This window comes from Mycetomoellerius zeteki, unplaced genomic scaffold, assembly GCF_001594055.1.
Source record: "Mycetomoellerius zeteki isolate Tzet28-1 unplaced genomic scaffold, Tzet1.0 scaffold52, whole genome shotgun sequence".
Taxonomy (NCBI): Eukaryota; Metazoa; Arthropoda; class Insecta; order Hymenoptera; family Formicidae; genus Mycetomoellerius; species Mycetomoellerius zeteki.
The window spans coordinates 1-104,516 of NW_017257523.1; the positions used below are offsets into that span (position 1 = coordinate 1).

Sequence of the window (104,516 nt, forward strand, 5' to 3'; positions counted from 1 at the left end):
GAGTTAAGCTTCATCGCCGGAGATCTCCAAGAGAGACGTCTCTAACTTCACTAGAGTTGGAGACAGCGAGAATTTACTGGGTCAAAAGTATACAAAATTCGTTCTTTCATCAAGAAAAGAGGATTCTCTCCACAGGCGACTCCTTACCACGCTCGAATCATTTATTACGTTTGACTCCTTTTATTGACTCAGAGGGTCTTCTACGCGTCGGGGGTCGTCTCCAATCTTCTCTTTTGCCTGAATGCAGTAAACATCCTTTAATACTTCCTCGGAATTCTCCACTCACATCATTAATTATCGCGGATGCTCATCAACGTACGATGCATGGAGGAACCCAAGTCACTCTATCATTGATTTGAAACAACTATTGGATCGTCGGAGGACGAGCACCAATTAGATCATTTATAATGAAATGCGTACGCTGTGCCAGATACAAACAAAAGCGAGCTCAACAGATTATGGGACAGCTTCCTCTGGAAAGAGTAATCCCGTCTCGGCCATTCCTTAATTCCGGTGTGGATTATGCCGGTCCGCTTCACCTCAAAAATTGGAGAGGAAGGAATTCTCGAACCTATAAGGCATGGATTGCCCTTTTTGTATGCCTTTCGACATCGGCAGTGCATATCGAACTTGTCACTGATTGCTCTACTGAAGCCTTTATCGCTGCTTATAAACGGTTCACGTCAAGAAGAGGAATATGCGCAACGTTAATTAGCGATTGTGGAACGAACCTGAAAGGAGCTGATGTCGAACTTCAGCAGTTGTTCTCAGCTTCCTCGAAGGAACATGAGAATCTAGCATCACTTTTAGCCAATGACGGTACACACTGGAAATTTATCCCGCCGTCAGCACCACACTTCGGTGGAAAATGGGAAGCTGGAGTTAAGTCCGTTAAGCACCATCTAAGAAGAGTCGTTGGAGATCATCTACTAACTTATGAAGAAATGATAACCTTTCTCACGCAAGTTGAAGCAGTGCTTAATTCTCGACCACTTTGTCCTCTCACCGATGATTCAGATGATCTCCAAGCCTTGACATCTGCACACTTTCTCATTGGAAGTACATTGACTACTGTACCTGAACCTTCACTTGAAACCATCAAAGTCTCGCATCTTTCTCGATGGCAACTAACCAGGCAAATGCTCGAAAGATTCTGGCATCATTGGTCAAAGGAATGTCTGCAGCGTTATCTGGCCATCTACAAATGGAATAAAAATACCCCTTCTCTCCGCGAAGGCACTCTCGTACTAATTACGGATGAACGATATCCTCCCTCCAAGTGGCCTTTAGGCAGAATCATTACTTTACATCCCGGTAAAGATGAAAATGTTCGAGTTGTCACTGTTCGTACTCAAACCTCTACACTAAAAAGACCTGTTGTCAAGCTCTGCCCTCTTCCAACGATTCCAAGTAATTGATTTATTCGTTAATATTCATTTTAACGAAGGCGGGCGGAAATGTTTAAAAAATGCGCTCGTCGCCGCTGCCAGTTAAGAGACTATAACGTTACATGACATTCCTTTTGAAAGACTAAAAGAAGCGGTGTGTTGCCAAGCAAGGCCAGTTCTTTGTTCCTTGAGGCCGAAGCGTCTTTTGGACACTCAATCTATTAGACGATCATACTTATCAGGAAAATTAGAAGGAAGTTGGCATCGTCACAGCCGTGACAAGGTCCGAACTCGATAACGGAAAAAATTCGCGAACAAAGGTTAGTCATGTCTCAAGATCTGCGGATAGTTCTCGTTCTTCACACTCAACGAAGAACGGATCTTGTGACATCTTGTTGCTTGTTAAGCCTGTAGGTCTCACTCTAAGTTTATTCTCGAGCCTACAGGACGTTTCACTTACGATTAGTGCTGTCTCAAGATCTGCGGATATTTCTCGTTCTTCTAACTCAATGAAGACCGGATCTTGTGACATCGTGTTGTTTGTTGCATCTGTAAGTCTCACTCTAAGTTTATTCTCGAGCTTACATGACGTTTCAACTTTGATGAGAATCTCTCTCTCTTGTCTTTCAGAGTCTGCCGTTACTACTGTTCTTTTCAGTTTTGAAAGTTACTACTGTTCCTTTCAGTTTTGAAAGTTACTACTGTTCTTTTCAGTTTTGAAAGTTACTACTGTTCTTTTCAGTTTTGAAAGTTACTACTGTTCTTTTCAGTTTTGAAAGTTACTACTGTTCTTTCTAGTTTTGAAAGTTACTGCTTTTTCTTTCAAGCTTTAAAATTAAAGTCATCATTTATAATATTAATTCACATGCAAGTTATTATACAAGAGATTGTTTCCTATCAATAAAAGAAATAAAACTGTATTTGAACTATTTTACTTGTACTTCATTTATCTTTCAGATCATCAAACAAGAACACTGCAAAAAAATTTGATATTCTAGCAACCGGTTTGAACGTTCTATGTGATTATTTTAATAAATAATAAGTGAGAAAATGGCTAATATGAGTCAAGCGCTGTACTTGATGCGCAATAATAAATTAACACAAATTAGTTAAAAGACGTAAATATAATTAATTAAATCGTATGTTTCAGCATATTTTATCATCTTCAGCAAGGTGATTACAAATTGTATACATCAAGAATATAATCTATACTGATGTAATCACAATTTGTTATCAATTTGCTGAAAATGGTAACTGATGATGCTTAACTCGTATATGTGTGTCGTTTTTTTATTATTCATACAATTTTCGTGTCCTATTATACTTTCTTTAAAATTATTTTTATAGTTTAACAAAATTATTTTCACATGTATATCTAGCTAAATTTTTAGGTATTTCAGCAAAATCATTTTTTCCGTGTACAATCTTTAACGCAAATAACAATATCATTAACTTATTCATAAGAAATGAAAGATTAAAAAGGTTGAAAAAACCATCGACTTTAAGGTAAACGTACCAGTAACTGCACGTTTAAGCGTAGGTTGTCATAAATAATACAATTTATAATATCAGAAAGGCTTTTAATATTGTAAATATTTTTATTCATTTGAAAATTTAAGACTCCCTTAAGCGAGCAAAAATTATTTGAACTCGCTTATAACAATTATTAATTAAAATATTTAAATAAATAATAATAATAGAATGTGTCAATGTACAGCCGGTCGGACACTGGGACTACAATTTGAAAATTAGTATGCTGACAGGAAATATTGATATAAATAGATGTTTAATGACAAAAGACAACTAATTCAAATTGATCTTTAAAGTAAAAAGTATTTGAGACTAAATGTTAATTTAAATAAATAAAGTTTTGTGTAACTTCGGACATAGGTACGTCCGGTACCAGTGACCGGACATTTACATAAAACTTTATTTATTTAAGTTAATAATGATCTCAAATACGCTTTTTAAAACGTAATTATTTAATTGTAATTTAATTTTTAAATTCAATAAATTATAATACAGTAATAAAAAAAGCATTTGAGATTAATAATAATAAATTTCGTATAAGTGTCCAGACATAGGTACATGTCCGGACACTGGTACGTTTACTTTACTAATTAATAGAATTATACTAATATTAATATTCATAATAGAGTTTTAAGCTTAAACTTTGCGTAATACTAAATTTAAAAATTTCCGATAACAAAAGTAACTGTCGATATAACATTTAAATTATCGCGATAAAAAATTTTTTACGCTATCTCTTTTACTGTAATAAATATTAATTTAAAAAGTTTGTAATTTGTACGCGCGTATGATTTTTTATAGACACAAATATTACTAGATTGTAATTTATAACATTTCATAAAAATTAATGCCATCATATTTTGCAATCGCACTAATGGGACTATATTGGAACGTATAATGAATCGAATGTTTCATCCTAGATATTCCAAAAATATAAAGATTACCGACATATATAGTCACCAATAAATGTATATTAAGTGCAACTACTAAATTCGCTAACATGACAAGCCACTGAAAGGCGTAACATTTACCAAAGATTGCAACGTCCGAGGTATTTTCAAGCCAAGCCAATAAATTTTATTTCAACGTCAATACCGTTTCTAGCACCGGCGTTAAACATCGCGGACAGCATTGGCAAGCTCGAGACAGGCAATAACGGTAGTTTGTAGCCCTACATATGCGCTTTTACCCACCTAACAACCCTAATAGCCCTGTAGCACAAGAATAGCGGCGCGTGGCAACGAATGGGCAGTATGACACAAAAGTCATCGATGACAATATCCGCGGTAGTAATGGAAATGCCATCGCGCGAACGCCAACGGCCAACCATCCTCACAATCAACCCAGCCGACGACGACGACGCGACGGTGGGACTATGACGGCGCGCACAAGGGGTGGCACGCGGGTGGGTGAAAGCCGGCATGGTTGGGCATCGCAGCGGGGGGTGGTGGTAAGAGTTGACGTCGGTGGTCGGGGGCTGATATCTAGCTAAGCGCTGGCGCAGTTGGGTCGCGGTCTCCACCACGGCAGCATTTCGCCCACCGGTCTCTTTACGCACCTATCTCCCTCTCGCTCCCTACCCCCTTTATCGTCCCCTACCTAACCCACGACCTCTTCGTACGACCTCTCGTTGTACCTCTCCTCCCCACCTATTCGCCCTTTCGCGAACGGTGCATATACGACACCGAGTGCATAACACCCTCTGCGTCCCTCCGCTGCCCTATGGGGTGAAGGTGTTCGCGCGGCGCGGTGCGTTAGTGTAAGTGCGGCATGATGAATGAACGGTATTTTAGAGGGACGGAAGTGGCGCGCGGTCTTACCTACCCTTTCGCAACGATCGTACGTCACCCTGCACCGGCGACACAAGAATCACAGGATTCCCCGCGAAGATGCGCCTCGCGCGAGAGCTGCAGTTGTCCACGTGGAAGTACCGACCAGCTGTGCTGGAAGGATTTAGTGACGCACCGCTTCTCTCTCTGTGATTGCGCGAATCTTGTCGCTCGGTCGACGCTCCTTCATTCATAATTATATAAGAGCGAAAAGGTGTGACTGCTCCACGTGAAGACAGATTTGTGAAATGTTCTCTCTCGGTAACGAACCGATGCATTCGATGGCGTGATGATGATAAAGCGTGTCGAGCGATTTTGAAAATTAGATGTGAGAACGTGACACCGCATAAATTAAATTGAGGAACGTAGAATTAACTAATCGCGATTTATTTATCATGAGTGTTTTCTGTGTTTCGTTGGATAAACGCGCGAATTCTCCAAGCGCAGAAAAAACGAAAACAATGAATCATCAAAAAAGCGAACACGTGACCACTTCAGCATGGTCGATATCTCGTGAATATTTCGTGGGAAATACTACTCGTACGTATAAATCGCCATTCTTAAAATTCCATTCTACCATAACCGCGAAGTATACTTTGTGCTCTCAGACAATTTGATCATTTTTCAAAAGAAGAATTCTTTTCATGTAAGTTCTTTATAAATCTAGCTATTAATATTGTTACTTTTACGTAATATATAAATAATTACATGCTCATTCGTTCGAAAGCAAAATGTTAGTCTGAATATCTTTAAATATTCTTTAGCATTGAATACATTAATATTAGGAGTCAATTTTCAGCTTCTGATGTATCCGCGATGTATCTTTTAAACAAGTTTATTTAATATTATTATCAATTAGAGTAAAACGATCATATCGTGAATTCTTCAATAGCTTGACAATGTGGCTCAATAATGGCTCTTCGGTTAAACTATCTATTCATGCTCTTTGCAGCAAGATCAATTTATAGCAGTATCCTTGCATGCGGATCCGGACACATTCATTGAAATCCAATGACAAGTGAAATTAATATCACTAGCTGTGTTGTGTGCATACCGAATTAGTTCTGTCGATTATGATTTGCTGGCCAGTAACACCCGATTGGGTAATAGATGCGCGAATTCAATTGAAATCATATCACGTTCGTTTTCAATCGCGCGTTCCGCAGCGCGTCATTTAACGTAAACTTATCGAAGGACCGGTAACATATATCGCGCCATTTGGTCACATATTGTTGATCTCGCTGCTCGCATGGTTTACATAAAAGCGAATAGCACGTACGCTTTTCAACAGCGAATAGAAACGACATCACGCGCAACGCGATTAAACACGCTTGTCTCTCTTTTTCCCGTTGGTGCTTGAAATCGTAATCGCGGCAGAAGTAATTACTTTCCCGAGTAATTGCGTACATTCGCGCATGACGGTCCGTTGAATAATTTGGAAAAATATCAAGTATATCGTTGTATATAATATGAGATGGTTAACCTGATTACAGCGATGGTTAATTTCTATATTTGCGTTAATTTCTATATTTGCGTGCTAATCATTTAATATTTAAAAACATCTATGTATATATGGATTTAATTACTCAAGTAAGAGAAAATATAAAATATAAGGTTTTTACTTTGTCCTTAATTTCATGATGCAATTATTTTATCGTTATCGATAAAATATATTTTCGTGAAAACTTGAAAAAAGAGCAAGCTTTATTCAATTTTTAAGCACTTCTTGGTTTGGAAAATATACAAAAGTGCAAAGTATTATCAATGACTGACGGAAATAATACAGCCAAATGGCAAGTGTTGCAACTGTCAGTGAGCGAAGTGAATTCCTTTTTATTACCAACCAGGAAAGCACGTCGCCCTCAGCCGACTGTTGCAGCTTTGAAGAAGCAGTTGACGTGAAATGTATCGGAAACGATGGACTGTGAAAGCATTGGGAATGGATTTACAATATAGCGGCAATGGGACCGGTTGGTGCAAACCTTTCAAAATGATCTGCATTTTCATCCTCTTCATGCTGTTGCACGGTAAGGATACGTCGAATTCTTAGATGAGATATCAAATGTTATTCAGTATATTTTAATAACTAATTATTTTTTTAAGAAGTCAGATAAATCACGATAAAATTAAAAAATCTATATAAAACATATATAAAAAAATCGGCATTAAAAAATTTTAATAATATTTTGCTACATCGAATTATGATATCTTATCACCGCTAGAAATGAAAATGATAGTAATTTATTCAATAAATCGCGATAAATTATTCGGTAATTTTGAAAAACTGATAATTTAACAAAAAATTACAGAAATAAGAAAATTCTGATTTAAAACTGAAAAAGAGCATTTATAATCTTTAAATTAAATAAAATACTTTATCTAACTAATATTTTCTAATAATTTTAATTATATATATATATATACACAATCTTTATTAATTAGAAAACTGTAGGTACATAGTAACTGGAGAAACTTCAAAAAAATATTCTTTATTAGACTTTATAATATAAAAGTGTGATGTATGTGAGTGTAGTCTTAAATTATTTTTCATATTTCATATCTTACAGACTTACATAGCGACTACATAGAAACTGTGGTACTATGCAATATAATTAAAAATTTTTAAATAAAGAATAAAAATGGAAATATTTTATAAGAGCATGATGTGAAAATAGATTTATTCAGATTACTCTCTTTTAAAATCTTCAAAAATGTTTAGAATTAAAATAAAATATATATATTCTAAGTTGGAAAGAGAAAAAGCGAAGTTTCTGAGTGCAAAAGATGGTAAGTAACGAACAGACATAATATAAGAATTTTATTTTATCTTATGTGAGGAAAACATGATTTGCACACAAAGTTGTAAAAAACAATGAATTTTATCCAAATTACTAATAATTTACCGTTTTACCGTAAGTATAATTGTCAGATTGAAACTGACGTAATTTTTATACATTTCTAGTCGCTATAGAAAAATCTATAAATTTCTGGCTATATAAATATAATATACATCATTAAAGATATTAATAAAACGAAATAAAAATTAAAATAAGAAGATTTGATCGCAAAAGTATATTTTAATTAACTATATTATTAAATTTTGGGTAAATAGTGATCTGTCAACGTAACATATACGATATACCACGCGGACACACTGTGTAATTTCAATAAAAATTCTACCTGTCAAAGAGCGAATACGCGTATCATACGAACAAAAAAAACACGTCATTGTAGAGTAGGAATGCGGAATAAGGGTTGAAAGATAACGGCGCATGCATATGTATTCATCTGTAGATCCACAAACGACGGTCGTACGAATCTGGGGAGAATATACACGAAGAATGACCTGGCGAATGTTGTTACGGTGGAATACAACAACGTTGTGTGATGTGTACAACGTTTTAAAAAGCGTATATTCGACAAGCATGCTCGTTCGCATGGAGTAGCTTTTACGTGCAGCACCGCGCGCGAATCCACACGCCACCATTACCGGAATTGCCATGAGCATATTTTTCCATTCGATAAACACCGTTGGGCAAACACAGCGAACGTTGTTGCGATGCTGCGATAACATTGGGAGAAATTTTTGTACGTTAAGGCGATGCGCGAGATCGGATCGATGTATCTATATGTTTCACGCAATATCATAAATTCTCCGTTCGACAGTTTGATATTTATTCAACATATGATGATTTGTAATAACAAAGTGTATGCCAGTATCGACAGCAAGTTTACAAGGCATCCTATATTTTGAGTTATATAAATTCGAACTAATCCAATTAGATAGGATAATAATGGTTAATTATATTAATTGTATACAATTAACAATATACAATACATGAACCTTTTTACTCAAATTTCCAAACTATTAATATATGCCATTATTCTTGATATAATTCATTGCTATTATATTTACTAATTATATGAAACATTTCATATAGGGTAAACCCGGTATATAAGCCGCACCTAAGGGAGATTTAATTTATCAAGTATATTTACCATATTTAAGGCAAATGAACCATACCAGTAAAAACTTCATACTTTCTATTACTATGAAAAAAATATTAGGAATTCGAAATATTAAGTTTTCAAAAAATAAACTTTTTGAAACCCTTACATTTTTGCCATATATCCCATAGGGGTGGGATATATGGCTACTCATAGGGGGAGGGGGGGGGATATGTATGGTTCATGAAAAATTTACAAATAATGCATATAAATAAGACGTAAAATGACACAATAACTTACAAAATGCGTTTATGAAGTTTTATTAAGGATTAAAAATGATAAATATGTATATGAAGTAATAAATAATAATTGATGATAAATATATATATGAAGTAATAAATAATAAAAATGTTAAATATATGTATATGAAGTAATAAATAATAATTACAATCTTCCTACATATATTAGAAGTGTTATGACAAGAGGTACATATTTCATGTAATGCGTTTATTGCATTTAGTGCACTGATTTCAATCTGCGCACTTTGTATGCTTTGGGCATAAATCCCGCCCGCTAAAAATACCGCATATCCTAAACAGGTGGAATATACAAGACAACAAAGATAACAATGGACATAAAAGCAAAGCACTTGTATTTTGCTATACAACATGCTTTTGTATAGCATACTATTCCTCTACACGTATGTATTACGAAATAACCACTAGGTCTTTTACACGCCCTACAGTAATCATTTTATGTAGATTGTAATTTATGATGGCGCTACTTGTTACAGTGACAAATCGATTCAACTCACAATAATTTCATTAATATTAACAGTAAGAAGCTGAAATTATAACTCAATATTAATATAACATAAAGGCATGTAACAGAGTAGTTGCGAGAAAATTACCTCCACTCCTTCTATTTTTTCTGACTTCTGCGGCGTAAATCCCAGTGCGGCGTATTTGCTGAGTTTACTCTATGTCTCAAAAGATTACGACGCGACATAGTGTGTACGAAACCAGCGAATTTCATGAGCGTGACTTTACGAATAGAGAAAAGCATCGCAACGTCGTATTTCCGTGAAAAAGAGTAAAGATCTTGCCGCAAGCGCGCCTTCAAACTCAGCTTGAAGGTGCAAGCTGCGTTATTTAGTCGTGAGCCATAAACACGGATGCAGTGGTGTCGTCGACGTAATATCGTGCCAGAGACAATCTGTTTGAAAAGGTGCCTTTACAACCACGCTCTCCGGTCCGACTGTCATTAGACCGCAACTATACTCGCATCACAGCATGATTTCTTCCCGAGTCTCGCGCAACTGATTTTATTTATTACAAGGCGCATCATTTATGGCCAAGCTACTTTTATTAAAGCGAATCCAGGGGATTTTAATCGTAGTTGAACATAGTTAATAATTGATTTAATAACGCGCAAAGAATGTTACGAAAATGGTTGTATATAAAATAATTGCACTTTGATAGTCTTCTTGTATACGTAATATATTTGTATATTTCAAAATTGTACACCTTTGTGTAACGGATAACTTTTTATTAAATAGTACACTACGGAGTATTAGATTCATCACTCCGGCTACTATTCACATCTCCCTCGGTTCTTTTACGTTTTGTCGGCGTTTATGCGCTTTATCATGCATCATCTACTATAGCGTACTTTGCGTAGTCTGACACGTATATTCGCTCCGCAGATATGACATGAGAGTATAATAATGTGACGTTCACAACACCTTATTTTATGCAAATAAAGTGACGTTTTATGGACAACCAAAAGCAAATATAAAGATAAATTGACTCTTTTTGCTTGTATTTTTCTTTAAATAAAATAGACTAGTAGTATATTATTTAATAAAAAGTTGAAATCCGTTTACAAAGATATACAATTTTGAAACATACAGATATATTACATAGACTTACAAGAAGATTATCAAAATGCAATTATTTTATATACAACTATTGCGTAACATTCTTTGCGCGTTATTAGATTAATATTACAGCAAGTAAAAAATATATAAAATTTGAATAATAATAATTCGCTCTTCTACACATCCCTAATATTTTTCTTCCATTTTGCATAATTATTTCCATATTAAAAAAAAATTGGTCATTTAATGCACCAAAATAATGTCATATAGAGCAACATCTAATCCAACAAATTTTTTAGATGTAATTATATGCGTTCTATCATACCGCCATGTAATTTCCGTTACGATGTAAGTAATGTCTACAAAAACGTATATGTATGTTACAGAGTGGCTCAGTCAACATACATATCGATTCCTTGATACGCTTTGCGCCCGCAATTTTCAATCAGCTCGGCTGAATGATCGCGGCTGAGTAACATACAGCTACCATACGTATCCATTAGGAAATTGAAAAACGTAGATGTTCCCCGTCGTCCGATGGCACGCGTCTCGAAATGATAAAAAGGACTGGCGGAGCAAATACTGGCAAAGCAATGACGTGCACATGAACGTGTGCGTGAGCTCGTGCGTATTTATATGCCATATAAATATTATATATCGGAAATAAAAAGGGCTTACCGATGTTTCTAAAAGTGCAATAGTCAGAAAATTTCCATTTAATGTAGAATATAATATCAATATAATATACGAACTATTATATTTTCAGTATGGTGATAATACTGTATCGTTTCCTTACTTAAAAGTTACACTAACTAAAGATGTAATTTTTGAGTTATTATCTAATTGATGAATAATTAGGTAAAGATTATTCTATCAGTCGTCAAAAGTAAACTAATTTAACTTTACATTCCATCCGCTAAATAGCATTAGTATCATTCTTAAAGTTTTCGAAGAGATCATAAATATCTTCTACAAGAGTGACACCAAGAGTGACACATTTTGAGTTGTGTCGTTTTTTGTAAATAAAAAGTCTTCCACAGAGAACATTCAGAGTTGAGACAGTTTTGATGACTAAAGTTTGAAGAAAAAGTTTGTTTTATTTTCAGTGTAATCAGTTTAGCTGATCAAGGTAAATATAAACTGTTAATGATATTTATATAACTTTTAAATTATTCCAGATTTATTATAATTTTATAGGATATTAAAAACTCAAAAAGAATGACTCTTTAAAAATTGTGAAACGAAAAACATAAAAATGATATTTGATCATGTTTCTAAAAATCTGTTTGCCGATATTATTTGATTAGTCAGTAATTTTCGGTTAAGTCGAAGAACGCAAAAAATTTTTTCTTTTTCCTGGAAAACTGAATTTTTTAAATAGTGTCACTTTTGAAGTAAGAAAACGATATTATGTTTTAATATCTTTTATATTAAATGGCAATTTTCTGACTATTGCGCTGACTATTGCATCGATTTTTAGAAATCTCAATATCGTACCTACTATCTAAATCTGAATCAGTGGATAGTCACTAATTATCGAGTGGCATACTTGGCACTGATAATCAGTGAAGTTCAATTAAAAAAGGAAGAATGTTTGAGCATTATGTAACTAAAATACTTATATTTGCATGTTAATTTCAATTTTCTAATACCATATTCATTGAATTTATGCATTAAAACAAGATTGGTTAGATCACATAATAAAGATCAGCTTAGGGATCTTACATTTCATTCACTGATTACCAGTGGCATACTTGGCACTGATATCAGTGATTATCCATTGATTCAGATTTAGAGAGTACTATTCCCGATTCTACAAATCGTGGCACATCCAAAACGATAAAGTTTCTTTCAAGACTAAGACTTCTTCTGACTTGGCTTAAAGATTTGTATTTATCGTGTCATCGTATCGTCAAAGTTACAGACGTTAATTACGATCAGAGGTGCTCCTTGTAAGCAGCTGAGTCGGCCACCATTTAATACGATTAGCCTTAATTTATACATAAGACCGCGATTAAGTATACCAGACGTAATTTGTAAAATTCGATACTACGCGGCCTTTCACGTTTACTCGAGATTGATGTTTTATTCAAACGATGCTGCTTAAGATCGACAACCGTTTCGTCGTGGCTCGTAATTTTGTATTCGGCTTCAATATTTGCGTCGCAGGATTAAGTTTAACTAACGACGCGACATTTCCATCTAGGTATAAAATGCTTGCTTCAACAAGTTTGCAACGTTCCGATTTCTCTTTGATACGAGTTTAGGAATGTTATATGATGCAACACACAAATATACAGACTTGAGCTTACTCCTGAAGATACACGATTACATTTGAACGCATCTAACGAATTTCAAATTGCATATATGCATTTGCGAATACAATACATTGCAAATAAAATAATTATGGCATCGAAATTGGCGAGTTGATAAGTATGCAATGTTTAGGAACGTCAATAGTAGAAAGAAAATAGAGATAAATGGATTGGTTCTCATTTGAATTTCAGTCGAATCAATACATCAAAATTTCATCTTGCGATATTTTATAAAAGAGGTAATAGAGCAATAAAAAATAATAATTACACTCGCTAAATAAGTATCCATCAAGAAAGAAACTTCTTGAAACACCTGTGCTCGAGTATCTACCGAAGATAAATCAACATTAACTGCCAATTGAATCGAGTCTCTTATAAGAAGTGGCTATAACTTTATATTGTCTAGTAGTTTCTAAGTTAATATTGGATTAACCATATATCGTAAAGATAATTTAAAGTTTCCAGCTAGCAAATTAGTTTCAAGTGCACAGTATCGACATTTAAACAATTTTGATGTGACTACACTGAAAGAGCAATTTTGTTGAAGTATATAAAAATTTGATTAGATACAGATTTGAAAATAATTTTATGGGACCATCAAAATAATTTTACAGGAATCTTAAGCATGATGAGCAATGCTCTGCAGAATATTTTGATATTCTAGCAACCAATTTTATCGTCCTATCTAATTGTTTTGATAGTCCAGCAAAATTATTTTTCAGATCTGTATCTAGCTAAATTTTTAGATTCTTCAGGAAAATTGCTCTCTTTCAGTGTAATATTTTTAATAATAATCCAATAAGCTTACTAAAGTTCTCTAAATAAATTTATAAATTATAAATGTATAAATATAAATATATATATAAAATTCCTTCTAGAATGATTATTGTTAATAATTCTACTGTCGATAGTGAAGAAAGGATCTTAGAGCCATCGCCATCATTGATCCTAGAAAAAGTCGTTACTTTAACGGATTATCGAGCATCGTCGCGCTTATCGTAAAAGGACCAAATCCCCGAGCTTCGTCGGCGCCACGATCGCTCAATGTGCTTTTTTTTACTTCTTCCGAAATCTCGATCCGATCAGTTCATTCCAAAGTAACGCCTTCGATAAGATTCTTACAAGTAGGTGTTCCGGTAAGAAAAGAGCGACGGAAAGAGAAGGAGGAAGAAAACTTTCGCTGGCGATATTGGTATTCAGAAACGCAAACTTTTATTCGCGAGGCGCTCACGAAGTCCGCGAGTATTGGATATGCATTTCGATAACTCTGTCATCGGTACACCGAACAGAGGATATTGCAATTTTACAATTGATACAAACAATAGAATCCAACTTGGCGATTAATGGCGAATAAACTCGAAGGAAATTCGCCGTATTGTAAGCTAACCGAGTCGGGCGGACAAAGAGCTCTTTTTCTCCATGCTATTAAATTTTCCGAGTTCTCCCGCAAAGCACCTCATTACAAAGCCTTAAAAGACGAATTTTTCTTTCGAAATACTTAATTAATTAAGAACGCCACCCTAAATTCGACGTCGTTATTTAACTCGTGTACGATCGAACCGTAATCGATCCACTTCTATCTGTGAGCCGCAATGTTGCCCATTAAAAATTTGCTGTTCGATTTTTAATTCAAGCACAAACGCGACACGTGTACAAATAAATTTTCTGGATAGACAACACTATGAAATTTGAATCAAAAGATTTATATTGCTTTCGACAATAAATCTTATTATTATAAAATTGAAAAGTCTTATTGAATAAAAGAAAATTAACGTTTGATCAGCTTGTGCTGGCTCTTATAGAGCCACTTCACAGTTTTTGATTTATTATCATTAAAACCTAAATTTTGTTAATTGTTTAAAATTGAAGAGCCCACGGATTAAGGGTCATCAATTTTCGCGTTAATAAGATATTTTCGGCAAAGTGGATTGCTTTACTGCTTGGGAAGACGGATTATGCTTTAAGGTGCCTAATTAATTGGCTCGCTCGTTAATTAAACGTACCAATTTAGTTCCACCACGCGCCTTCCGCAAATGACCAAATTGTGGACATCACCTCGATGGCGACATGTAAATTAATCATCTCACGGGAAGTTGCCATCATCTGCAAATAACTAAATCGACAAGTTCAAATAAAGCAAATATGCAATGGTCGAGTTTAAACGTTTGAACAGATCTCATGAATAAGTAATAATTCGCGTCTTATATTGTTCATTCTTGAAACGAAGTTGGACTCCCGGAACTTCTTACGTTTAACGCCCGAATTAACTAAATTTCTTTGACACGCAGAAAACTGACCATTGCAGGTTGCGCTACATTAATCATTTCGCAAACTGTAAAGCGTGATGAAGGCACTTGGCACGTTTACACAGGTTACGTTTGCAGTGAGTAACTCTCGGCAGCTAGGGATAACTACAACGTAATACGTCCGCTTACAGCGGTTAACCGAAGGTAAAGGGAATTCCTAGACCTCGCGGGCGAGTAAACGGTCTTTGATTTATGGTACGGCTAATAGATTTTCCGTCAGAGTGAAAATTCATCAATTCACAGTAACCACGGTTAACGCAGATCGATATCTGTTACGCGATATCACTAGCGGATCCGCCAAGCAAATATTTTTGTTTCCACCTTGTCAGGCGTTTTTCAAAAAGTCCTCCCGGCCAGAGCAAGCGCTCACATAGATCAGACCGAGAATAACGTTGCACGCGCAATATCCACCGATCGCGTCATGATATATCAAAGCGCAATTTACGACGCTGCTATATCGCCAATATCAAACGAGCTTTTTCTCCTCTCTTCTCTCGTGGCGGGGTGACTGGGAAATATGGTTGCGTTCCGCCAACGAATCCGAAATTTATAACAGGATCAACCGTGCAAACCGATGACGGTCTCGGATCGTAACATCCTTCATCGAGGGCATATAAAGGCGGTAGGATCACCAGCCAAGAAGAGTATGTGTGTATGTGTGTATGCTCGCTAAGAGAAAAGTGAATAATTCACGTCTACAATTCTACGGAGCTTTTCGCGCTCAACAAGTGAAAGAACGCTGTGCCATAAAACGATAAAGCATTCTTACATACTTACGAAAAAATTGCTACTATAATTGTAATCGACTAAGCCTGAGAAAATTTGTTGCAATTGGAGCGTTGTATTATAAACTATTGTACACAGACATGATTTATACGAATAATTTTGCAACGAGTTGATATGAATATTTCATACAAGTGGATAAATAGAAACTTAAGATATTGGCATTTGTAAAAAAAGGTACATCACTTTGACGTATTTTAGCAAAAATGTTTCACACTTCGGTTAATCGACCAGCTTCAAAGGAACGAATGAAAAATATTGAGGAAAGGAAAGAATTCATCGTTTATGCGGTATATGAACTACTGTTCCATTAGTCTCTATAATGAGACCACGTTTCTAGAAAGAAGGAAAGAAAGTCGATTTTCTCTCGACTCAATCGTATTTCTCTTCTTTTCGATATCAATATTTCCGATTGCTTCAGAACATCGTAAAATCATTCGGCTTATAAGAAATCTTTGCATCTTATTTCTCTAAAACGCGGGATTCTTACATACAATTTACACACGGGCGATGTCTCATCCTGAGCGGATTGTAATGTAAACTACAACTTGCGCACTACTTGTGCCTTATTTTATCTTTTTAGATATAAAATAAAATAAATTAAAAAACATTTAATGTATTAAATATTTTATATATTAAAATTTTTATTCTTTTTAAATATTAATGAATAAAAATTATTTTCATGTGTATACTTTGCACAAATTCTAACAAACTGACAGCGGAGATTTACGCGATCGATCCTTATTCACATTATTCATGAAATAATATATGAACGGTAGAGCGATATAACGTGAATATGAGAGCAAAAAGAACTGAACTGTGTGTGTGTGTGTGTGTGTGTGTGTGTGTGTGTGTGTGTGCGCGCGTGTGCGTGTGCGTGTGCGTGTGCGTGTGTGTGTGTGTGTGTGTGAGAGGAAAGAAGCAATTTAGTGGAATATTAGCAAACGTCTGGTAAATTCTCTCTGACATTCATCATTTTGCATAAAGTAAATTTGTCGATGCATTTACTAATATGAACAAGCCTCATTTTGCCATATGCCTCATCCGTAGAAATTTTTTGATGGCAGAAAAACAGGCGATGTGGAAAGTAAACCGAATCGATCGATAAGTAGAGGAAACGAAGGTAGTTCATCTCGATATGCGTTTCTTTATTACGCTGTGGGGCTGATACGAGTAGACACAGGAAAGGAAAATTTGCATCCCAAAGAGTTTACATTGGGAATACGAACGCTCGGTGCAATATTTTCCGAGGAAACGGTTCTGCATCGTCGGTCGCGTCATTCGACGAAAATCGACGTAGCGCATATATAGGTTATTCAGAAATCGCCCGACTTTAAAAAAATTCTTCTGAGAAGTGGAAACGATATAAAACCGCATTTAGCGCTAACTACGCGATCCCTTTATGAACCATTCTCGAAAATAAGAGCTTCCAAGTTAAAAGAAGCGGAAAGTTGTGAGAGCCAAATTACATTTCAGCGACACTTCTCGAAGTTCGTCCTGCAATACATTGAATGTATATAAAATAATATGGAAAGAATCTTCTTATATATCTGCGCACGCTTGCCCATTTAATTAAATAGCAAAGCTTTTAAGAGGTTTATAAGTTAAAATTACCGACACTCTATCACGACGACACGTCTACTGTTGTCAGCAATTTTCTTCGGCACTTCTATCCACACTATGTACCACTTCATGGTTCGCGATAATAAAAACTTTGTTTCGACTTTCTAATAGCTCGTCGAAATAATAATTTATTCATGTCACATTGTATTACATAAACTAGCTGTTATTACGAACATTCTGCGACAACTCGACACGGCTACGTCTCGCGAATTTTATGCGAATCAACTCGATATTTACAATTTGGTGAATGGTAAATATGACAGATAATCAAACTGTCGGTAAAATAAGCCCTCTACCTCAGTTAAAAAAACATGAACATTTCGATGGAAAATCGCAATAAGAATACGCACGGTTTTTCAAATTATTCCAATATTATTTCAAACATTTTTTTAATATTATTTCAAAATTGAGCGTTTTTCACATAGATATAAAATCAACAAGCATAAACAGAGTTTCAAGTTAATAAATAATATAAATGGATAAGAATACAATTATTATAAGGACTCTCGAAATTTAAAAAATTCACAAAAGAATTAGGGAAATGAGAGAACGGCGCAGTATTTGGTGCGCAAATATTCAAAGAATTTAGATTTAGTAGGTAAATTATATATATTTGATTTGCTGTTACAAATTCGAATTTGTAACAAATCAAATATATAATTCACTTATAAATTTTAACTCTTTGAATCTTTGCGCACGAAATATCGCACTGTACATTTGCCTAATTTTTTATTAATAAATGAATAGGTTATGAAAGATTAAGACAAAATAAGAGAGATAATAGGAATAAATACAATAAAATTCATAGTAAAGATATATTACATACATAAATTAATTGTAATATCAAATGTAATAGTAAAATATTTCTTTCTATCTATTTGTGCTTTTTCTCTTTTTCAATTTATACTTGCAACATATTAAATGTGTTTCGAAATTTCATGCTAAAAGATTATTTGGAGAAAGAATAGAAGGGAAAATAAAATAATACATTTAAATATTTCTTCATATTTTTTTGTTCTTCACTTCTCTTTCTATTTGTGTTATAACATATTAAATGTATTTTTAAGATTTTATTCTAAAAGAATATTTGAAAAAGCAAAAGCAGGAGAAATAACATAACATTTAAATATTTCTTCCTATTTATATTTCTTCCTTTTTTTGTTTTTTTACTCTTTTTCTATTTATACTTATAATATATTAAATGTAATTTTGAATTTTGTTTTAATGTATTTTAATATTTGAAAAAATATTTTTAAAAAGAAAAGAACAGAAAATAGATGACGCATTTAAGTATTAACAACTTTTCTCATATTATACATAATAATAGTTTTTTTTCCGTAATAATAAATTTTATTTTAAGTACACATAAAAAATATTTTGTTCCAATCTTCATATTTCGCCAGCTGTGAAAAAAACACTATGAAGAAAATTAAATTATACTTAAACGCTTTATATTATATCTCAATTCTTATAATTTCATTTTTACAACGTATTTTTCTCTCATTTCTCTTTTCTTTAAACTGTTAACTCAAGAATTTAATTCATTATAATAAACTTGATACTCTTTGCAATTCTTTATTATTCTTAACATGTCAAATTCTCATAATCTTCTCAAATGCATTTTTTGACAATTCTACCAGTGTAATGTTTCGAAATTATGAAATATTGATTTTAATCTATAACATATGTGTATATACGAGTATATGTTATAGATTAAATCTATAATATCATTTATAACATATCTATAATATAGATTAATGTATACATATATGTACATATCTGTTATACATACATACACCTGATAAAATTTTTACAGATTCGATATCTCAATGAAATAAAATAAAAGATTATTTGACTCACCAACACAATGCGCAGCAGCGGAGTTGTAAATTGCGTTGAATTCTGTAACAGACAAAAAATATTCATGTTATCATAATCAAAAAATGTGAAAGAAATTAATATTCTAAAAAAATGATTATTGCTTGAACTTAACCTTTTATTCTCTTTTTTTTATAAATAAATACTTTTTCAAAAAGATAATTGTGTATAATTATAAAAAATGTTTTTGTATAAGTAGTTTTTTAATAAAATTGTAAAAATAAACATCTTTTCTTCCAATTTTTATTTCAAAAAATTATTCGAAAAGACAATCTAAATAGAAATTAATATATTTATATTATAAATAAATAATATATAAATAATATTATATAAATATAAAATTGCGTACTCTACGGTTGCTCCGCCGTCACCCGATGCCTTCCAGGCCTCTTGTTCCACTCATTGTCAGGTTCTTCAGTTGCAGTCACACAATACGACACTCGCGAGAATATGACTTAATTACAATCGCGCGGCATTTTAAACGGCATCGACATTAATTATATATGACATGAAATCCCGCGAAATACGCAAAATTTAATAAATTACTTTTACCAATAGACCGCATCAAAATAGCTAACAAGACATTGGACGCATGAAATGATTCGCGGCACAATTTGTTGATTGGGCGTTAATGTGCTAACGATAATGATAATGACACTGTGACTTTACAAAGAACAATATGTCATAATAAACATCAAGTCGTACATCAACCGAATTCCTATTTCTTCGAAATATTTAACGCGTTCTTCAAAATAAATGTATTAATTTATATTATCTATGATTTTGACGTTACTATTAAATAATCTACATATTTTATGGCCTACCTTGGCGTTACTTGAATTATTTAACCAGAAGAATTCTATATTATCCCATGTTCTTAATACAAAACCACTAAACAAATTACAGCAAAAAACTCGAAGCGCGGTATAGGAATAGACCAGTAAAAGCATGATCGCTAAAGAGATACCTTTTGCTCGGAATATCGTAGCGAAACTAGATATAATTTGCAATTTCCGTTTTCTTTTTCTACAATCGTTATCTTAAACAATTATTACTTTGAATAAATCGCGGAAGATATCTGCGTGGGTGAATAGTAATCACTGTGATACTTTCACTGTGATAAGAATCGCTTGATCTTTGCTTGTCGCAATAACGTTTCGAGAAGTAATATCATAAAAAAGTAACGATACACGGAGCGGCTCGGTGTCGTATCTTGTCTATCTCGTCTGTCGGCGTGCGAGTGGTAAGGGCTACCGCACACAAAATTTCGTAACAGTGATCGTAAACTTAAGCCGATGAGCCAATCAGGATATTGCTTTAGGTCTATGTAATCTGACGGAAATTGAAATAACAGTAAACTTATCTATAACCTTGCAATAAGGCGAATTTCAACCGGCTGAATCTCACTTTATAGATAAGTTTATTGCTATTTCTATTTCCGTTAGATTACGTAGATCTAAAGCAGTATCCTGATTGACTCATTGGCTTAAGTTTACGTCTTACGGTCACTGTTACAGAAATTTTATTTGCGGCAGCCCTAAAGGCCAAGGCACATACCTTCCGTAACAGTAACCAAGATGTACTGTAAGAATCAGTCAATCGTAATCGAAAATTCTTTTGAACTTTTAATTCTAATTGACTGATTCTTACGGTACGTCTTATGATTACTGTTACGAAACGTGTGTGCCATGGCCTTTACACTGTAAACTGACGCTACATGTGAGCGCCGCGCAACACCACCCTCTCTTCAAGACTGAGTTTTTTACTTTTTCGAAATAAACCGTATTCGTAAAATCGCAACTAGTTTGCTCGAGTCTCGTTACGCGAATAATAACAAAGTAAAACGTGATGTGGAACGCGTAAACACAGCAGAATACTGTGAATTGTAGATCACAAAAAAATTCCGTGTTCCTGTACGTCCTATGTAATAATAAACGTATGTATGTATACGTATTATAAAATAAAAGCGTAATATGTATGACTGCGTTCACTCGAAACTTCTCTTCGGTGCATCTAGGTGCACCTATTATTTTATTCTTGTTCACTGAATGTCAAACAAGGCTAAAATGATATCTACAGATACACCTGGGAAATTTTTGAACGCAGCTTATAATATATTCCAACAAATATATTTTGTAAAAAATTTTTAACAAAATACAAGTACTGTTATTCGTTTTCGTTTGTCCACAATGAATGTTTCCACACATAATATCCTGTGATTATTGTAATATTTTAATAGCACAATCTACCAATTATGTATATATAATTAAAATTGAAAATTGTAATACGAGAATATTGAAATTATAATTAACTTTGTCAAATGCGTTATCACACTTTGTTTTATCGACTCGCAATATTGTTTTAACGTCATTTAAGATGACAATTAATTTGGTTTAATTGTAAATTTCTTTTGAAAACAGAAATTTGGTTCAAAATTGGTCGGCTTGTCAAATTATTTGCTATAATATATTATACACACTATATATTATATTATATATTTGCTAAAATTTTCTAAATAAAAATTGGAGAATAAAATCAATTGAATAATAAAAATGATTATTATTGCTCTACGAAAATCAGAGTAACGTATGATAGAACATGCAAGGAATGAATTATTCTATTAAAATTTTTTTAAATGTAGTTAGATATAGATTTGAAAACAATATTTTGTTGGATCATCAAAATAATTATGTAGGAAACTCAAGCAAAATGAGTAATGCTGCAAAAATTTTGAACATTTTAGCAATCAGCGTAAGCATTCTATATAATTATTTTGATGGTCCAATAAAAATATTTTTAGATCTCTAGCTAAATTTTTAGATACTTCAATAAAAATCATTCCTTCCGCGCGCGCGTAATATTATTTTTGTAATGCAGAAAAGCTATTGTGACTTAAATATTTTCATGTTTCAATTTTCCATTTTATTTAATTTGCAAAATTTGCATTAAAATATTGGACAATTCTAGAATATTATACATAGAAATATTGTAACATTTATTGAAACATATAAATAAGTTCTAATGTCGCATATTTTTATATGTGCAATATAAACAAGTACACAGACACGGTTTCGCATCGGAGTTGCATTATTCCCGATAAAAAAAAAATCAAATCATCATCGAATCAAAAAGCTAATCATATAACTATACAGCATGCGGCATGAATACCGGCGTTCTTAATTAGTACTTTATACTGTGTCATATTGTAGAAATGCTGATAATATCTATTAGAGACGCTAAAAGGGAAATGCAGATGCACATTGTTGCGTCCAATGAAGAACCACTCCATTCATTTACCTTTCTGATGAGGAAATCGCGAAGAAATTTCGTCCTTTTCTCTCACCATCCCTTCCGTTCTCTGTCCCTGCATGCTATTCCGTCTAATTAAATCGGAACTCCTTTGAGAGCTTAAGCGTAACGTTTCCAGTTTTACCTCGAACCATTTGCTTCTCTGTTATTTAGTGTCCTACTTCTTTGATGACGGCAATTTTACTTACGAACCGGATTATATAGCCGCGAAAGCTGGCTACTCCCTATCTCTATTTTAAAAACAAGTGTCAATAATATCAAAATAGCACAATTACATATGTATATAATAGATCTGTTTTTTATTGCTGCACTCTCTGAATTGGTGCACACGGTGCAATAAGTTGAAGTGAAACAACCGTATATTTGTTTCGTTTCAACTTATTGCATCGTGTGCACCAGTTCAGAGAGTGCAGCAATAAAAAAACAGATCTAATTTGTAACGGCTAAAGTCATGATCAAATTACTTCATTTGTTAAAAATCTGATTTCTTACTATTATCATAGAAAATAAGAAAATGAAGTGTGTGATATTTAAATAATTAATAATTCAAAGATTTCAAAGACTTTAAATTATTTAAAGACTTAAATTATTTAAAGACTTACATATATTATAATTTTTATGATCTTATTCATTTTATATTACTATATTTTGATCAAAAGACAGATAAAGAATGGAGGAAATCTACTAAGGATGGAGGAATTTACTACTATAATTCATGAAAATTATTATTGCTCTTTTATGGAGCTCTTTTATGTTTTTAGATTAATTTAAGTAACGTGAAAAGCTGTGATGTATAGACTATTTATTATATATTAATAATTTAAAACTTAAAATAGAAATTTACTACTTAGCAGTGTGTTAAATATTTTGAGGAAACAGCAATTCGATTAACACGTGGTCTTGAGGTCTGTTATTGCGGTATACAGCACACTGTTATTTGTACAAGGTCCCTGTGCTACTATTAAGGAGAGAGCTATTTCGTGTATCACATAGCATTATTATCTTATAAAACGTGAATCCTATGAATAATTATCATGTTTATCCAAACATAATTTGCATAATCTATCCATTTAAATAATAATCTATGCGATTACTTATTACTAAAATAATAACCGTAGATGGATATAATTATGCACAACGAATAAATTACGTGAAATTTTCCAATTGATAATTGTAGATTATTATTTTAAAGGAAACTGGAAATTATAAAAATTATAATTCCACTACGATATATCGCAGTAATTATCTCTTTAATGATGCTTCTATTGTACTATTTCTCACATCACGTTCTGAGTTTTTGATTGTAATTAATTTACCTATGAAAAATGCAGAATAATATACACTATACAGGGTAGATCATTTTAATCAATATACTTGAATATCTCGAAAAGGAGAAGTTTTTTTCAAAAAATCTTTCAGACAAAAGTTTTATGGTTTCAAAATGGAAAGAAGATTACCTTAGTTTTAAGATGAAAAGAAGATTACTTTGGTTGACTTTCAGAAAACCTCATTAAGGTCATGACTCTGAGTGACTTCCAACTGTTGAACAGCACAGAAATTCTTCTACACGCCTCTAGACAAGGAAAGAGGTGGGGTGAAAGTGGCGTCGCGTGGAAGTCGTGCGCCTCTCAGCAGGGGGGAGGTGGGGTAAGAGTCGCTTCGCGTGGGAAATCGTGCGCCCCATAACAGGGGAAGAGGTAGGATGGAAGTCGCTTCGCATGGAAGTCGTGCGTCCCTCAGCTGGGGTGGGGAGGTGGCGTGAGAGTCGCTTCGCGTTGGAACTCGTACGCCCCTCAGCAGGGAGGGAGGTGGGGTTGAGAGTTGCTTTGTGTGGAAAGTCAAACGCTCTTAGACAAGAGTAGGTGGGGTGGAACTCGCTTCGCGTGAACAGTCGTAAAATATATTTTAAAGAAAATTTTTGTTTCATATGCAGTAGAAAGAGACATTATTTTTCAAACTTTTCTTCTTAATAACTTTGTAACGAGTAACGAGCGACGGCTAAAACCTATTGGAGGTTACTCAGAGTCATGACTTTGACAACATATGTCAAGATCAAGTTCATAGGAGAAGGCTCCCCTAATCGATATAATTACCCAATTTTATTTACTTAGGTTTAGAAAAGTTTAAATTTGTCAGGCAGTGTTATATATCATTCACACACCGACGCGACTTTATCAGACAAGTTGTGTTGCGAGTCGCTGCATATATCCGATGTTCTTATAATTATTTCCCTCTATCATTATTACACTGAAAAAAATTTTGTTCATTTTTGGTCCAATGAATGATCGTTAATCAATGTCCGACTTAATGTAGTTAATTCATTGATACAATAACTGGATTCATTTATACAACTATATATTCATTCTTGCAATGAATTCTAGTAATAAATAGTTTTATAATCTAAATCATATATATTATGAGAATTCATTGGACCAATTTTCATTATTTTTTCATAATTCAATGAATATTTTATTGTATTACGTACAGTTTTGATTCAATGTAGGATTCGCGAGTGTTGTGTTGTGTGATTGTATCTGCGACCAGAAATCTAATTTAAGAGGAGAAGGAGGAGATCTAGAAGGCAGCGGAGCAACCATAAAGTGAGTAATATTATTCATATATTATTTGTTTGTGCGGGTATTGAATGCTATCTATTTCTTTAAATTATTTACAAATAAAATTTAGAAAAAGAAATATTTCTTTTGGTGAGTTAATAAAAGATTAAAATTTCAATATACAACGAATACGTAACTTTAATTGGGGCGAAAACAGTAGCCCGTACGAAATGCAGTTTTTGAAAACTTTATTAATCAACACGACAGACAAGATACATATTTCGTTCGTACACGCGTGCAGAAAAGCAGCGTGGCAATTATTACTCTTTGTTTTATCTCTTCCGGTTGCATCGTCGTTGTGCCGCGCGAGTTGGAAGTTGCGGGGAAAATGAAAATGGATTGCGCTTTCTTTTTTTAGCGCAGGGTAAGCTATTCCGTTGATTCGAAAGGGCGGTGTTCGAAATGAAAATAGATCGATGAGCAAGACGAATATGCTTCGTTCTATCGATGAGTTCACCGGCTAACATGCACCGCGCACTGACAATGATGAGTTGGGTATTTCAAAGTACATGGTGAATATCTCGAAGAAAAAAGCAGGGAATTTCGTTAGAGAAGGTAATTTCCATCTAACGCTACTATCGCGAGAAATTGCCTGTCATTAGAAGTAGATTTATTTTTTAATTTGACAGCAAAGCTAAATACCGCAACAAAGCGTGTACCGTTTCGGTCGATTCGTAGGTGTGACGAAGACCATAATCATTATTGCTACTCTTTAAGAGAACCGCCAATTTTAATGCCATTCTGGCTTCGTTTATTTCAATTTTTCTTTTTTGTGTTAGATGTACAGTACAGAATATTGAAAATATGTTAAAAATAAAATGTTAATTTTAATTTAAAGACGTATAATAATTTTGCATGTCTCAAAAAGTCCACTGTATATCTTTAAGTTAAAATTACCATTTTATTTTTAACATATATAAATATAATACACAAATAATTGTAACAATATAAATAATATCAAAACAAATATTCACCGAAAACAAGAATAGCAATTTACAAGGAATTGGCACCTTTGGCAATTCTAGTGAAATACATTAGCTATTTTAATATATATTGTCTATAATAATTTTGTTTTTATTTCTGTCGATTTATTCAGAATTAAAAACATAAAAATCTGTTTGTGTTAGTAATTTTTTCTTATCGGATATAAGGTAAAGAACGATCTTTATAGATAATAATTAGAAAAATTTGCATTTATTAGCAATTTTATTTTTGAAAGCATTCCAAATTATCAGTGCATGTACACGGAGAGAATTATCTTTTAAAATTTTTTAATTCATGACTCTGAAAATATGGCAGTTATGGTACGATATTTTAAAGATTTTTATCGTCCACTTCAGTAAAATTAATCAAACTTATTTTATATTTTATTGTAGTTTTATTAATAAATGAGAGAAATTTACATTAAAAAAAAAATTCTTCGAAATACAATGTTGTCTCATAACTATCATATTTTTAGAGAGTAAACTCTAAGAAAAAATTTTCTCCGTATACGTGTACATGAAAAATATCATAGTTTCAAACATTATTTAATAATCTTATGTTCTATCTTTGGAAATTACATTTTACTGAAGAATGAATATATTCCATATATATAGGTACATATACCAAAGTTTAAAATAAATACAAGAGCGCGTTATTGTGTGTTGTATAAATTATATGTATATTGTACGTTGCACAATACAAGAATAATTATTACGTTTAATTCGCCTCGTTATTAGAGGCAACGTCTCAATGATCTATTCATGTGAACGCGGAACATCCTTGATAAGATTACCTCTTAGAACATTAAATGATAAAAAGAAAGAAACGCGAAAAAAAAAGAAAATATCTTATCTTGTGCAAATGTACAAAGAGAAGATCGTAATTAAAAGCAACATCGATTTCGGAACTCGACGAAATTTTTCACAGTTAAAGCAATTTCGTTTCCATGTACACAAAATGTCGTTAACATAGGTGAGTTCCTCTTCATACAGGTGCATTGTTGCGGCGTGGCATAAAACTGGCGCGGTGGTAACGGTGTTTCTCCGGAAAACGTGTTCTGAAAGGTATGCTCTAATGCCTCCATTAAACGAATTCATTGGACAAGTGCACGAGAACCGAGCTCCGGTCCGAGCTCGTTATAATGGCTGCCATGCCACATATAGATCGACGCCAGTCATCAGGACGAACGACAAAAATGCTATACCGCATATCACTCTCAGGACACAAAATACAACGAAAAAGTTCTCTCGACAGAGAGATTATTTTGTTGTATTTTTATGTCGCTGTTTTATTCTGATCGAAATGGAATTTTCTCGCTTTTGTAGTATCGATGTTAATTACGATCATTAACTCAATAACTGGGAAATTACAATATGCGACGTACAAATGATTCGCAACTACCTATATACTACATGACTCTTATCTGTAGTTCATATGCAATTTGTAGAGACTTTCTAATAGGGGATATCGCAATATATACGCATAAACATCGTCCTTTATATTTTGATAACATCGGTGTGAATAAATAATAAAATTATGGAAAATAAATTTCTCTTGACGCATGTTTCATTTTGTAAAAAAATTTAAGTTTTAATAAAGACCGCTATCCTCATATTAATACATATTTCGGAAAAGACATTAATTTTCCATCATGTTTCCTCGGCTTTTGTAAGATTAATGTTGGAGCTATGCCAAGCGCAGACAAAATCTCAGAACTGCGATCCAATCTTTTCTATGAATATGCAACTCTTAGGGAACGCTTTACTAAAACTTTTATGAAAAACGAGTTTTTCGCCTTAAAGAGAGAATGACGTTACATTAAACTACCTCTTATCTTTCTTCACATACAAATATATATTACAATATATTTAAAAATGATATTCACATATGAATCTTTTGGTGCATGTAGTTTCTAATAGGCATATGACGAAGTGAGATTTTCCATATATTTTTATTAAGGATGAACAGTCCTTTGATTTTAAAATATAAAAACCGTTTGTGATAATATCAGCGAGCAAAATTAAATTTTCTTCCGTGAGATGAAAGATGTAGTATGGAAACCGCGTTTGTCACAGCCATGATCCTTCAAGAATTTTGTAGCAACGTTACTGTAGCGTGATCACGAAGATGCTACTTTTCCATCTCATATTCTCCTTTTACGAGAGTATAGAAACGTATATCCTTGCGAAATGATTGACGCGATCTCACTTTACTTTCATCTTCGATCTTTCTTCCAAATTAATCATCGTAACGATGAAACTGGCGATATAGAAAATTGTTTTTCGATGAAGAGTAGAACGGCCATATTTTGCAGCAAACATCTTGAGATGTTTTTAAGTAGGTACCTATAACTCGAAAACATCCCGAATTTTTATTATAAGCTGTCATAATTAAAATTGAAAAGTAACACATTATTCGTGACGTCGTTATCATTACCTTTTTTCAGTAAATAGAGTCCTTACTTTTTTCTTTGATGGTAACATCGTTACATTTTTAAAGTGCTATATAGTAATGAATTCAACCGTTACTTTTATCGTTATTTTTTGTATTAAACTGTCAGAACTCTTTTAACAAGAAACGTGTCAGAATTTTGTTAAGTATATTAGAATTTTGAAAACGAGATGCTAAGGTTTCAGAGGTTATAAGTTTACTGCAATTTTCAAGCGATTTCTATTTGAAAGATTGTGATAATTGCGTCTAAAATTTTAATTATTCACGTCTCATCGTATATCGTTGAAAAAACAGATATTTTAAAGGAAAAAGATACGCGAGTAAATGAGATCCGAATATGATCATAAAGATAAGAGACATCGCCGTGATGCAAAAGATCCTTAAAAATTCAGTAGAAAGAGGGAATGCTGGTCGGTCAATCGATCTGTAAGTATCAAAGAAGTATTATAAAGATCGCTGAGGCGTTTCTTTATTCACGAATAGAAGAAGTAGAAAAAGTTCTTAATGAGGGGGGATGCCCGTTTTATTTCTTAGAAATAGATTCATTTGATATCTCGGAAAACTCCGAAACTTGATCGCGGTTCTTTTACGCGTTTATAAATGCAAAAGTGTGTGTGTGTTCAAACAACGATAATAATCATAATGAAAGAGGGAATTTAATTATTGAACATCATAAGAGCATTATTTAACTGTTAAGGTTAAATGATGCTCGTACGACGGTGGATTTTTATTAACATTTAAATGTCTTTCAAGTTGCCGATTACGAATCTAAAATTGGGGATTTTAGATTTAAATATATTGAAGGTTTTCTTGATCATTGATTACAAACCTAAAATCTTTTAGAAATTTAAAATAGCAGATCCGATGTGGCGGATCAAAAAGATATTCACTCAAATTTTATAAAGTAAATTTCACTTGTATCTTATAATAAATTTTTTTCTAACCCGGTTGGATCAGCGGTTGAGAAAATACTTGATTACTACCCTAACTTTAGGTAATTTTGCGCATAAGGTATTTCCAAGACGCAGAAGGGATCGAGAGCAAAAATTTCATATTAATATCAAACCCTCTGTCTTCAGAGGCTGTCTCAGCCGGCAACATCACCTCCACCGACGGTTTGATTCAATCAGGCACAGCTCTTTTCTAAATTACTCGCAGCGCTTCATGGCGCACAAAAAGCCGTACCTTCCTCGTTCAGACACGCTGAACGAGCTCTGGGTCAATAATCTTCGACCAACAAGCCTTCCTTCTTCCTCTCTCAAAGGATACACTTCTTTCTACCTTGCTTGAACCTTCGGCTTTTGGCTACATCACCACGACGTTTTGGCATTTTAGAAATATCGTTCATATTTTCGTAGAGTCTTGCCTGCTTTTAACGTGTTTATCTGATTCAAAGAATTTTCGATGTGACGTCGCATCACGGAGCTTTACGTTGAATAACACGCAACGGTAGACTTGAAAAATAGAAAAGGATCGGTATAATATTGTTTGGTGTCACGAGCTAAAAATTTTACGCAAAGCTTTATGTAAGCTTAAACAATAAATTTCATACTACACTGTCATATTATTGAAATGTAAGCAAGGTATAATAACGTTTTATTATGCAGGCAAATGTTCCGCTTGTCTTGTTTAACAAATCATTTGCCTGGTTTAGAATTCATCTCGCTGCATTAACAATAATATTGTAAAATGCAACGCGCGACAGATTGTTAGTTCGGAAACACGACAAGTTGTTTGCTCTGCGAGAGAATGTTGGAAATCTTGTTTTATCCCCCTCCCCTCCCAAAACTCCGGTCATTAAACACGCGATAATTCAAGCGGATAATTCACTCGTACGGCAATACCACCGAGTGCAATTCCACGCGTGTTGGAGCGTCCTTTCGCTACCGTCAAGCCGCGCCGCCTCCGACCCGACAAGAAGAAGCCGCCAGAATAATTCACCAAGCGCTCTCCACCTCGTGAAGTGTAATGTAGAATAATGTTTTACATTGCGGCTCGCCCACGTGCCGAGTCGAGACATGGGAATAAAATGAATTTTGCAGAGTAAGGACGCTCGCGCACTTCATCCATCATATGCCTTTTTGTCCTGCAAAAATAACGTAACACCAATAAATTGCATGTAGAAACGCGATATATTAACAACGATATAATCAACAAAAACAACATCAATATATGTTGTTGATATTCTTTTTCAATTAATTTTTCAGCATTTTAAAGCTCTTCATGCAGATCATGCGGTTAACATAAAAAACAAAATTTGAAATAATTCCAAAAACATCCATATTCCGTTAGAATTTAATTGTAATACATGTATGAATAAATTTGTCATCGCTAGTGAAAATTTATGACAACAATGAAAACCAATTAGAGAAATAAGTATCTGCTTGTTATTTTGCATTTATTTGCATTTATGTTATATGGAGAGAGAAGCTTATTTTGAAATTATTATATCTTAATTACTTTTCATTGATTTATACGTAAATTATAAATCCGTCACAAAAGTAATCAGTGTAGCAATATATTATACATTCCGAGAGGTAAATGCATACGTATATATGCAATGGATAATGGCATCGATAAAGACCATGTACCAAAGAGGCGAAACGTGAAGCAAATATCGATCAGCGTGCAAGAACACCCGACGATTTTCCACACGCCCGACACCGTATATTCTCTTTCTTATGTCTTCGCGTACTTCATCGCTTTTCCATCGATATCAACGCTTTCTTTTTGTCTATACTCGTTCCGCATTGCCCGACCGTGATGTGAGCGAAACTTTCAAAATCGCGAGTTAACTCTTTCGAGACAGTCTATCCAGAGGCATTAGGTTTTGCAAGATATTAAGTTGCTTTTTTATGTTTGTCATAATTAAAAAAAATGCGCGGGATAAAACTTTTGCTATTTCTACGTTGAACGATTTCTTGTATCTACATATGTATGTGTTGTTACCATGGCATGATAAAATTATAAAGTTTTGTGTCTCTGAAAATGTGTCAAATTTGTATAATACTTTCTGTTCTCATAAGAAATTTCTCATTCTATACTCGATGGAATATATAGGGGAAAGTTGGGGAACTGTGCGCAGCGGGTAATTGTGCGCATCCTGATTTGATATTTTTCCAATGGATGACGACATCACGGTGATGAAATTTTTACGCAGGAGGTAGTCCTCTTAAGATATAACTATAAAAGGTACAACGTAAATACGTTACTATCCAGAGAAATTCAAAAAAGTGAAATCACATCTTTTCTTGTTATTTGAGCATTCAGAAAATAAGGTGGTAAAACCGTATTTTTAATTTATTTGTTTAAAGTTGTATATGTTATTAAAGTATGTTATTATGTGCGTCTTTTGAGCTGTTATTTATTAAGTTTGGTTAAAAAATCTTGAAATAATCGTATTTCACATATCGAGTCAGGTCGCGGTGCGCAAGCGTTTTAAAATACGCACAATTACCCATCTTTTATATATTATATGACTAGTACTAATTTTTTCGTTTTCTTTGCATTATTATTTTATTTTGCCAAAGAATACAATTACTCGACGCACGAGAAATTTTTTCGCTTTTCCGTTTTTACCTTTTTGCTAAATACAACCTTATTGAATGAAAATCTGTTCAATATGAGGATACGTAATGATAGAAGAATGTTTAGTTTCTATTTCCATATTTATATCGCTTTGAACTTGGAAAACCATTCCAGGATATATAATATCCTATATATAGGAATAAATTTTCCTTAAGTGCGCACAATTCACCCACTTTCCCCTAATATGCCTCAGATTAATTATATCACATTTAACTCTTCACCGACAACATGAATTTTAACTCTTTTATCAACAATAGAGGTCTTCGAGGAATAGAGAAAATTTTTTTATTGCTCCGAATTATGTAAAAATCTGAAAAAATTCCGCTATACTTGTCAAAGCTTTAATAACGAACTCACTTTGATCATTATAGAATTCGGGTTGTATTAATTACTTCCTATTTTTTTACAGATTTAAATTTATCTACTAAAATTCACAATCAAAATGTGAATAAGACACCCCAATTATTGGCGGATTATAATAAATAGACCTCTACTATGCGAATATAATGATAAGAAGATAATATTTCCTCATTACCTTTACAAATTTAATACGGTATGTTAATAATATATGAATAAATTTTTCTTTAATTTCAGTTAAATTTTTTCTAAATGAAAATTTAATTTCAAACTTGCTAATATATCATAATGTTCTATTTAAAAAGGTATGAATGATTTTATTAAGACCGCAATATAAATACACAACAAATAAGAATATTAAAGCCTATGACGGTTGAAGCTAGATCTTTTAATGCTTTAAATAATTCAATGTGAATTATATTTATATATATATATATACACTATATATATATGCTATACATGCATATATACTATACTTCTAGTCATTCGAACTGCACGCCGAATTGGTTTTCCGAACTTATAAACACAATTAAACTACTGGAATAATATCACAAGTTAAAATTAAATTGACAAGCAAATTTTAATAATTTTGATGTTCAATCCGGTATCATATTAGAAATCATATTAGACTACAAATATGATATATATGCATGTACATATTAGGCTTTAATATTCTTACTTAAAGAGATAAGATATTTGTATATAATGTTATTAATGAAAATTATGAGAAATGATAATAATTATTTATAAATTTTATGACTCAGGAAAAGTCTTTCAAATTGATCAAAGAATAGCATTTATCTAGGACAAGCCTGTCCAATTTGAGCTCCGGAGTCAAAACGCAAAGCCAAATCGACGTAAAGAATTCAATGTGAATGAGATTTCGGGGACTATAAAATGTTGATACGCATCTAAATGACGGTTATCGACACTTTATAGTTTTTGAAATCTTACTCACATTGAATTTTTTTACGTCGATAGCTTTGTGTTTTAGCTCCGGAGGTCAAATTAGACAGGCTTGATCTGGAGGGGCATTTTTATATATGCACACTCTTGCTTTGAAAATGTTCGAAGTTACGCGAGAGAAATGAAATTATTTTATAACCACCCCGTTGTCTTCCGTGTCTTTTATCATAACTATATCCTACTTTGCCGTAGTATTCCCTAGTGACTCTGGGCACTGCCCTTTTCCTCATAAAACTAGGTTAAATCCAAACGGCCGCCCACTACGTTTAGCTAAAATAAAAAAGAAAGAAGCAGAGAAACGCAACGCAAATCGGCATATCTACATGCTCCATCAGGTCATTGCTTTTTATCTGTTCTTCGCGTGTTATTTCCTCCTCTTTTCGTAAAAACGTGCGAAGGATAATATTTCGACGGTAATATCTTGTTCATTGTAAATGAAGGAGAAAGGAGAAAATAACGTCGCAATTGCCATGGATAACGTTGCCGTTATTTTGCGCACAACAGAGTGCACGTAAGTCGTATCTACATATAAATGATTGTACAAAGTTTTAACATTGAAGTTTTGTACAAAGAGAGAATTATGAGAGCAAAAATACGCTATGTGATATGAATCTATACAGTTTGATGGCCGAAAATCGTGATCTACTTTGCGACTCTCTTCCATCAACCGCATTCGAGAAGCTACAGGAGCAGCAGGAACTGCCGCTTGAAATTTCGCCAAGCACCATTCACATCTCTCGCGATTCCGGGTGTCCTTAACAGCCGGATAAAATTCGCCGAGCCATGTAGAAAAGTTCGTACGATGTAAAACGCGAACCATCAGCCTGCCGTCGGTATTTTCAGCCAGAGAGAACCGAACGTAAGTGCGCGGTTTCGTAAACAGCCGACGCGCGTTGCAAGCAATTCTCGCACATTTATACCAGACTATTTGCATTTTACTGCCAGTACGACAGTAGCGAACTGCAGGAAATAGCGAAGAGCTGTAGACGATGTCGGTTGCTTTGAACGCTGTTGCAAGCAAGAACGACAACGAAAACGGTAACAGCAGTAATGACGGCGACAAAGATGACAATGACGAAGGCGACAACGAGAAGGGTGATGACGATGCATTACTGCACCGGTGCATGATCGATCTTAATATCGCAGTGTGCTTATTTGTAGACACTCGCACTCATGCAAAGGACAAACTAATAGAAACATCTAAATATATTCCAATGCGATCCAACATCGGACAATACCCTGATTCGGGGATTATAATAATATCCTTGAGGCTCGAATTCGAAGACGGTCGTAGCACGAAGACGAAATTAGATCGCCACTGGCGTTCGACATTGGAAAGAACGTATCGATTCTCGATGTGTTGTTGCTCTGGAGGAACTTTATTGAAACTGTATTTTGAGAAATCGTGAGAAGAATGGTTGAAATAGCTTCGCTACTTTTTCTTAAAAATTTTTTTTCTTTCTATTGGAGCAAGGTATCCATGGTATGTCGATAAAAAACAACTTTGAGAAAATAGAGTTTCATATACTTTTACGTGATTTTCCACAAGCAAAGGATATTTATGTCCTCAAATTAATGAAAAGCAATTTCCATTTCCAAAGACGTTTTAAAATGAAAGATCTGATTTAAAATGATCTAAATGATTCCAGTGCTTTAAAATAAGAAGATATCTAAATGATTTCTCCAATATGTCTTCCGTGCCAATATTACGCATAGCTTTACCTTGCTGAAAGTTTAATGAAATTCCATAGCGGAATAGCGTAGTGCAATTTCGCGCACACATTAATTGACAACGAACCAGTCTCTTCGTAATAATGTCACCCCTCATTCATCACTCGTACATATTTGTATTACATTAGCGTTACCCTGAAACAAGACTTACGAATTAAATGAATAGAAGAATACATCAGGAGAAAGAACTATTCGCGGGAAGAATTATTATACTAAGGTATTTAAAAATTTCGCTAAATACAGATCTGAAAATAATTTCACTGGACCATCAAAATAATTACGTAAGAATCTCAAGCAAATGATGAACAATGCTGCAAAAAATTTTAACATTCTAGCAACCAGCTCGAATTCTAATTATTTTAATGGTCTAACAAGATTCTTTTCAGATCTGTATCTAGCTAAATTTTTAGATACCTCGGCAAAACCATCTTTTCCATGTTACAATTCCGCGTATAGAATAAGATAATTATACGCTTGAAATGCGAACGTACTTGTACAACATTACACTCTTGCTATTTTACGTCATACAGTTGCTTGTGAACTCGATCTACGCATCTCACGAGCATTGACTTGAAAAATTTCAAAATCTCTGACAAAGCGTTCTGACAAAATCCCTCCTCCCGTTTCACAAATCAAAAATTCTATTATGTTTGCCACGTATGCGGCACCGCGCCATCGTGGGAGTAACTCGAGCGTATTTTACGGAGGAAAAGAGCCGATATTCACCATGTCACTGAGGTAGAATCGCGCGAGACTCGCAAGTGGCATTCACTTGCGATGCATTCTTCTCATGCACCTAGACTCTCGGGCTCGCGGCGAGCCCTAAAATGCACTGTCGGGGTGGAAGAGAAAGGGGATGCATCCATCAACCTCAATCGTCGACGTCTGTTTTCAGAGAATTTCTGCTGTACTTTTCGAAGTTTTCGACGTATGTACGTACATACATCCCGGACATTCTCGTATCCTTACCTTGAGACCTTTCACGACTTTTCTGTCTAGCCGCACTTTTCCCTGCCGGCACGATAGAAGAAGGAACGTTATTCCCGAGCGGCCCGCCAAGTCGTTCAACGACTTCTTCCAACGACAGTTTCTTCTTTCTCGATAATCTTTCATGATATAGCCTACCAAGTAGTTCACATATCTTCTCTAGTCGACTATATGCAATCCATTTAAGTTTCGCGAACAATACTAAAGTAATCCTGTACTCTAGAACGATTAAAGTGTATATTTTTTAAATCTCATATCACAATAATTTAACCTCTTTGCCTTACTCCTCTTTAACCAATTTTTTTTAAATTCTAAACAGTCTTTGATACATTACTTTAAAATATTTTAAAAAGTTAATCTAGTGATATGATTGAAATAAAATAAAATATCTACTAATGATATGACATATGTTGCAATAACTTAGTTAATTTCATTTCATTTATTAATTTTTTGTTATTAAAGCTAATAGATATTTATGATATAAGGTATAAGGTTATATATTATTATACTCATCCATATAGTTGCTATAAGCTTCATAATCTTTTTTAAACGTCTTGAAAGGACATTTTCTCCCAGTTCGTCGCAGAACATTCGATGTACGTTTTGCTAACATTTTCGTAGATGACGTTCTATTGTACCCGAAGCTGCACATCTCTGGCTTCTCCATTTTGCCTTTCGCTTCTTGCTTCTTTTTTCAACCATCCCTGTCCTCGCCCAACCTCTCGTTCCAGTTGTTTGAACAACGAGGGGTGGATATTATTCCCACGAGATCTTTCTAGTCATCTTACGACTTCCTCCGAGGGTAGTCTCTTTTTTAAGACGAAGCGCGTATGAGATACCTTTTGTGAAATCTTTTCTGCCATATTTAATATCGAAAATTATTCACCAAGAATTTGAATAGTACATTAAAAACTTTCTTAAAATGAAATTTATAAAATTTAATTATTAAATTTTCATATATTTTATATTTATAAATAATTTCGTGTTTAATTAAATTGTTGTTATAATTAACGTTGATTATCAAAGCAGCAACTGTTCATAATATATTGGATAAAAAAATAAGACTTAAAAGTATGCCTGTAGAATGATCCCACAAATGATCTCATATGACCAATATGTTATCAAAAAGGTTTCTAAAAGATATCTCATTTCTGAATCTGATAACTTAGAGAAATTTTTAGAAGATCACATAAAGACATTTGAATGTTATCTAATGCGCCGTTTTTTGAGAATAGAAAGATATCACAAAAATGATACCTAAAAGATTTCTCAAAATGTATGCCTTTATAGTATCCAAAATATGTATATTAACATATAGAGTTCGTATTTATGATGCCTAAAAGAAGTCTATATATAGTATATCGAAAGAGCACAAAGTCATCTGAAAGATGACTAAAAGATGACTTCTGTAAACATCTTTTAATTGTCTTTAAGACTTCTTTTAGTTTTGATATTTTGGCACATGTAACATTTAATAACATTAGATATCTAAATTAATTTTTTACACAAAATTAAACGAAATTGTATGACTGTCAATATACATCCCATTATGTCTGCAATGCTTACCGTGTGCAAGAGCCATTATTTTTCATCATAGTCCCCTTTGAAGACTTGCTTTCAAAAAATATTTCATGAGTGTTCGTTAGAACATAAATTATATTTCTCATAATGCTGCATCTTTTATTCTATCCCGTATGCTTTTTACTATGTGTTGGGGTGGAGACCCAGTTATTCTTATATATTTTGAGTCGCTGAATACGAATCTGACATCAAAATAGGACCAGGGTAAATTTTCAATCTAGAGCGAAAAAATAGATAAAAACCTCGAAATCTCCGCTTTTATTGATATATTCTAAGACCATTGGCAAAAAACTTTTGATTAAACCTAGACCATATGTTTCTCGAGTTGAGAAATACTTATCAGCCGTCAAGAAATACTGTATTGAACGCTCTGGAATACTAATATGCTACTACAAAAATCAACCCTTGATATCTCAATTGACGGACCGTTGTCCGTCAAAGGTTGCCACCTTTGGCAACAAACGCTATATCTACGTCCTCTACACCTTTTGCATAACTTCTAGCAATGAACTCTGAGTGTTTCACATTACAGACACACGTTAAACCTAATAATTCCCGAGGAGTTACACCACAGACAACTTTCAGGCAAGCAGCCATCAGACACAATAACTGCCCGTATATCACTTCTCTACCGTTGTACCTGTGAACATCTAAAAAAAAGTCCAATTTATGTTCGTGCGCGCTTCCGCACTCTTTTGTCTTCAAATGACCTGTGTAATGGATTCCTCTTGCGCTTCTTTTTCTTCGCCGGCATTTCTCTCTTCAATGTCCAACAAAAATCAGCCATCATATTGATATCCCATCTTCCTTGATACCGTCTTTCCATTTTTTTTTATGTCTTAGTGGAATCGTTCACCTTGCTTTTCAAGGTGCTGAATCTCCTAAGGTTTTCAGGAAAGTAGTCAAGGTGTGAAGGGAGGATATATACTTTCAGATTCATGAGACAGTCTAATTTGCGGAAATTTTCTATCATATTAGCCACGATGTTTTTGTAGTTTTCGCTTTTCTTATTATTAAAAATTTGATCAAATTTGAATCAAGAAGGCAGCATGGTTTAGCTTCAAAGAAGTTGTAGACAAATTTTTAGGCAATAAGAAGAGCGAAAACTACAAAAACATCGTGGCTGATATGATAGAAAATTTCTGCAAATTAGGCTGTTATTGTGTCTGATGGCTGCTTGCTTAAAAGTTTGTCTGTCTGGTACTCCTCGGGAATTATTGGGTTTAATCTGTGTCTGTAATGTGAGGCACTCAGAGTTTATCGCTAGAAGTTATGCAAGAGGTGTAGAGGACGTAGATACGGCGTTTGTTGCCACTTTGTCCGTCAATTGAGATATCAAGGATTGATTTTTGTAGTAGCATATTAGTATTCCAGAGCGTTCAGTACAATATTTCTTGACGGCTGATAAGTATTTCTCAACTCGGGAAACATATAGTCTAGATTTAATCAAAAGTTTTTTGCCAATGATCTTAGAATATATCAATAAAAGCAGAGATTTCGAGGTTTTTGACTCATTTTTTCGTTCTAGAGATTGAAAATTTACCCTAGATGGTCCTATTTTGTCAAATTCGTATTCAGCGGCTCAAAATACATAAAAATAGCTAGGTCTCCATCCCAGCACATAGTACTTTTTTTTCTGTGGGCCTGTGTTATTATAAGTTATCATTTGGACATCATTTTCAAAATAACTAAATGTTCTCCTGAAAAAGTTCTCTTAAAGTTTTCATTCTGACAAGCATGCTGTCTGAGGAGGCATCAAAAACAGATCCAAGATTCAGCTATAAATAAAAATATGTAATTAGTGAATATTTAATCTTATTTACGCTTATATTTCTTTTACTTCTCTTTGTTATATCTCTCAATTTTTTCCTTACTACATTTTCCAGTCGAACGTGCCGAGCATGCTTTAAAGACGAAGCGAATATTATTTCAGACCAGCGCTGTTAGCTATTATGAAAATATTGCAAAGGGAGCTATTTTCCTTTTTGCAAAATATTACTTTAAATTTTAGATAATGCATAGAAAGCGGATGTAGTTTACTACAGTAAAATTCTGCTTTATATGAAATGCAATATGAAAATTATTCCATTAAATTATAGTATTAAATGTGGCGTCCTTTCATCTTGGCTTGATTATTGCGGCTGGAATGCAGTGATTGCAACATATGGTTTATATTAGCACATTATACATATACAATTTATACATGTATAATTTAAATTTCACAGCTTTAACGTATCAATGAATTTGGTTTCGGCCGGATACCTAACTTGCCTCGCTCGAATAACAAAGCCGTGCCAATATGTTTCACGATGAGAGCCATCTCACATAGGTAGAGAACGTTCTCCACATTCGGCAGTGAGTCGTGACTTCTCTTTCTGACGGCAGGAGTTTCTCACGAAGCGTTACAACCAAAGCGCATCGAGGGGTTCCAATCCGCGGAGTTGCCAACATTCGCATAAGATGTAAATAATGTTTCGCCTCCGGTGCATTCCGCATGCATCGAAAATCCGAGAGAAACGAGTACTGCGCGCATCCGTCGACCCCGATCGTCAACGTCGCGACCGGCAGCCCGGCACCGATACATCCATTTCCGCGAAATTTTCAACCGCATACCGACTCGCACAGGAATTCTCGCGACATATGTCTTCCAACGATTTCCTTCTTTCTCCTTTTCTTTCTGTTCTTGGAGATACATGCATGAGAACACTGTCGGCTTTTCCGACTTCATTTTATTTTCTCACTCGACCATTTTTCTCCTTCATTCGTCCCCATCTCAGTCAGGAACAGTTCCGGTTATTTGAACAACGGCACGAATATTATTCCGCCGATTACGCACGACTTTTCCGGCTAGAAAATCCCTTCTGCGATTTTCGCCGCAGGCGGCAGTTTACCTACCGGTAATATTTCTGCTGAAGATATAGATATATACATATATAACGACGAACGACGTTTCTAAACTTTTCAAGGCGAGATACTTGAGTGCCGACGTTTCCATTCGACAGTACTCTTCAGCTCTTTCCAACGAACTATATGATCAAAATTTTCTTATGTCGCAATGGCGCGAAGGACTTGGCAACGCGAAGAGTCACGTTTCACGGAAATGCGCAAGATGTGGATCAATGATAGTGATTTATGAGAATGCAGTTTTCTAAATAATAATCTCGATACTTCTCTTGCTGAAACTTTAATGTTTCTTTTAACGTTAAATTTAAATATTACGATACACTGCGATTATCTATTTTCTAAAGAATAAAGATGACCATCGTATTGAAAAATTTACCGTTTAAAAATGATTTTCGATAATTGATTATCTATTTTCAAAAGTATAAAATTATAAAGTATGATCATCATATTGACGAATTTGCTGTTTAAAAGGTGATTGATAACTGACAATAGCATCAAAATGCTTCTTTACTTTTCTTTACTTCGAAAGGATATACATAAGTGGAAATACTTCTGCACAGTATCCCGAAACGGCAAGAGAAGTACTAATAATTTAACTAGTTGCTAAACCCTAGCTTTTGTCAGACAACTTAGGAATGGAAGGAGTTAATTTGCGAGTTTCATAGGACCCTTTCTCTCTTGAGGGTTCACCAAGCTTATTACAGTAAATAGCTTAAGCGAGGATGCCCCGTTCGGCCTCCCTTGTTCAGTTGGGCCTTTCATCTCGCAAAACTCATCTCGTTCTATCTCTCCCTCCGGTCTACGACCTAAAGGATACAGACCGTGGAATCGTTATCACTTTATCAAAGTCGGGCGTGGTGTTCGCGCTGACAGGAGAAAGACCGTGCTTTCAACCAACCGTATCGTTTATTAACGGTTTAACAGCTTCGGGCAACGTATATTGCATTAAAGTACGAGACATCGTGCCGATTAAACTGTTGCTGTGCCAAGGAAAAAAGATTGTTCCGCCACGAACAAGCACGCGAACGAGAAACGCCTGCTTCTACGGCATATTTAAAGCGTACCATGGTAATGGGATAGCGACGCAACGATAAATGGTTTGGAAGCAAACCTTCTTAACCCTTGCATAGTTCCTTCCACTAAATTCATCGGGTAAAAATATACCTTAGCAATGCATAGTTCTTAATCCTCCGCCAACAACGTGAGATATTAAAGGCACACAGTCGATTTTTTTATTGTGAATTTTTTAGATAAATTTAAATCTGTAGAAAATAAATAAAATATTAGATGTATGCAGTTTCAGTTTTTTTTAAATTTTTCTTTTATTTACATGTAATGTAAGTTTTCTTGTTTTTTTCGAACAAATAATTTAATTTTTTTTTACCTTCGCCAAGAACAGAGCAAATTGATTCACCTGTTTTAATTTTTATTTCTTGCTGGAATTCATACTGAATGTAATGTCAAATATAAAACTTTTTGTCGCTCATCATGTTTAAAACTCATTGTTATTTTATAATATTATGTGCATCATTAAATTATAAAATATAACGTTTCAGATAATTTGATATCAGTCTTACAAATATATGAAACGTATATTTGAATTTATTTTATTTATATTAATTATTTGAATTTAAAGTAATTATACCAAAACATGAAAAAAAAGATTAAAACTTCTGCATACACCTATAATCCAATTTCTATGATAGTAAAAATTCGTTACTAAAGTTTTCACAAATTGGTATATAGAACTTTTTTCAAATTTTTATACAGTTTAGAACAATATAAAAAATCTGCACTGAAGGTCGAAAAGAAATTGCAGATGAAGAGTGAAAATTTTATTGTCAACGGGGATTAATTTAACATCTCACTTATATTACAAGTTCGTTTAACATAACAGTAAAAAAATAAAAGTCCAGTTAAATACGAATTGCTTGATGTAATAACACATCCTCAATTAGCTGGCTACATTTTAATGCAATGTAATTGTACTTGTGATAAAAAATTATACTTGTAGTAAAAAAAGAAAATTAAACTAATAAAAATTAACATCAAGCAATGTCAGTACAATGGATTGGCAGTTTCATTAATTCACATATCATACATATAAGAGGATGAAATCTCGGGCGTGAATTTTAAAGCCGGCAGGTTGAAAGAACATGCCAGTACGATTCTTATCGTCTATCGAGACGAAATCAGTTGAAATCCACTTTAAAAGGCGCAAATCCAGGCGGTTTCGATCGGTGCAAGTAGTAGTTCGCAATACCATTGAACTATTTCCACCGGGGAAAATCGTGATTTGAATGGTAATCACACGACATAGCAACCCACTAAGTCCACTTGCACGTCTTCTATGCAAATAGACATGACTTCGCTTTTCCGCCACGCACGTATGAGTCTCCACGGCACATCGCGCTCTCACGATCTGCGAACACGGGAGATATACCTCCGGACGAGATTGCATTTGCTGCAGTGCGGGGCAGGATATGTACGACCTATTCGACGATGTACTTTCGAAGCTTCGCTGCCTGCACAAGGCGGCCGTTCGTATAGATCTGACGTACTGATGGTTCTGTCGTCGTATTTCTCTATTTAAAATTACCGAGATAAACGGTCAGATGCACGCACTCCTGGCAGTGCAGTGCTCAATCTAAAGTAGTTTTTTTTTTCATTGCTCGGCAGATCATATATTCCGCAAAATGATGATCCATGATATGGGTGAAAACATTTCAATGAAAAGAATTTAAATGGAATATATTTAGATGAAATATTTTTAATAGTTTTATTCGTAATATCCGGAATATGCAATAAAAAATAAGATATACTCTTACATTGTTACTAATTATTTTAGCTACTAGAATCATACTCACACTCTAAATTTCTTATAGTGAAATCTCACTCCAAGAAAGTGAAAATACAACCATCCTTGAAAAAAAGTGAAAATATTTCACTTCTCGATAAAGAATGACGGTTTTAACTCTAAAAAGAGTGAAAATCATTACTTTTTTTCAAGAAGTGATATTTTCACTTTTTTTCAAGGGTAGTTGTATTTTCACTCTCTTTGAATGAGATTTCACTGCAAGAAATTTAGAGTGCACGTGATAATTTCTGTTTATACAAAATACGATTGATTTTTCTACGTTTGCGAGAATATATTTATTAATAGAGAATATGGAATAGTTTTTCCAGAGAGCATCGCATACGAATCGCATGTTTTCATGGCGGATACCTTTCAAGAACGCACAACATCGGAAATTGATCCATACTTTGACACCACACTGCCGTCCAATATCACTGGTTTGGCTGGAGAAACTGTTCAACTGGCGTGCAGAGTGAAAAACATCGGAAATAGAACGGTGAGTTTAAAATGTGTTCTTTTTTTTACAGGTGTTTAAATTTTTAATATTATTATAAATAGAAATTATTATAAATGACTGACATGAAGAAATAAAATTAAATTTTATGGCCCACAATAGTCGCGAAATTGATTCGATAAATTTCATTTTATGTTAGAATTTCCGATTCGCTTGTCACAGAATTACGTATTTCAAGCAAATCTTAAGCCTTACAAGTAGCAATTCAGATTTTGACACGGGATATTGGCAGGGGGGGGGAAAAAAAAAAAAAGCCACAAACACGCGAGATAGGCTTGCCCGAATAATGCACGAATAATGCACGAAACTCGGGAACGACGAACCAAGACAAGCAGTGTCGACATTTTCGAAATGTCGCGTGAAATTACTTTTGTTGCGGGATTACTCAATGAGTCGCATAATGAAAATGTATTCTATAAAACTTTTAAAATGAATCTAACTCTGAAGAGTGAAATTTTACTCTTAAAGATTGAAAATTGAGTCATTCTTTTCCAAGACTAGCTCAATTTTCACTCTTTAAAATGAGATTCCATTTCAAAGAATTTAGAGAGCAACGAATGTCTCAAATAACGATGTTTACATCAAAAAGCAGGAAGAGAGAATAGCGAGATCTCTTATAAATTAACCAGGAACAAAAATTCCACGTCTATTATTCCAGTTATGTAATTCTAGTATGTATCACCGCTATTGCAGTATCGCGATCATCGAGATTTTAATTTCAGCCTAACTCAGACTTCCATTGTTGATTAAGTTAAATCGGTTCCGCTCATACCGGATCGTAAGACAATTTTTTTCACCTCCACGGTTAAATCAGTGTTTCGAGTAGGTCGGTAAATTAACTCGAAGGCGGACACGGCCCTTGGGGAATTTATCTTCCACTCTGGGACCTCCAGGCGTCCTCGATTTCTAGCATTAACGGTTCACGGCACTACTCGGGGATTAGCGTAGCGGTTAAGTAGAAAAGGACGATCTTTGTCAGACTATGTCTTCATGCAGATTCGGTCGGGAGCTCACAGTTTTAATCCCAGAGTCTCATTTCTATGCAAAGGTCGGTCTTCGCGTTTATGTCAGCCGCGGCTACGTATGTACCGTCTAATACATTTCGTTGACATTATGCATTTATCTGTAGAGGTGCATACGATAGGAAAGTATAATGAAAGCTTCAATCATGATAATTAACACTCCATTATGGTGATAATGATAATGCTATATCATTGCATATTAATATCTCGCTACCTGGATATACCTATATGGATACATATATTCGCATATATAGTATATTAATGTTGCGAGAGAACGTCAATGAAATTGCTCGGACAAAATTACGCACAGTCTCTTAGTGGAAATGCAGGAATATGAAGAAGCCGAAAACGATGAAGTTACGTGAAAAAGTTGCGCCTCCGGCGGGTAAGAATAAGCGCCACTCTTTCTCGCGAGGTGATATTAACTCTGAAAGTCGGTCTCGCGTATATGCAAAAAGATTTGAAAAAGGAAGAACAGCAATCGCCGTTATATGGCAGTCACAGTGCGTTCTTGAGTTTTATCCACTCGCATTTTTCTGCCGAAGCTATGCACGACCGTGTCTTTTTTTCTCTCTCTCGCGCGCGTATCGTGAATTTTATTATGCGGAAAAAGTTTCCCACGAGTATACCGGATAGACGATGCCTTCTTTTTGTGAAAAGTATATTAACAACGCCGGCATATTCGAGCGGCAATCGCATTAGATCGACAATAGGAAGCTCTCGCAGTTTATATTTCTGATAATACTCAAATGCACGTCGTGAGTTTTGCCCTAGCTGCAGTCGATCAACAATGTTTGTTATTGATTTGTATAATATATTATGCACAAAGCAACATATAGCGCAATGATATAGAATATCATATTGTACATTTTCATAAAATAACAAAGCTTGCATTGATTTCTTGTTTCTGTTCTATGTTTAGAAAGGGATTCGCTTGCACTACAGCTTATATTAATTAACCTTTATGAGAACAATACTATGAAACACAAGACTTTATTTTGAATGCAGGCATTAAAACAAAGGTAAACAGATTACCGAGTATTAAATGAATCATTGAATGAATTGGTATATATAATATCTGAGTTCACAGACATAAGGTTAATTAATTAAAATTATCGTTTTCCATTGTTATTTTTGCATAAATAAACGCTTGGCTAAAATGAGAACTAGTTAACGATATTGTTTCCAGTTTAGCCATTGGTAAATAAAATATTATAGCACACAGATACAGTTTAACGAATACGATTTTCGCGAAATCGGATATGAATCGTAGACGAGCTTTTCATACAGTTTGCAGACTAATATAATCTGTTAAAGTAGCAAAAACCATTGAAATTATTAAAGCGCCAAATTCGTTAGTACGATGTAATTTCTAACACGTGAAGAAATTACATAAGTTATGTATGAATATTATTACAGATCCGAATCATCGTCTGGATTCTACTCTAATTAACGGCTTGAAGAACTTCCTAGCACTATTCGAACTTGGTTGTCATTTTACATCCTATCTATAATGTTCGATGTCAGCGTTATCATATTGATGTAACGACATAATTCTAGCGATCAATACTTTGTATTCACGATACTGTCATATATTTTATTTTAACACAATTTTAATAACGTAGTTTAAAAAAAAATTTAACGATATATTATGTCAAAATTATACATATATATCATGCGGGCCTATTCGTTTTCGTTTCTGTTTCATAATTTCTAACAGAAGCTAAGTGAACAAATTTGCCGCGCCTATTCGCTTATAAATAATTGCAGAGTGCGAGAATCGTCGTTGCGTCGAGATTGTAGTCATACATCACGGGGTTATATAGCATTAAACAAAGACATGAAGTATTCCAGCTGCGGCGAATCTACTGCACTCGTAAATTTCTCGGGGCTAGGAAAAGGGAGAGTATAAAGTTTTATCGTCCAATCTTACGAGCAACAGGGCATGAGGAGCGGTGATAGTTAGCAATACGCGTAGCGCTCGGTAACTCAAGATTTCTGCATTTAGATTGCAGAAACCGACATATTTTTGTCAGCCTTTTCTTAACTACTGATTTATGATGAAAACACTTATAGTTACCGCAATTCTCTTTTTACTTGACGCAATAAATGAATATGAAATATAATATTTGATTAATATTTGATTAAGAAGTTGCTTTTATTTGGAAATCGAAAAACTAGAGATTTATAAAAATAGATATTATATCGTATTTTCATTGAAAATGGCTTGAAGAATAGCTGAAACGTCTAAATTATTAATAATATTATTATATCTATCTATATATACACATATATAATTAAAGTATAATAATAAAACAGTTTTTGATATTTTCGAGAGTGCTTAAATAACTTTAAATGTTTGTTAAGATTATATTTTTTTTATTGTTTGATGAAAATAATAATTTTACAGCTCTAAAAATAAAGCAAATAAGTAAATTACCTGTGGGACATTCGCGGTTATTAGTGCGAAAATAATATATTTATATGAAAATAAATTATATTTCACAAACAATTGAAACTTACTTATCAACGAAGTTAACTGCAAATGTTTTGACTGTGAGAGAAGTCTGGATTTTAATCTTCTTCAGAAGTTAAGTATAAACTTGTACATTCTAAATGTTTGCGAATTATATCGCCTTATAAATATATTCTTTAAGCACTAATAATTGTGGAGACTGATATAAATAATTAATTTATATTTGATACGACTCATTGAGTCCATTTTTATTTTTCAATAAAAATGAACTTAATTTTGCGCCCGAACTGCGCTTAAATCTTATTTACCCTTTACATTTTTCCCTTGATTTAAGAAATAGTTTTTTTTAATATTGATTATACGTATATGTATATAAATCAATGTTTAATTGTTTGCCTTAGGTTTCATGGGTGAGACATCGTGACATTCACTTGCTGACAGTCGGCACTTACACTTACACCAGCGATCAACGTTTCGAGGCTATGCACAAATTCCATACAGAAGAATGGATTCTCAGAATACGATATCCACAGCGAAAGGATTCTGGTATCTACGAGTGCCAAATATCCACGACTCCACCTATCGGTCATCCTGTTCGTCTGACTATAGTTGGTGAGTCGTAATTGCTGTATAGTCATAACGAGCGATAATTCTAGTTTTAATAGAGATGCATGAGAATTTGTATAGTAATTCAGCTGTTATCCGTTCTATCTTGGTAAATACAACGATTCATTTATTGTTAGAGTACATTTTGAATTATGTTTCGTTTACATAAAGTTGCCAGTTCTCTCTCGTGTTAAATATTCTTTTAATCATTTTTTTCATAAAATGAATATTAATTAAATATTGACTATATCATCAGACAATAAAATTGAACAGTAAAAAATCCCTAGAATAAAAGAGGAAGGCATTATATATTAAATTATCTAAGATTTTTCTTCTTCACTTGGGAAGAAAATTCGCTTTAACTTGCTTTAAATGATTTACACAATCGATATTCTTGTCCTCGTCAAACGACTAAAATATCTTTAAAATGATTCGGCACAATTATATGATTAGAAATGTCTTTATATAGATTGTAATAGATTTAGAGAGAGAAGAAAAAGTTTGAAATTGATCTAGAAATTAAATTACTTAACAAATGCTTATATTATTGATAAAAATTTAACCGCGAATAGTCATCCAAATGTCACAATTCAATCGGAAATTCACATTCAGTTCTATGTAAAAATCTTACAATCTACCACGATTCATCGAATACATCACGACGATCGCTACGAGTTTTCGAGACCCAACTACGTTTGAACAATTTAAGGTACGTGTAAGTTGGGAAAAATTCAAGGAAAAAAACGTGGAATATTCTTATAACTTTTCCTTTAAAACTTCGCTGGTCATTTTAAGTATTGAGTAGAAGTAAGAAATCCTTTGCAAAAGTTACAAGCTAGTGGGCCTCGTGGGAATCGCCAGACAATCGGAAGGATCATAAATCAATGCAAGGAAATTGCTTCGAGAAAATATTATTAGCGACGCGTGTAGCAGACATTATCCTCAAGTTTATAAGATCGAGAAATTGCATATGACTGTGACATAAAAAACGAAATTTTCACAATTTGCAAAAAAATTAATATAAATTGAAGGACACACATGAAACATTTCTTTATTAAAATATGCAAAAGAAACATAATTACACCAATTAATTAATCTTGAATAAAATCTTTAGAAAAAACTTAAAAATACTAAAATTTATATCCTTTAAACAATTTAACAACAACTTTATTTTATACCCTTTATTTAAAATCTATATGATCTTTTTTTTTACTTAAAATGTATACGTTAGTAAAGAAGTACCAGCAGAAAGTACTATCATTGATCCGAACCAACGAAGAAACGAAATTAAGATTCACGTCTGACACAAACAAATCAAACAATCAATGTTTCCTCTGTGACATCTATATCTTTTCGATAGATATCGACAAATCTTCCAAAATTTTCGGTCAACAGAGTATCCTTTCTTCGATTTATCAAATCCGGAATTATAGAAAGCTTATCACAATTGGTCTTCGAGGATTAATATTGTTAGAGACGGACGAGCATTCCGCAAACACAAATTACAAACGTGGCCAATTATCGCGAAGCTAATGAAGTCTTTTTCTGAAGAAAAGAGAGGCCTAAGAAAGAAAAATCAACAGCTACTCTACCAAGCTTGCTCTTTCTTGTTTTTGTACCATCCATCACACTGTCCCATTCTCTTCGTCTTACTTCTAGTTTCTTCTCTCTTTCTCTACCAGTGCAGATCTGTCTGTTTTTTGTTTCATTAAATTCCATACGTCTCTCAATTTCTCTCTGAAAGAAAATGTTTCTAATTTTTTCCGATCTATCTTCGGTGGTATTTTATCATTTAATGTAACGATAATGCTGACTTCACTCACAATCAGAATATCGAAATTAAAACTACAAAAATGTATAATATTTTTACTTCTAATTTAATAGCAATATTGATTTAAATGATTCCCGGATTAAATGAAATCATTTTATAAAATTTTTTATTTTTGCCTATAGTAAAAGGAAAATTTTTCGAATTTCCTCTTTGAGAGGATATGAATTTTGCAATTTTCATCGTCGTTTCCATTAGTTTTGAGAGACAGGTGCTTAAAGATAATTTCAGAATAGCCAGAAGTGAGTGATTGCCCAATTACCTACACTTGTTCTCACTGCGTAAATGCATAGGAGTTGGGTGGGCAGAATAGGTGTGTAATATATAATAGCGACAGGATAATCTGAAGCAACCCTATAAATTACGTCCAAGCAATTGATTGACATGGCGGTAAAGCTCCCTCTCCATCTTCGTCCATTTAATAAAGAAGATAACGCGAAGCGGATCGAAAAACAATAGTTGACCTTTCAGCGGCATTCTTGGCACGCAATGCCCGTGAAATTGTGGCGACAAATTGAGCCTTCTCAGGAGCGAAAGATTCTTCTCCAGTATTGCGCCCTTTCGTCGTTTCGCTTTCCACCGCGATCCACATCGATTGCCTGAAAAGAGAACGATCTCGCTCTCCATTTTCACAAAACTTCTTTTAAACACTTCTTCGTCTTTCTTTCCCTCTTCGTTTCCAAATCACATCATTGTTTTCCGCTACTGCGATTCATACCGCCAAGGACTTACATCGTTTGACTTAAAGTTTCGATTTTTAAATGGTTCGACATTTATCGTGAGAGGTGACGTGTAAAGATCGTTGAGATCTGCGAATGCGACGCGGAAAATTCTAGGAAATTCCAAAACAATACTTATATTATTAACCTTTGATATGATAGATATGTAGAGTATCTGAATCCCAGGCATAGTTTTTCTTAAATATTTCATACTTTTAGATTGACAACAGAGCTTATCGATTCAGTATCTTTCTACTAATGATTAATTAACAGATTAAAGTGGTAGTGGCTCATTGATATTGAAGCAGTAAACAATAATAGAGCGTCAAACATGCTGCGGGTGCGGTGAACACCCCACCTATCCACTCTTATGTTTCCTTTTTATACTTTATCTTTTTTTGAGTTTTTATATAGTCAGAGGTTTTTCTCTGCTATAGTCGGATTGTCTTGTTTATATTACTTTTCTTGTCTTATTTATATTATTTTTACATGTCTCTATTTTGTTAGAATGTAATTAATGTAAATTTAATTATAAAAAGTAAATAATCTTATTTTTCTTTTATTTTTGTTGTTATATTTCAATTCTACAAAACAAAATTTAAATTTGTTTTTTTAATTCAAACATTGATTGTTTTACATATTTTTGTCAAAATATTCATTTCTTGTAAAAAAAATTAACAATTTTTAAAAAAAACTTTTTAAGAAGGTTCAATGAGAATAAATCAACAAATGACAAGGGTTAAGAGCCATATGCAAAACAAGCCAATTTCTACAAAAATTTTTTTAAATATAAAAAATTACAATAAAACAATTTAGCGTTAAATTACCATTGCAACAGAGATACAATAAAACGCATGTTTAGCATTAAACTTAAAATTAAAACAGACAGTTTCGACCTCGGGTCATTTTCAATGTAAATAATCCAGTAAAATACAAAATATGTATAACGAACACATTCCTTATCAACGGTCGAGTACTAGAAATTAGGTATGTAGCTTAATATTTTCAGTCCAAAAGATTCATTTAGTTATCGTGAAAGTAGAACCCTCAAAACTATTTCCGATCTACAATCTTACAACATAATTTCATTACAATATCATTTGCGTTACAATTATATTAATAATCAAGTATGTACGAGGTGTGATCAAAAAGTAAGGTGACTTTTTGAATTTCGCGCGCTCTGTACACTCTAATTTAAAAAATTTTTTTTTGTTGTGTTGGTACACTCGTCACGATCATATGTTCACAGTTTTGACTATATAGCATGTTTTGTTTTTATGTGAGAGGCATAAAGGTTAGACTCGTGTTTGCGTGCTCGGCGATTTTTTGCTTTTGAAAATAATGGAGCAGAGAGTTTGATAATAGGAGGGGGCACAGAGGACAAACTCTACTAAGGACAAACTTTACTACTAAGAAGGGGAAAGAGATTGGATAATGAGGTATGAATCCGGCAAAGAATCTGTATCATTCTGTTTGTTTAACCCGTGTTTCTGTCTTTTGATATGAACCATCTCCGATATCAATCTCTTATTATAAAAAGTTTCAATATCCAAAATCTCAACGTTATCCCAGCCAAAACTATGATTCTGGTCAATACGATGACTGGTGATAACCGTCGGAAACTTTGACCTCCTATTAATATGAGATACATGTTCATGCAATCTTGTTTTTAACTATTTTTTCGTCTGACCTACATAACTGACATCGCAATCATCATATGATTGCATGAACATGTATCTGTCAGTTGTGTAGGATTCATTATCCAATCTCTTTCCCCTTCTTAGTTTGTCCTCTGCCCCCTCCTATTATTTCCGTCTTTTCTTTATCTCTTTGTGTTCCTTCTCATAACGTCGCTTGACACCGTTCGATATAGTTGTTCTTCTGAATATACCTGACATGGCTTGTACCTTTAAAATTTGTTACTCAGTTTTTATTGCGTGTCTCTATTTTTGTCGGAATTACACCGCCACGTTTAATCAAGGTATATATATGTAATTTATTGGGCACTAATATACTATATAACTATACGAGGTGTGATCAAAAAGTAAGGTGACTTTTCATTTTTATAAAAAAATATTCATTTATTCATCCAAAATTATGTTATCCCCTTCAAAATAATCCCCCTCTGATACAATGCACTTGTGCCAGCGCTTTTTCCAGTCGTCAAAACACTTCTGAAATGCACTTTTGGGTATTGCCTTGAGCTCCTCCAGCGATGCAGCCTTAATCTCCTCAATCGTCGCAAATCTTCGTCCTTTCATGGGCCTTTTCAATTTTGGGAAGAGGAAAAAGTCACAGGGGGCCAAGTCTGGTGAATACGGTGGCTGAGGCATGATGATAGTATTGTTTTTGGCCAAAAAACTACTCACTAGTAACGACGTGTGCGCAGGTGCATTATCATGGTGCAGAATCCATGAATTTTCTTTCCACACTTCCGGACGTTTTTTTCTTATTGATTCACGCAAACGATTTTCTTTATCTCTTTGTGTTCCTTCTCATAACGTCGCTTGACACCGTTCGATATAGTTGTTCTTCTGAATATACCTGACATGGCTTGTACTTTTAAAATTTGTTACTCAGTTTTTATTGCGTGTCTCTATTTTTGTCGGAATTACACCGCCACGTTTAATCAAGGTATATATATGTAATTTATTGGGCACTAATATACTATATAACTATACATACTTGATTATTAATATAATTGTAACGCAAATGATATTGTAATGAAATTATGTTGTAAGATTGTAGATCGGAAATAGTTTTGAGGGTTCTACTTTCACGATAACTAAATGAATCTTTTGGACTGAAAATATTAAGCTACATACCTAATTTCTAGTACTCGACCGTTGATAAGGAATGTGTTCGTTATACATATTTTGTATTTTACTGGATTATTTACATTGAAAATGACCCGAGGTCGAAACTGTCTGTTTTAATTTTAAGTTTAATGCTAAACATGCGTTTTATTGTATCTCTGTTGCAATGTTAATTTAACGCTAAATTGTTTTATTGTAATTTTTTATATTTAAAAAATTTTTGTAGAAATTGGCTTGTTTTGCATATGGCTCTTAACCCTTGTCATTTGTTGATTAACAATTTTTGTATCTTTTATTTCGCTACTTATTCTATCTTCAACTCTTTTTTTTTTACGCTGTAATGACAATTTTGTACGATTTATGTTTTATGGTACTATTTATAATATTTGTATTTTTTTGGTCTGTTTGTATCAGAATATTTGTATTTTTTTGGTCTGAGCTGCGTTTTTTAATAATGGTTTTAATGAAATAAAACGGGAAAATCCGTGACTAAAAACACCGTTCTGGAAAAAAATTAAAAAGTATTGCCCAGAAGTGTTAAAGTCCATTATTTTTACATTTCTCTATTTCATTAGAGTATAACTAATGTAAATTTAATTAAAATATAATATTCTAGTAAAAAATACAATTATAAAAATAAAAAGTTTTTGTGTGTATGTGTGTGGGGGGGGGGATGGGTATCTCAGCATCCCACCTATCTACTGCGTTTCAGAATCCACCTACTTACTCAAAGGTTAATATTACACGATCGAAATCGTGTTATTTCTCATAAAACAAGAATTGTAATCCCGCGAATTTATTTAATTAATTTACAGAGATATTATTTTTTTATTATTACAAAAATTCTTCTTCACTTTACCATAAAAAAAAATAAAAGAGAATATTTTGTTATTCTGTTGAAAACATTATTTCCTTTAAAATTGTTTTTAAAAACCTATTGAAAATTGATATTTAAAATTTAAACGATACTGCTTTTTCGATTGGGAATACCAGTTCCTTTCAATGTCTATTATTCAGTTTAAAAGGTATTATTTCCTTTAAAATTGTTTTTAAAGATGTATTGAAAATCAATATTTAAAAATTAAAACGATACTGCTTTTTTATTGGTACAATACAGCTCTTTATAATGTCATTTCCAGATTCCAGTTTTCAACCGAAATCGCTTTAATCGTACGATGAGCAATGCAACACTTACTTTGATGATCTCTTTAACTATCGCCATCATTTCTGTTATCGCTCACGTAACGATCGATACGCTGGAGAAGCTATCTTCGTCATCTGCCTATACAGAAACAGAAAATGATTCATTACGAATGCGAGCCATTTGCTTATGGACAAAAAGTTGTCGTGACTACCTTTTTTCGTGGTAATATTTCTTTTATCTCGAGTTCGTTCACTGGTCCTCTTATTCTTCTCTATCTTCCACTTTATTTCATCTAGGAAGGCAATAAAGGACGTGAAAGTTTTATCTTTTCATTTGCTTCTTTACTTTTCTTTTTCTCTCCCTTTTTTCTTCCAGATCTGCCGACGTTTGATAACCAAACACTGCAGACACCCCAAAATGAAGCACCACTAGCTAGAAGCAGGTCTCTCATTAAAACAACTTAAATAATTCGTCATATCGATAAATGAGTTTACATCCGTATCCGATCTAGTTCTCATTAAGTCGTTGTGAAATATTGAATCAAACGGATCGCGATGTTCATTTCACGAAAGAGCCAAAGAGGAAAAATGAGTATCGCTCTGTTCGTAATTTGTTCTCGTTACCTCGATTGAATGGTCGTCAACTTACAGCGAGTGCCGCCGACAGACCGATAAATCATTTGCATCGAAAACCACCGCGACGTTTGTCTATGGTCAACACATTTGGGCCAGTAACGCGATCGTTTCCATCCTCTTTCGCATTGGTGTTCTCAATCGTTCGTAATCGATTGGGAAATTCGTATCGCACGATTTGAGTTAACTGAACAACAAGCGAATCATCATTTGCGTATAACGATCTATTACTTATAAACTGAAATATTACGTCTCGTATGTGTGTGTGTGTGTGTGTGTGTGTGTGTGTGTGTGTGTGTGTGTGTGTGTGTGTGTGTGTGTGTGTGTGTGTGTGTGTGTGTGTGTGTGTGTGTGTGTGTGTGAGCTTCTATAATTAAATTTATTCTACATATATTTTTCCAGCTACAGCATTTTTACAAAACTCATTGTATTGTAAAGTCTTGCGTTTAATTTTCTCTCATAGTGGAGTCTGAATTTAATTAAAGATACTGCTTTTTGCAATGAGAGAGTTCAACTGCCGTGCGATTTTTAATTCCCGTTTGCTCTAGAAATAAAAATAACTAAAATGAATAGACGAAGAATACGTGAGAAGAAATGCGAGACGAAATCAATTGTAGTTAGTGCGGAAACGAAATAACGTCGAGAGATACTTACTCTTCAAAATTCCTACAATTTCAAAAGTGAAATTTCGAAAATTTCACAAAATAACTCTCCGCAAACGATATATCGGACATTGTCCTCAATTTCGAGTGTTATCAAAGTTTCAACGTTGTGTCCTTCCTCCCTCGACACCGGTAAAGCAATATAGCCTTTTCACCCGTGAATCAATTTCGTGGCCGTCACGTACTCGGTCAAGTCGTTTCTCATTGACGTTAGCGGTAGTAAAAGAAAAAGAAGTTTCGAAAGGAAGTGAAGGAAAAGGAGCATCGCGAGACGGGTGGGCAGTTCGTAGCTTTCGTTTGTCGCAAACGTGCGTAGAAAGTTAAACTATGCATATACAGCATAACGAATTTATGTTACCTCCAGCATACGAAAGTTCTTAACCATTACCGAACGGTCCGGCTAGCCGGGACATTAGGCAGCTAATTAGTGTTCACTAATTAGTTTTCGCACGAATGCCTAAATTAATGTCCCATCGGCCGAAGCCGTGCTTAATAAGTACACGATATGATGATATCACACAAAAACAGAAAGAACAGATTATCATATTATTACATATCATTTTTTCAACCGATGTGTCGCGACCCACTAGTGGTCGCAAAGAATCTTCAAGTGTATCAAATTATAAAAAAGTAATAAGAAGCGAAAAAATTTAAAAATAAATAAAAAAGTGTGTGAGGCGTGAAGTAAAAAATGTTTTAAAAATTGTGAAAATTATTTAAATTATCTATATTGTGTTTACTCTCATTTTAACCAAAGTAATATCGCTATAAAATCACTTTTAATTAAAAAATAAGAAAAAAATAAAAACTTTCGAACACTTTACTTTTTATATATGTATATAACATCTGAACTTCGCGTTAGCTGTATCTGAAGAGCCATGCACTAAAATATGCTCGTAATGATGTACTTCAAGAAATCTAGCTCGTTTAATGTACTGCAAATTAAAAACATAAACGCTCAAAAAATTAAGTTTTCTAGAGAAAAGAAAAAATTACTTTTCAACTTAACAGAAAATTATTGACTAATCAAATAATAATGGGCAAAGAGTATGCTCTTAGAAAGACGATCAAATCATTTTTGTCATTTGTGTTTCACAATTCTTAAAAAATCATCCTTTTTGAGTTGTAACGATTTTGATACTCTATAAAATTATAACAAGTTCGGAATAATTCATCAAAAGTGACATAATTCGAAATATCACCAACAGTTTATGTTTATCTTGAACTAAATTTACTAAATTCAAAATAAAACAATTTCTTCTTCAAACTTCGATTAGTAAAACTGTCCTAACTCTAAACGTCTATTATATCTTTCTACTATTTGTAGAAAACTCTTGTTTTATTTACAAAAACGACATAACTCAAAATGTATCATTCTTATACAAGGAATTATATAGAAGGAAGTATCTCCTTGAAAACTTTAAGAACGATACTATTACTATTTGCACGGATTGTAAAGTTAAGTTTGTTTACTTTTGATGATTGATAGGGGTAGTCTTCAACTAACTCATTCATGGTAATAATCCGAAAATCACATTTTGTGAATTGTATCTTGAATTGTACTTTTAAAATAAGGAAACGATATTATCATTATTTACATGCACATTTTTGTGTGATATAAGTTCAATATAATAAAAGCTCCAATCGATAAAAATATAATATGATATCTATAGCATTATAAATTAAATCATAAAAAAATATTAAATGTATTAAAAATAATAAATGTACAGTGTCTAAATTAATCAAGGGTTGCGATACTTTTTACGCGGAATTTGGAACATTCATCGAGTACGCTCGCTACGTTAGCGCGGTAAAAAATTAAGCACATTAAACTCATTATCATCATAATTCCAGCAAGTGGTATTAATAACTGTAACGCACAGTAATAATCGGGTATATTTCTTTACTACTAAATTTCTGTCGTACAACCGTTAGATTCTCGGACGGTGAGAAACCCGTCGTCGTGTATTCGTGCATTTATTACGAGGTAAGTGCTAGAAATTGCAGCGTGAGTGCGCGTAGGTTCTTTGAAAATTAAAGAGGTACCCACGAATCCATTAAACGCAAATTTATCCGCCACGTTCATTAAGCCACACGATTACCAAGATCACCGCGAAGCGCTGCCGCGTGAAACTCGGTACAGAAGTAAATGCAGTTATCCTCGTGTCGTGTCGCAGCACGTTTGCATTTTTGGCGAATAGTACACGCTTCGGATGAAGAAAATTTGTTAACGAAAAAGATGACCAAACGACCACTGTGTTGGGAAGCTGTGTAAGATTAATTGGAATTACGTGTAGTAATAAACGCGCGTAATTTATCTGGCTTAAACGAGCGCTCGTACGAAGGTCTTGTCAAGTATTCAATTTGATAAGCGAGCACTCGGTTTAGTTTATGTGCGTCTCAGAAACTTTGTTCCGCTACCTAGCGAATTAATGCCGTCCACGCCGGTCGGCAATGCAAATATGGCCAGTGGCTTGCTTGTGACGTAGTGTATTCAATTTGTCAGAGTTTTGGGATGTTCTGACGTTCGCGTAGCCGTCCGTGGGTCAAACTACTGTTAGAAATCCTTCGTGCACACAGGTACAGGGTGGAACCTTGTGCAAATCATACGACAGGATTAGGAAGTGAAATACACGAGTGGATAGTTCCTAGAGAAAACTGGATCAAGATAATCCTACGGAGATCTCTACTCGAACAGTAAATGCACAGAGAAAACGGATGGCGATCGCAAGTGTATCGAGGAACTGCCTGTTTTCGGAGATACCTTGAAATTCCAGACGAGAGACATTTCCAAAATTTAATAGATAACGTTGAGTAATGCAGAGACGCTAGTGCGGCTGGTGCAATACGAAGATGCAGTACTTCTTGTTGAATTCCAGATCGGTTGTCGTTTGTTAACTCTTGAATGCCACACTTTGGAAACAACACACTTGAGTAATGACATACCAACTCAATTCAATTGCTTATAACTTATAAAAATGAACAATTTTTTTTCAATCAAAACATCAGACATTAAAGAACATTAATAGTACCAAGTAAATGTATATCTTTGTTAATCCTCTAATGACTCTAGAAACTTATACGAAATAAGTATAACTTATATGGAATACGAAGCTAATTAATTCTTAAACGTCTTTTCGATATGATCAGGTTTTCTTTTTCCAATGTTTTTTAATACTTTTTCCATTGTAACTTTTTTATTAATCTTCCGCCGGCAACATGAAATTTTATTTTTTCCGTCAGCAAGGGGAGAAACAAAGCAAATTTTTTTATTTTTTTAGACTATAAACGTCTGAAAAAATTTTGATGTACTTATTAAAGCTATAACAACAAATTTTTTCTACCATTACAGAAGTCGGATTGTATGTTATTTATTTACAGATTTAAATTTATCTATCGGAATTCACAACCAAAATATCGATGATTAAAGGCATCATTGATATTTTAGTTGTGAATTCCGATAGATAAATTTAAATCTGTAAAATATAAGTAACATACAATCCGACTTCTATGATGGTAGAAAAAATTTGTTGTTATAGCTTTAATAAGTACATCAAAATTTTTTCAGACGTTTATAGTCCAGAAAAATAAAAAAAATTTGCTTTGTTTCTCCCCTTGCTGACGGAAAAATTAAAATTCCATGTTACCGGCGGAAGATTAATAAAAAAGTTACAATGGAAAAAGTATTAAAAAAACATTGGAAAAATAAAACCTGATCATATCGAAAAGACGTTTAAGAATTAATTAGCTTTGTACAACATATTGTTATGAACGTTAATTAAAATGAAGTAGAATTCATATTTCGCAAAGGATTCTGTAAAAATAGTTGCTCTCATTTTCCTTTCAATGAGACAGTTGTCAGCTTCGTGCCAGTTCGTGCTAGTTTGTTTGAGCATTCTCACAGTTTATTCTCGGTAAGAGATATAAATTTCGCTCGGAATATTGTCTTTGTACGGTTTCCCGCGAGATGCGCGTACGATTTATCTCAATTTCGTCGTTTGAGACGAGGCGCTTTGATTGGCGCGCGTAACGTAATTTTTGTCACGATAATAAAATTATGTTAATTGAATTTTTGCGGTTTACGTTACTTCCACCGGTGTCAAGCTTTAACACTTTAATCCTGGGCGTTATGCTCCGCACGCGGACACTCCATGCCGCGCGATTGAAAGCGTTTTAGCGTTTTGCCGTATAAGCCGCGTGATTTCGTTATACTTTCTCATAAATATTAATAAGGAGCTTGACAGGTTGCCAGGCGCGAATTTTGCGAGAGAATACGCGCATAGTTAAATACATACATATACGTTACAGAAAAGGACGTTATAATGCAAAACGTCATAGTTCCGTTTCATTATCGATTAAATTCACGTTAGAGCGTGATTAACGTCAATAAATATTTTGTTCCAGCTAGAATTTCAAATGAGCAGCAGCTTGTCGCGTTAATGCATGTTTAAGCGGTAATTAATGCGCAATGAAAAATACGCTCCTTCCTACGCTGTGTAACGTTATAAAATATTCACTAGTAGTTTCACGGGGTTAAAAGAATCGTTATGAACCGCCGCGCCGGGTCGTATCGCGCACACATCGAACACGATATCGGTCGTATTTTGCACTCGCAAAAATAGCACAGTGCACTTAAACAACGGGCCGTAATTACAATGCCATGTTAGTAAGAGCCGAGTATTGTTATCACGATGATCCGGTAGGCCTGTACTTTATAATTACACGCCCCCTCAGCACGAGCTCGCCGAGAGTGTGGCTGACCTATACTCATTGAAATTAAAGGTTTTGCATTTTCAGCGACGCCTCGTTAATTCGTCACGATGACGGTTTCATGCAGCATATTACTAATAAATCGTCCGACGCGAGGACCAGGTACACATCCGGTTTTCGCCGAAGTCGAATCGACAACAGCAACGACGTGTGTGATTGCAAAATAAAGGTGAGCGCGGGGTACAATAAAAAACCGCAATTTAATTGCTTGCGCATCGCGGTATCGGCATCCGCGTCGCCAACCGCGACCACCTGAATATCGCTCTTTTTTTCCGATTCGCAAGTTCGAAACTAATTAAAAGTTGACTACTAGTCGGCCGTAGCTAGTAATTTCTTTCACCGAATGCATCCGATTTACTTTATTGACAATCTCCGTTACAGCCTCACTTTTTCTGTTGCTACGAAACGTAGCCATAGCCCAACTTGTTTCATCGAGTCAATTTTGTTAACTCAGATTTCACCTTTATCAAACAGTTAGATTCAATCACCGAGCTCGTTCTCGTAAGTTCTCACGATGTTCACTTCCAGGCTCTTTAGAGGCTACAGTTGGAGTTACCGATAATAGCAGCTTTTAACGACAACGGGGTGAGACAGGGAGATTTCCCAATCGTTACGTACATATACATATATAGATAGAGACCAATTTCCAGGAAACATTGTTTAATCCTGTTCTACGTCTCGAACTGTACATTCAAATGCAGATACGGCAAGAATATTACGTATGGTTGGAAAAACAAGCGCGAATATTCACATTACAATAGTTAACTGTGTTATTACTAGACAATAGATACAAATGATCGATACTTACGAGAAAGCAAAATTATATTATTTTTGTAGCGATATAAAACCGGAGCACAATTTCTGGAAATTTTTAATCTGATTTTCGATAATTCTTTTATATATTTATATTCGATAATTAGATTGATGTATATAATCTTCAAGAAAGACAAACTTAAAATCTTTGCAAATTATGGCCAATCGTATTGTGTAAACAAAAAAGAACTTGTATTATTTAAAAAATTAAAAATGATATTTTTAAAATACGTTAATTTTTTTCTGTATTAAAACTTTACCTATATATAACCGCCGTATAGCTGCAACGAAACGATACATTCAATTTCAATTTCTCAAGAGCTTTTCTATTATGATAAAATAGTCGCGGTCAAATCTATAAGCCGTAAATCGCATCCCGTGCAGAGGGGAAATTCATCCCCTCGTAATAACGGCGTTGAACTATTTCGAATATCCCGAGGACGGAAATATATCACCACCCGAAAACTATTTGGCAGCGATGTGTGACCACAGTGATAGTGTTCATGACACATCTATTGCGCTAACGACAACGTAATCTCTATACTCTGGCAACGATATTTTTCACTCTGATATCTCTAGCTTTCTCGTTTCGCTGGGAAAACTGCTGCGTCATTTCTTTATCAAAGAAGAATTTTATTTAATGCTATTAAATTTAATAAGACTCCAATTAATTTCGATTATATGTGTATATAATATATAATATTGATAAAAATTATATCTGTATATTAAAAAGATTCAAGTATGTTAAAATACTGGGTTACTCAGTTTCGTGCCGTTTTTTTAAGCTCAAAATTGTATTTAAAATATCTTCATCAAGAATAAAAGAAATTTAAAGTTTAAAAAGCGGTTTTGAAATCTCTACTTTCGTAAGGTTACTGTGTTTTTTGAGTTTCTGCGAGTTTAATAATTTTTACATACAGAAAACTACGAGCTGAAAAAGATGGAAAATTTTCTTCTCGCTTTGGGTCTATCATTTGCCCCAAAAAGATTTGCGAAAATTCTCAGCTCTCCATCCAAGTAAAAGCTTAAAGTTTTCCCTAGAAAATCATTTTTTTTAAATGTTTCTAAGATTTTTTTCTTTGTGAGTTATCGCGAATTAAATAGAAGTATTTTAATTTTAATTGTTAAAAATCATCGTACAGCAATTTAAAAAAAAATTTTTTTAATTAAAACTTTGCTCTATTGAATGATATAATAACAACAACAAATATATTCTATTTATAATTTTGAGCTATAAAAACGGCACGAACTTTCTGATCAACCCAATAGAAACGTCTATTGAAACGTTTAAGAGTTGCAGAAAATTGTTTAATTCATCTAGTAATTAAATCAATTCTAATTACAGTTTCTTGAAAACCGACAAAATAAATTCGATACTATCTCCAATAACGATCAGAGATTTTAACCATTCGTATCGGTTATCTTTACGCGTATAATCGGGCGATTGCTAGGGAAGCATTGCTTAATCTAGTTTCGATAATCCTCTCATCGTCGTTCGTAGACGGGTAGACGTTTCCTAGAAAATAGAACAGGATTAACAGTTGCGGACGGAGAAGGTATCCGCACGGCCGGAATAAAGTTTCGTTAGCTCAATATGGCGCCGAATGATTTCCGATCCTGGCCAGTGGCCAAGCTTCTTCCGGTCGGTTTAGCTGAAATAAAGGATGTCATATTGAGAATTTGAGGAAAGTAATGCCCGGCCGGCCGTACTGGACACCATTGTAAGCCGTGCGCGGATTGCCGGAGTCTGCCCGCGGCCTGGAAAATACAGGATTATCGCGGACGATAAAACCGGTATGTTCGCGGTGGGGAATAACGCTTCCCAGGTTTGTTAGCTGATCGCGGTTTCAAAATAACCGCGAGCTTTTATCGAACGTTTCCGTCGGGATTGTTTTCGTGGTTGAAGGGGACGAGGTATCGCATATGAAACATATTGCCCGATCAGTTCCATTGCTCGTTTGGTTTTGTTCGAGTAAATTGTCGATAAAGATGTCCGTAAAAAGACCCGTTTATGGACGCCGCACAAATGCGATTCCTGAAGCCGCATGTCTCTCCAGTCGATGAATATGTATTTAATAAAAGTTTCTCTTTATAAAATTGAGTTAAATATGAATAAGATCGTGATTTAAATCCTGTCTTAATAAACGATATTAATATCGGTAACGGTCAACTAATGAAATTGAGGGATAAAACGAAATTACACACACATACACACACACACACACACACACACACACACACACAAATCATAAAGGTAATATTTTTCGCAATAATTAAGTTATTTGCAGTGTTTTAAGATGCTGGTAGCACCATAATTAAATCGAAGGTCAATTTAATTATTATTTCATTATATTATTATTTCAGCTTCAGTTTATGATTGCGTTTCAAGTCTGATAATAAACGACGCGTAGTTTAACGTATTTAAAATTTACATATAATAAATTTACATGTAAAAATGTTACTAGGCAACAAGATCTCGACCATTCTTTTCTTACTTATTTGATTTATTCATATAGCGGTCTAAAGATTAACTTGTTATTTTTAACTATAAATTTTTTAACGACTTTAAAACGATTAAAATTGCTCGTCGTACGAAAATCATCTGTCAAACTTCATTTTCGAAGAATATGCTTTTTCTCAGAGAATACAATGATCTACTGCAGTTGCTCCATTCTCGCCACGAGATAAGACGATCGTTCTTGAGTCGAATTGGCAGCTGCGAAAGTAATTAGAATTCCTAATAGTCGCAAGTACGCTTAAGTAAGTGCCAGTAACAACGCATTATTAGGGTATAGATACTCGAGCAGCTTTTCTCCGGGGGCCGAAACTTGGGATAGGTACTCTAGCTAAGAATCTCGCCATTACCGTCGCCTTTTGTGTAAATGGCTCTTGTTCGGTAGTTCAACCGTAGTTCCCTTATGGGCGTGGCGGAATCGCTTGCCACGAGGAGTATCGTAATGCAGGTGGGCATCCTGGTTCATGCTTGAGAATGCGTTCTGATCGCGTTAGTACCCAACAGCTAAGGCGGAAGTGCCGAGCTATCTCATCGCCGATAAGACATTAATCCGTAAAATATTATACGCGTTTAGGATAACGATCGAGACGTTGACCATTATGAATATTGTATAAAGATGCACATCTTCCGTGTAATGTATGAATAGACGTATCGCGTCTGTAAAAATGATTCGATAACATGCGATGCAATATCACATAGATGCCATGGAATCATGCATGCATAGAGCTAATATACTCGATAACCTATTCTTTTTATAGCTCTGATTTAAAATTTAGACAAAAATAAGGGCCACTTTTTTGTGCCACGTGTCCATTCGCATTTTTAATAATTGAATCAGAAAAAAAATGTTTGAAATAGAAGTTGAATGGTTTTAAGATTTCTCAATAATTATAATTTAAAAGAATTTTTTTTTAATTTATTTTTTTAATGAAAAATTTTTCATTTAAACAAATTTAAAAAATTTTTTATTATAAAGTACTCTTGTGAAACCATTCAACTTTTATTTCAAACATTTTTTTTCTATCTCCTAGTTTTGGTAATATTCACTTCGAAATAGAATAACCGATTTTTTTTTTCTAAGGATTATTTCATTCCTTGAATACATACGTTTAATAAAAATACTCTTATTTTTGTCTAAAAAAAAACAATATATTCAAAGTTTATAAAAATCAGAGGGGGATACTTCGGTGACTTTGTTAGTTATCTATTGCAAAGAATTTATATGATAAACGCAATGGAGTTCCACACGATAAATACAAATATTACTGTAGCATAATCTCCTGAGCGATTATTCACTTCACCGCGTTCGAACCACGATATATTATTCTCTTATCGTCGTTTCACCCTTCCGTGAATGACGCGTCTATCGGTTGTGATCTCCGTGCGATATTCCGTCGGTGGCGTACTGACGAGTGATGCGCAATCAGTATGACACGACGTTGGATATGCACGCATGTCGTGCACACACGCACCGAAATGCACTGTACTTTATATCCTAGACAGCGTGACGCGCGACGGTACCCGACACAGTGGTCGATGTTCGTGCAGACTCCATCGATCGACGCTTTTGGGACGCAATTAATTTCTATCGGCAATGGCGCGAATGGAAGATCATTATCGGCGTAGGAATGCCCATGTTTGGCCACGAACGGACAGACGGGCGGGCCCGTGGTAACTCTCGCTCCTAACGATATAGCGAATAACGTATGGCACCTATAGAGTTCGTGTTACTGAAATCGTCTGCTACCAGGCTTTCTCTCACTCTTGCTTCTCTCTCTCTTTCTCCTCCTCTCCCCCCCTTCACGCCCTCGGCAGTAATACATTCAGCGGTTACACACAATCGTGCCGGACTTGTCCCACCGCTAACTTATCCCCGATACCGTCAGCTGCGTATGTCTGTCAAGTTAATGTCCCTGATCACTACGAACGTATAGACACCGGTCTCGAGTGGCGTTACGAAAAATGGGCCTCGACTGCGTTTCTGAAATACAGTCGTCTCTCTCGATGCAATGACATGATTTATTTAGCGAACCTGGTTTTTTACACTGGTCGAGAAGATTAATATTGAAGGAAATAGGCGTGAAAATAATCACATTGTTCGTGTACCAAACGATAAATATGTGTGCCTTATTTATTTAAAGTAACACGATCGCATGTTAGAAGTTGTAAGGGCATAAACATATATTTAATATCTATTTACGCTTTAAACTAACTACATGCGAAAGTTGTGTTCACATAACATTCTGTTTTTATTGAACAACACATATTTATAGATGATTTATTTTATTTGTTACTATTTTTATTATTATAAACAAAAATTTTTTAAATGATAACAAAGATCTAAATTTTTTTGTATAAGTACTTTAAGTATTAAAAATGACTTATGCAATGTTTCATTGAAATTCACCAATTAATTTATAACAAATAAATATTTTGTTTATTTACTGAACAATTAATGTCTGCATCTCAATGTAACTTTACATAAATATTTTTTAATTTATAAAGCACTTATGTAAAAGATATTTTTTGTATCACTTTTAAATGCAATTTAGAATAATCTGTAATTTTTTTCAAGTAATTATTAGTATATTGCATTTGATCAAAGTAAATAAACGACAAAATCAAACGAAAACGTGAAGTTGGCATCCCATACTTTCAATTTTTTTTTTGCATTTAATCAGAACTCTTTTCGAAGTGCTCTATTAATTACATCAAAATTTTGACGATAAGGTGTCAATTTTGCAGAGGTGCATGAATCGAAGAATGTCAATACGAGTCACATGTTGATCTCCAAGTCACGGAACAGACAGTACAAGCATCTTTTTCTAACAAATGTCAAAGAGTAACAAGCCGTCTGGTAACGATACAAAGGCGATGGTAGTATCGAACGACCTGCAATTTTCTTTCGAGAGAAAAAGTTCGCGTCTTCTACGAACGTATTTCGTAGAGGTAGCTTCGATTTACTATCTTCCATGCTTGTTAGACTTTTTTTGCGGCCAACACGGTAGAGTGGTGATTCAATTGCGGACGAAGTCGCGGTCGGGCCACGTACGCGGTCCACCCTCGATTTATTTTACTGGCTCTCCACCCAAGGGTGCAGCAGGGTGGTGATCGATCAAAGATAAAGGATCGATGGTTCGGTTAAAGGCGTAACAGCTGGTTCGATTTTCACCTTTCTCTAAAATTTAGGAATACTTCGCTTCACACTGTCAGGAAGAATAAAAGAGTGTCGAGTGTACCTCGAAGATCTTAGGAATTCTGTAACAGAATTTGGCCATGAACGATTTTGTCAAAATCCAACAAGAGAAAAAGGTATCTATATTTATACATATGTACATACATGTACTATTTCACTCTAACTTATACTATCACAATATAATCTTAATTAAAGTTATAAAGTGAGACAGTATAAATTAAAATGAGGTAGTACAGGGTGTTTGGAAAGGTTCAAATATATGTTAATGAGATCAAGTAAGTGAAGAAAGTTCATATAAACTTATGTCTGAAAATGCTTTTGAAAAGTTATAAACGTTCAAAGATCATTTTTATTAAGTGATATGATGGTTATAATAAATAAATGTTCGAAAATAGGTTTGGCGCCGACCTTTCCGGACATTCTGTATAAACAGAATAAAATATACATGAAGTATATACTAAGTACACTAAAAGATTTTAAAATTCCTCATATAAATTCAAGACGAAAACTTTATATAACCATATGTCCGAAACGACTTATAATTAGTTTCAAAGTAGAGGATGTCAAAGTTGAAGAACAAATTATGTTTTTTCTACAATTTTCTACAAATTTCAAAAAAACCACTTGAATTATCTTGATGAAACTTTGTTTAAAGTTTCATCGAAATAATTCGAATGGTTTATCAAAATAATTCGAAATTTTTGAAAAAAAATAAAATCTTTTTACACCTTATATCTTAGAAACTAAGCCGTTTCGGATATATGATATGGTTATATGAAATTTTTGTCTTGAATTTTTGTGAGGAATCACCCCTTAAAATCTTTTTGCGTACTTAGCATACAACCTGTATATCTTTCTCGTAAAATTTTAACAAAATCGTTCGTGCCAGAGATTCTGTTATAGAGTCTCCATCTTAAACTTAAGAGTACTCTCGGCGTCAAGTATAAAATATATCTTTTGCATAATGCTTTATGAATATATTTGCGTCGGTAAACCGAAGAGACGCAACAATCGACTGCACATTGTTTGCATCTGGTTAGCAAACAAAATTGAAAAATAACATTCGATAATTGTACTGCGGATATTATTATAATAAAATTTGATATTATATACTAATTAAATATTGTCAAATATTTGTTACATTCGCAATACTTAAACTGTAATTAATATATCTCGATTATTTGCGGTCGCAAATTGACAACTAAATAAATACAAATGAAAATGTTTCGTCAGTTTCCTAGTTCCTCATTTAGTAAAAATATTTCAACAATAATTATCGAAAAATGAAGATTGACAGACGAATTCCCGACGCGACGGGACCCGTCAGTTCAATTGGACGATTGCCGAAGTAATTGATAGTTCCTCTTAGCAACTACCAAGAACGTCGTTGAATTCTCGAGATACCTGCAGTACATCGTAAAACGAACGACGTCGTGCGTGTCTCTTCGTGGAATGTTCGCGAAGAGAAGTCGTTTAGAGATGTCCGAGAAGGAAATGAAGTTCCTTCGCTTGTAGACGGCTGACTGGAGTGGACAATGTCCACTGACGAAAGTCAGTGGAATGTAGGACGTATAATTGAATGTTGATGGGAAGTACGGAACATTGTGAGATCTTAATTTCGGCGTGACATCGTTAACGTTGCAAAAACGTCCTCACTTGCAGCTAACGACAAACTCCTCGTGTTCTCGTTAACATCATATCTTAACGATGCCCGTGCTCTCCCTGACTTCCAAGCGGCGAAATCGGGGAGAGTACACGCTCTTTGGGAACCCGTGATTTTCAATAACATTCTGTCAAGCGCTGCACAAACAATATACTGAAGACAATTACGTCCCGTAATCATCATTAGTAAACCTACGAATTTAGTATAATCATTTAAATCAAAGGATGTAAGGCGATTTTTTTTAACAAGTTTGTCTCTCTATTAAAATGGATCTATCTTGAAAACTATGCGCGAAAAATATACGCAATAATGTTTATTTGATATCGCAAAATTAAGATTTTTCTCAAAAGTAACACGAACAAAGAGAAAGAAAGCACACGGAAGGAAAGATTTTGCTGAAATATCTAAAAATTCAATTAGAATAAGATCTGAAAATATTTTTGCTGAATCATCAAAATAACGTTAGGACGCTCAAGTATAATGAGTAATGCTGCAAAATATTTTAGCAACTAGCTTGAGCGTTTTACATAATTATTTTAATGTTCTAATAAAATTATTTTCAGATCTATCTCTAACTAAATTTTTAGATATAACCTTAAACAAAACATTTCTTTCGTGCTGTCTGGTAAACGTATAAGGTTACGTATATAAATAGCGGTTGTACGAACAATTTCATTTAACGATACCCTACGTTGTAAGCTTAGAATTTGTGCGCGACAAGATAAGCCGTCGAATGGCTGTACTGCATAACGTTATTATGCGGAATAACGTGTCATAATAACGATAAAGAAAGATTTTTTTCATGATGGGAGACCGTTAAATCCGCTCATATTTCACTCCATCGAGAAGTTGGATATTCATTGCCCCAGTAATATGAATACAACGTCGGCAATGCGAACAATAAAAGGGTCTCAAACCTCATGAAACAGTAATAAGTTGTTGCCTCCCTACGATATTCGCGCTTGCTTTTGGTATTCCTGGCGTGGAAATGAAGATCTCTCTGTGTTGCCGCAGACCACCCTGCTCGCAAGTCGGTCAGCAAACGACGGTGGAAGTCTCGAAACTGGTTTGTCAGATAATTGAGATCCACCAATGGGAATCCAAGAAACTTGGAGAATCCCGGTCGACGGACTGTAACGATCCTGTGTACCGCGGACGCGGAGATTCGCCAAGGTGGTATTTCCAGCAACAAGATTTAATGGAAGGGGGAGAAAAGGGAAGAAACATGCTTTTGCCTTGTGTCCGTTTACTGCATGGTCATTGATTCCTACGAGCACGAAACGCGAGACAAAAATTCCGGACACGTCGTATCCACCCTCACGAAAATTAAGCGGGTTCTTAGCGCCTCGAGATATCGCCGTGACGAGCGGAGAAATCATCATTGCGAGTGTGGGGTGCTTCAAAAGAACCCGTATATCTTGTAGTTCGATAATTTCTCCTCAATCGCATACAAAGCGAATCTCTCGAACGGAAACTCTCAGTCATCCGGAATTGATTCCGTCGGTACTTCCTCCGGGCGAACCTGTTTTCCACGAAATAATGTAAGTATAATGCCAAGCGATCCCCTCTTGTGTACGGTTATTGCATTTCATTTCGGCTGCGGACTTTTTGCTCTCCTTTCAACGGTCGTTCGGAAAAATACGATATAAAGAATACGGACAACCTCATATCTTCAATAACGATAGAAAAATTTAAAGAGGGAAAATTATAGAGAAAATTATAAAGGAATCTTTATTGTGTTGTGCTTTCTGTTATAATTACGAGAGAAAAAAAACATCAGTAAATCTCCATCATAGACATTCTTGTTTGCGATAAACATAAAATGTTCGCGACATAGGTAAAGCGACATAATGAAAGATGTTTTAAAAGTAAAAAAATCGCAAATTGAAAATATTGTGCATGCGATTTTCTCCCTCATTGCAGAACCCGTGACGGAAATAGTCGGTGGTCCTCATCTGTTCATCAACAAGGGCAGCACGATAAATTTAACATGCTACGTGAGACACGCGCCTGAACCACCGTCGACAATAATTTGGATTCATAACCACCAGGTAAGCCGGACTTACGATCCGCGAATGAAGGTTTTACTACTTGCTGAAAATCACCTGTCATGCTGCCATGAAGTCATGAGAGATGCTTTCAACTGAAACCTCATCTGAATTTCATAACCGATGCTGGTTTTGCGAGCGGACCGCTGATATCGGTATAAACAGAAACATTTTTCATGTTCCTCGCGGCTGTTTGAAAAAAGCCTGCAGCTGTGTACACACTTCTATTGGCCTGGTATATCGATTATCGCTGGCAGCATACTTTCGTTCCTTCAGACGTGCAATATTTATCGAAGACGTCAACAACAACTTGCTTTCTCAACAAGATGATTCCGTTCGAGCGACTTGGCAATCATAATTAAAAGATTCGTACATTAAAGATATTTCTTTTTATAATACGGTTGTACTCATTATCAAATAAGAGAAAAAATTCTATTTTCGGTCGAAGTGAATGTTGATATTTCAGAGTTGTTAGCGGTCAGGGAAATCAGAGAAAATCGGGAAAAGTCAGTGAAATTAAAAAGTGGTCAGGGAGAACCGGGGAAAACGGGAAAAAGTCAGGAAAATTATTATCAAGGAATTTATTAACCTAAGATAAAATTAAATTACTGTAAAATTCTAAGTTTAAACTTTACTTCTTTAAAAATTATGAAATAGAATTTTTTAAATTTCATAAAGAAGAAAATGCAAATCTTTTTTTTATTTTTAATTTTACAATAAACAATTTGCAGAAAACTATTAACAGACATTGTTAAAAAGAAAAAAACTTAACTTTGCAAAATATGTATTAATGATGAATATTTTGTAAATCATTTCTAATTAAAATTAATTAAAATGATAATTAGAACGTACAGTGTTTTAATAAAATGATTAATGCCTGTATTAGTCAAGCCTTATATTTAAGGCTTCCTTAAATTTAATCGTTAAATTTAAGGCTTCCTTAAAATTAATTTATTTTTAGATACTCTACGAATTATTTTATTGGCTATTGAGCATCTGAACATAAATTTAAGGAAGCCTTGAATATAAGATCTGACTATGAATACGGACAAAAATCTCAATAAGCAATGTGCAAAACAAAGATACATGTAATAAGATTGATACATGTATATCCGCCTTTTTTTCGTAATTCATTTGTTTTTTAACTCATCACGTATCACGGTATCAGTAGTCGTATGTTCCACTTAACATTTGTAACACACTCACTGCAAATATCGTATTATTATTTATATTTTCAACTTGTTCTTTAAGGTAAATAATTCTTCTAATATAAATATTTTTTATTGTACGTACTGTTTATAAATTAAAATATTTTAATATATTTGTTTCTATTCAAAGAATCTTTCAGGTTTTAGTTAGGAAATTTTTTCAAAAAGTGACCGGGGAAACCGGGAAAGTCAGGGAAACTTTCTTTCTTTTTTACTAACAACCCAATATTTAATAATACTCATATGCAAATTTGCAAGCACATTTTTCACTTCTATAAACTGCACCCCAATTTGTCAGGTTTGAAAAAACGCAATTATAAACTGAAATTAGAACATTAAAAATGACATGATAATATTAAAAATTGAAAAATAATATCTTCTCATTAGTTACCGGTTATTGCGACAAATATCTCCACATGCCTCGACGAATTGATAAAACGCCTGACCCAGAAAATCGAGAATTTCAGATTCAATAACCATGAGATGATATTTTTCATATTAAGTTCTTTGCAGCTTATTAACATTGTTTAATTGATGATCAATGTAATTTATAAAAGTATTTTTAGTTTATGATTTCATATCTAACAAACCACATCAATGGCAATTTATATAATTAAAAAATGTATTTTTGTAAATAAATATTATTAAGATCTACTTCGACCGAAAATAGGATTCGTTCTCTTATTTAATTTATTCTTATCAGTCTAATTTCCACTTATAATTATTCTTATTGTAGCACGATAATTTATAAATATTTCCATTAAATATAACAAAGTTTCTCTCTCAATATCACGAGACAATTCATTTGTTTAGGAACATTGCGAAAGTTTCTCGGGAAGCGTACATCTAAAGACGGCCACATTATTAATAATAGACAGATGAATGCTTTCGTAACATATTACGTTAGTTTCATTTGAGTTTAAGAATCTCACTATCACACTTATTTATGTAAACGCGCGTATAACTGGAATAACCAAGATGATTGCCTAGACGCTTTAAGTTATAATTTTGGGAAACTTGTCCCGAAATGCTTTATGCCATTCAAGGAATTCATCTACAGTCGACACTTTTACCCCTTCCACTTCCCACAAAGTGCCTTAAGCCCCGTCTAGTCACGTCACAGACAAATGATATAACATCTGTTTCTCTCTTCTTCCGCGAGTAAGCAATTAAATTCTGGGTCGATTAATTATACGTGCTTATATCGTTATTATCTGCGGCAATTATCTTAAATATTAATTCAATAAATATATAGAAAATATATAGTCATGTTGAATATGATCCCAGCATTAATCACAGGGTTGGCAAATTCCACATCTATATTGATAAAAAGGGTAAACCTTCGGATGAACTGCATATTCGAAATCATACAAACGACCACGTGTTTTTGATGTATTTTTGGCTCCTGAAAACGAATATGGCAGCAGAAATTGGCGCTCGGCCGTATCTTGGCCGCAATCTTGAAAAAACAGCTGAAAAACGACATTTTTTTTAAGTTTCTTGCATTTATTTCGAAATATACGAATCGTACAAAAAAATGTTTCAAACAAAAATTGTAGAGCATGAAATTCTCTATAAAAAAGATTCTACACATTTTTGTCCTAATCACAAAAGGAAGCCCGTAAAACAGCGATGAAAGTGACTAGTTACACGTTTGTGCGGCCTTTACTTACACGTTTATGCTCTGTGATCACATGTGCATGCGTTGTACGTACTTTTCGGTAAGAGTGCACGAAATTTAAAGTCATAATCCATTAAATTAATAACCATTAATAACCCATGTGAATAGTGGGATGTATAGACAGTAATGCTTGGGTTCGGGCGGCTACGCCGCCCGAACGAAATAAAATAACATCCTACCCGCTTGGGGCCTAAAGCCCCAAGCGGGTAGGATATGTTATTCTATTTCGTTCGGGCGGCGTAGCCGCCCGAACCCAAGCATTACTGTCTATACATCCTACTATCCACATGGGTTATTAATGGTTATTAATTTAATGGATTATGACTAGATATATCTATAAGATACTGTATAAAATGCCTGCGAATCACGTCCTCATATATACTAAATTTCGGCACATTTCACTTGCGAGAAACCTAATTGATTAAGTTGGGTACTTTAACTACGGATTACGCGTTTATTATACAAGATACGACAAAAGTGTATCAAACCTTATTTGTAGAGGATTTTCCGCTCTGCATTTTTTGTTTGAAACATTTTTTCATACAATTTGCATTTTTCGAAATAAATACAAAAAACTAAAAAAAATCACGTTTTTTCGATGTTTTTTCGAAATTGCGGCCAAGATACGGCCGAGCGCCAATTTCTGCTGTCATATTTGTTTTCAGGAGCCAAAAATACATCAAAAACACGTGGTCGTTTGTTTCGTTTCGAATATGCAGCTCATCCGAAGGTTTACCCAAAATTTTTGTTTTAGAAATATATTTTTAACATATTAATTTGAAGTAACAAAATATTATTATAAAGTGTTTTGTCATTATTGATTCATTTTTTTATTCAATTCATTTTTCTTTAAATTATCATGATTGGTACGATTTACTAATAAAGCAGAAAATTTTTTTGCACAATATAAGTAAATATATTATAGTATTACATATTTTATAATTTTTGCCAGTTTATGGTATCGAATAAAATCCGGATTTACAATAGTTTCTTTTACCATTGAATTTTTCCAGCCAATCCCGATTAATTGAGATTTTTCATTTATTAGAATTTGACTGAATATTTAATATTTATTTCAAAACTTCATATTGTGTGGTTCCTTTTAGCTAAAATTATTATTAATTTTTCTTTCACTAACAAATGCATGCGTATTCATAAATTAAACAATCATGACCGCAATTTCTGCCGGTATTAATTAAATATTATCAAATATGATTAATTTAGTGACGCAATAAATTCTGTCCTAATGAAACTTATAAAACAAACATACATATATGATAATTTGTGTAACCAATTGGATCGTTAATTACCAATTATTGCAAAATGTAACATCTGCGGTTGTAATAAAATTATAAATAAAATTTGAAAATAACATTGTTGTGATGCATTACGTGTTTTTTGAAAATCATAAAAGATGTAAAAGAGCAATTTATTCCTAAAAAGTCATACTTTCAGTCTTTATATTGAGTTTAAATAAGATCTGTTTATTATAATCAATACGAATCTTTTTACTGCTTGAACAATTGTTATAAAAGTTGAAGTTTGTTTAATGTTTAAATGTGTTTAAAATTTAGAAAGGGGATACAAAACTACAAAACCTAAAATAAATTGTATAAATCTTATATATATAAAATTCATGGTTTTGATATTTTCATATAATTACGATCGCGTGATAAAAATACGTATTTTATGTCGGACAGCGAGGTCAGGAAATGAATGTGTAACGTCTAGAAAAAATCCTAGGAGAAAAAGGATTTCTGTCATTGCAGGGAACACGTTCCGTCGACACTTCCTGCTTCTTCCTTTCCCGCAGAGTGGCCCCATCCGTACTTGGTCACGTTAGAGGCAAGTAACCCGACATGCTTTTTATATCCTTTTTCCGCAGGCGATTAACTTCGACTCGCCGAGGGGTGGCATCAGCCTGGTAACGGAAAAAGGACCCGTAACTTCGAGCCGTTTACTCATTCAGAAGGCGAACTTCAGAGACTCCGGCCTTTACACGTGTTCGCCCAATAACACTCATCCTAACAGCGTACATGTCCACATAATGAGTGGTAAAAAAAATGCCAATTTCATTCAGAACAAGCTTTATGTGCAAGTTACTCCACACGTTACTGATTTAAATTCGAGTGAGACATTTTTTAAAAGAACAGATTCACTAAAAAAAGCTACAATGTGTGTTAAACCAAATAGATATACGCTCAAAAATCTAATAACAATTTGTGATAACTTTTATTTTCGCCGTTTATTACGAGATAATATAAAAACACATTCTTTTACGCAAAAATAATACAAAATTAAATTCATCTCTCTGGAAATTATATAATTCAGGTAATTTAATAATCACATTATAAGCATTTAAAAAATCAATAATTACTTTTTTGAAAATAAGAGACTATTTAGCGACTATCCTCTACACGGAAAAAACTATTTTGCTGAAATACCTAAAAATTTAGCCAAATAATAGCTCTAAAAATAACTTTCCTGAACCATCAACATAATTAGGTAAGAATCTCAAACATGATGAGCAATACTGTAAAAACTTTTGACATTCTAGCAATCAACTTAAGTATCCTAAGTATACATAATTATTTTGATGGCCTAACGAAATTATTTTCAGATCTGTAGATCAAGCTAAATTTTTAGATACTTCAGCAAAACCGTCCTTTCTGTGTGAAGTGTTAGACCAAATACTTTTTTTAGTTTACAGAAAAAGGTATAAACTAAACTCGACAAAAATGCTTAGCTTGTAAACGTCAAGTAAGGCCTTTTCACCCAAAGCAAGAGCTCGCGCTCGGCTCCGCGGAAACGTCGCTCTAAATACCACCTGCTAAGAACCGACCGAGCGAAACGGCATTATAGTGTAGCGTTTGTTTCAGGAGAATACCCAGCGGCAATGCAAGGTAGAGGCGACAGAATGGCCGCGACGCTGCTTCCGGTCGTCCTACTTCTTCGGATGATATTCTAGCCGACGTTATGCACTCCGGGCTCTGGGTTGAATGCGCGCGAACTTATGCACGGTCGCCTAACTTCCACGAAACCATCGAGCGGGAGGTTCGGTTTCGCGGTTTTCTCTCCGAGGATTCAACTCGCTGCGACGCGCATTCGACACTTTCGCCTCGCGAAAGTAACGGAATCTCATCGTAGATTTGCGTCGCGACATTGCGTATCTCCTATTACGTCGTCAGACTGATTGAAATACATTCTTCGCGTTACGGAAAATCCATTTGTCACATCGTCGCCTGGAAAGCGTGAGTTAAAATAAATATTAGACTAGATGTATCCGAGAAAATGATGAATTGCGTGATGAATAACAACTATTAAATATATATATTTAGTTCTGTGTGATTATGTCGTTAAAAAAAAGAACAAAAATATAGCTTAATAATGGCCAAAAAATTTGATATCTACAAATTAAAAATATTTTTTATTAGAAAATATTACTTACATTATGCAACAATATTTCTTAATTATCAATTTTGCTGCCGTAATGGACAAGCAAGAATCTGTCCATAATGATAACTTTTAACATGATTAGTCAAATAAATTCGCTGAATTCACACGATACTTTCAAGGCCGTTATCATTTTGTAAAAAAAGTGTCTGAATTCTTGCTCTACTACGGAAACAAGTACGAACTCTTTTTCTATTCCGGCAAAGAATCACGTGTTCCCGTTTCAGCCGTCTGGAATCTTTCCTCACTTTCCGAAATAAAAATCGTCTGCGAAAAAAGAACATTTTGTAAATGTCATACTAATATAATGTATGACCTAAAATCGATCCATTTCTGAATTTCGATATTTATATATTCCTAAATTCCTATTACAAACGAAGAAACAGTAATATAAAAAATACATTGTAAGAACCGAAAGAATCGCTTTGAATATTGTTTGAAATTAAATTTACAAAAATTTTTTTGAATAATGTATGAAGAACTTCAAAAAACGGAGAAACTAGATTCGCAGAATTGGATGAAACGCAACACAGCGTAAAATTGCGTATCGGTAAAATGCAAAATTTTTTGCAACATCAAATGGAAGAAACACACGCACCGATATATTGGGATCCCATTTTTTAGCAAATTGTCATCTATCGTTTTCACCAGAAAATCTTGAGCACATCGTATTCATTGTGGCAGTCATTCAATTATTGATTGTGCTTGGTAGACCGCAATATTCGCTCCAATCGCTGCAATTACCAATATTTTGGCTGCGACTAGTTTTGATTATATATTCCAATATAATCCCATTATTGAATTATTGGTTATTATACAGGAAATAAGTTGGAGGTTTTCAAAAAAGAATTTTGCAAATATCTGAGAGAAAATAGGCATCACAATTGCCTTTAAAAATTTTATAAAATTCTTTCAAATTGAATGTAAAAACTTCGACTCATCAATATGAATTATTTTAACATAAACAAATGAAATTAAAAATTATACAGATTAATTCTCATTTGCGTAAATAATAAATGTTAAGAATATATTATATTGGAAAATTGGGTTAATTATATTTGTTTTATTTTCTCTAAGATCTAATTAATATATTCCCCATTTCTATAAGTTTTTAATTATAGTATTAACAATTATTATAATTTTATGGTTCTGAAACATTAAAACAACATTAACCCTTTGAGGAGCACATTTTTTTTCTACCTAACGGATTCCTGTGAAATTTTGTATTTCTCTGTTCTTTTTGATCCATGATTACGAATCTACAATCAGATTTTAAAAATTCAAATTGACAGATCCAATATGGCTGTCATATAGAGATAAATTAGTATAAATATGAATATGGCTTTCACACAGAATTACACTTTCAGTTTTTAACTTTTTCAGAAAAATTAAAAATTCAAACTTCAATATAAGACTTTTCTAAAAAGCTGGAACATCTGATTTATGCGTTATGAATTTATGAAAATGATTAAAACAACATTTTTGGATGTTTCAACCCCTTCTTTCTTGGAAAACTTACATGAGAGACAAATTTTGAGGCCATATTCGTATTTAGTGCGTTCTATTTACTAAAAAATTTTTCATGACAAAAATGTAAAAAACTTGTTATATAATGTAATTTTTATCTTCACACAGTACACCAATAATTTTGTTAAATCTAGCGTGCAAAAAATTCAGGAAAATGTATATATATATATATATATTTAATATTTTACCACCTGAAAAAAGTTTAGTAAAATTTTCAGCCTCTTATCTTAAATACTTTCCAAGAAACCACCTTTTTTGTGAAAAAAAAATGCTCTTTCTTCAACTTTATTTCTTATAACTGATTAGAAAAGAACAATCAGATATAATGACCATATGGAAAACATGTAAAGTAGGTAATAATATATCAGAAAAATGTAAAATTATAATTGGTTTCATTAAACCTGAGCAATATATAATATTTTTAAAATGATGAAGAAAAAGGTGTAAAGTACGCTTCCCACTGTCCTTCAAAGGGTTAAAACATAAAAATTGTGCTATTTTCTAAAAATTAGGGAAAAATAAATAATACAATTAATATAAGAGAAAATGTTTCAAAGAAATGTATCGAATTATACGGCAAAATGCCGCAAAATACATCTGAATAATCTTGTGTCTTGTACATCAGGTGATAAAATCCGTTCAACTTCGGAAGTAAGGATAGACGCGTTGACGGTCTGCGAAACGCATAGAATCAGAAACTTGGAAATTTGCGTGAGAGAAAGAGCAATGGAGATACGCAAATATAACGAAGCTTTCCCGAGCTTGCAGTGATGCGACGTATTTATAAGAAGAAAGCAGGTTTATTCGCCGAACTTATAATGGCTCGACTTCGAAGCGGATTTTATTCTCGTTACGGTTACTGGTAAAAACGTATTGTTCGAAAGTGCATTAGCTCTCGGGGATTCGAACACCATTGCGCCGCGCCGGGACGATTCTGAGATTGTTTCATTTTCCACCGTAAAGGAGGACTGGCATTGTGCCTCTGCAGCGAGCTTGGCAATATTGTTGTGTCGGAAATGTACCTCGCTTTTTCAGGACCACTCACGAAAACGTAAAAACGATGATATCTTTATCACTATTAGCGCCCAAAACCGAATGTTTCTTCTATCAATGGGACCATATAATCCATGGTGGAAAGGATATAACATGGTGTGTGCAGTTGGACAGTTGTCTCTGTCTAAATCTTTGCCTTCTCCGTCTATGGACTGTTCATAGTGGGAAGAATTATCTTTCCTTGTTTGATACACTTTATAATGCATCTTAGGTTCTCTTTCTATAGAAAGAGAAACAAAGTGTGTTAAACAAGGAAAGATTCAGTACCAACATCACGACGCGAAACGATCGGTATTAATAGTCGATTCTTACATTTAAGACTGTCTTAAGTACAATCTTATGATGTCATAAGTCGATCTGAGGACTGTATTAGCATCTTAAGACATTATTTAAGACGGTTTTAAAATAAGAATGGACTATGAATACCGCCCATGTTTCGCAGTTGGTAGTCCTTGGCACACTGTAGAAGATGTGGAGCAAAAGTAGGCATGGTTCGGCTGAACTATACACACCATGTAATCCTTCGACCATGATATAATCGGAGCGCGTTGGTCCAATCGCGAATAATTCGCGTTAGCAGTTGATGCCGGCGTGCACGTGTAAGAAACGGTCCTATGTGGTTGCTGTATATACTATATTAGAAACGTTATCCTAAGAATATTTCGGTGCCAGTCTTTCAATTAGCTTGTATAACGACGCCGAAACTCGTTGTACTTCAAGGATACTACGTATAATGCATATACACGAGGTATGTTTTTATAGTTGTCAATATATATATGTATATGCGGCAGAGAAAACGATTAAAACTCTAAACAGACAGAGAAAATGATTAAAATGACGTAGATTAAGTGTTATTTGTCATTCTCTATATAGATATACCTTTTTCATGAATCTGTACATTTTCGCCGAATTAGTGCTGCGAATTGTGTCGGAAAAATTTATTTGCCATTGTACGCATTTAATAAAAGAGGAAAAAACGTTCAAAGAAGAGTGACGGATCGTGCACGAACTATCTACATTAATCGTACTTCTTTGGTTGAATGAATTTTTACACCGGATCGTTTAACAATTGTGGATCTTTGGGATATTACCACAATAACTCGTTAATCACTATTTTGTTCTTAATTCTTGATTATTTCTGGTGTCATATTTTAAAGAAGCAATTTTAATTAATAATTTAGCGGACGCTAATTACCCTTTTTTAGAAAAAAGGCTCTTTCACGCCTTCTTGTTTCCTACTTTGTTATACGAACCGGTTACTTAAGTTTCACATGCCCCGACCGCAATCTCTTTTACTTTCCAAACACCAAGAATTTGTATTTCATGTTTGTGTCCACAATGAATGTCATGATCTAATGTTCTTTTTGATTTAGTAATTTAATATTGTTACATTTTAAAATGAGATAATTGAATAAAAAATAATTAACTGTTGAAAGCAAGAACTATAATTATTAAGAAACAATATTTAAAATAAAAATCACAAAGAAAACAATTTAAAATAATTTCCACAACATATCTGCATGAGAATCAACAATCTGCAAAAACGTAAGTATCTTTAAAGTGTTTTTCTATTTAATACTTTTATTAGGCACACGGCTACATTTTGTATACATTCGTAATGTGTTCGATAATCGATATATAAAGCTCAGCTCTGTGTAATTATTTCCATAATTATTATCTTCGTATATAACACAAAGCGCAGCTAGGAGGAAACTTTCCGTTACCAGCCAATAATTTCCATCGCAAATGTAATTATTAACGCTGTCGAGCATTATATATACGGTGCAGTTCATTACATAGGAATTAATAAATTTAATGACAGTTACAGCGTGCATCATGTCGCAGTGCAGCACTATAGTGATGCACTATAGTGTAGTAGTTTCATCGACGAGGCATGCATCCAATTGGAAAGTCGATAGATTCTGTTACGTGACATGTGATCATACGTTCCGTTTCACAAGATACAACGCGCTTTTTTTATATATTTCATTTCCGAGTCACGATGCGTATTTTTTATGACTGAGCATAAATTTCAGCGACAATAGAAACATTCAGTATAGAATAACGTAACGTAGTTGGTGGTTCAGTGGATCGAACATCAAGGTATCAAAAATGCATCAAAGTGAGTATTAAATCAAATATTTTGTGTGTGTGTGTGTGTGTGTGTGTGTGTGTGTGTAGTACCGATACAGCCATCCACTCAATGGACTAAATATAACTGTTCGTCCGCAAAAATGAGCTTGCGCGAGATTTAAATTTTTTACTTTAATGGAGATCATATTTTATAATATTCTGTTAATCTGAATTAATACCGTAACTCAAATTACAATAAAAATAAAAAAAAACTGTAAATGTAGAAATTGTGAAGAAAAGAATTAACAATAAAAAAAAGTAAATTCCTTAAAAATTGAACTAGGAATTTGTTGCAATTTTATTTATTTAACAATAAGAAATGTACGGTCCAGTAAAATTCTTATTGTTTAATTTTATTTATTTCACTGATTGTGAGATGTGCCGGTATAATCTTCCGCAATGCTTTTGATGAGCTAACATAGGTTCGATTAACGGTGCGGATGAAACATATCAGTGGAACGTATATGAATTCTAAATAGATGCTCGTACAAACAGTACAGTAATTCCATCAGTTAGTACTTGGTTAATGCAATAGGTCAATCACATACACATCCCAGTCCCAGTCGACATATGTATCGAAATTCCTATATCTATACGCGTAACTGACGTTGGCAGGTCATAACATGCGTGTGTTGTATTACTGAAGTAATCATGTATATCGCATTGTCATAAGTAGTAGAGCAGACCGTAATGCATCAGCTGGAGTATGAAGAGGACTGTTGAAATTGTACTGCTCCAATTAATATCTAAAGCGGCAGATAACTCACGGCCCCACCCGATATTCGAATTCTATGCGTAGCAGCTTCCGGCGATGCAACATTTCGGAGATCTCTCTCAATGGTTGTTTCACTTTGTGTTATTTCGAGAAACTCATCCGCGGATAACGATAAACAAATATTTGTCTCGGAGTTAGTAGCGACGCCCAATCCACGAAAATCGTGACAAATGCCGCAAGGAAAATCGATATAAATGTAAATAGTACACAAGACGCGGCTAGCAAACAATTAGCTCTTCCATCATCTTACATATTCATTTCGAATTTTAACTTAGCTACTATAGCAAAAGTAACTGCATCCGTAAACATGTGGTAAGGAAGATCAACGTTGTACTAAGGTGATTGAATAAGGAACATGTTTCTCTTTTTGCGTTCGTGGTATTTCAATAATTGTTAAAATTTGTAAAAATTGTGAAAGAAAGAATAACAACTTATGCTTTATGTCACAAAATATTACGTTACATTAATAATTTAATTATTATTACATTCCAAATGTTATTATTGAATTGGACAAAAATTAATAATTGAATTAACACAGGAATTAATATAGAAAGTAAAATAATATATAAAATTTATTAGAAGATATTTATCTTAACCAAAATCTGAGAAAATTAATGTAACAATAACAAGATAACTTTCTATTAATGTGATAAAATTACGCGAAACCATACAGGAACACAGCATTATGCGCATGCAAGCTATGTTTAATTAGCTGACATACTTCAACGTAATGTTAAATCTAATTTGCCAGTCGAAGTAATGAACAGACTTTGGTAAGTACTTACATGTTAAATGATTCAATCTCTGTTATGTCGCTCAGTTTATTGTACACGTTTCATGATGCATTCAATTTGAACCAATCAGAAGTTCTTTTAGCAATTATCAGCCAATCATATGACTCACAAGTATAATGTTTTTAATACACTGCAGCATATGCTGAACATTAAAATCAATATTAACAATATTCCTCAATTGCCGGTGTGTTCTGAGTCACGGTGTTTCATCTCGCCATAAACTCCACGAACAAAGTACTCAAACGAAATTCATTTAACTGTGAAATTAGACACCGCGGTTGAATTACTTTTCGGACGAAAAGCACTCACATACGACAGTTTGTCAAAACTATGGACGTGCTTTGACGCTACACTTGGCTGGTGTAATCAAGGTTGATGAAACATTAAGGTCACTTAGAATGACTAAAAACTGGGAGAAAGCATAGCCAGCGCGTTTTTTCTAACACAACTTTGAGATGACAGAATTACTAAAATATTATCTTTTGTTCGAAATATATGTATAATAATTGGAACAATCAATTTTGTTTCTGTATTCAATCGGTAATATTTCGTAAATTAGTCGGTCAAGATAAGTAATCTTATAATCATTATTAATGAAATTATTATTCTTGTAATTATTTTTCGTAACCTGTCACCTAAGTACCAAATTACAAGCAAAAAATACACGAGGTATTCTTTCATATATGATACACGTGCGTGCTAAATTTTCAAATACTAAAATTTCAAAATACTATATGAAAATACTATACTCTATGAAAAATACTAGGAAAAATGAATGGAGCGACATGCAACAAAAACTACTTTTTATATTTCGCGTTTTACAAATGTTTATGTTGAATACATATATATTCTTATTGAATACATATATATTCTTATTGCGATAGCTACATACATATATATAATGAAAAAAAATAAAATGTTAAGATGTAAAACATGAATATTATAATATCTCGAGCAAAAAACAACATTCAGAAACTTTCAATGTATAATTTTTAAAATGCATACATTAATAACATAAATAAAAATAAGAAGGTTACGTGACATATTTCAATTAAATGATTTAATATAAAATAGTTAAATAAATATTATGATTATTATATAATGTAATTGTTATAATCCTATCCTAATTTTTCAGAGTTCAACTATTCATTAATAATATAAATTTACTTGGAAGCCACTTGGAAGAGAGTAAAATAACATGACAGATCGGGACACACGTAACTGCAATTATGAGAGCCAGATGGTGTAAATATTTTATACGATGTTACTGGCCAACTTTAATCATTTATAACAGAAAAACTATTATAATATTTTCGTGTCAGGATTTTTTATTTCAATTAATCTCTCTGTACATTTAAGTAAATGATGGTTATAAAGCATTCTAATAATTTTCACGGGAACGCTTAGTATTTTTTTTTAAATCTTTTCTTTTATTCGCAGAAGTTTAAATAGCGTGTGTCAAAACGAAATCTAATAATATGGATTTATGCGAAATAAATTATGATAATCCTGACTGAAATTACATATTTCATATTCTCGCCGACGACACGAAAACCACTCTCACACAACCATGATTAGCATAGAAAAAGGGCTTATCTTACGTCCGTCGTTTCACAGAGTAACTTTTACCGTCGGACACGGCGGATTTGTAAAGCTAAATTTAATTTGAAAAGCAGATTTATGTGCCACGCCGTACTCTTCTTACGCCGAAACTGTTCCTCGTTTCTTAATTACGTCTCCAGATCTGCTCTTGCCGTTTTACGATTCGCATTTATCACGAGCCTCGTAAGATTCCAAGTGAAAATATACTGCCGAGAAACAAGAGGTGGGCGGAAAAGAGAGGTGGAAGAGAGGAGAGGAAACTGCGCTTCGTTAAGACGTTTAATTTTATATGGCTCCTGCGAGGAGTCGCCGCCGCGGCTCTCTACGTTATTTATTTTCTCACGAGACACACTCTGCTGCGACGATCAAACAACAAAAACTCAAATACGATCCCGAGCAAGCTCCGATTAATGTTTAATTACAACCGAATAGTTCTCAATCCTATCATTCCCAGGTGCTTTTTCTTTTTCTACTTTGCTGCTTAAGTCGTTGGAGCGTATCGAAAAAGAGCGGATACAAAAACTCAAGCTATTCTTTTTTGAAGCAGTTTAAATTTTAAATTAACGAGCAATATACATACAAAAGTAGAAACTTTTGCGATCCTACATGCGATCAAAAAGGTACCTTAATGAAAATATCCTTTTCCACGCATAAACCCTTTACAACGAATGTAATTAAGTAGTACAGCAAAAACCCTATAACTATTAGAAAAAGTTCATTAAAAATGTCGAAATATGATACATTGTAATCTCTTAAAATTAGCATTTTTAACTCCTTTTAGTTTACCTTGTATTATTGACAATCTCATTAACTTTGAACGTTTGACCCCTTATAGTCAACTGATTTGACTCATATTTTATTTCGGTGGAGCTAAAGTCTTTAAATACTTAAAAAAAGAATTTTAAAAAGTTGAGCCATTTTCGGACCTTCTAGACAGATGGATGGCCGAACCAACATTGTGAAATTATAAAGTAATTTATTGCATTATTTAATACTATGACACATTTTTGTTAAAAGTATGCGCCTACAATTATGGATTGATAACCGTAATTCACATCGTATTAATATAGCTTCATCATAAAAACGTTACCAAGATAGTTGGAACAATTAATAAATGAATTGTCGGGAAGTAATATCATATATAGTTTGATGAAAACTAGAATGACATTAAATTAATATTAATAGCGTTAGCGTGAACCAGAAATCGCTTTATTAGCTATGACCTCTAGAAGATACATTAAATACCCATTATAAAAGTTGTGTATTAATTGATATCCCGACACCAAGCTTTCGACATAATCATAATAATATGAACGAGATTTAATTACTGCGCTGTCAGCGATTGTCGAGGAAAAAGGATTGTACTAATCGACAATTCCATCGGAGCGGAGGGATAAACGGCGCTCTCTAACGTAGCGAGATAAATCTGTAGGATATACCTGCCGGATGACTCTCGAGGGAATAACTTCCCGTTGTGTTCTTTTGGTAAGTGCCATTATGCGTTCGCGCGGCAATAAAGGAACGAACTTTTCTCCCAAGCATTATTATTAATAGGAGAAAAAGAATGAAAAATGGATGACTAATGTTTATCAGTTCCCGTATAAAAACATACTACTAGTGTCACTAGTAGTGTAATATTGGTGGAGAAAATTTTATTAAAATTTCACTGAAATTTTGTTGTGAAAATAAGTATTATTGATTAGAATCATATTTTAGAAGATATATGACAAAATTATAATAAAAAAAGCTTCCTTTATGAATTCGAGAACTAATTTTATGATGCTCTTATGCGCGGTTACCCATCTGAATCTGTACCTCCACTTAGCATGTTTGACTTCTGTGATCGTACAGGAACTGCTCGAAGAACCATAAACACCTATAATGCTAATGGATGTATAGTTGTAATATATCTGGTCAAAGAGGTGTGTTGTAAGAAAGATTGTACATAGAAAAAATAATTAATGTTAAATATAATTGTAATGTACAAATGATAATACCTATGATAATAACTTGTTTTTAATAATACTGTAAAATATTATTTCTACTAGCTGAAATAATTGCTCTAATGATATATATGTATTTTTTATTCTAATAAATTTTTTATACCAAATATTATAATTACTGAAAATAGTTCTATGTTACGTCATATGTCGTCATACACTGCTACAGTAATAACATTACTGGCTCAGCAGTGACACTATTACGTATCAATAGTGATACTACTGCAGTAGCAGTGATACTAGTAGTATATTTTTATACGGGTTGAAACTAATAAAGCATCGTCGTTTATAGAATATTTCGTTTACAGAATATTTTATCGAGTCGTTCGTATTCGTTCCGACTCATTTAAGTAAAAACGTTTATTCTTAAAACGTTAGATAGAAATGGTCATGAAGCCTGATACTTACTTTTTAATCCACTTAACTCTGAACTGTAGTCATTATCTCGTAGAGAATGACGATGCATTTCTTCGTTAGATACATTTTCTTCCTAGCACTTACGATCCTTGTTTCGCCGTTGTTGCTAGCTGTTGCAGCTGATCACACTTCCTTTGCATCTTATTTTTTCACAATAGTATCCGCGAGAAGTAATCGCAACACATGTACGTGTAATTTAACGTTGTAAACGTGATTTCAGCCGTGTACGGAGAATGAAAAATTTAGCAAAAAATTCGCTGGAGATGAAGAGGTGGAGGGTTGGTTTGATAGCGTATAAAATTAAATCCATTACATGCAATCGCATTACACGCTTGCGCACGGCCACGGATTAACAATAAAATCTCTGGTGAGCTTTCAGTACCATCGCGCGCGAACGATGTTGCGAAATTAAAAGAAAAATTAAACTCAAATATTCATTAATATCAGCGTGCATTCGTTTTTAGAATCCTTTCGAATAAATTATTAAACACGCGCGCGTGGCCGGAGTTATTAAAATGCAACAATTTATTGCAACGTATAATGTTTTGTACGTGAATGATAATAAATAATCATTTAATATGCATATTTGTCGTTCATCAATTTTCTTTACGCGATCGCTTCTATAAATACATATTTCTCTAATAATCATTGCAGGCATTACTCATCAATACTGGATATATTTTCCTGTAAAAATTTATGCTCTCTCGCAATACTTTTTTTTTAATCTAACTTTATTTGCAGACGATAAAAAAAATCAAAGATGCTGAAATGAACTTTCCATCTTTAACTACCTGTTTCATTATCTTTTTTTTACGAGAAAAAAAATATTTCCTTCAGAAAGACTCTGCTAACTCTTGAAAAAGTCACGATCCTTTCTACACAAAGAAAACTCAGAAGACTCTCCGTTAAAGAAGAAGCCCGTAAAGTAACACGTAGCTATACGCGTGACATCAGTCCTTCGAAAGTACAGCGCATATCCGACTTATCTTCATTCCAGCAATGTGCCTCACCCTTACCCGTCCATTTATCTCGAACATGTATCCGCTTCACTCTCGATCCGGATTTTGCTCTCCCGTAGCTACTTCGACTTTGCCCTTTCAAGTATCAAGGTGCTTTTTCAAGCGTCCTGTGAATTATTCGCTACTCGATATCTCATCCTTTTTCCCTACTTCAGACTACTTCCGGTGGGAACTCATCAGACGTTCCGGCGTAGATTAAATTCACGCAAGTATCGAGGCCGCTACGAGAGAACGAACGCGGGTAACTTTCATTAAAGCTCCTTTCCGACGCGGTTAATCGCATTTGCGGATGAATCCCACTCTCGTCCTATCTGGGAAAACTCCTGGACATAGCTGCGGTGCCCGACATTCTCACTGTCCCTGCATTCTCTTCACGATATATTTAGCTAAATGTATCTTACATTTTGCGAAGCGTACTAAACCGACATTGTATAATAAAAACTTTGATACTTTCGCCAAGATGCCGCATAATAATTTTAGGTCAAACTAATCTAAAATTAATTTATATAATCGTACCTTTTTCGTATAATATAGATAGTAAATATCTTCTTTTATTATCACATAATATATATTTATAAACTGGAGTTTTATTATGAAGTTTTATTATACATGAAGAGGATATTAATGTTGTAAATAATAAAATCGATACTACTATTTTTATAGATATTTACAGAAGTTTAATAAAGTCGCTATCGCTTTGTTGTTGTTATTATCTACATAATATGAATATTAATAGATATTTTAATCGATTTCAAATTAATTTTACCTCGTTATTTGTTTATTCCGTTCGTAATTCTTCATGAACAATGTGCGAATTATCGATGCGAGGTGTTTGCACTTCTCGATGCTGTTTGAACTGTGGTTGTTACGTGGAGAAGAAACATTCTCCCAGCTATTTATCAGCACCAGCAGCTTGCTCTGGCAACATTTACGACCCTCTTAATCCGCGGTTCCATTAACGCGCGGCATACGCCGTGGCGAAGTGTGGTGCATTAGGTTGAAGTCAACCATAAAACTCTGTGGAGACATTTAACATCCATTGTTTTAGGTTTTAAGTTACACGTGGCGAGCTCGCCCCCTAAGTATTTACCACAGCACTAATTAAAGTCGTCATTAAGAGTCATTACGTAGTACCGTTTTCTTTCATAACAGTCTTAACGACGCGACGCGTCGATAAACTGAAAGTCTACATTTAATTGATCATTTCTGCAATTTGATTACGGTCGTAATAAACTTTATGAAGAGAAACGCGTTCATAGAATCATATTGAATAATTTGTAACTCGTATTCATCACCATCCGTTTTTCTAACGGTAATTAATATTGATGTTCATAGCAATTGTTTAAATAATATGTTCAATTATAACTATAGGATATTACTTTATTGGTTATCTAAACAGATCATATTTTTGTCAATATAAATAAATTGTAATGTTTAGTTTCCTGAGAAATGGCTATCTTATTTTTAAAAGATTTATGTCAGTATCTTTACTATACTTTTATATACTAATACTATACTATACCTACTTCTATAGTACTTCTTTCTTGTGCTATTGAATAGATACAGTAGCTTTTCTTCAATTCAATACACGACTCGGATTCTTCGACCGAATAAATATTTTTATTTGATACACATACTTTAGTTTTCTTTCGAATTTCCTTTTATCATTTCTTTTTATGTCGTGAAACGCAAACATATATCACTTGAAAGAAGCAATTTGATAAATGACATTGGTCGATAGTTGCTATTGTTATCAAATCGATCATACAGTTTCAAATATACATCATTTTGATTTGTACGACTCTGTGCATGACTTACGCAGAAAACAAACAACATTATTACTTACGGAAGTATAAGCGAAACGCAGGCCGACCATAAGACTTGTTAAAAGAGAACTATCAATATCTGCCGTGCACTTTTTCAAGGCGTACGTCACACATAAAATAAAATAATACAACTGAAAATTTAGAAATTATTTTGAATACTGAGATCTGTATTTATAAATATAAATACCGCTGTTAATATTTATAAATATAAATACTGACATGCTATGATATGAATAATTCTTCGATAAAAATTTTGAGATATTACTACAAACCGAAATCAATGACTGATTGCAAACCAATTTAAATCGAGCTAGCAACCAATAGGTCATAATTATCTGGAGACTCACGTAATTGGCCTGACCGCTGCAATCATATGACCTACACGTGTTCAGCTGTAATTTAAAGTAATGTGATCTAGTTCGTAATCAGCATTTTCCATTAAAACACCTCGAATGTCGGTAACGTATTCAAGCTAATGTAACAGGCTCTCTGTGGTTTAGAGCTGCCTGATTAATTAATTACTGATAAACAGTATAACGATTGCACGCAAAAGAAGATGTAAAATTCACGCGTTACTCTACTGCACTAAAAACACGACATAAATTATAAAAGGATAAAAGAGTGAAACCTGAAATTTAAGTAACACACGATGTACCTAGATTCGAATAAAATGCTGTCCCGAGCGTTCGCCGTTACTGCATGGATTTAAGCAGCTGCATCAGGATCTACCAGTTTCCTTTGAATTCTTCATGACGCTTTAGTGCACTTGTACACCAAAGGTCATTACAACTACCCTGAAATTGCGGTTCGCCGACACTTCCTGTTCTTATCACTCTGCACTCGCATATCATTTCATGTGCTTCTCGAATTACAAATTATTTCTATTTCAATGTATTTGTAGTTCCTATATATACACACTATCTTCTTATTCAAAATTTATATTTACTTATTTATAATTCGTAATTTCCATAGTACTAACATTATTAATGTTTTCAGTGAAATTCATTATATTTATTATTTCCATACTAAAAAAAATACTAAATTTTAATAAATATTTATTTATAGTTTTAATAAACATTTATTAAATACAAACATATATTTGTTTGGTACAAGAATCTTTATCTCCAAAAATTTTATTTAGTACAAAAATTTTTATTTTATTTTAATTATCATTTTTTTATTAAGGTAATATTTATTAATTGCAAATAGATATTTACTCAATACTATTTAAAAAAAAATACGTATTAAGCTGTAATACATTTTTTTTCAACGCATTTAATATTTCTGTTCGGTGTTCATTTTTTAAATTTTTATTATTTCGTAATAATAAAAATTTAATAAAGATTTGCACGAAAGTTAGTTACTTTAAAACACCGTGGTAAAATTACTCTATACAGTAATTTCATTACCACCCTTGATGATAAAAAAAAAGTAATAATCCGAAGCGAGCGATTTGTCGCCGTGGGGCTCGTCCCACCGCCTACTTCATGTTATTCTCGTGTAATAAATTTAATCTGCAATTTTGTCATTATATCGTGAGCTCGTTAACGGTTACGTAAGGATAATGTTTTCCGGACAACCCACCGGAGACTGTCTCGACGAAAGCGTTACGTACTGTTATTGCGAACTTGTTCGATATTCCATTACGTGCCAACTATCGAGCCGACTTCTCCCAGGTGTACGTCCATGTATTTCTGAAAACTCGTTTACAGTTACTTACAACGATGGATGAGTCGCACTCTCAAAGCAGAATGCTATCCATACGTAAACATATTTCATGCAGGAGAAATAAAAACGAACGAGATCGAACGTCGACAGTACATTATCGTGTTCTTGCTTTATGCAGTAGTATAAGGACATCGCTAATCAGACATAGTCGCGTAACATAATAGAATTACGAGTATAAATGTTGATTATAAACTAACATAATTCCCTTTTCAGCCAATACGTTTGTTATACATTTCTATGACGTTCCAAAATTAGATTTCTTTGTATCGAATTCATTCTTTGAATCTGATCTTTGTGACGGATTAGAAAGTATTTATTATATGTCGTCTTTTGTTAAAAAGCATTTATATATAATATGTGAATCGACTACTTTTTAACTTTTAGAGGGCGAAGATGAATTTTTTTAATCTTACAACTTTTCTTTGAGTAAGATTTATTGTAATTTATTGTTTATTATATTCCTTGCCTCAAAATATGATTTGTTTCAGCATTGCTGTAGTGACTTTTTCTTCCTATAAAGATTAATTAATAAAAAAAATATATAAATATATGTATAATTCACATTGAATTATTTAAAGCATTAGAGATCCAACTTTGATCATAATAGCCTTTAATATTCTTACTTATTGTGTATTCACATTACGATCTTATCCAGACAGCAATATTTATAAAATATTTACAAAATATTTATAAATATTTGTAAGATTTATTTTAAATATTTTGTAAATATATTTTTGTGGTATTTGTTTGCACAGATCATAAACATTTATTATAAATAATATGAAATATTTATTGTAAATGTTATAGTAAATGCTATGAAAATATTTAATGATACATTATAATCCAAGTAAAAAATACTTTTTTTAGAAATATTTAGGGTAACTCGGGGAAGATGCCATTTGCTTATGATTTTCATGTTTATGCATAAATGGCTTTAGTGGCATACTCAGATTATTTAATTGTGTGCTAGTAACCACTTGATAAAGGTTATTCACTCTCATATTCAAAAATTTTATATTTATCGAGGTAAGTTGAAAAAATACTATCCTGATCTTATTTTATGTGATATTTAAAATTTATATTAAAGTCTTTGTAAGCTTTATTTCACAAATATGCAGTGATGACATTAAAGTTTAGTATTAAGTGAATTTTATAATCTCTTAAATAACTTAATTATACATCTTTATTCTTTATAGTCGTATCGAGGTAAGATGCTACTTTTTTATTGGTGTAAGATGACACAAGTGGCATCTTATCCCTGAACGTAAGGACTGTTTTGTTTTTAATAGGGATTAATTATTTTTAGTTGGTTTTCAAAAAAAAATTAAAATTATGTCGAGGAAATATATACGAATTACAAATCGTGGCAATTGGTTGGAAGATAACTTAAAAGTTTATTTATTTAATTATTGCAGTTTATTTATTTAATTAAGATGCCATTTTTTTTAAGACTTTTGTTTTTATTATTGTTCAAAGAATGTACTAAATAAAATTATGTGATAGAGACTATAATAAATATATGTGAATCAAACTTTCAATTGGTTTTATATTTTTTTATTTATCACAATAATGATTGAAAAGATATCGCGATCAAAAGTTAACTATGGCATCTTCCCCCGAGTTACCCTATTTATATTTATCATAAATATTACATAAAATATTTGATTTATATTTTAATAATATTTCGAATAAAGCTTTATATAAAATATGTATGAAATATCTATATGACATTTCAAAAAATGAATATTAATAAATATTTATCATAAATATTCTGTGCTGTCTGGGTAATAAATCATTTATTATTAATTAATAAATTTTCAAAATTCGATTGTTAATTGACAAAATTAATGTAAAGCGGCGGTCGAAATTCAAATAACTATAAAATTTCAATATTACTATTTTTAAGTTCTAAATTATTATATTATCAATATGATAATTAATTATTAAGTCTTTCTGCTTTCAGTAGATTACTCGATCGAGAGAAAACGCAAACATATTTCATCTCTGGAAGTAGACGTGCACTGGTCCTCTGACGTTCTTGATCAATCAAGAACCTAGAAAGCTCTTGGGCGAGTATACCGTTGACCTCTCGGGGTTTCATGTCGCGACAGTGAGATCATCTTAAAAGACGAACCACGGAAGTAGTTTCGTCGAAGATGGGCACGTAACTGAGTACTTTTTAGAACGATGTCCCAGCTTGTGCACTTTCTTAAGTCTCTCTTCTCTCTCCCGTCATAACATAATAAAATCCATAAAATAATCTTTCCTAGCAAAAAATTTTCTAAAATTTATAACAATTTTTTAAAACGTCATGACACGTCAGGCATTATACTACGTTCCACTTATTACCATGTTGCAACATAATGTCACTTTTGTTCGCGGGTATTACATTAAATATACAATTATATACACGTGTCATCGGTCGCCACGTGTTACGCAAAGGAAACTTCCGAGACGAGCACACGTAGAACGTCGATTCCCAATCGATGAATCATTCATGACAGGATCTAGTAACGCGGCGCATTTAAAATTCTCATGCTCGATCCGTCCGCGTTCCTGATATAATTTTCTTCTTCCTCTGCGTCTTGCCATTCTATCTATCCAATGTGGGCACACTCGCCCGCATGCATACGTTGCAGATAAGAACGATTATAAGGTCGCTCATTACCATTTTCCCTCGCGCCAAGGGTGGCCGTTTATGCCGAGAGAATAATAGTGCAATCAAAGTCAACGACAGACGGATCTTATCGGCGCACGAGGAGCATTTAAATATACCCTCATTGTTTTCGTGGAATGTTCGCATTCGGCCGCACTCAGACGGTCGCCAACTCACGAATTAACACCCTTATCTTGATTCGATCTCGAGTTTTTAAACGTAAGAGTAAACCAGAGACTGAGACGAAAAATCGTCTTGAAATTCGACATCGTCAGGACACCGAAGCTTCCATCCCTCATCTTGTCGTCGATACGAAAATCAATTTGCAACGAGAATCTCGCGTGCGTTACTAAACCTTATATTTAAATAACTACCTTCGTTTAAAACACAGTGACGGGATTTTAATTTACCGCGATAATGTCTACGGTAAATAGGCAGTGCTAAATAATCGTCGCGATTGGCGGCACGTGAGACTTAAAAAGAAAAGTGGGTCCCATTGAAGCGACGATTTCGTGGCGTCTCTCTATTCGAGGAAACGTCATGAAAAGGCGTTGCGGGAAATGAGTTGGGCGATCATACGATTTTTCACACGGAAACAAAGCCATTTAGCGGGCCTCAAAAAACTCGGTCGAACTGAAGTGTTAAAACACTCCCCAATTGCTGGCATCGTGGAAGATGGTGCAAAAACGATATGCCGAAGCTACGTGTAAGAAGAAAGAGGAAAAGACGCGAAAGCAATAAATGCTAGGAAGTAAGAAGCGAATGAGAGAGACGGCACGATGCGAGATACGCTTCGAGACAGCTGCCGAGTTGGAAACGAGGATGCATCGTGAGATGCAACGCAGGGCAATCAAAAAGAACGAAAATACCTCGGCGTCAGACTGCGATAAGCGTTATTCTAGTTAAAGTGGACCATATATATGTATATAACTTGCCCAAGGGCAATTATCCGAGTGTCGGTGAGACGCGCCTATCTCGATACTTTTAGCTGTGTATTCGCGCGATGCGGGCGAAAGGCTGTGGGGTAAATCGCACCGAGTAATCAAAGGCGATCCGTCATCATCAGAAACGACCGAGGGGTGGATGCGACCGCGATGCATCGTGGCACCTTTACCTTGGCCGTATCGTTCGCGTTAACCACGTGCATATCACCTGCATGATCTGAGCGAAAGGTCCTTATCACCTTTCGTATACGCTCATCTGGTAGATAAGAGCCGACTCATATATCTGTTGCACCACGATAATCTGACGCATACACACGTACTCTTGCGGGTTAGCTGAGAGAATGCATAGTTCTAATATCATAGGGTGTGGAAATACCATTCATGCCATTCACAAAACTAAAGGATGATACCAACATTGTTCAGCAAGCCATATATATATAATTAAGATTTTTTTAAATATATAATAGTTTACATAATATTAATAAAATTTATAATTTACTTATTTTTATTCAATTACTTAACGTAAAATAAACAGAAGAAATATTAGGAATACGAATAAATATTAAATATTAAAGAAATTAAAAAATTAGAAATAGAGATTGAATGTAATTAGTATATAGATACAAATAAGACATATAATACGTCTTACATCTGTTATTTTTTATTACTCTAGTATTTAATATTTATTCCTATTCCTAATATTTTCTCCATTGTTTCTTATACTAAATAATTAAATAAAAATAAATAAATTATAAATTAAATTATTAATTATTAATTTTTTAGTAATTTATCAATTTTGTACTAATAATATGTAAACTATTAGGTTCTAACGTTAAGAATAATAATCTAATTGTAAGATACTAAAATAGTATAGGATTTAATAGGAATCTCAAAGTATTCCTAATATGCGCTTGTTCATTCTGAGAACATATCAATATCGCTCACATTTTTTGTAGAACACACGAACAATGCGGAAATTTTTGTGGAACGCACGAATAATGCGGTAACTGGAGCGCGAGATGAAGAAAAATCAGGTTGGCGCTCGCTTGGCACATCTCCTATAAAAACGAGGCGCAGGATGAATTAACAATCGACGTGTGGGAGAGTACCGATAGCTAGCTACTTAGTGTTATTCGCAGAGCATCGAGTGGCAATCAGTCGCGGATCAGGGTTGGTTCTTTTCCCGGTCGCATGTCTTCATTACCCGCCGGTTGAAAACCGTGAGAGAATAGAAGAGGCGGCAGCTCCGAGGCACATTGAGAGGAGTCGTCACGTAACGGGACGCGTGACCCGACTCGCGAAACGAACTGAACCATCCAACGGAACCCATTCGCGGCGCGATCGGCACCAGCACGGATGCAAAATGTTACGGGCGATTCATCTGCCCCGCGCCTCACGCCTCTGTGAAAATACGATCCATTCACCCCATCGTTACGAACACGTCGATGCTCGTTAAAATCCCGAACGATTCTTAGAGACCCGAGGAGAGCTTTCGGGAACGAGTTGGGATGAGCGACGACACCGTTCCAGAGAATTCCAGAGAATCGTTCTCGTTGGAGAACTATTTTCGCGCTTATTCGTGCATGTCGAGTTATCGTTTTTATCCGTTTTGGATGTCTTAGCCGAGATCAAAGTCAAGTCTTAAGGGGATTCTAAAGTAAATTAAGGCCAAACTTGATTGATGTCGATAAGACAAACTTTTAATTTCCAATATAAAAGTATTGATAATGGCGATATTTTTAATTCATGTTTCTTGCATTATATCCTATCTCGCTCTAACGCATATATCTGTCCTTATTTAACATATTAGAGCGCTATCTCTTGCAAGATCGAACATCTACTGCTAGACACAATTACTGTTCTGTTTATCATTTCAAATCTTCGTTAAGCATACGTATATATGTAATTCCTATTCAAGTAAATTTTTTTTTTCTAGACTTTTAATCTTGTGCCTAAATTCTAAGCAGAATCGTAAGACTCGTAACATATTCCTGTAAAATTTGTAAATTTTTAAGTGCTTATACCTTTATACAATATTTTTGCAGACAGCTTCTTACTAGCCATAAAATTTGCAAGAAATCATAGATATTTACGAATAATCGTACGTCTTATGATACATACGCATAAAATTAGAATACTAGTCATAAGTTCTTATATATAAATTTTCCGAGAACACATTACGAGTCTTACGATGCTTAGAATTGACCCATTAATTCCATAAACTCATTCAGTCAGTATTGTTCATTTAAGTAATTCGAGGCAGGTTTATTTTCAATATGTGAACTATTATATAAAGTTTTATATAAAAACTTTTTATATAAAGTAAATGTTGACCTCAGATGACAACTGTAAGTAAAAAGTAAGTAAATTTTCTAATTTTTTTGAATTTTTTTTTTAAGTCAAGTGTTTCTTTGTGCATATTTTAATTGTATAAAAAAGTTTTGCAATCCATAGAGCTAGGACGAAGATTTTTAATTGAATAGAATGTATAATAAAACAGACGACTTTAGAATCTCGTCTCCTAACATCGCTGTTTACTGTCAAATAACTATATTTTTTTACCATTATAGGAAAATTTATTTTAATATAAGTAAATGTTATTCATAATTGAATTTTCGTAAATAAAATACAAACTTTAAGCATTATTGGTGCTACTAAAAAGTAAAAACACTTTTTTTTCAATTTATAAATTTTAAATTAAAATTAGAATAAATAGAATCGAAGAAATCGAATCTAAGTTTTACATAAATGGGAAATGTCTTGATAAGTGTTTGTGCCTTTAAAAGATCAATTTCGATTTGGTGTAAATTTATCTCCCAGAACGAAATTCTTACTAATGATTCGTAGCAGTTGCAACGCGGCAATTCGCCACGCAAAGTGCGAGCAAGGAAAACGTCGGCGATCGTCGATGCGCAGGATGTACGTAATTGAATGCTTAAGTCGCAGGACGGAGCCAATTTAAATGCATTAGAGTTTAGGAACTTTCTTATTAACCGGAGCGCATTCGTGATCAGGTTCAGAGTGCCATTTGTATTCTGAATATTTCATGCCACGTTCGTCAACCACACGGAATAAAATGCGCCAATGCTGCTACTTTTTTTTTTATTTCACTGCAACTTCGGAAATGTCTCTTTTGTAATCGCCACGAGGGGTGATGACGGTTCCGGAAGAAGAGAACATAAAAATACGACTGTCCCGTATTTTTGTCGGCACTTGTTGCCGCAGTACTATCTATCTAGACTTAAATCGTTGCCTATCAGCGTGAGGCACCCTCCGCTTGCCTGGAAATAAATTCTGTCACGCATGAGCTGCGTGAAATTTATCTCTCGAGGGGAACGGTAACACAAGTGAGGGAGATCAGCTAGCCACTCGAAAGCCGTATATATATATATATATATATAATATATATATATATATAATAGGGGTTAAATGAAAAGAAATATCATTTTTCTTTCATATTGAAACAAAGACCGTATTTATTACGCCAGTTTGAAAAGATATAATTGTATCCTATATATCGCATCGCAAACATCTTTGCATATGTACATTTGAGTTTTAAATATGTATTCTATCACAGAAGTTTCTTTTACGATTTGTTTTATTTCCTATAAAGATCAAAAATAGCAAGGGATTTTATCGTTGCCGCTCAAACTATCTCGCAAAAGTATTATATGATCGCCGGATATTAAATGTCAACGATATTGTTTGAACGCTGGGACGAAATATTCAATAATAACATTGTTCTTGCAGTGATTGTTTTACGCTCTTGCAATTCTATCGTAATATAAAAGTGAATCTCATTTTATGATTAATTAATTTGTCTTAAATTGAAAAAGTCGGATGAAAAAGAAAACTCGAAATAATTAATCACTTCAGATATTTGTAATGTATATTAAATTTGAGACAATATCCGTTGAAATTATTTAATTCTATCGACATCTGATGTATATAATAATGTATATGATAGAAAAATAATCAAAATTGTGAAAAAAATTAATTATTTAATAGAGAAGGTGGTATTATGGCCAGTATATATTGTGGCCTCCCTTAATATCTCCGTTATTATATAGCGAATCCTAATGATTACTTATGGAATTATTAGTTCAATAGCTCGCCGTTACACCATGACGCTAATATTACTAATACTCAATAACCAGCACTTTTTGTAATGTATTTTTACTTTCAAGTATTTCGAAACGTTTCTGAGGTACATTTTAGCATTTAATTACACATACTGTCTCATTTTTCTTAAACTTGAGCGTATTATCACATGAAGATATACATTATTGAGTGTGGTATTTGCTATTTAACATTTTATTTGACTGTATATACTTTGAGTTATGCAAATTTAAACAATAGCATGGCATTTTGCTAATGTGGCCCTCTATGGGTATTGATTACTCACGATCTCTTTTTTGAGGTTTTCATATCAAAATAATTATTTGATAATCGATTGTAGCTCTACTGTTATTCTATAATTTATATTACGTGTACTATTTTTAGTACTGAGATTTTTAGTACTGAGCAGCTTATATGCAGAAGTTATGTGAATATATAAATACATTTATTTGCATACATTTTAAAATGTTTTACTTTTTTGTTAATTTTGTAACCAAATTAATACTGTTTTCGAAACAAAACTAATATTTTAAGGCTTTTTTTTTATGGAAGGCCACATTATCACCCATTTTTTTCTTCGAGTCATTATGCAATGTCGCATTTTTATTAATAGTATCTTAAGTAATAAATATTTCGTAACTTTGAGTCCAGAATCGATTCAATAACATTTTAACGAATGTAATTGTCAAGTTATAAACTTAAATATTGATTATTAACAAAGTTATTGTGTAAAATGTAACTGTGGTATAATATATCCCATAATACCATCTCCTCCTCTATGAATTACTTATTAAAGTGCATATGAATTGAATTAAAAAGATTGTTTAACATAATTCCAATAAAATCAAATTTGAAGGGATTAACATCATCTTTTATGTAGATACAATACAAAAGACAATATTTCCAACTCAAATAATTTTAATTAGTCGGACACCAATTTCATAACTCGAACTTGCATCGCAGTAACACCTGGAATCAAGTTTTTACTCGCGACTGCCAGTTTTCTGAACGTAAAACGCGTACCGCCTTGTACCGTATTGAAGTTACATTTTTTACGATCCAATATTACGACCAGCAAGCCATAAGCGTCAGTAACCAAAGTATAATCAACTTCCAAGAATTTATACTCGATCAGCGCCACACACTGTGGATGTTTTGCTCCGAATACAATATTCATCAACAATCCATCGACCATCGACCATCGACCATCGATCATCAATTGTCTGTCATCCATTTTGATGACAACGGAAACACGTAGCGCTACATTATAGTCCACAACTCGTCAGTATCGGCTTTGGACCGTTGAATCTGAATCCGCGCGGAGGTCATCGACTGGCGCGGAGCGTCGCAGCGATTTCATCCTGCTCACGTAGCCATTCGCTCTCGCAATGCAAACCCGCTTTGATATAACGATCGTATTCCCAGTCGATATACAAAGGAGCATCTAAATATTTCGCTGCCCTGGCGGGCACTGTGAGAGCGAGTTATGTAACGCGAAACTCGATGTCCGACTGAAGGTTGTTCAGTGGTTGACAACGCTCGAGGAAATACGTCATGACGCTCCCAGTAGACAAATAGCAATTTCAAATCACGCACTGTTATCTGCATTTTAAAATCCATAGGAAATTGCAGCGGCTTTGCGATACGAAAGGTGTATCTTGAGTGGCTATAGATTATCTATAAGGTACCTCCGATATATACGCCGATATATAAGCCTATCAAAAACTTAATTTATTAACAATAATAAGATTGAAAGACCGCTAATGTTAAACATAATAATTTTAAATTAAGAAGCGCCATAACGGTCAGAACGTTAAGATGTTGAACTATTGTAAATTCATTAAAATGAATTAATTTCAGAAATAATAATTGCGTGCCGATATGATTGTCGGACTTTCAACGCAATCAAATCTGAAAATATTAATAATCCCCCCAAATTCCCCAACTTAAAAACTGTAATAAAACTTATTGCGAAAAATAATGCCTCGGCCGGGAGTCGAACCCGGATCTCTTGCATTCCGTGCGAGATTAATTTATTAAGTATTATTTACTATGTTTAAAATAAACGAACTATATCAGTAAAAATTTCATTAATATTAACAGTAAGAAGCTAAAATTATAACTCAATACTAATATAACATAAAGGCATGTAACAGAGTAGTTGTGAGGAAATTACCCCTATTCCTTCTATTTTTTCTGACATCTGCGGCGTAAATCCCAGCGCGTATTAATCGGAGTTACTCTATATAAGGTATGCTCTTTGACACTAGAAATAAAGCAAGGGAGGAGGTTCAATAAAGCCATTTTTTACACCCAATCGATTTCTAATAAACAATTTTTTTTGTATTGTATGATCATTAAAAATATCAAAAATAATCATTATATGGATAAAAAAATTCGATCCATAAAGCCCTAACTAATTATTAATCTAGATGTACTAATTATGATACCTAAGCCCTTTTCGTGACTTTTCTGAGATTCATAATTCTTATTACAATATAAACTAGATTCATAATTAATTTTTTCCTTTTATTTCTTTTTTAAAATATTTTAAAAATATATACAATTTACTTAAAGGTACATAATTAATGCTAGTAAAAATTAATTCGTAGTTTTAATATCAAAGTGATTTTTGAAGCAATTTGAATCTCATCAATCATCCAATATCGATGACATTATTATATAAAAAAATTTTACTCTGTTCCAATATTTCCACTGGAAAATTCGATCACGCTATGAAAGTTTTTACATTATAACTTGTCACACATAACGCTTGTGATAAAACAAAAAGATATAAGTGTTCATACGATGCGAAAATTAGGTTTTAGACACCGAACCACGATGTCATTGTCATGTAATTATAATGCTGCGGGATAGACTGTGAAAGTGCATTATGGTAAACATACTACACAATGTCCAACCGATGTAATACATTTTACGCGAATTTGACAATGCTCGCGCAGCAGCTCTCGACACTTGGGGGTATATAGCGTGCATGAAAACGATATAGATTCAATTATTCCATTTCGGGATGTGGTGCGGCGGCGACACCCGCAAACGAAAACGACCGTGAGCGACGATCAAGAGCTATTTAAAAATTTGATCGGTCGACACGCGATCAAGGTGAATATGGTTACGCGCCCGATGTTGCGCGATACGTCGCGTGTGTTGACAGAAACGACTTGCTCGAATAGAGCTTGAACGATGTAACGAGCACCGCTGCCGGAACAAGTCATGAAGTCACGCAGCGTGAACGAAGGTAACGTGCCGCCACGCTGGTGCATTTACATGCAAACGACGGTGCCTTTTTCTTCTGCCATCTACCGCGAAAGGTGACAATCCTTTCAGGATTATATGAATGGAATAATAACGTGTAGATATTTAGTTTAGTCAGTTATATAAAAGTGCTAACGCAGCTGCCGTTATTATTAACTCGTTGTTACAATGCATCGTGATTTAGACGCGATTGCGGAAACAGCCAGGAGCTGCGATGGCGGAAGGGCCAACTTGTGCTTTATGTAAATTCGCATCTTCGTGTAAATTCAAGTAAACTCCCGTTGCGCCGTATGATATATTCGAGCGCTATCGTTATGCGGTAGGTGCACCGTGCCTGGTACAAGTACCTGTATGCCCGGACACGCGCCACTCGAAAATGCAAAGGGGATTTAATTATTCCTCAGCGTTATAAGAGCGCTCACGCAAACGAAAGGCTTCATCCTCGGTGGAGTCGAAAATAAAACGCGAGACATACGCTCGCGCAAAAAAAAAATCCCAGTAAAACTCTGATAGAATGACTCTTCATCAAAACAGATCGATGCTCACAGCAATCTACAGTGTGCTGTGACCGAATCCATGTGACAACGAGACAAAGCAATCCCTCAGATATGTGCCGCGAAATATTTGTAGCGTCGCTATATAACCGCAGGCGTAATAAACGTCCGATTTGATCTTTATTCTTTAGCGTTACGTACTGCTGTGTTTCAATCGAACCCCTGCTATCGCTGCATTGTCACACAGAAATATAGAACAGTGACGGTACCTCTTATTTTATCCGATATCCGTTTTAATACTTTAGTTTGCAATATTTCTACTTATTGTAAACTTAGAATTATAAGTTGTGCTCAACAATTAAATATATCTCCGTCTTCTCAGTTAAACTATATCAGATATCTATGATAAAGAACTCCTCTAAGAACTAATTACATAAAAAATTGAGTCTCAGTGAAATAAATTGGCTTTTACATATGTTATAACTTATAATGTGGTAAACAAAACATTATATAGAGGAGGAGGTGGTATTATGGCACCCCCCCCCCAATTACATTTTATACAATAACTTTGTTAATAA

At 33.9% G+C, this 104,516-nt stretch overlaps 2 protein-coding genes across 4 annotated transcripts; both read left to right on the plus strand.

The window, feature by feature from the left end:
- Positions 1 to 458: 458 nt before the first annotated feature.
- Positions 459 to 1,418, plus strand: LOC108727675 (uncharacterized). The gene has a single exon (XM_018455876.1). It carries the CDS (start codon positions 459 to 461, stop codon positions 1,416 to 1,418), a length of 960 nt encoding a protein of 319 aa, XP_018311378.1.
- Positions 1,419 to 5,179: 3,761 nt separating this feature from the next.
- On the plus strand, positions 5,180 to 77,424 carry LOC108727736 (kin of IRRE-like protein 3). 3 transcript variants are annotated; one of them, XM_018455956.1, is made up of 7 exons: positions 5,180 to 5,287; positions 6,595 to 6,774; positions 44,130 to 44,305; positions 48,223 to 48,433; positions 71,109 to 71,236; positions 76,008 to 76,176; positions 77,002 to 77,424. In XM_018455956.1, exons 2-7 carry the CDS (start codon positions 6,651 to 6,653, stop codon positions 77,088 to 77,090), a joined length of 897 nt encoding a protein of 298 aa, XP_018311458.1. In that variant the 5' UTR covers positions 5,180 to 5,287; positions 6,595 to 6,650; the 3' UTR covers positions 77,091 to 77,424. The 3 variants fall into 3 exon arrangements, with proteins under 3 accessions (XP_018311458.1, XP_018311459.1, XP_018311460.1); XM_018455957.1 differs by lacking the exon at positions 5,180 to 5,287 and having other exon boundaries at positions 6,516 to 6,774; positions 77,005 to 77,424; XM_018455958.1 differs by lacking the exons at positions 5,180 to 5,287; positions 76,008 to 76,176 and having other exon boundaries at positions 6,516 to 6,774.
- The last annotated feature ends 27,092 nt before the right edge of the window (positions 77,425 to 104,516 follow it).

Coding starts and splice junctions, on each gene's coding strand:
- LOC108727675 (XM_018455876.1), top strand. CDS start 459: ATGGGACAGCTTCCTCTGGAAAGAGTAATCCCGTCTCGGCCATTCCTT.
- LOC108727736 (XM_018455956.1), top strand. CDS start 6,651: ATGTATCGGAAACGATGGACTGTGAAAGCATTGGGAATGGATTTACAA. Junction 6,775..44,129: donor CCTCTTCATGCTGTTGCACG/GTAAGGATACGT, acceptor AATATGGAATAG/TTTTTCCAGAGAGCATCGCA. Junction 44,306..48,222: donor AAAACATCGGAAATAGAACG/GTGAGTTTAAAA, acceptor TGTTTGCCTTAG/GTTTCATGGGTGAGACATCG.